General features: G+C 37.9%; 3 protein-coding genes across 5 annotated transcripts; 2 read left to right on the top strand and 1 right to left on the bottom strand.

Moving 5' to 3' along the window:
• Nucleotides 1–25,223: 25,223 nt before the first annotated feature.
• ltk (leukocyte receptor tyrosine kinase) lies at nucleotides 25,224–94,517 on the top strand. 2 transcript variants are annotated; one of them, XM_026934534.3, is made up of 29 exons: nucleotides 25,224–25,501; nucleotides 45,002–45,094; nucleotides 47,241–47,393; nucleotides 48,065–48,290; nucleotides 50,963–51,102; nucleotides 51,381–51,524; nucleotides 57,712–57,861; nucleotides 63,397–63,497; nucleotides 63,895–64,055; nucleotides 64,224–64,318; nucleotides 65,596–65,688; nucleotides 65,859–66,033; nucleotides 68,653–68,803; nucleotides 69,063–69,194; nucleotides 69,473–69,629; nucleotides 70,181–70,363; nucleotides 71,486–71,584; nucleotides 75,402–75,554; nucleotides 78,375–78,485; nucleotides 83,991–84,177; nucleotides 85,208–85,298; nucleotides 85,387–85,451; nucleotides 88,307–88,436; nucleotides 88,680–88,777; nucleotides 89,026–89,118; nucleotides 89,681–89,782; nucleotides 89,953–90,087; nucleotides 90,378–90,468; nucleotides 90,572–94,517. In XM_026934534.3, exons 1-29 carry the CDS (start codon nucleotides 25,447–25,449, stop codon nucleotides 91,529–91,531), a joined length of 4,524 nt encoding a protein of 1,507 aa, XP_026790335.3. In that variant the 5' UTR covers nucleotides 25,224–25,446; the 3' UTR covers nucleotides 91,532–94,517. The 2 variants fall into 2 exon arrangements, with proteins under 2 accessions (XP_026790335.3, XP_026790334.3); XM_026934533.3 differs by having other exon boundaries at nucleotides 78,372–78,485.
• Nucleotides 94,518–94,646: 129 nt separating this feature from the next.
• Nucleotides 94,647–107,636, bottom strand: itpka (inositol-trisphosphate 3-kinase A). 2 transcript variants are annotated; one of them, XM_026934148.3, is made up of 7 exons: nucleotides 106,959–107,636; nucleotides 100,821–100,920; nucleotides 100,523–100,736; nucleotides 98,360–98,564; nucleotides 97,613–97,714; nucleotides 96,817–96,888; nucleotides 94,647–96,660 (listed from the first exon to the last, which is right to left on the bottom strand). In XM_026934148.3, exons 1-7 carry the CDS (start codon nucleotides 107,331–107,333, stop codon nucleotides 96,451–96,453), a joined length of 1,278 nt encoding a protein of 425 aa, XP_026789949.2. In that variant the 5' UTR covers nucleotides 107,334–107,636; the 3' UTR covers nucleotides 94,647–96,450. The 2 variants fall into 2 exon arrangements, with proteins under 2 accessions (XP_026789949.2, XP_026789951.2); XM_026934150.3 differs by having other exon boundaries at nucleotides 100,821–100,917.
• A 5,217-nt stretch (nucleotides 107,637–112,853) lies between these two features.
• On the top strand, nucleotides 112,854–121,458 carry ivd (isovaleryl-CoA dehydrogenase). The gene is made up of 12 exons (XM_026934441.3): nucleotides 112,854–113,105; nucleotides 115,195–115,284; nucleotides 115,405–115,456; nucleotides 115,733–115,902; nucleotides 116,731–116,824; nucleotides 117,111–117,241; nucleotides 117,379–117,475; nucleotides 117,577–117,670; nucleotides 117,755–117,836; nucleotides 118,363–118,467; nucleotides 118,566–118,638; nucleotides 119,213–121,458. Exons 1-12 carry the CDS (start codon nucleotides 112,977–112,979, stop codon nucleotides 119,344–119,346), a joined length of 1,251 nt encoding a protein of 416 aa, XP_026790242.1. The 5' UTR covers nucleotides 112,854–112,976; the 3' UTR covers nucleotides 119,347–121,458.
• Nucleotides 121,459–132,606: the final 11,148 nt, after the last annotated feature.

The raw sequence follows: 132,606 nt of genomic DNA, 5'->3' as shown, positions 1-132,606 counted from the left end.
AAACCCATTACACGCCTAATGGAAGTCAGATGCTACACACTATAAACCAGTGTGAAATTGATTTTATAGACTTCTTTCAAATATTTCCAAGCAAGAAGACTGGGACAGAGTGTTTGGACATTGGCATGTGTTTGATTTAGTCCAAATTGCCAATGTTCTGTTAAACAGCAGCACAGGTTGCACTCAAATGCTCCCATATGTGTCTGATTTCTGTTTAAACCTATTTAGCAACTGATGTTGCTGTGAGTTGTCTCAGGCCATGTAACACTGACCATCGGAGGTTATCCCCTCTGATGTTTATTGGAATATGCAACAGTACGGTGGTAAGTACTGTAACTTGTATAGCGTTGTCTTAGTCGGAAATTATTTATTTGAAACAAACTGGTGATCAGGATTTCCTGGCTCAGTCATACTGGTGGATGGATGGATGGATTAATTGTTTCTTCCTTTTGGACATCCCTCAACATTACAAACAGTAAGGCCAAAGCACAAAACATTTCCCATTCTGTGCTGAACTGTAAAGAGCCATAAATTTACCATGACCATTGTCATTAACCATTTCCTTTCCTCACCACCAGTTGCTTGAGAAACACCAAGGGCCATCAGTTCAGTTGGACACTTAAAGACAGAATTGATGCTCTAGTTCTCCAGCGTTAATTTTTTCACTCAGTTATTTCCCTCACCCTCAGATCCAGGCCATTAAACTCATAGCTTCAGTTAGATACACATTCCACCAGGCCATTTATGACTCTAATACAAACACTCTAAGCAGAAGTGCTGGTAAGCGAGAATAATCAGCAGTGATATCCAGAAAACCGAAGGAGAAATTTTTCTACTTGGTAAAATTTACAGGCTACGTTTATAACAAGAATGAAACATTGTTTTTTCTCAGTGAAATATATTGAACCCTCATGCAATAGAGAGAAGACAGGCTTTATGGTTGCCTCAGGGAAATTCTTCTTGGACTACACATAGCTGCGTTAGAAAACGACATACAATTATAATACAACATATTACATGTATCTATAGATCCACATGTGCTAGTGTCAACAATAAAAGCTTTAAAAACAGATTACACAGCCTACCAGCCTGACCTACTTAGTTACCATTTTGCACGCACAGACCAGAGTTTATTGCACGGTTCCCTGAACTTAAATTTTTTATTGAAGCTGGTACAAATAAGTTCTTAGCACCTTAGTAAATCCTTACTTTTCTGGGTGATACAAGAATTTTACTGCCCACAGCGAGCTGAATCACCTTATACCTCTCAACAGCCAATGACACAAGAGCTAAAGTGACCAGTTGTACCCACATCATGTTGAGCAAGAAGGACCTTCATCCAACTTTTTTGTTTACTTTTCTTCAAAGTGCGCTCTCAGTCAGGCTCTAAGCTGCAGTTAAAAAAAAAAAACATGAATTCCAGCTGTAGTGCCAGGAACCGCACCAAGTTTAACAACACGCACACACACACCATTTTGTTACTCTAAGAAAGTAGAAGCATTATTAAAAAGTCTGAACGTACGCCAATCGTACGCCTATTGCAATATCAGTAACCACATTTTTTTCTTCAATGCTGGGCCATAACACATGATTGAACTAGCTGCACAAAATTTGTCACTAAACGTTTTTCATTAACACAGTTATTTGCAGCAGGAAGTGTCATCTGCTTTCATCTTGAACAGAATTTGGCTAGTTTTCATCAGCCTTATGTTGCTCTGTATTTCTCCGTCACTCATTGGTTGATCTAATAACACAGCACATCCTGTCCATATTCTTTGAGGGGAGGTTGTGGGCAGGGCCTCTGTTTTTGTGTCTTGTTTTGTTTTATAATACATATTATATAATATATAAAATAAATCAAAAACAAAGAAAACAACCCCACTCCCCACTTCTCCCCCATCCTTGAAAAAAACCATCTAAGGTCCCTATAAAAGATCCAAAATATCACTGAATCTCAGTTGTTCCATTTTCTCCACATGGGTCATCTCTGATAGCCATCTTTTTAAACAAGGAATAAGAGCTGATTTCCTTTTGAGGAGAATAATCATCCTAGCTGCAAGCCATACTAGTCATGTTGATGAGCCTGAGAAAAACTGGGCACAGAAAGGCAGGGCCTCTTTAATAACAAACACTCGTGTATAATCGAAATCAGACCTTTAATCAGAGTTTAAAGGGTATCTGAACAAGGTTTAGTGTTTTTGGTGGTATGTTTTGCCAGTATGAGGAGCTTGTGAATTTCCTTTGTGTGATGCAGATAAGTATGAACAGCTAAAGGGACTGTGATAGGCATCTTTTAGAAGCTTTTCATGGCTCTGTTATGGCATGTCTTCCAATTATCTGTAGCTGACTCACACTCCCTAGCTCTGACCTTCCTTTATCCTTATTTCTTTCTCCCTTATCACTTGGATGACTATCTATTTAACCCAGCTCAGTTCACAGTTTAGGGCAGCACAGTGGCACAGCCTCACATCTACTGTATGTGTGGAGTTTTAGATGTTCTTCCTGCATCTACATGGGTTTCCTCTGGGTTCTACAGTTTCCTCCCACCTTGTAAAACCAGCTGTTAGGCAGATTGGCTATGCTAAATTTCCCATAGGTGTGAAGGTGTTTACATGGTGCCCTGCAATGGACTGGCATCCCATCCAGGGGGAATTTTCCCACCTCACACTCAATGTTCCCAGGATAGGCGCTGGATCCCTCATGACCCTGACCAGGATAACGTGATTAAGAATAATAAATGATTATTGTTCATACTTTAAACTGCTTTTGTTTCAGGAAAGGATATGTTCACTTTTCCTTCAGGTGGATTAGTATAATACCAACATTGATGGTTTGGAAGACATGCATGCTTTCTGTCCATGTATAGATTGTAGGACAGTTCAGTGTGCAAGCAGTTGGAGGTGCTGTTGAGGTGCCCTGTGAGTTTGACAAACAGCAGCTGAGGCAAATAGTGAGTCCTAGTAGAATGAGAGCACTGTCTTAATGGAACTAAATTGATGTCACCAGGTTGTAATGTCATTATCTATAGCAGTAATTCAGTGGAACTTATTACATTATGAAGGACGTGGTACTCTGGACAATCTTGAGCCACAGATAATACTCACATTATGCACAGGGCATTGTGACATGAAAGTAAAAACAAGCATGGAAGTAAAGCATACATGCTGGCAGCAAAATGTTCTTAAAAGCCTTCACCTGTGTAACCCCCTGAGAACATGCAGGTGGATCAGACCGCTCAGGAAGTACTGAGCGAGTCAATGATGAAATTGTAGATTTTTTTTTTTTTTTTAACCAAATCCATTAAATGAATGTAAACACTGTCAGAATCTGCAGGCTACTTGTCACACTTTCTAAGTGTCTGTGAAGTGCAAACTTATCCAAATGTCTCCTCCCTGTGGGTAGAAAGTAGAAAAACATGTCTTATTCACTGTGTTTGCCCCAGGATATTAGCCCGAGCCAAAAATACAGATTCAATAAGGAAGTAGAACTCGAGGGTCAAGTTGTCCGGTCATGCATTTAGTGAATCAGAGAGTATAGCTGTTATTTCTTAGTGACTGACTATTAGACATCTCATCAGAAGTTGTGTATTGATTTCTTTATCCTAAGTAGATGTGTTGTCATTGAATCAATCTTGTTGCAAAAAAGGTGGAACAGACCTTTATAGCTTTTGTCTTATTCATGGACTACATTCCATAAAGTGCCCATGTGACACAAAAGCCTGTTGGCCTAATGAAATAAGTCAAAAGACTTATAATCTCATAAAGAAATACAAACATGAATGAGCATGCTGAGCTCCAAAATGATTAGCGCCCTTCAGGAAAATGAGCAAAAAAAAATTAACAAAACACATTGGAAGGTTGTATCGTTTTATTTGAACACTTTTAATATATTAACATATTTTTATCAAAAAGATTTTCTGAAGTAGTGCATTTGTTTCAGCAAAACACTAGTTTCAAAAGTATCAGCACCCCACAATTAATATTCAGTGAAGCCTGGAGAGAATAACAGCACAGAGCTTCTTTGAGATCTTTGGAATCTTCTTACTCAGGATAAAGGTATTTGAACTGCTTGTAAATTTATATTCATTACTTGAATTTTGCAGGTTAACGACCATCTATCACACTTTAGACACTCCACACACAGATCACATACCTGTGTCAGTCAGGTGGCGTCTTCGTATCAAGGTATACCCCATGGAAACAGCAAATGGAGTGGACATTGTGAGCAGTTTGTCAATTTGCATTTATCTTAAATATACCTTAAGGGGTGCCAGTGAAAAACAAAAGTCCTTCAGTTTTTTGAGTAAAAATTTTTTAATCATATAACTTTATACGGTAACTTTTGCTCATTTTCATAAAGGATACCAATAATTCGGAGGTTGCTTGTAACTGTTTTTTTAATTTTTTATTTATTTATTTTTTTAATTAAGAGGCAGGAATACACCCTGGATTGGATGCCAGTCCACTGCAAGACCCCATACACCCTTTCACACTCATTCTCGCCTATAGGTGCAATTTAGTGTAGCCAATCCTCCTACTGGCATGTTTTTGGGAGGTAGGAGGAAACTGGAGAACTTGGAGGAAATTCACGTGGACACAGGGAGATCCTGCGAAGCTCCGCACAGAGAGTGACCCAAGCTCAGGATCAAACCAAATGCACCACTGTGCTGCTGGTTCTGGTATTGTTTTAGAGTTTTAGAAGGCACCCTTCAGCATCTATTTTATCCATTTCACTGGTTATCTATAAACAAGGTTACATATACATGATTATACAGTTTACAGCTCAAACAGAGATGCCTTGTTCTTTACAGGATTGCAAAATGTAACACAAGCCATTCATTCACACGAATACACACACATACACACTCAAGCGCTCACATTTATACTTCCGCTTTGGTTTAAATCTGAAAAATGAAGGAACTGACCACAAGGACATGGTTTTGTTATTTTGCGATATAGATATCAAACAGTTCCAATTTAAAGGGTTTGCCTTGCAGTGGATTTAATATGGACACAGCGATACCATGGTGTGTAGTTCAACTCACTGACTTCAGAGAACATATGCTTCTAGACATTGACTAGTCTTATGATAACAGCTGACATTTTTATTTGTGCTTCAGATGTGCGGTAGCAATTTGTTTACTTCGTCAGAAGAGAATTATGTCAAGGAGCAAACTGGTCTGAGGCTTCATCCTGAGATCTCAATAACTGCACAGTATTGAGGAACTCAATATATTTCAGAGTGTGTATACTCATTCAGAGCAGTCTCTTTAGTTTTTCAATTTGGAACTGTGGACTGTATGAAGGCAAAAGAAAATTGTAGACATTGACACGTTTTCCAGGTGATAGAACTGGCCTGATCTCATTCTGAGGAGTGAAAACCATTCCAAACACAAGTCATAATTACATGCACATGGCAGAATTAACAAACATAGCCATTCAAGTGAAAGAAATATAGCCATTTTTGTGGAACTGGAGATGGAATCAGTTATTATAATAAGGATAATTAAAGCTGCAAGCAGCATTTTTGGGGGCCAAGCACCCAGAGTCGATGAGCTGCACATTCACAGATGCACAAATGTTGCCTAAGCAATCACAGGAAAGCATAACTTTAAGGGATTCAAGAGTGATTTGTAGTTTCACTAATGATGTGTATGTTTTGACCATGGACAGTGGTAGAATTCTCTGACTGTAGGAGGAAAGGTCTAGAAGATCAAATGGGCAGGAGGGTGGCATTGCTGCTGCAGACTGTGAAGCTGTCTGTTGTTACTTTGACCTTTGGTCGTGATTGTGATTTGGTCGTTATGTTTTTGCTCATCAGTCTAGGGCAAAAATGGCAGTTAGATAGAAACAATTTTGACAGGTTTTGACCAATAAGTGGCGCTGTCACAAAATTAGTTTTATTGCCTCAGTGCATGGTCCTGAAGCTGCCTACCCCGCATCGTGTCAGTGTGCAAGGTCGTTGATGAGATACAGCCTCACTTCCTGTTTGGCGGCTTCGCTGTCAGATTTGTTGGCACATTAAGGGCAAACCGTTTGGACTATCAACATTCTTTTGATAATTTTTGTCCTGGTTAGTCTGAATATGACATAGGCCACATTTGGTGTTGATTGGACATAATTTGTGGGAGGAATAGAGAAAAAAACAGTTTCTGACAAAATCCAAGATGGACGACAGGGAAGAACAATTGAATTTCAGATCTTGGTGTGCGTTCACTTCAGCATTCTATGGGCTGCCATAGACACCCTAGCCAGCAGAAGAAGAAGAAGAAGAAGAAGAAGAAAAGGTAGAATAACAATAGGGTGCCTACGCACCTTCAGTGCATGGCCCCCTAATTAAATGAGCCATTCCAAAGGGCAACTGTTATGTTACTGCATGTATGTGACATTTAAGGAGAAGGAGAAAGACACAAAGCTGAGACCTACTAAGAGAGCTATTCAGCTCACACTGCTTCATCTTAAACAGGACAGGCAGTAACATTAATTTAATAATTTACACTGACTCTTCATCAAAATAATCCATACTGTCTTAAATGCACACCTTTGAATCCTATTTGGCTTTTTCTTAATGCTTTTGAAATTGAGAGATAATAAAGAGCAATGGTTAGAATTTGAAGTAAAAATTTATGAAACCTGGACCCTCTGAAGATTCAGCCAGAATATCTCACATTACTGCACATTACTAACTAATTACTACATGATGCTATCAGTATGGTCACCTTCTATACTTGCACTGAGCTGGTCTCTCCTTTCTCTACCTCATACCTTGCACATGTATACATATATAGACATATTGCTATTTGTACTTCTGGTTAGATGCTAAATGTATTTCACTGGCTCTGTACTTGTTCTCTGCACAATGACAATAAAGTTTAATCTAATCTAATCTAATCTAATCTCATACAACTCGTTCTTTGTTAAATAACAACAGTTTTTTAAAATTCATCTATTATTAGCCTTAAATAATGTGGTACATCCACCATACAAGTCCCTGTGACAGAACTGTTGTTATAGAAACAATAACACATTAGTACAAGTGAATTAATATAAACCTGTGATTTGAATTAGTTGGCACAACAGTCAGAGCTGCTATTATGGAAATTTAATCATCACCTTCTGAACAATCAGATTCGAGAATTCAGCAGTACTGTGATATTTAAGTCTAGTCTAGTGTAACACGTACAAGCATTATGTGCCATGCTTTAAAAGTCAAAGACTTCATTCTGAGTTATTGAGCAATCTGAGGATTAGCAGTATTAAACCCCATTTTTCTATAATAAAAAGACACACACACACACACACACACCCTGCTGAAAACATGTCATGATCCACATTTCAGGCTCCTGTCCTCTGTTTGCTAACACAGTGCAGCCATTTTTGCAAGAGTCTACTCTCCAAGTGACATTTATAAGCTCATCTACAAATACTAAGGAAATCGCTTTGGGGCAAGAGACTGCTAATTGGATAATTGTTTAACATCATTTTCTCCTCAGTACCCTCATCTGCCTGTTAGGACTTGCCTTCAGGCATGAGGTTAATGCAGGGTAACGAGTAGAAAAAATGACACAGTGGTCAGAACTGTCTGTTAGCCGAAAGCTCCCTTAGGCAATCATCATTGACCCTGTTAATGTTGATCTGCAAGGCTGCTGGCAAGATCATGCTTTTCGAGTTAGTGAACCAAGGGTTCCAATTAGTGGTGTTGTCTCGCAGGTCTCAGCCTGACCTTCTAAGTGTCTGGGCTAATCAGAGACTTTGCAGAAATCACTTCGAATCCACATGAGGTGGTCTCTGGCTAGACTGGCAGTTCTTGAAGATCAGCTCTAGTTTTAGTTTAAACAGGATCTTTGGTATCAATAAAACAGATTTTTTTTAATGAACATAATCCATCTTTTCAAATATTAGGCTCATTATTTAAATGTGTACAATAATAATCTGGCTATTAACTGCAGCCACAGAGCTTTTTATTCTTGGATATTCCACGGATAAATGCATTATAATATTTATAGGCCTAATTGTTTTGAATTAGTGAGTTTTGGAACACAACCATAAATATAATAGCTTTGATAATCGTGGGTTTTTATTTCCACCACTGTAAAAAAAACAAAAAAACAAAAAAAAAAAAACCACTGATCGTGGCCTTCTCCCAAATTTTGTACAAACTACACATTTATTCATGAGATCTGTAATTTTGTAAATATATATTAATTGGCACTATTAAAGTAATACTTAAAGAGTTAATAAAAAAGTTAATATTTGAAGCACAAATTAAAGTGCAAATTCAGATGTAGATATAAGACATGTACATAAGGATGTACATGTACATAAGGATACTTAAGGATGCAAATGCAGTTACTCAAAAGCTTTATGAACCATAACAAACAAGATATATTCCAAAAAACAGGCAAGGGTCAGGCGATGAGCAAACGACATGAACTGGGCAGAATATGAGGGACAACAGAAAACAGGGAAATCTGAATTAAAAAAAAGAGATAAACAGGAATTAAAAGGCTTGATATCAACAGGTACGAAACACCAAGCGTATACGTATACTCCTTTTATACTGTGAGAGTGTGCTGTGAAGGTGATTGAGTCCAGGTGTGTGTGAGAATCCTTTTATACTATGAGAGTGTGCTGTGAAGGTGATTGAGTCCAGGTGTGTGTGAGAATCCTTTTATACTGTGAGAGTGTGCTGTGAAGGTGATTGAGTCCAGGTGTGTATGATCAGTAATCTGGTGAGTTTGAACGTGAGAGGGTTTGGGTACTCTAGTCCTCAGCGACCATGTTTGTATGCCGCACTGAATTCTGGGATGTGTAGTTAGACACCGATTCCGGCATCGACATGACAGCCACCCCGCAAAAAATGACATCTTAGCAAGTGGAAATATCTTGAATATAGTCAAATTTATCAATTATCTCCTTTTATAAGATTACAATAAACAAAATGTCTAGAAATGGGTTTAATAATCTAATATTTGTTTATTGTAATCATATAATAGGAAATTCTAGAAATAGCTGATTATATCCAAGATATTTTCACTTGCTAAGATTTTTGTTAATCAGTTAATCTTCTTCCACTACAGCAGGATCTTCCTTCATCAAGCTTTGCAAATGCCCCAACAGTACACTATAGGAACTGTTGTCAAGCAATTGGCCCTGAAACATTGGCATGAAAGCTCTCTTTCTCTCACTCACTCACACTGACACACTTTTTTGAGTTCCTGGTGGTGGTATCTACTTTTTAAGCATTTTGCTTTTTGAGGGACTGATATTCCTGGTTCCTGCCAGACCAAGAGCCTATTTTTGAGACAATAACACAACATCAGAGTAGGCAGGAAAAGCCACTACAGTTTGACAATATTTGTTGGTGAATATACCTATAAGATTTATATGGAATTAGCATTGTAACCAGCAGATGAACTGATTAGATTTTGGAACAGATCCAACAGGGCCAAGGTCACAACAAGGTCAAATATCTGAAACAGTTTTTCTTCAATAACTTCTTTCCTACTTTCATAGAGTTCTTACTTACACATTCAAGTTCAGGATCTCAAGGCCTATTTTCTGCCAATCTAAGACTTTTGCCATCCATGTATCCGTCCAAGATTATCATTGGTGTGATATATCAAAAACAAGTGGATGAATGTTTGTAGGATTTATGTAGAATTATCATTGTAACCATCAGCATTGCAGATGAACTGATTAGATTTTGGAATTGAGTGGAATTGAGGGTCAAGGTCACAGCAGGTCAAATGTCTGAAATAGTTTTTCTTTAATAGATTTCTTTTTGAAGTATTTTTTAAGGCTGTTTCAGGCATAAAAATTAGTATTATCCCCAGTGACACTGTTGGCATCAAGTTCTACTTGTTTTTTTTTTAATTGTCACTACTCCTTTAACAATTCCCGGGGAATCGGATGCAAGTGCAGATAATCTTTATAAATGTTTATTAAGTGAAACACTAATAAAACAAACCCAGGCAGGGAAAGGAAAAATTAGGAGAAACAATAATAAGGACTAGACCAAGGCGGAATTGTCCATGGGGATGTGACTCTCGTGTTCATGATTTTTTAATCTACCTCCTGTAGCATTATTAAATATTAACAAAGTGTATAAAATTATTAAGATTACTTTACCAGTGTTGTATGTTACATTTGTTTAAACATTTTATATGGAATTACTCTAAAGTATAAAAATAAAAATAGTTGAAGCATAAAAATAACACAAAACACAATATGTAGGATAGACTTACCAAATGTTCAATGATTTTTAAACCATTTGGATGGCTTACATGATATTGGACTGATATTGGCTTGACAGCGCTCGATTAATGGCCCTTAATTATACAATGTTTTAACAGGTCAAAGCACTGGGCATGTTCTAATCACACTAATCAGTTTCTATTGACGTAAAACCGCTTTTCTCCTATATCTCTGCTAGGTTAAAAGGAACCAAGTGGTGGAAAAACTGAACCATGCCTAGCAGCAAATCAGTAGCATCTCTTTCAAATGTCAGTATCCACAATACAATGGCACAGTTTGATCTTAACCATCTCATACAGTAATCTCATGTGCTATATTCCAGTTTGTGTGTTGTAGGGCTAGCTGATCATTGCATGTCATGATGTATTTTGTAATAAATTACTCTGTGCCACATACTACATTCCTTCATTATGTGTTTTAGTCTAAGTTATTAGACCGCAACATAGCTCTAGCAGTCCATTTCTAATAAATCAAATACTTCCAATCAAAAATAATGTTGTGGCTTGTTTTATATTTATATTGAGCCAAATGTATCATTAATATATTGATTTTCTAAGGATATTTTAAAAGATAAAAAATAATACAGAAGCGCACAACAATAATAACTTGCTGACTACATCTACTGGCTGCATGACAGGAATATAATGATAATGATATCATAGTTTATATATAGAAGAATAGTGTCTTTCCATGGATCTATGCCCAGTTTGGGTAATAGGTCTAGTTGATCCCTTGCCTGTGCCTCTATTTCCCTATTGATTGATGGCTTTTTGCTGCCTGCTTGCTTATTTGTGCCAGTGCTGCATCCATCTGTGATAGAAGCTTCTGGCACCAGACAAACTCATTGCAGTGACATCAGATTCTGGCCTCCAGCTCCTATTCAAAATAAACTGCATAAATGTATTAGGCCCTGGAGTGCTCCTGGAGTATATGCCCTGCATATTTTGATACTTATCCTTCTCTAATACACCTAATCCACATGATCAGCTAAGCAACATACTCCTTATGAGTCAATATGTGCATGTAAGAGCATGGGAAGCATTAAAATGTCCAGGACAGTATACACTGTATTACAACATTATGTTTGCAGAAAAATAAATCAAAGATAGCATGTTGGTAAGAGAGAACTATTAATATTAATATCATATTAAGACAATTATACTTCTACCTGTAATTCATTGAGTTTTTGGCAGCCTTCATTTTAAAAGTAGCATTTAATTTCATAATCAGAATTTATTCAGCACACAATTTAATTGCATATTCACTAATATAAATGCTTATAAAAGTTTTCAAGTTTAAAATATAAAGTATTCTTGAAATGGATTACATTACGTTTTTTCATGTTATGGACTTAAAGTAATGCTCTTCACTTTCCAAGAGGGTTGGTTTGATAACAGTAATGTAGATCTACACTGAGAAAAATAATGGTCCCAGAGTAAATTCTGCCTGAAACAGTGTTTAGTGTAATAAGACAGTTTATATGATAGAACCTTTGCATTAGCTTTACTGTTCTAAGCCCTTTAACCTGAATGGTTGGGAATTCATTGTTATTGGCATACAGCTGCTCTGCAAAATGTTCATTAACAGAAGAGAATCTCTTCATACAAGTGTGTTAGTCCTTGGCAGAATGTTAATAACTTATTGTTATGCATTTCTTAAAAGGAATATTTCATATGAAATTTGTTATAAGAAAATGGATCATGAGTCACCTGCAATCTAGACTTGAATAAAAATGGCCCCAAAATCAGTGGGCACTCATAAGCTGCACCATAGGGCATTTAATTTGTGTGTCATTTAGTTACATTAATTAATTACACATAATGATGCTCCAGGATCAGAACTGCCCTCCATACCGGTGAAAAAATAGCATACATATGCACTTTAAATTTCCACTTTTTAATTTGCACTTTATTATTACTAAATTATCCTCTTTTCATATCAGAATCAATTGTTTGAAATCGAGCGCACAGGCCACTTGACATTTCCCTCTATCAGACATTCATGTTCTGACTTGTATCTCAGCATGTTTGGTGGACATTTAATCATGAAAGCCAGATGAGTCTGAATCACCTGAGACTGAATCCCAGCCATGCTGCTATAAACCCCTGCAGATGTGTTTCCACAACAAGACCTTGTCATCTCCTTGTAGAACCCTATCATCACACCAGCTGATAACACATGAACTTTTCTGTATAGTTCTGGATAACCAACTTCTCATTTTCCTAACCTGATTTGGTCATGTAGCTTTCTCCTTTAAAACACCAGGAGGATTTGGTCATTTCCCTCCACACAGATCACTCAGGAGCTTGTTTATTTACTTCCACAGAAACCATTCAGGTACTTGTTCCATCCTTTTTCATTTGAAAAGTGTGCTGCAGTAGTTCACACTGAACTACTGCAACTTGGCCTGGCAACTCTTCTCCTGCATGCTATCAGAGCCCTTTAACTGATCCAGAATGCAGCTGCATTACTTATTATCAATCTCCCAAATTTGTCCACATCATCCAATTCCTGGCTCTCCTCCACTGGCTTCCTGTAGCTGCTCACATTAAATTGAAAACACTGATGCTTGGCTGCAAAACTAAAAACGGACCAGACCCCACCTGTCTAAAGGCAATGATTAAACCCTGTTCTGTACCTTCTGTAACTAAAGCAAAAATATAATTTCTAATACTAACTGATTGGTAATAGGGGTTTGGTTTAGTGGCTAATGGTATTCTTTGCTCAGGTGGTTATAGGGAAGGAGCTGGGTGTAGGGGTAAGACACACTGCTCCTCTGACCTGACCTACACTGAAAAAATGGTAATATGTGGTTGGTCAGATTTATGTAAAAATATTACGTTTCACATCAAAACGTGATTTAATTGCTTACACTAAATTTTATTAAAACAAGTTTCTAATTATGGGAGCATGGGGAACAACCTAAGGGCAAAATGTTATTACACATTGTCAAGCAGTGTGTGCTTCTAGTCACATTACCACATTTGCAAACAATGGTCTGCCGCTAGGTTTCAGAATATTTCGCCTGTGTTCTCAAGAAATCTGTGTCAAAAAGTGTTTTCAGGGCATGTAAGTAATTTTTTCGCATCACAGGTTTTTGTTGGTTACTGAGCTATGTGTGTAAATTACAGAATCCAACCTTATATGACATTAATCACCATCTTCTTGCCTACAATGTAGCACTGTTTTGAAACATGTGACAACCTCACATGTTAGCTGGGCTTCAGTACAACTTCCACACTGTGGGGTTAGTTGTTACACAGTGTTACAACTTATCTGCCTTTCATAAACCATGACAACAAGTTAATTCTCTCTTATATAAAATAAAATCAACAAATTGCTTGAAAGATTTTATTCACAGAATGAGACAACAAGTAAGAAAAATTCTTGTAAGTGGTGAAGATTTTGTTTCCTCTATCCCCGGGCAGCAAAGGGTGATGTGTGTCTTCTGTGAGGATAAACTGTGCACTGAAGGGTATAAACACTATATTTGTCATATTTGTGACGAAGCATAGAACTGTGTTGATCTGTTCCTTGTATTGTTAAAAACTCCTGTTTGTTTGTTTGTTTACCCTCATGGGGTAAGTTGTAGCACTGCATATCCCGTTACTTTCAGTAGAATTGTACATGAAAAGTAGGTGCTAGAAACAAAGTTCAAGTGTTCATTTGTACCAGAGAACTTAAATATTTATTAATTTATTAAGCGAAAATCAAAATGTGTTAGCTTGTGCCCTGCTCTCTCCTACTTGTTTCAAATTATGTACAGTGAATGTGATCAGTTCACTTAGTATTAACGTGATCCAGTTATGTTATGAAATCTCAAGGGAATGATGGCGCTGACTCAAAGAAAAACTGTAGTATTAAAATTAACTTAATTAAAACAATTGTGGTATAAAAATCAGTTCGAGTGAGCATGCAGGCTTTGAGTTTATTCAGGGCCTTGATATTACATGATCAAATCATGTTGGATTTATGAAAACAAATTGTGTTAATGTAACTCAATTCAATCACGTGGAACTGATGTACGCATGTGAATTAAGTAAATTCAATGAGATTTTTTTTCCAGTGTACTGTATCATAATATCATATCATTAATGTCAAAGACATTTTACTAAAGGAAAAGGGGACTGTTTTGAATTCAGTAATGCAACATGTAGTACAGTAACTCATGGTCAGTTAGATTTCATAACATCCCTGGATTTCATTCATTCATTCATTCATTCATCTTCACTAACCACTTTATCCTGATCAAGGTTGCAGTTGATCCATAGAACACTGGGCATGAGGTGGGAATAGACTCTGGATGGGATGCCAGTTAATCATAGGGCACCATGAACACACACACTGACACACTCATTCATATCTAGGGGCAACAGCGCAGTCAATCCACCTACAGGTATGTTTTTGGCAGATGGGAGGGAACCAGAAAACCTGGAGGAAACCCATGCAGACAGTGGGAGAGCATGTACAATTTCACACAGAGATGCTACTTGTTGCACCACCGTGCTGCCCTCTGGATCACATGTTCAGTCCCTTGTCACTAGCTACATCTAGTGCATTGCTTTATACCTTTTGCTGGCATGGTTTGGGCCCATTTTTCCTTGTAGAGAGAAGAATCATAGCAAAGCAATGTTATTTTGACCAGTCACCTGTATCCTATAATGAAATATTTCTATACTGAAGGGAGTGCTGTCTTCCAAGATGACACGCCCACATCCACAGGACATGAGGACTCAGTGAATGGTTTGATGAGTATAAAAATAATGTAAATCATATGCTATGCCCTTCACAGTAACCAGCTCTCAACCCAATTGAACACATATGAGAGATTTTGGATCGACATGCTAAACAGAGCTCTGCACCACTATTATCAAAAGACAAAATGAGGGAATATGTTTTAGGAGAATGGTCTTCAATCTTCCAGTACAGTTCCAAAGATTTGTAGGATATATGGAAAATAATACTGAAGCCTGTTGTGGAGGCGTCGTGATGGCCCAACACCTTATCCTGTTTTTCCCTTTGTTACCCGTCTATATATACACTGTTTTTCTTTGTTGCTTAGAAGTTGTAAATCGTCTGTACTAACCTTCCAGAACAATAAACCAGTTTTACAGAACTGAAAACACTTTGATGTTGATTCAGTTTGCAGTTCAAGTTTACTCAAAACTGTGTGGAGTGCAAAACACTACACACGGTGTTTAGTGTAAAAGCACAATAGTCACTGTGCAAACACTCATGCTGTCAGTGGTATACATGAATTTCCTGATATCATGTGCCCATGTACTACAACATTCTTCAGTTGAACAAACAAAATCTCTCAAAAACTGTTTTACTTAATTCTCCAACTGAGAAGGTCACAGAAGTGTGCAGTACAAATACAAAAAGGGAAAAGAAGAGTACTTAGGGCAAGAACCAGGAGAACTTACAAAAGAATAAGATACATAATGAAGAACAGATCATTTTCATATGTTTTACATATGGAACAATATAAGCAAAGAATTAATTCAATTAAATAAGTCCACATTACCCTCAGATCTTCCTTCCTTTCACTGAAAGCATGTTGTGCATTTTTGGTGTTTTGTGACAGACATATTGGGGAATATTTTGGCAAACTTTTAAGCCATGTGTCTGAAGTTTTTTCCCTGACTGTCATTTTTTCCTCATAATGGCATCAACAATATCAATAATTACATAATATTGTTTAGCAAATTATGTGTAAACAATTAAGAAAAGTTGCACCAGCTGAAGAGGCTGTAATTACAGGCCTGCTGTTTAATGCTAATTATAGACCAACAATTCTGCTCTTTTGCAATATGAAATGTAATCAGATTGGAAGAACAGCATGGACACACATAACTGAGCAGTGCCAAGCTTTTTACAAGATAAATACACTGTGGGGGAAAAAAGGGTTTGAGTTTACATGTTAGGTAATGTGTCTTTTAGATGTACAGTTGCTTTTTTATGATTGTACACACACCTTCGTTTCACCCTGACATAGGTTTCTCAATAACTAAAGTTCATGTGTCTTTTCCTTTAACTATTGGCACAAAACTCCTAACACTTTTTGGAAAACACTTCACACACAGACTCTCATTCATACCTAGGGGCAAATTAGTGAACCCAAACTGTCTGCTTTGGAGAGGGATAGGAAAGCCGAGAACCAGACACGTGGAGAATATGTGAAACTCCACACAGACAGTAACCAAGAGCTCGGGAAAGAAACTGCAGACCCTGGAGCTGTGAAGCTTCAACGCTACTCACAGCACCACTGTACTGATAATCTCTCCTTCCCCTTTAAGGAGCAATAAAATGTGTACATTCCCAAATCTGTGAAAAAACAAAGAACTTACCAGGACAAATACTACAGATCTTTACTCTACACTTATTTTTAAATCCAGATTGAAGCTCTACCTGTTCAAACTGGCTTTTAATAGTTTCTGTCACTAACCATACCATTTGTGACTATAGATGATTGAATTTTTAGTTAATACTTTTTGATTCTTTTACTATTTGAGTTGTTTTATTAATGCTGTCATTTATTAATTGTTGTACTTTTACCATCTTTTACCACTTATCTTCACTGTGATTCCTTGTTTTGCCTTTACATTTAATTTTTTTTTAAAAATCTTTTAGTTTATGTCATCCTTATACATATTGTTTATGATTGTGGATTGTTTTATTCTTTGACTAATTTTTTGATCTTTTATGTAATTTTTTGTGATTATTAAAGTCACACAAAGTAAGTTCATTCTGGGAAATAAAAAAGCCACACAATAGTTTAATGTATGAAATTATTACATCTGCCACTCTAATGATCTTCCATCTTCCAGTGTGCAGCTATAGAGGCTGAGAAAGAGGAGGCAGAAAAGGAGGAAGAGGAGGAGGATGTCTTTCTCTCAAGGAGACAAAGTGTCTCAAATGAAATGACTTTACTTGACCATGTCATTAACCATGACTAAAGTATGAGACAGGCAGAAGATTTTTTTCCAAACACTGGTGAAGAACTTTGCATGTGATCTAGACAAAATCCCTTGTTGTTGAATAGAAATGAGTCTTTTGTTCTTTCTTTATATGTAGACTGTAAGTATTTTTGGTTCACTTGAATGAATGTATGTATGTATGAATGAATGAATGAATGAATGAATGAAATTTAATTTCTTTAACATGAAAATAAACTCAAACATCTGATTGCATATCAGGCAAAAATGAGGCGTTCTTTGTCTCTCATAATCCAATTATGGTTGATTGCCATCTGAATTTCATTTGAGACTAAGACTTGCCAACTCCAGCTGTCCACTTGCAAGGTGTCTAGGTCCTTGCAATGTTGCCTGCTAGGTGTCTAGCTCTGTAGTTAGCCAACCCATAAACCATAAATAGAACTCAAAGCTTAATATAGTTATATCATCTTCTTTAACCTGCTAACTTGAAGCAGTATTAAAGAACACATTATGGCATCTTTTTTAAATGGAGTTGAAAAAGAGGTTTTCTCTGTGTATCTTTAGGTGAAGTGTGTTATTGTTCGTTAGGATGTTGAGTCTTACAAAGTGATTTATATACTAGCAAAAAGAGCAGAATAACCGTTTTGTGCAGTGTTTTGAAATGTGTACATGAATGAGTTAAAGCAAGTGGAAAATGTGTTCAGTTCTACAGAACTGGTTTACTCTTCTATGTTTGTACATTTGATCACACAGTATAGTCGACTGGGAAAACCTGTAGCCTAAACAATGAGTCTGTTTTGTCAGTAACTTGCAGACAGGTCATGCAGTTCTAATTAAGGCATTAAATCTTCAAAACATGTGGACCTCACTGCCTAAGGACTCACTTTCATAGTAGACTGAATTTTTGGGAATGCCCCCTCCCCATTTAAGTATCAAGGGGAGTTGAGGGAGTGCAATTTATGCTTAATGACGCATAAAACAAAGGTTTAAGTCTGTAGGCAAGTTAAAGTAATGGTATTGCAATAATTCAATTTGCTTATTGAATTGGCAGCCATCCTGAAAGATGGACAGGATGCAGTCAGATGGAGGTCAAATCACTGTAATGCTGAAGACTCATGTTTGAATACCCATACTATGTCAAACTATGTCTGACATGATCTTCTGTCAGATGTCAGTAGTGGCAAATTGTCATACAGCCCACTGTAGTTCACCATGGAACGTTATTGTTGCCCTTAACCAATAACTGGTTATATATCATAAAAAAAAAATACTATGCAATAAAGATCAAATTTGTTTAGAATTCTCATTCATTTATTCATTCATATTTAATAACTGGTCAGGGTCATGGGTGTAAGGCAGGTATACATCCCAGATAGGATACATGACCATCACAGGGCACCACACACACACACACACACACACACACATATTAAAAACTATGGATATTTTACAATAGCCAATCCACCTAATGGTATGTATTTGGGAGGGGGAAGGATATCAGAGAACCTGGAGGAAACCCACACACACAGGGGAGAACATGCAAAACACCACGTAAACAGCAACCCAAGCTCAGTAGCGAACTGGGGACCTCGAGCTGTTGACACTGCCCAACCAGGCAACAGCTTAATATTTTGTACAACGGATGTTACCTGCAGGTAATGGATGCTGTCAGATTTAATGGTCTCTCTTCAACAGTCTTAAAACACACTGCTTTTCCTTGTTTCCTAGTTTTCTAGTTTTCCTGCCTTTTTAGCAACTGATTTATTTCTGGATTGTTGTTTACCTCATTTACCTCATTATGTCTGATTAAATAAAAATTACATTTTAATGAATGCATGTTATCTTTTAGTCAATGTCTCATTTATGTAATTATTATGTATTATTAGATTATAGCTTATATTACTATATTTCATTTGAAAATCACTGAAGGTTCTAATTGCGATGGACTAGAGGACCATCAAGTTGTATTCCTGCCTGGTGCCCAGCGTTCCCAGGATAGGCTTCGTATCCACAGTGACGCTGACCAGGATAAATCAGTTACTAAAGGGGAATAAATGAATGAAAATTTTAAACAAATTGGATCTTTATTTTATAGTTTTCTATGTTATGGGTATATCAGCGTATTTCTTTTCCTAGTATAACAAAAAGAAAGATGCAAGAATGCAGGAAGTAGGGAGGCAAAGGGTATTACAGCACCCCAACTTTCAGAATCCCTTTAACTGCAACTGCAGACAACAGCAACAACAACAACAACAACAACTACAATAATAATAATAATAATAATAATAATAATAATAATAGGCTTACAAACTTTAAAATGAAGTATTTTGAGTAGAATCACTATGGTGTTCCTGTTATATGACAGCAATTTGCCAACTATTTTTAATTTATTAATGAACAAAACATCATGCTTTTTATTCATAGATACATTTAATTTTATGTCTCAAGACTTGAGTCTTCAGGACAGAGGAGTTTCTCTAGTTTTTCAGTAAGATGAAAAGCAGCACTATTTTGTTTCATTCATTTCAAGAGTGGATGGTGAAGGAGCCTCTCTTTTGTCTACCTTCTAGCTGCTATAAGGAAAGTTATTACAGGAACTAACTCCTGTCTTGGGAAACTTATTATTGATTATTGTTGCAATTATACAATACAATTATTACTGATTATTTCAACCATGCAGTGGTATAATTATTGTAATCAACACACAATCTCTGTTTAAAGAGAATATCTCTCACTGTCTGTTACTTCACTTTATCCAGGCAGATAAAAGCAGTGTCAATAACTGCCAATTGTTTTACCTAACCATTTTTTAAACTTTATTATTACTTGGTCTGCAACAATGTTTAGGTAGGTGGTACATGTCAAAGTAACATCCACATGAATGCCAGGACCCAAGGTTTCCCAGCAGAACATTGCCCAGAGCATCACACTGCCTCTGCTGGCTTGCCTTCTTTCCATAGTGCATCCTGGTGCCATCTCTTCCCCAGGTAAGTGATGCACACACACCCGGCCGTCTGTATGAGGTGCTTCATCTGACCAGGCCACTTTCTTCCATTACTCTATGCTCCAGTTCTGATGCTCATGTGCCCATTATAGGCACTTTCAGGGGTCAGAATGGGCATTCTGACCTGTCTGCGGCTACTGTACTGTGTGTTCTAACACCTTTCTATCATAGCCAGCATTAATTTTCTCAGCAATTTGTGCTACAGTAGCTCTTCTGTGGGATCGGACCAGATGGGCAAGCCTTCGCTCCCCACGTACATCGATGTCTTTCTTTACTTACTTTTGAACAGGATGATCACTGTTAATTATTATTTTGTTAAAAGATCTCATTTTTTCATTTAGTATTGCCCTTCAGAAGCTGCCTAAGATTTTTACATGTTTCCAAGAAGACAAAATAATAACAATTTACACAGATCATCCTGTTCAAAATTTGACACCCCCTGGCACTTTATGTATCATGTTGCCATGCTCAGCATCAGTGAATGTTTGCACCTTTTGTAATAGTTGTGTCTGAGTCCCTCAGTTGTCCTCAGTGTGAAAAGGTGGATCTCAACATCATATAGCCACTGTTGGAAAGGGGTCAAATATGCAGAAGATGCTGGAAAACCAAAGAATGTGCAGGATGTGGAGGATTTTTCTGAAGAACAGTGGGCAGTTTAACAGCTCAGGACAAACAAGGTCACTTATCATCCAGGTAACTACACACTGTATTAAGAATCAAGAGTATGTACATTTTTGAACTGGTTCATTTGTTCAGTTATTATTGTGTCTTGTGGACTATATATAAACATCTGCTGTGTGAAATAGCTTATTCAGGGCAAGTGGTAATTTATGACCCACTACACTATTTGTAACTTTTAAGAAAGTCAGTACTTCTACATTTTGGTATCTTTCAGAAGAAGAGTGCAGTGCCATTATACTTCAGGTGATCCTGAAGTTTGCCACATGACCCACAAATTGAGTTTTTTCATTAAGCAAACAAAATCATTCCAGAGGCAAATTCTTGCCTTGTAGTACTTCGCTTCCCAATACACACTCATTATGAAGTTTTCAAGAAATACATGAAAATGAATTCTGCATGCACTGACATTCGGTGTGGCATAACTAGTCAATCAATGTAGCAATTCATTCACATTGAAAAAAAAAAACCAACTATTAATTAATAGTGTTTTGTTTTATCAGGGAGTGCTCTTAAACACAATGTGCAAAGAATTTTAATAATTTGTCAAACTGACAACACAAGAATTTGCAAATTGGTAAAATAAATATGGACAATGAATGCAAGATTGAAATGAACTGTTATGACAATATGACAATTGGTTATGGTTAAAAATTTGTTCTAAATATAAAACTTGCATTGAAATATATCACTTGTTATTTCCTACCCCAGTACCAGCTGTACGTTTCAATTGACAACATGTTAAATATCTCCTTGCACATTCTTTTTGTCAGATATTGATAAAAATGTTAAGGTGACAAAGGTTGCAATTTCTGTACAATATGGCTGGCACTTCATCTTAAGAACTGAAATGTGATCGATAGCAGAGGCTGATGGACTGACTGAGATTGATTTGAGGTGGTTCAATAGTTACACTGGGGACCTGCCCATCATCACTAGCTGGAAACGATTCATTGTCATGCTCACTAGAAGTGAATATAATCTGTCCAGATTTCTATTGGTATTTGATTGTTTTTTTATATACAGAACATGGTAGTTCCATACTTCTGTGAAGTTCTGTTGTCTTCTGAATATCAGCAAGAAAAGTACGTGAAGGGAAAATTGTACCTGTCATCACAAAGGGCTTAATCTTCAAAAGTGTAGAACATGTGTCAACATGGACAGACTACCCTATAATGTAACTACAAAATTCATAAATAAGGCCACATCCAAGTTCTCACCAGCATGCTTGAATCTCACTCTAGCAGATACAGGCATGTTGCTTTGAGAAAATGAGATAGCACTGTGGTAGCAGGGTAACCGTTGCTGCAGTTCAGGCTGAATGTGTGCTTCAGTGCCACCATGAACCAAAAGGCCCCATCTCAAAAGAGAATACAAAGGAAATAGAACTAACAATGGCCAATAAACACTTATACTATGGATAAAACCAAATTAAGCCCACCAAAAGAAATTTACAATACCATTCAAACGTCATGTTTTTCAACTTTTTCAACCTTAAAGCAAACCTAAAAGATCCCAAGTGGTTAATACGATACACATTAACCATTGTACATACCATCACAACATTAATTTCATTTTTAACAAATACTTTTCATGATTCTTAAAAAAATAATTGTTAATAAATAGTTTGATTTATGCTATAAATATGCAAGTTAAACATAATCATGGGCCAAACATGAAGATTTATATTATATTCCATTTACCTCATGTCTGCCTCATGTCTTTTAGCCACAGACAAGGCAAGCTGCAAGGGTCACGGGGTCATGCAAGGGTTACTTTGCCTACATGCACTGAATGAACTTGTGACTAACCATGTGAGACACATGTCAGTATGCCATAAACTGTTGGGTAAGGCATATAATAGACTCATCTAGACACTGCACCACTCCACCTCCTCACAGTAGCTGTAGGGTTTGTCCAAATTATTCTCACACACTCTATACTGTAGAACCAGTAGTCCTTGTGCACACGACAAAGTTCTCATAATTTGAAATAATAAGTCAATGTTTTACACTACTGCAGGACCATTACATATATACATCTGACTGTACAATGATCATGCAAACTTTACTGATAATTTAATTATTAATCAATGTCTTCTTTGGCATATCTGTAACCTACAGACAACCTACATATAATTAGATACTGTACATACTCAGAGCTAAACATTTTTACAATTTAAAAACTACCTAATTTGCAAAAAATCCTTATTCCCAAAAAGACAGCTGAGTCTGCGCCAGGTTCAGGCCAAATGTAGCTCTGCATCAATCTTGCAAGGTGGAATGGGACCAGCATTTTCACAACACGACTCAAATCATTGATACAACAATTCATCAATGATACAACAATTCAACAATTCAACAATTCAAATCATACAACATTGAGTGCAACAGATAGGCATACCTTGTTGCCAGAATTTGGATACAGGACTTGAAGTCATCTTCAGTCATCAAGTTCTTCATTGGTATTTTCAGCCCACCTTTTCCTCCCTGAGTGAGTCTTTTATCTCGTAATATGATTAGTTGGTCTACCTCACCTACCTGAAACAAGGTAATAATCTACTAGGTCTACAATATCATATCAGGGTTTATATAACTACTATTATAGAAAACATAGGGTAATAATGTAAGTATGTATGCAGGCTATAATCTAATTCGTTTTACTTTTACATTTATAATTCATTTTAAGTGATGTATGTAAAAAAATCTTGAATACATTATCATTGCCCACTAATCATTTTAGATAAAACAATTAAAGCACAATAGTGTGCTGCCTTGCTCACTATTGGCTATACATAGACAAATATAACAGTTTAAGGATATAAATTAAAACAAAATCATCATTAATGAAACTTTCTCTGGGGTAGGAGAATGTTTCATTGTCCCTCACCCCCAACATTTGTATAAGTTCAGATATTACACAAAAATTGTGAAAACAAAAATGCTAAGTAATACAAAGTGTTTTAACTGGGCTTAAAAACATTTTTTTCCTATTGCTTCAAAGCTTTATAATCATGCTGCTTTCCTAAGCATTTTAATGATCTTTTTTAGATTAACATATTTTTCATAGCTAATTATTCAAGTTGCTTAAACGGAAGACCTAAAGATATCTTGATAATAACAGAGTAGCCAGCTACCTGGAGTGACAGTCACAAGCTAATCTATATTTATTCATTCATTCATATCCAATAATCTCTTTATCCTGGTGAGGGATCCGATCCTGGGAACAGTGGGTGCAAGCAAGAATACACCCTGTGGCTGCTTGCTGCTCTGTGCCATCTTCAGTGTGATGTTTACTTGCACTGAATTCTTGAACCTTGAGTCCAACATTTTAATCTGCACTAATCCTATGTTGGATTAGTATGACATGAAATATCACTGGAAAATGGTGAATGAGAAAGAAATGCTTGCTCTTTTGTTTGTAGGAGCTAATAGGAAACCTGTTGAAACTGTTGTCTGTTATATGAGATTGTTGAAATCATTTCACCTATTAAACATCTTTGACTACTTTTACATGCACATCAAATTCTGTTTAAGGTCTACACTCGGGTTGCAGCCATAATCCGAATATGATGTTTATATGCGTACAGGCATCGAAATATTCCTGTAGACATGGTTGTTGTAAGTTTGCTTGAGTTGCCATTTCTAAATACCTAGCCTACAGCTAAGCATCTGTTAGCACCCAGAATTCCTTGCGGACTGACTGTGCGCATATATCTCCTTTCAGGGGATTTTCTGAATAAGGTGTTTACATGCAACAAATTTCTGATTAAAACAGGCATATTCCAGGGGTGGGAATCAGAACTTGGGGAATCAGAATATTGTCTTAATCTGAATCGGGCAATCGGATTGCGGCGTTTACACACATGACTCAATACTAATTCGAATATTGCCAAATTCTGATTAATATCGGAATATTGAATGTGCATGTAAACGTAGCCAATGTAATTGCGCTGGCAATGTCCCGCTGTGACGTCAGTGAGACAAACAACAGCTAACTTCTCAAGGAAATAACAAAAATACAGTTCCAACCAACAAATTAGCACATGAATCACTAAACCCATCACAAATATCTCAGTATAAACATATTTAATGTGATTCAGAATATACTCTTCCTTTAAAACTTGTCCACAATGTCATGTCTGTGCCTTAGGCAGCATGTTTAGTTTAAGGCATCTTATAACAATGTTGAGACAGTAAGAAAGTGGAGACTTCGCCCCTAAAGCTCAGTGAACATCAGATGGTTAAACCTTTTTTTCTCTCTAAAGGTTTCTAGCCCTGCCTGTGCACGATACAGCGCACTATGGAGATGTCCTGCCGGCGGGCGGCGTTAGGACCAAGTGTGACGGGGAACCTCTGAGTGAGAGATATAGAGATAAACAGGGTCGAGTAGCAGTCAGTCAGTCGCGCGCGCGCTGCTGCAGCATCAGTATTATAATGAATGAGAGCAAGGAGCTGTAAGACAAGAGCAGCTCTGAAAGTGGATGCACATTCATTTCTTTTTAAATCATCAGCAACAAAAAGAGGCTAAAGATTAGCATTTTATTTCCAGGATTCTTTACGAAGCAGCCATGGAATATCCAGCTGGACAAACTTCACTGACATTAATGTTGCTCATTTTAACAGGTGAGTGTTTATGAGTGCATGTGTGAAAAAAAAAAAAAACTTTCAACTTTCATGGACTTTGGTGGACTGTGGTTTAAAACCTTGATCAGTAATTTTCTGTATTCTCTTTGATGAGTTTAATGAGATTTAGACACACATTTGAGAGTCTGTTGGTCATTTCTGCAACACATGTGAACCTGCCTGTTGAACATTACAGCCTGCCTTTGCCTCAATCAGCTCTGCTGAATCCACATGTTAATATATTGTGACTTCTAAGGACTGCTTGTGTATAAACCTCATCTGCTTACAGGCCCATCATTATTCAAATAAAGTCAAGAAAATCAAGAATAATGATTATAAAAGTATGAGCACTATGGAGGAGGATATCATCTTTCACACTGGTGCTGAATTGAAATCATGTACCCCATTTATTCTTTATAATTTACTATTACAAAGGATATGACAATATTCATTATTTAAATAAACACACACTCACACACACACACACACACACACTGTTTGAGGGACCATAAGTAATTGGACACTTGGCTGCCCAGCTGGTCCATGGCCAGGTCTGTGTTATTCCCTCATTATTTCACTTACACGAAAGCATTCAAAAGGTCTAGTGTTGATTATTTCACTTACACGAAAGCAGACAAAAGGTCTAGTGTTGATTATTTCACTTACAAGAAAGCAGATTAAAGGTCTAGTGTTGATTATTTCACTTAGAAGAAAGCAGATAAAAGGTCTAGTGTTGATATCATGTGTGGCATTTGCATTTGAAATCTGTTGCTGTTAACGCTCAATATAATGTTCAAAGAGCTGCCGGCGAAGCAAGCCATCATTTGGCCGAAAAATCAAAACAAACCCAGCAGAGAGATAACAAAAGCCCATACGGTTCTGAAACAACATCTTATGGACAGATGAGACAAAGATCAACATGTACCAGAATGATAGAAAGTGAAAAAGATAGAGAAGGGAAGGAACGGTTCATGATACTGAACATACCAACTCAATGTATCGCATGGACATGTATAGCTGTATGGTTTCAGGGGATTTGCAACTAAGTGTTAAAAATGACAATTTAATTTATGATTTGGAGTTTGTCCAATTACTTTTGGTCCCTTATTAAAAGGGGTGGGGGCACATATAAAAATGCTGTAAGTCCTACACTGTTCATCTTATCTGAATTTAAATACCCTTAAATTAAAGCTGAAAATCTGCACATTGCGCTCAAATTTAATTAAGTTTGTTTCATTTCAATATACTCCAATATACTGTGGTAGGCAGCTGAAATAACAATAACTTTGTCAATGTCCAAATAATTATGGATCTGACTGTACGTGATATAAGCAGCACAATAATGGACCAAAACAGTAAGAAACAAGTGCCCACTTCAGCATTGTTTGTAGACTTGAATTAAGTGCTTAATTATTGTTTTTGAATCATTTATCAGCTATATACAGTGGTTCCAAGAAAACACTTTCCACTGTCAAAATTTTCAGAGCCTGGAGGTTAGTGAGAGGAGATTTTTGCTGAATGCCCAGTCCAGATGAGCTGTGTCAGGCAGTGGAGACAGAGATAGTTGCAGGTTAAGATTCTTTATTTTAGAACAGGCAAACAAGTCCAAAAAAAACAGGCAGAAGTCAGGCAATATGCAAACAGAGGTACTTGGGCAAAAGACATCAACCCGGAACCAGAAATGAAGTCGTAACCATAAACACAAGAACTAGAGAACATACGGCTTGGTATCGCCAGGTACATGAGGACTTATATATAAAGATATGTATATATAAAGACTAATCAAAGGGCAAACTGAAAACAGGTGAAAGTAATCATGAGACATTAGGGAGAATATCAATGACAAGACACGGGCAGAAACAAGACATGAACCAAAACAAGATGCATAAGTAGGCGCTGTAGAGCTGAGAGCTTTGATACGTGCTGAGAGCCACTAAAGAAAGTAAAGACAACAGGTTAGGGAGATCTTAAAGATTACACAGACTAAATGATTATATTTTTAAAAACTAAAATATTTCTCCAATCATGTCAGAAAGACACAGGCCACACAGTTCCTATCTACAATCATTCAGTGCATGTCTTAGATAAGATATTTCTTAGATAAGAAAATGCCTGAAAACCATTCGAGTCCTGTTTTTGTGGTACAGTTGATGTCTTTGTTTTTGTTTGATTTGTGCTTTTAGTGAGATTGAATAAGCAGATGTCAGGAGCCAGGGGACACGTGAAACTTGAGTTAATGTAACTCGGGAGGAATATCATTGAGTGCTTTGAGACATTCTTGAGATGATGAGATTCTTGAGATGATGAGATGGTTGATGTGGGGATGTTGTAGAGAGATTAGACCGGAGTATTAAGAAGATCTGCTAGTCTGTTTGCAAACAGCACAAAGAACATGAATGGCATTTTATTTCACTAATCCTGTTGCATGTCTGTCCATGCATCTGTCAGATTTGTTACACATGAAATAGCTTTCAAGGTAGTGTTCCAAGGCTGATTTAGATGTGCTATTATCTTGCTTTGCACCACATTCCCTTTGAGCCACTAGCACAGCTTGACTTGACCCACCATCTGTCAAGTTACAAGAAGACATGCATCAAGACTCTTCTCTATACTGGCACCCATGTGGTGGAATGAACTTCCCTGGCAGTCTGCAATGCTGAGTCATTGGCTGTCTTTATTTAAAGACTGAAGACCTACCTCTTCATTATGCACTTACACTAAATCAGAAAAAAAAAAAAATTCCAGCCTGTACTCTGTCTTCACCTACTAACTACTATCTACCAAGATTTTAGATTTATAGTATTCTTAGACCCTGACCTGTTGGTACTACCATGTGGACACTTTTTAATAGAAACTATAACACACTTCTGTAAGTCACTCTAGATGATGGAATCTTTCAAATGCTGTATAATTTGAAATCGCTTTGGTTAGACATGGATCTTATGTTTTTAGGACACGTTGAACAGTGTACCTGAACCTCCCCATTCCCCCACAACTGCACACTTATGGTAAAGCTTTTATTATTGTTGTATGCTTTTGGGGTTGCAATCGAACATGAAAACATAAAAAAAAAACAGTTGTGGAATCCTATAGCAGCACAGCATAGTACCACCTACAAACTTAAAGAAAAAAAACACTGCTATACTCAACAATCATCATCAAAACAGCTCCAATTTTGGCTTCTAAAAAGATAACAATCAAAAACACACTGCTGCAGTCAGTGGGGTTAAAGAGTAAGTTGTGCTTGGATTTCATGGAAAATTACAGTGATGTCAGTGATTTGCAATGCTGCACAAGGCTTTTTTAAAACAAATAAATTACTTTTTCTTTCACATCCTGACAAAGCAGAAATTATGGAACATCATGGACGGTCTAAAGATATCAAATCCAGTCTCCACATGATCCACTGGATTGAGTTGTTAGAAACCAAATCTCCAGTAAGTCACAATAAACCCCACTAGAAAAGTACTTGAATGTAGTGATAATATCAAATCAGAGATCATGGCTGTGGCTCATAAATCAGAATGTATTGTTTCCACCATGTGTTTAATATTTGTTTCATTTCCAAGTTGCTCCATGAGGCATTAATGCAAGAAAACCTATGATATTTTTTGCTTTGAATGCAGACCTGCATCTTTTATACAGTATGTTCAAAACCCAGCCCTGACAAGTAATCTTTTACTTTGACATTTTTCCCAAAATGTAGGATATAACAAAAATACAGTATGTTATTCGTAGTAATTATTAATAGCATCATACCTAACTACCAATTTTATGTACTTTTCTGCCCCAGATGATGTTTTGGGAGAAGTGCAATATGTCCTCGGTAGTGTGCGTCATTCCAAAAACTAATAAAATGACTCCCTAAATCTAGGAGGCAGTGAGAATTTGGACTTGGGTCAGCTGTGCTTTAATCTCTTGATCTTTTGCAGCTGAGTCCTGTACCAGCTACATCAAAGATGTAGTTTTTTTGTATGGCTGCAGGAAAGTATAGAATTGGGTCCAGCTAGCTGGTGAAAAATGCACGCATTAACTTTGCAGCACTTGCCTCAGTAAGAAGCAAGTTCTTGATATGGGTATTAAAATTTAAATCGCAACATGTGCAATAGACATGATTCTGTTGAATTGGTTGTTAGAGAGAAACACACACACACACACAAACCAACCACACATTTAAACTCATTTCCCCAGTCACCTCTGATGTGTTCTGTTCTTGTTTTGACAATTTTGTGCAAATCTCGCTCTCTCATTCAGTGGGCAAGACCTCTCATATCTCCCTTTGTGTTCAGTGCTACAGTAATCAAAATATTCCTTGTGTTAGCATTAGTGGCCCCTGTGCAACAAAAGGGCATTAATAAATAATGTGTAACAGGTGGATGGATGGCACTGATGACACTGAGACCAGGTTCCTGATGGAAAAAAAATACATTCGTACCCAGAAGAAACCCATGTGGACACAGGAAGCACATGCAAAACTCACAAACAGACAATAACCTGGGCTCAGGATCAAACCGGGGACCCTGGTGCTGTGAGCCAGCAACACTACCCACCACACCACCATGCTGCCTATATAATACACTCACCGTCCACTTTAATATGAATACCTGTACACCTGCACATTCATGCAGTTATCTAATCAGTCAATCATGTGGCAGCAGCACAATGCAAAAAAATCATGCAGATACAGGTCAAGAGCTTCAGGTAATGTTCACATCAAACATGAGAATGAAGAAAACGTGCGCTCTCTATGACTTTGATCGTGGCATGGATGTTGGTTACTCTTATGCTCATAATGAAACCATGAATCTTTTTTTTTGTTAAAAAAATAAAACAGGTATGCATTAGTGGCCCCTGTACAACAAAAGGGCATTAATAAATAATGTGTAACAGGTGGATGGATGTCTTTGATGCTGAGACCAGGTTCCTGATGGAAGAATGCATTTGTACTACACTGGTTCATATAGCATTTTAAAAGCAATGGGTTTTTATGTAGTGTTTCTATTGTTGTCTTCCCCCCACATCATAATGTATATAATGCTGTTGGTGTTTCCTGCTTATACCCAAAGGGCATGAGCTGTATACACAGCTTCTGAACATATGAAGTAAGTATGACATACGCTTACATAGATTGTAAAATTAATCACTGATGTATTTAACTTCTTTTTGGACTCTCTGTGTATCTGCATAATGATGAAACAGACTGAAAGTGCATGCATTGAGGGATCAGATGAGCTTTTAGGACCGTTTGTAAGGACTTAGATCTAACAAGTAATTGCAGATTGGTGCTTTCAGTGTCAGAGTTATTTTTTCAGTGATTTTGGACTTTGGCATGCTTGTTGAAGGTCAGGTCAGGGTCACCTATTTTGCCCACAACAGAAGGATGAGTAGCAGGGCATACAGTTAAACCCCAGTTAAAGTTAATCAGTGTTGCTCAGCATAGTTGACATAATGCTTGCAAATAACTCAATCACATCATTATCAATGTCAACAAAACAACATTTGGCAGTAAAGATGTTATTACATATATATGATGACAATGCTATGTTATATAATATAATATTCCTCTGTAGCACATTCTGAGACAAGATCTCCTAAGGCTAAACTTACACACACTGCAATTTAGGTGCATTGATTTTCAGTTTTATTCACTGGGTACTGCAGCTACTCCTGGAATATATTTAGCCCCACATATTTGTTTTATTAAAGCTGTTCTTTTATTGAAAATTCAATATTGTCAATTGGTTTCATTGCATCTGCAAGCCTGGGGCCAGAAATTATGGTTCTGCATGGCAACCAGTGAAAACAGAGAAGAGGCCTGACTTGCTACCCCATAAGTTATACAGTCCTATCCAAAAGTATTGGAACATTAAGGCCAATTCATTTGATGTTGCTATACACTGAGGACATTTGTGTCTGAGATCAAAAGATGAATATGAGATGATAGATCAGAATTTCAGCTTTCATTTCCTGATATTTACATCTAGATGTGTTAAATAGTTTAGAACATGGTATGTTTGGTGGCAGACCACCCAATTTTTTAGGTGAGCAAAATTATTGGAACAGATAGTCTTAAAGTAAATTAAAGTAAATAGCCCTTAATATTTAGTTGCATATCCCTTGCTTACGACAACTGCATCAAGCCGGTGACCCACTGACATCACCAAACTGTTGCATTTTTCTTTTGTGATGCATTTTCAGGCTTGTACTGCAGCTTATTTCAGTTGTTGTTTGTTTTGGGGGGTTTCTCCCTTCAGTCTCCTCTTCAGGAGGTGAAATGCATGCTCAATTGGGTTAAGGTTTGGTGTTTGACTTGGCCAGTCTAAAACCTTCCACTTTTCCCCCCTATGTTTTGGGTCATTGTCCTGCATTGTCCATTTGTTGAAGTTCCTCCCAATTAGATTGGATGCATTTCTCTGTAAACTGGCACACAGAATGTTTCTGTAGATTTCTGAATTCATTCTGCTGCTACCATCATGAATTACCTCATCAATAAACATTAGTGAGACTGTTCCAGAAGCAGCCATGCAAGCCTAAGCCATGACACTACCTCCACCATGCTTGACTGATGAGCTCATATGTTTTGGATCATGAGCAGATCCTTTCTTTCTCCACACTTTGGCCTTTGCATCACTTTGGTAGAGGTTAATCTTGGTTCCAAAACTTTTGTGGCTCATCTCTGTATTTCTTTGTGAATTCTAGTCTGCCCAATTCTTACTGCTGATGAGTGATTTGCATCTTGTAGTATGGCTTCTATATTTCTGCTCTTTGAAGAAGACTTGCTCTCAGGTCTTCTTCAAACGGTGTATTTTGATACCTTCACCCCTTCCCTGTAGATGGTGGGTGGGTCATGATGTCACTGACTGTTGTTTTTGGGTTTTTCTTCACAGCTCTCACAATGTTTCTGTCATCAACTGCTGTTGTTTTCCTTGGCCGACCTGTTTGTTGTCTTGTCGTTAGTACACCAGTGGTTTCTTTCTTTTTCAGAACATTCCAAATTGCTGTACTGGCAATGCCCAATGCTTGTGCAATGCTTTCTTTTCTCTCATAGACAGCTCTCTGGTCTTCATATTGGTTTATCCTTTTTAACAACAAATGCAGTCTTCACAGGTGAAACCCAGGGCTCAAAACAAGAGTAGACATTCAGAGCTATTAATTGTTGGGAGGAAACAGGAGAACCCAGAAGAAACCCATGCGGACACTGGGAGAACATGCAAAACTCACATGTTGAGGCAGCAACACTACCTGCCACATCACCATGCTGCCCATAAAATATACAATCACCATCCACTATTAGGAACACCAGTACACCTGCAATTCATGCAGTTATCTAATCAGCCAATCATGTAGCAGCAGCACAATGCAAAAAAATTATGCAGCTACAGGTCAAGAGCTTTGGGTAATGTTCATATCAGACATCAGAATGAAGAAAAAGTGTGCTCTCTGTGACTTTTATAATATCATGGATGTTGGTTTAAGTATTTCAGAAACTGCTGATCTCTCAACAGTCTCTAGAGTGTACACAGAATGGTGTGAAAAACAAAAAACATTGAGTGAGTCTTCAGCTGTCCAGTTTGGGTGAGTCCGTGCCCATGATAGGCTCAGATTCTTGTTCTTGGCTGACAGGAGTGGAACCTGATGAGGTCTTCTGCTATTGTAGCTCATCCACCTCAAGATTTGATGTGTTGTGCATTCTGAGGTGCTTTTCTGCTCACCACAGTTATAAAGAATGCTTATTTGAGTTACTATAGCTTTCCCGTCAGCTCAAAGCAGTCTGGTCATTCTAGTCTGATCTCTCTCATCAACAAAGTATTTCAGCCTGCAGGATGTTTTTTGTTTTTCATACCATTCTGTGTAAACTCTAGAGACTGTTGTGTGTGAAAATCTCAGGAGATCAGCAGTATCTGAAATACTTAGACCAGTCCATCTGGTAACAAAAATCATATCATGGTTAAAGTTACTGAGCTCACTTTTTTCCCCCTTTCTGATGTTTGATGTGAACATTAACTGATGCTGTTGACCTGTATCTGCATGATTTTATGCACTGTGCTGCTGCCACTTAATTGGCTGATCGGATAACTGCATGAAAGTGCAGGTATACATGTGTTCCTAATAAAGTGGATGGTGAGTGCATGTAATATTAATTTCAGTTATTCATCATTTGACAGCTTTCAGCTTTGATGGATTCCCTTTCATGTGTGGTGGACGACTGAATTTTTAAATTACGCTTTAACTATTATGACATTTATTTCCAAACGACTTCATGATGTGACCATGATCCTTCTCTTCTCCTACCATAACAGTTTAAGCCTTTTTTGGTCAAAACACAAATTCTAATGCTCCCACAACAGAAAAAGTGTTTGCCATATCGTAGGGAGAATCCTGACAATGCAACAGACAGCTTGTTGGGCTTTTTCAATAACTTCCATGATTTCCCAATGGACTGGTGCTGCAAGCCATGACTTGGAAAGGATTGTTTTGGAGGAAGTCAGTGTTTGTAGACTCTCATGAATATGTGACAGGGCATCAGCTTCAGTGTTATTCAATCTAGGTCTACATGGAAAGGTGAAGCGAAAATGGATGAAGAAGTGTGGTGACCTGGCCTGCCATGGGATTAGTCTTTTTGTTGATTTTACATATTCCAGGTTGGGGGTGATCTGTGAGAATGAGCAATGACCAGTGTCATCATTCCTCCAGGGAAGCTTTGATCACAAGCAACTCCTAGTTTCCCACATTGTAATTTCTCTTAGCCAAGGATAGGTTTCTAGAAACAAAAGCACATTGGTGCAGTTTGGTAGGGTTACAATGGCACTAAGATTAGACAGCTCCTACCACATTCTCAGATGTGTCAACCTCCACCATAAACAGTAAAGGGTCAGGGTGGTGGAATATGGGAGCCAGGTTTTGAGGAGTTGAAAAGCACAGCTGACCTCTTCAGACTACTTAACGTCTTTGTTTTTTCCTTTAAGAAGTGGTGTTAGGGGTGCTGCTATGGAGCTGACAACTCAGATGAAATGCCAATAGAAGTGTGCAAACCCCAGAAATCTCTGCAGCTCTTTGGTGGTTTAGGAGTGGGGCCAGGAAGTGGTTGCTTCTACTTTCGACTGGTCCATTTCTACTCCTTGTTCCTGCAGAAGGTAGCCAAAATCTTGTTGATGCAGACGAAGATGAAGCAGTTTAGGAATACTCTCAGGATCTTATTCACGAAGGCATGGAAGACAGGGAGCATTAACAAGACCATATGGCATCTCCAAATATTCATAGTGCCCCAAGTTGGTGATGAAGTCAGTCATTGCTCTCTTGGCTATGAATCAGATTGTATGCACTTCTGAGGTCCAGTCTAGTGAAAACTTTGGCTCCTCTCACCTATTCCATGTTGGCAGGGACTAAAGGGACCAGTACTTGATTGTGACTGAGTACAGTCCTCTGTAATCAATGCAAGGCCAAAGGCCAGCATCTTTTTTCTCCATGAAGAACCCAGCTGCAGCAGGAGATGTGGCTGGACAGATGTACCCTTGTTTAAGTGCCTCTTTGATGTAGTCTTCCTTTGGTTACTGGAAAAGACAGAGGGTAGGCACGAACTCTAATACAAGTGGACTCCGAGGTGATATTAATGAATGATAGAATGTCTGTATGCAAGGTGCTGGTGTATCCCTTCCCTTTCCCACTGCGATGCCTTCCAGGGCCTTGACCTTCAAGGAGCATGTGAAATGAACAAGGGGAATTTTCCAAAAAATTTGCTATTGTTTCATTCATGAAAAGCTGCCCTGCTGTCCACGAGCACCATGACAACATGATAGGTAGGGAAATTTTCTTGTTCTCAAACATAGGATTAACCTTTTCTCTCACCTTAAAATGTAGTTTGTTCTCTGGCATCATAGTATCATGTAGTGGAAATGCCTTTTTTCTTGGACGAATAACTTTTCTAGGAAAGGCTGAGTGCTCTTGCAAACATAATAGCACATTGCATCAGGAACCATGGCATTTACATGGAGAATATCATATTTCTCAAGTGGACAAGTGCAGAAGTAGCTTACTTTGGGTTAGCAAAAAGAGTAACATAACTCATGCATGACACAGATGATGAGGTGAAGGTTTTCGGGGTTCCAGACACCTTCCAGAGTGTGGTGAGGATCTACGTGCAAGATGTTTCATGTACACAAGCCAAACATCTAACAGTAGGCAGTTTAGGGTCATACACAATTTAAGCTCCATAATAAACAATCCAAACGGCACATCCAAAACTGTAGTCACAGAGCACAGTCTGTAGTAGGTACACAGAATATCAGTCGCAAACTAGAACAAATGGAGATCCATGTCAGGAAAGCCAGGAAAGCAAGGCAGGGTCATACAAAGAAATCCGAATAATAATGGCTCAGACCTTACTCAAAAGACTAGTAAATGGCAAGGGTTCGCACCTAGTCTCAAGTTCAGGAGTCTTTTATAGGGTGCAAACAGACAATGAGTGTAACCACAGAGGAAGAGTTCAAAATTCAGGGGAGGGTGCCCTCTGGTGGCGTGGTGGAGAACTGTCCATAATGAATGTGACCACTTTAAAAATCTTGAATTATTATCCATCCTGATGCGTGAAGTTCGTGATGTAAATTAAATTATTTGTAATATGAGTACTTATTTTTTACCTGTTTCTGCATTTTTTAAAACTTAATTTGACCTGTTTATGCTTCTACTCTATGCTTCTACTATGCTTTTTAAAAATTGTGCTTAGGTCTGAAAACAAATACTGTTTGGCTAAAACGTCAATTTTATAAGTGCATTTTCTAATACTTTTTAAATTTTTTCTGAATTTTAGAAATGTCTATTTGTGGACACATGCATGCCAAGATCTTACAATAAAGTCACATAGGCTACCCTGAAAGATGCTTGGTGATGACTGCCACACTCACACTGCTGGGAACGTGACCTGTAGCAGCAGCACAGACTTTATGGAGCAACATGTCTGTAAATAATGCCCATGAGGATGAAAGGGAGATGAAAAGTCAGTCTGAGGATCAGATGGTGGCAGTCCACAATGGACAAATCCTCCTTTAAGACTATAAAGAAAATCTTTGCCCACTAGCACAGTAAATTCTATCATGACAGGTGTTGTGCAAAAGAGCAATTCATGTTTTGAGTTTCATAGCACTACCTAACCCTATATGGACTGCCACCATCTTTAGAGTGGCATGGCATTGATAGTTTAGAGCTTGTCAGGGGTTCCTGCAGGATAGCAGAGGACAAATTAGACGCTTATTCAGAGACTGCTAAAGCCAGAGTTGAACATGACACTTCAACTGATAGGTCATTATCAGCCTGGAAGAATCTCTTGGACGTGACTGTAGGCGTAGCAACCTCACACCTCTTTCATAATGAACAGAAAGGATAACGCTACCTGTTATGCCATAGTGACCCCCTTGCCATGTGAACATAATATATTTATAAAATCATTTATGCATTCCTAGTTAAAAGTGGTAGTCATACAACTAGGTCATTAGTGGTAAACATAGCTATTGAGTGCACCAATGCAGAGGCCCCACTCACACTTTTCCCAAACAGCGAGCTGAGCAGTCGCAGGCATCTGAACTTTGACTGTATTACACCCATGTTTACTGCAATGAATTAATCCAATAACAGTCAAAATTATTTCCTATTATAGCAAATATTTCCCTTGGCAAATATTTGAAGTCAGTGTTTGGAATGAGAAGAAAAAAAAACGTATCCTGAAGGATAATTTCCTGAACTGGAATTTCTCTGTATTTTGTGCTAAAAAAAATGTGACATTTTTTCCGCTAGAGTGTATTATTAGGAATTATTATTTTACTATTATTTGAAACTGTAAATGAAAACTGAAGGTCTGAGGCATTTTATACATTTAAAATGCAGCTAAAAAAGTAAGAAAAAAATGAAATAAAAGGGAGTCAAAAATAACATAGTAAAATAGGCTAATAATAACGAATAAATAATAGCAGTGACAGAAAAAAGAAAATAATAACATTATAAAATATACAAAATATATGTAAAAAAGTGGCTAAAATAGAATAAATTACAGTACTTTAAAAAAATTACAAAAGTAACATAGACATAACATGCTGGTTGATAAATAAAAATAGAAAACCTTGATTTATACTCGTGCAGCTTTACACTGCAAATTTGTTGCAGGAGTCTCCTCCCTGGAGAAAGGAAATGAGTTATAAAGTATGTGTTGTGCAACTATTTTCCTTTCAAATAATATTGAATATGCACATTTCGAACAATATGAATAATTCAAACTCCTCAGATTACTCGTTATGCTTAAAGCTAAGCCTGGGTTTCTCCTCTGACAACTTCATAATGAAGACACATGAAGAGCCTTAACAAAATCCCAGGCAAACTTCATAGCTTACTCTTTGATCTGCTTTTGTAATAACGCACACCCCTGAACTGCCTTTGCAAGGTTTAAAAAGTAAAACTCTTAATATGAAAACCATTAGTATGACATTAACTTAACATTTCTGTGATAAAGACAGCTGTTTTTGCAACTGAAATTAAGAAAAATTGAATGTCTGAAACTCAATTTTTCATAAACAAGTGATTTAATCTTCATACTTATAAGCATAATGATTTTTGAATAATTTTAGCTTATTATGATGCAGCTGCTTATTCCTTCATCATCAAGCCTCAATGGTCATTGCTAAGATGGCGTCTTAGTTAATTCTTTGCAAAACGATTGAGTGAAAAAAGTTTCACCTTTGTCCACTTGACTGGTTCTCAATTTTTTATCTCTTGCGTTATTCATTAAGGATAATGCCATTATATTTCATTATATATTGTGAGCAGGAAGGTGAGTTATTTATTAGGTACTGTTTAGTTTTCATCTTGGAAAAAAGATTGTGGATCATTTTTCATTTTAGTTTTTGCCAACACTACAAAATTGGGAGGATTTCTTATGAGCAAAAGCAATTGTTTGGGACATTATACCAGTGATAAGCATTTGGAATGGGGGTTCAGTTCATCTTAAACTTGTCAAACATAATAGACAACTGTTAAACGTTCCCTTTTTTTTTGCCAGTTATAATTTATCATTGTGTATTGAAGGCAGATCACATGCTGTGCTGTCACAGGATGCTCATTGGGGGTTGAAATGTCAGTCTATTTTGGCTTCTGCTATATTAATCCACACATTAATAGCATGCTAGTAACCTTTGTTTACAAATCTGTCATATGTCTATTTCCATCAGTATCATCCACTTTTCATTAAGTCTATTCTTAACACCAAAGATTGACTTCCTTTCATTAGTGGACGGATTTAAAGCTTTCATTTGATAGCCTGAAGCTCCAGATAGACAGTAAACCATGAAATACTGCTATTATATTCTTTTTACGGTTGAGATGTTATGCTTTCACTAATATGTTTTGACCCATACTGTGAAATTGAGATAACTCTTTTCTCATGATATTGTTTATGGAACGATTAAAACACTTTACAGGAAAACAGTCTATGACAGTGTGGTGTGTAGTGTGTTACGACCCCGCAGTGCATTATTTTCTTATATGTCCTGAAGTGCTTTATACTACAGTGGTTTGCCTTTTATACTGTAGTGAATTTGCCAATTTTTAATTTACTAATGAAAGACACATTGCACTTTTTAACCATTTGTAGTTACACTGTATGTCACTTTCATTACCAGCCTCTTTTTTGCCTCTCCCTTGAAGTTAATAAGTCAAAAAAACATAACTTGTCATGTTACAGATAAAATGGAAAGGCTCCCCCCCTGGTGGAAAACTTACTGACACTGGAGACTCATTCCATAAATGTTAAATAAATGTTATTAATAAGCACATTTAATATAAACCTATAAGTCATTTGAATTACAGCTGGCACTGTTGTTAGAACTGTTGTTATAGAAAATTAACTAACACCTTCTGACTAATCAGATTTGAAAATTCAACAATGATATGCAATCATATCTAAAGAATGGAAAAGAAAACAATGGTACTAAGTGTGTGTAATTAAATGACATTGTGCTGATGCCTGTCTGCCCTGAATAGTCTAACTGTGAAACAATTGGCCCAGCAAGTAAAATAGGAAAAAACACTTAGACATTCATTCGAGAAGAATTGTCCTCAGATAGCACAACATTTTCTGTGCCTGAACAAACACTTAGGCCTGACTCAATTCACTGGAAAGTTAATTATGTACTGTATTCAGGTTACCCACTGGTCTCTACAGGGCTGCTCTGGGGGCAAACTAGACACACAGCACTGTGCAGTAAGCTGATTTATTTGGTTGAAAACATAGCATTTTCTCAGAGATTAAAGTCACTGTATGTCCATCCTAAGGTAAATTAATGTTATATGCAAAAAACTGAAGTTCTCCTTCACTGGCCATTTTTTTTTATCGACATTGGAGAGATTTCGTGAGTACTGAAATGGGAGAGGACATCCACATATTTGGAATGATTCCGAAATAGAACCAACATGAATCCAATTAAGATGTTTACCTCAGTAGTCTTGTGTATTTTCACAAATTTTCCAGGCTTTCAAATTACTGACTGGAGCCCACTGAAATCACATGGTGTTGAGTACACTATGCCAGTTAAAATCCAAATGCCATTTTAAATTCTTGTTCTTTGACATTTTCTTATATTCAGTGTTCATCATGACTTTACAACATTTCTTCCTCTGCCAGTAGTGGACAACCCTCTTACACCTACAAGCAGTTTGCCAAATTATATTTACAGACAAAATAAAATGACTTTAGAGCCCTGTTGTAGAGGTGTGTGGGACTGTTTTTTTTTTTTTTTTTAATCTCACTCTCGTCCATTCCTGAAGGAATTCTGACCAATCCTGTTCTTTCCTGAAGGAATTCTAACTAACCCCTTCTGCTCCTGCAGAAATTTTTTACCAGTGTTATCCGTGTCCTCAGTTATTATTTTTGTTTGTACCTACACGCAATATTTTTTAACAAACTTAGGTGGTTCTACGTGGCAAAATGTACACAAATTAGCAATTTAAACCACTGTGGCTGTGGCTTCATTGAAGATGAAGGAATAAATGTGGTAAATGTCTCACACAGCTCCAGAAAAGCAGCCAGTACACTCCCATGTTTATGAACATCGCCTTTCTTTGTCTCAATTCCTATCTGACCTCCTGCGCCCACCTGCATGACACTAAAAATCAGCCGCTCCCACAGCTTTTTTTGTGGGAGCCGGTATTCTGCCAGAGGCTTTACCTGGGTCCAGCTAATATCATCAATACGAAATGATTTAGTCTCATCTGCTTTTACTTAAACAGACATTTTTATGTTATGTCAACAAACAAGCTGCATTTTTTAGCCTCCATTTAAGGAAATTCAGCCGGCCAGTGAATGTGCTAGCCCTTTTAGTGGATCACATATTATGTGCTGAGTGAGGGCCGGAGTGGGACGGAGTGTTTTTTTTTGTGTGTTTGTGGGACGGGAATGTCATCTGAGTGGCCCACACACTCACTTGGGATGTCCACAATGACAAATCCGCAGTTTAAGCTCTTTTGACTATTTATTTTCAAAAATATTGTACAGGAGGCACCAACTACAACACCAATTAAATAAATATATGTTAAAAAAAAAAAAATTAACAGGCCGAAAATAAATATAAAAGCCCATAGCTAATTTCAAATGAACACATTATCAAAATTATATTTTGACTAAGACAATTCTGACTTAAATATTTACACTTCAACAGGCAACTCTTACTTTATTTCCACCCTATTTCCTTTCCACTGAACTGTTGTTTTGACATTTACTACTCGATTGAACATACTGTACAATGCAAATATGAATAAAGCTTCTCAGAGACTACAAAATCAAATATCTGTCACAATTAGATGGCCACATAACAATTTTGAAACTAACAAATCAGTCATTTATAAATATTCCAGAAACACTTTGAAAATTCCTTGATACTAAAATGAATAAACCCTCAACTGAAAGTAGCTTGAAGATGAAGGAAAGATGGACTACCTAGAAAGTGGAGCTTGTCAGGCCTCTCATGATTTAAAGCAGGAGAGTATCTACTGTGACTTTTTCTCTGTAGGTAATTTGCATTTATATTATTTGCACTGGGATGATAGCATGAGAGTGATCGCTAGATTAGCGTGTATTAAGTGATGCTACACTGTGTGCGCCACAGACACCTGTCTCAGCAGCCACATTGCTATTATCTAGGCTTGTTGCTGTCGCAAACAAGTCTATAAGTTCGACGCATTTACTTGCGTCTTCCTCTAAAGCCTGACTCTTGTTTAGTCTGACCTTTTCTTTTTTGTTGTCCATATTGATTGAAGGTTAAGAGGGTTCTCTGGCCTAACTGTAAACTTGTACATTTGTCATGTGACCTCCCTGGAATCAGTCAGTCACAGAGGACCGCACTCATTGGGAGGCAGAGACGTGATCGATAGGCTACCAGTGTGTGTGTGTGTGTGTGTGTGAGTGTGAGTATGTGTTGCAGAGTGCAGCTGCCTGCAGCCTACGCAGCAACAAGTAGTTCTAAGTTATAACGCTAACATTAAATTTACTGCCCACCGGGAATTCTTCCGGTTCTACCAATCAGCCACTCCGGCATGAGTTGAGTGATATTCATTAAAGAGACTTTTAAGGGCAGAAAACTATGTACTGTTTCTGTAGTCTTTCTGTAGACAAATAAGTCTAGTTTCTAATATCTACCAGAGAACAAAAAAACAGCACTAAATGAAAGCAAGTAAGTTTGGTTTCATAAAATGTTGCGAAAGTTTTCAGCACCAAGAAATAGCCAGTCGTGTTGTGTTGCATAAGATCAAACAGTTGATCTTGGGAAATGTTATACTTACAAATATTAAATACCCCAAAAGATATTAAAATGTTACATTTTATTGTATAAAGTCATAATGATTCAGAATCTTAAAATTTCTTGAAGAATAATTAAAAGCAAACAAACTGACAAAAGAATGTTCTAATACAAGTAAAATATGCAAATACACAAAAACAACAGACTGCAAAAACAAATGGCTAAAATATTTTTATAAGTGTATTGCAGCTTGTAAAACTTAATGATGCTTGGACAGCAGAGATGCTTCAAGGCCAAGGGGTTAGGGTGCATAATGATACAATTAAACACAAATGAGTATATTTCTGTGGAAGCACAAGAGTAATTTGATGGTGTAACATGTCATATAATGTCTGTTTATGGACAAAACATTCTATAAATAGAGTTTTAAAATTTGCAGACATGTGGAATTAGCTAATATATACGATATGCGTGCTTACACTCTAGGGAAAATCACAAAAATGCTTGAGAAGCTTCAGTAGCATTACCACCTCACGGCTCCAGGTTCCCTGGTTCAATCCTGAGCTCAGGTTACTGTCTGTACAGAGGTTGAAGTCAAGTCAAGTGACTTTTATTGTCATTTCAACCATATACAGCTAGTTAGTACACAGTGTAACGAAACAACGCTACTCCAGGACCAAGGTGCTACATAAAACATACACAGAACTACAGGAGACTACATATATTTACATAAAGTGCACAGCGCAAACATGTGCAGACAGCACAAGACAGTATAAAACTACCGTCTCATCCACTCTACAACACACTACAGAGTCAGCGGAGCTCATTCTCCAAAAGACTCATTCAAATTCGTTGTCACAGAGACAGTTACAGGAGTTCATTCTTACCATTCACAATAACATTGTACAACAGCTCACCTGTGTGTGACAGATAATAACACTTTCACATTACACTACTACAAGAAAGCTATCATTTAGAAAGCTGTCATTATATTCTACATTCTCAAGGTTCTTCATATTCATCATTATTCACTACCAGTTTTCACAAGAGTACTTATGCAAATACTGATGTAAATCCGGTTAAATCTACAACTGTGTTCCATATCTGCACTACTACATTTAATTTAACTTATTGTATTTTATATTTTATATTTTGTGTGTGTACGTGTTGTATCTTGCTACTGACCATGCTGCTGTAACACAAGAATTTCCCTCATGGGATCAATAAAGTATATCTATCTATCTATCTATCTATCTATCTATCTATCTATCTATCTATCTAACTATCTATCTATCTACCAAAAACAAGACACTGGGCACAGTAAGTTACAGTGCAGCACCGACAAGTACACAGTTCTGGTGTAAAGTGAATCAAATGACACTAGTGCAAAAGAGTAAGAATATAAGTTGCTGTAAATAAGTTGCTCCACATGTCCATGTGAGTTTTGTCCAGGTTCTCTGGTTTCCGCTCACCTCCCAAAAACATGTTGGTAGGTGGATTAAATGGCTCCTAGTCGTGAAGGTGTGTGTGTGGACTCGGGTCTTTATCACTTCGCCTCTCTTTCTCACTTTAAATATTATATTAATAGGGAGTGCAATATCATTAAGGAGTGTTCAAAATAAAGACACACTGAATAGCTTTTGCATGTGTAAGGACAAAACACTAACATACAAACTTTGTTGTAAGTCCCAATTTCTATTACTGAAGAAAAAGGCATAGTTTAGTTTTTGATTTTTAATGTAGAAGTTTCTTATCTTGTAAGGACATTGGCTGTTGACATGGCAACAGTCATATGTGGTTGTGCTTGTGTGAGCTCTTACACACAACATATGGTGAATAAGACATTAGCTGACCCTGTGTGAAAGATATTACTTGCAAAGGGCCACTGTGGCTGCATATTTCTTCTTTTGCAACCAAAGCAGGAAGACATCTGATTCTTTTTGTGTAATGCATTACATCTTGGTCTTTGAATGGTTATTAGGTTTGATTTCTATTTGGCTGGAATAGAAACCTGTAGCCACTCAGGCCCTTCGCCAGCTGAAGACTCTTGCCTTATGTAGTGTGCTTAGTGGTGCTGTAATGCCTTAATAGGTCTGTTATACAGCACTTGCAGCTGATCTTATCAGGAGAAACCTGCTTTAAATATGCTGCTTCTTACAAGTGACCTTCAAAACATATTGGATACACTAATTTGGTTATGGATGCATCACCGTAACTAGAGATGTGGAATGAAGTGTCTTCAGGCCACGGGGGTGCTGAACGTGACCGATCATAGGTGTGGAGCATTCTGCCGTTCTTTTGAGACTTACCCACCCTTGCAGGCTTAATGATGAATTTGACTTCCAAGCAGAGTGTTGTCCTTGGTAAGCAGGAGCAAAAAAATTTTTGCACACGTCAGACATCTGTGCTTTTACTTCACAGCTCAGACTCAGTAATGTGCAGGTCCTCGCATTCTCTTTAGATACTGTGTAAATATCAGACACTGTTTTGCTTTAGCTGCTGTGAATGACAGTGGATCAGTGGGCCTTTTTCAAGTAAGAGAAAAAATCTAGGCTTGCTTTTTCTTGTTAAAAATTTATTACTGGTTGTTAAAAAAAAAGATAAATTGTTCAGTTGATCACTGTTCATGTTTCAACTATTATACGGCTGTGATGGAAATAAATTAGAACTCTCCACATCTCTCTCTCTCTCTCTCTCTCTCTCTCGCTCTCTGTATCTCTTCCCACAGTGATCAGGATCAGTCATGCTCTCTTGGATAGAACTGTAGAGCCAAGTTTTCCATTGCAGTTAAATTCTCATCACTCAAGCCCAGCAAGCCAAGGTAAAACATGGACCCCTTTTCCACTTCTGCAACAGAAACCTGGTCTTCATTAAGAAATAATGATAATGAATCACATGGTCAGGAATAAGCAAAGGGGAAAAAGTCAGAATAGTAGAAATACTATTCACAGTTCCTCATCCAGTGTATATACACTCCTGTATTAAGGCTTTACTACTGGAGTCACTAGAGTCACTATTACTACAGTCACTAGAGACAGCTATGTTCCTATAAATCAAAATTACATTTTTGGTTTTCTTTTTAGGAATTGTGTCTATTCTTATAACAATGACTTGGTTTTGTGTTGCAGCTCATCAGTGAAAAACACTGAGTGGCTCTTCTGCAGTTATTTGATCTGTTGGAGTAATACTGCATTACAGAATACTAGAAATGCTAGAATAATACAAAGATTCACAAAAAGCTTCGCTTTTTTAATTTAATACCTTGTTATTTTTCTTATCCAAGCACATGCCATTTCAATAATTCCATTAATCCAGGAGTTAACACTGATTTATTGTTCTGGCTCGGCTACATTTAGAGGTATCACAGGAGACTATTTACTCTCATGGCCTTTCTTCATCAATAATCTCACATGACTCCAAAGGCAGCTAAAAATGCTACATAAGTCTCTCACCTTCTTTATTGGAATAAACACACATTTTCCTGATAAGCTCTTCTCATTTTGAGGATGAACATTTTTGGAAATCTCTGCATGAAGGAACGAGTGGCTGCCGAATAGCATTTTTTATTCAGCCATTTCCAAATAATGTTTCATTCCTTTCAGAATGTTAGTTGAAGACAGATAGAAATAAACTGTATGGCCAAAAGTATGTGGACACCTGAATATCACACCCATATGTGGTTTTTCCCCAAACTGTTGCCACAAAGTTAGATGCACACAGTTGTTTAGAATGTCTTTTATGCTGTAGCATTAAGATTTCCCTTCACTGGAACTTAGAGGCCCAAACCTGTTCCAGCATGACAATGCCCCTGTGCACAAAGCTGCATGAAGTTATGATTTGCCATGGATGGAGTGGAAGAACTAGAGTGGCCTGCACAGAGCCCAGACCTCAACCCCACTGAACACTTTTGAGATGAAGTGAAATGAAATGAATGCTGACTGCATGCCAGGCTTCCTCACCCAACATCAGTACCTGACCTCACTAATGCTTTTGTAGCTGATTGAGCAAATCCCCACAGTCACGCTCCAAACTCTAGTGGAAATTTGCTTATATTTACAATATCTTAACTAAGATAACATTTTTGTACTTTTGGGGTTGTAAAGTTTAACAATTAACTATTAGATGCCATGTCCATACCAAGAAGCTGTTATTTAATGAAATATTTCTTTAATTAAATAATTCAATAAGGTGATGGTCATATGATGTTTTGTAATTGTTTTCTGGCAGAAGAATATTTTTATATTTTTACCACACCCACATGCAGCTACGTATTGATTTTATTTCTTTTTCTTTGGCTTCTTATAAACCATACAATGAGTATTTATCTTTTGGGACACACAGTGTAGATCTTTCTCCCAAAATTTGATGTTGCACCAGGCAGAAATAATGAAAGTATTATTAGATACATTAATACACATCAAGTACAGTTTTTGTTTGCTGGCATTTCAGCAAAATCACATTAATGTCAAAATAGTTAAAAGTTGTCTTTTATGAACCCACAGTTTTCTCGAAGAAATTGCCTGTGCCATTGATTTTTCTGTGAATGACATGTTTTTAAAGCCATGAATTAGGTCTTTGTATGTGTCTTCAAACAGTAAAATTTTTTTTGATTGCTGTGTTATTTCACTGAGAGCACCATTCATGTTTTGCAAAACTAAAGCATTTGAGGGAATACTAATATGTTTCTTTAAAACTTGAACATAGAGTAAGCATACATATGTTTTTTTCTACAATATAAAATCTTGGACAAGTGATGGTGTTACTGTAGATAAGCATGGCTGGTCAGTGTGAAGATATTTCACTGGATGTATGGATATTTCACTGGATGTATCACATCTAATGTAGACTTTCTTGTGAGCAATAGTTCAGCTTTTTCAACTGCTCTGAATTGTTCAGGTAAAAACCTGTGTGTGAAGGAGTGTGTGGTGTGTGTGTTCTCTGTAATGTAGCTCTTTTTTCACTCACAGCCATTACCTCCTGCGATTTTGAATCTCCTTGTTCCTGGAGCGTGTCCAATCACAGCACTCGTGGAGACTGGTATGTCACATCACCTCAGCAGCACTGGGCCGGCCAACGGGGTGTCCAACCAATCACGGATCACTCCACTGGAGATTCTAAGGGTATTTGTATGAATGTTTTTACACAGTTTCATGCTGCTGTTTAACTTTCTTCTTTAAATTACATGACTATATAGCATTAATTCAAATCTATTACCATTACACTCAGTAAAGATCTTTGGCTGAAACAGACTTGAGAGGATACTGTATCATATCATAGTTTACCATAGCTGTTTTTATTCTAGGTTTCATTAATTGAGTTTATATAGTAAAAACAATTCAGCTTATTAACAATACTTATGCTTTCCAAAAGGTTTTCTGGTTGCATGTTCTACAAAAATATCTGTTTTGCAAAAACATTTATAGGCTTTCACAATAAGTGCCAATTTCTGTCAGTTTTGCTGCAAGTTACTGTTTTGATTGGAAAGAATGCTCATTTTTTCAGTAACTCGTGTAAATATTATATTACTGAAGTTTAAAAAATAATGATATTTGCCAATTTATAGTGAGTTCCTGTATTTGTCTTTAATGGATTAATATATATTCCAGTATTCCTAATGTAACTGTTATATATCTGTTTTATTCCAGCAAGACCTGAATTTGTATTTATGGCTGTTTTTAATTCTCTGTAATGCAATAATTAGAAATTAATCTTATGCTTTTCCTGACAGAATAAGCTGATTTTTGCACTGAGAAGTGTTTAAGAAACCACTCTTCTGCTTTCTTTTCCAAAGGCCACTTCCTGGTTCTGAGGCCTGGCTCTGTCCTGTGGGCTTCTGGGAGTTGCACATTCCATATTGCTAGTCCTGTAGTGCGAAACAGTGGCCCACAGTGTCGGCTTCGTTTGGCTTGCTTCCAGCCAGAACCGAGAATGGGAAACTTGTCTGTCTCCATGAAACTCACGGATTCTGCTGTCATCAACTCACTGACTTCTGTCCGCAGGGAAAAAGCTGGCATTAGGTTAGAGTCAGTTCTTTTGGTTTTATACAGTGGTTTAGAGAATAACCTGAAGCTATATTGCCTTTGGGCTGTGCAAAAAAACACCGTCATTCAGTTTAAGTTCAGTTTCAATCATTGTCATAAAGCAGCTTTACAGAAATCAGTGATTTTGATCTAGATCTCTGTTTACTAAGCCAGAGCCAACGGTGAAGAAAAAACACAGAAAAACTCTGAGACGTCATGAGGAAGAAACCTAGAGAAGAGCCAGACTCAAAAAGGAAAACAGATAGTGAGATTATAAATCATTACAGCACAGTCATCATGACCCTGTGCAACTTGATTGGTCAGTAGCCCAAAAGCAATGCAGCAGAAAGGTTTCAGTTTGCTAGAATCAGTTTGTTTCTCTAATAACTGAGATGCAGGCCAGCCTACAAGTTCTTTCCTTTCCATTAAACTTGCCTACTCTGCCTCTCTGTTACACTCTCTTTCATGTAGCGTTTGGTGCTGTTGTGCTTTGAAGTTTATTTCAGTAAATTAATTACAAATTGTATATATTTTCTTCAGAATTTTCTAGCCTATATCAGGCTATATGCACAGAACTCACAAGTATATAAAAACTATTATATTCATAAAGTCTGGAGCTACAGGATGCATTCTTCCCCCATTTGAAAAGCATATTGTCCCACTTTTTAAAAATATATTTGACGAAAGCAGTATTGTTTTCTTTATTTTAAAAAAATGGATCCTTAACATCAATGTTGTAAAAAAAAAAAGTTTGGGTGCTTCTAGTTTAAGCATTGCCCCACCCCCAGTGTGACATAATACTTATGAAGTCATTTGAATTTCATCACGTAACAACTCAGCTAGAATTTTGTAGCAACCTTGTTGGCTAGCTTTAGAAAGAGAAATAAACACAGCAGAGCATACCTTTTCCACATTATACAATGTCCCAGATAACCATAATTCACTTCATATTAGTTAGCTAGCTAACTGGTTCATTTGGATTTTATGTATAGGCTACTGTCTTATAAACTGTCTTGTATTTTATGCACCAGTTTTTCCATATCAACAGTCAGTTTAATCAGATTAATGACAAAGTGAAGGTAAGCTTTGCCATAACCTGCTGTCATCATATGGTTTGATTTTCCAGGAAAAGTCTGGGAGCCTGTTGAAGCTCCGTATTATAGCCTATTGTATTGGTTGATTTCTGACCTGCATGTAATTGCATGGTTCTGTAGACCTGAATGTAATTGTGTGGTTGCTATTTGATCAGATTAGCTCTTCCAAGTGAATTGACTGATCTGGGAGGTGTAAGTTGACCACAGATACTGTACACATATGTGTATCTGAGATAGTATATTCTATTATGTAGAATTTTAAAAGCAGCATCAAAATTTGGACCAACTTCAAATATAACACAAACGAGCACATTGAAGTTCAGTGTATGCTTATTGGTTATTACGTGGGAACATGTTGGTGAACAGGTTTTTTGCCTTTTAAAAGTCTTCAATTAGCAGCTTTGGCCTTATTTCACGGAAGACTTTGTATCATACTTCATTAATGTTAGCCTATATTTCCAGTGATTAACTATAGCATTTGCACATTTAGATTATCTGACATTAAGTCTCGCTTCGCTCTGGCCACCCAACACTAGCTCTGCTCTTGATCTGTCACTGGCTTTCCATCACTGTTGCTGATTTGATTGTTAGACCTTTACAAAGGGATTGATGTACAAAAGAACAAGTTGCACAAATGAACAGAACACTGACATGCTTTGCTTAATAGCAGTCTTGTTATGGAAATGTGCTCAGTATTGATTTCCTTAGGTTGGCCAAAGCCAGTCCAAGATGAATTAATGCATTTGGTTTCTAAAAGTAGATACCAATATGTCTTTGTAATTGGCTTTGACAGATGGCTTGAAATGGGCTGTGATGCAATGCAATTTGGAAAAAGGCAGTACGATCATAATGGAGCCAATACTCTTATACACACTGTCTGTTTAGGATTAGAGACATCACTCTGGATTTGTTTGGCCCAGTGCCTAAGACCATACAGTGCAAATCAGATTTAGTGGAGGCACAAACTGAAGTCCAAACATTATGGTAAAGGTTAAACTGAGTTACAATCCAGAAGTGACTCTAAAGGTAAAGTAAAGGGTAAATTTATATAAATTGTCAAATCTTCTCATGAGTACAGTGTTTTTCAACACATTGAAGTCAACACTTCTTGGTCTGGCATATTCAGTATTGGAAAATCCATGTGTGCCAAACTTGTATGCAACTAAAACATTTTATAATGCTTTATCTACATTTACTTACATACAAATTCAAAAGGATATGTGAGAGCTGTTGTAGTTGTAGGTAAGTAAGCTGTAAGGCGCAAGTGGTTTGAGACACTAAAAGGCATAAAAAGATCTGGACAGTTTGCCAGTACAGTTTCTAATGATCAACAGGTTCACAAATTACCCAGGAATCCATTATTTATGTGGTGATGTTACTGATTAAGTTAAAATAGTATATTACATTTTTTACTCAGTAAATTACAAGACAACAGTACAATACCATTTATTAAGTCATTTGGTATAAAATGAAAGTGTATATTTTTCAACATTTTAGTGGGTGAATAAAATTTTTTTTAAAAATATATAAGCACATTTGCATTCATGTATGCACACTGAATTTTTTATGGCCCAGGGCATCTTGGGAGGTTTTGGAGGCGTCAATAGGGAAAATGGATGAGCCCTTCCAGGTGACAGTGCAGTACACTTCTTGTAGTGGTCACGATCTTGGACTATTGGCCATTGATTCATTGGAGCTGAAGGACTGTACCGTGGGTGAGTGTATTATGATCTGTTAAATAAAATGTGAAATGAGTTATTACACTGCAGAAGCAGTTTTTGCGTTCCTTTGCTTTGGCAGCTGGTTTCTAGTTGAGATAAATATACACTTAAGGAGCATGTTTCTGATCCTCTAAAGCTAAGAAGATATTGGTCACTTAACCTCTGCCTCTGATGATATGATAACACAAATTCCATTATTATTCATGCATTTTAATTCATGTATCGCTTTCCTTTGCTGAATCCCTTCTCTTTCTCCCTCTACATCTCCTCAGAAAGCAGAGAATTGAAGGAGATAGCTCCAGATTGTGGGGAGAATTCAGCTGTTCGCTGTAATTTGGGCGGCTGTATAGATAAAAGCAAAGTGTGCGATTTCCACAGTGATTGCCCTCTAGGCGAGGATGAAGGATTCATTTGTGGTGAGTTGGACAGTACTTTTGAAAGCTTTCATAGGTCAGTGAAGGCCTACATTATTGTGGAACATCTGTTCTGTACCCTGTAGTGTAGCAAATCAGTGTAAAAGGTTGCCAGTATTAAAGCCCTATAAAGTATACCATAGCCTTTGCAGTAGTGTCATCATTCTGAAAATGTCAAACTGGCTGCTCTTGATCTGTATCCATACATTATATGGATAGCAAATTAGACAGGAGCAAATTAGACACTGGATTATATGTGTGGCAGCCTGGGAAAAACCTTCTTATGCTTTATTATTATTATTATTATTATTATTATGTTTACAGTAGTAGAGTTATCTCTTTGATTATCAGCATCATCAATCTCTGTCAGTCTTTCTGTCACCTGAGATAAAAATCACTCTCCGCATTTAAACACAAGCTTCCTCATCATCTCTTAACTTGATCTCTGCTGATCTCTGCTCTCTGTTCATCTTACCTCAGTAGGGAAATAATCACTGATTGATACAGTCAGTTCTGTAGGCCAAATTTCTTGTTATTAATAGCTTTTTATTAAGTAATTGAAACATTTTTAAACTTTGTCCACTGTTATCTGCACAGAGCAGAGTGCTCTTCTCTGTTTTGATGATGATGTGTCAGATATAACAACCAACAAAATTCAAGTGAAAAACAAATAGACACATTTTAGGAGGAAAAATGAAAAAGAAAAAACTTACAAGAACCTGGTTGTGCACACCCCATAACTAATACTTTGTTAAATCACATTTTGCTTGTAATACAGCAACTTTTGGGTAAGAGCCTACCAACTTTTCACATCTTGATTTGATTTTTGGAGGGATGTCCTGTTCTTGGTAATGTCACTGTGGAGCCCCATTTTCTCCACTTGTTAGCACTCTCCAAAACAGCAGTTCTACCCGAAGCTAGACCTGTGATCCCAGCAGAGCTCAGGAGGAGATACCCAGGGTGCAGAGCCGGAGCAAAGCTGAGAGCGAGGAGGAGGAGATTTAAACCCTTGGTTCCGTCGGCCATCATGGGGAATGTGAGGTCTTTGGGAAATAAGATGGACAAGCTGTGTGCACTGATTCAGACCCAGAGGGAGTACCGAGAGAGTATTATTTTCTGCTTCATGGACTTCCCGGACCACAGTGCCTCCACACCCGAGTTCAGGATTATTAGGGCAGACAGGGATATTACGCTGAGCGGTAAGGAAAAGGCAGAGGGATTGCAGTTTGTAGGTGGACATATTACCTTGAAGGAATCTCTCTATCCTCCAGACATTGAACTTTTAGCTGTGGGAAGGTGTCCATATTATTCTCTTCTGCCATACTGATCGGTATTTACATTCCACTGTCAGCTGATGAGGAAGTGGCATGTGACACAATACACGCCACTGTTGCTAAGTTACAGTCTCAACACCCTGAAGCTTTTCACCAGTTTGTTTACTGCACTACATTGGCAAACAGAGCACTGGACACAGGGAAGCAGCCAGGAAGAGAGCCAACGAGCTGAATGTGTTTTTTAACAGGTTCAGAACAGGACCCCCAACTGGGCCTTCCCACACTGGACCAGTCTTCACACCTCAGTCGCCAAATCAACCCCTGCTTTACCCCCACCCCCCTTTGCTGAGCACTCCTGATCACAACCCCCCAACTCCAACCTTCACTGCATGACTGTGGCCAGGTTAGGAGACAGCAAGAGAAACTTCACCAAGACAAGGCTGCAGGGTCTGATCGTATCAGCCCCAGGATCCTAAAGTGCTATGCTACCCAGCTGTCTGGTATCCTAAAATACATCTTGAATCTGAGCCTGATGCAGGAAAGAATACCAGTGCTATGGAAAACATCTTGTTTAGTGCCAGTACCTAAGAAACCACTCCATCTGCCCTCAGCAACTTTAGACCAATTGCCCTAATGTCACATGTCATGAAGGTACGGGGAGACTGGTTGTCTCACAGGTGACACATGCTCTAGACCCTCTTCACTTTGCTTATCAGCCTCATGTGGGTGTGGATGATGCTGTAATCTACCTGCTGCAGTGCATTCACACTCATCTGGATGGTAGGGGTGGCACTGTGAGAATCATGTTTTTTGATTTTTCAAGTGCTTTTATACCATCCAACCACTTCTACCGAGTGAGAAGCTGCTCAGGATGGGTGTCAGCATGTCAACTGTGTCCTGGATTGCTGACAACCTGTCAGCTAGGCCCCAGTTTGTGTGAAGCTCCCTCTCTGATGTGGTGGTTAGTAACACAGGAGTGCCACAGGGGACTGTCCTGGCTCCATTTCTGTTCACTCTGTACACCTCACCTGTACTCCCAGTATAACTCTGAATCATGCCATCTGCAGAAGTTCTTTGATGACTCTGTGGTGGTGGGGTGTATTAAAGATGGCGAGGAGTCGGAATACAGGGAATTGGTGGATAATTTTGTGGAGTGGTGAAGTAGAAATCATCTACTCTTAATATAAGCAAGACCAATGGTGGTGGATTTTAGAAGGACAAGAACTGTGACCAAGCCCATTAACATCATGGGTAAGGAGGTTGGAATTGTCAAGCACTACAAGTACTTGGGTGTCCACTTGAACAACAGACTGTACTGGAGAACCAGCACTGATGCTGTGTACAAGAAGTAGATGAGCAGACTCTATTTTCTGAGGAAGCTCAGATCTTTCAACGTATGCACCAAGATGCTGGAGATCTTCTACTGGTCACTCATTCTCAAGGCTGAAACTATCATTGGACAAAACCTGGAGATGTTTGAGTAAATGAGGAGTAGGAGGTCACTAAACAAACTGCTCTTCATCATGGACAATCCATCTCACATCTTCACCTCCTACATGCTGCTGTAACATAAGTTCCCTCACGGGATCAATAAAGTATATCTATCTCTCTATCTATCTATCTATCTATCTATGTATCTATGTATCTATCTATCTATCTATCTATCTTGTTGATAATGGCCTTCATGTGTTCCATGGTACATCTAATGTTTTGGGAAGTTTTTGTTCCCCTTTCCTGATTGATACCTATGGACAAGAAGAACACATACATGCTTTGTAAGGTCTCTGTGGACCATGACTTCAGCAGCCACGAAACTAAGAAAATGTCAAGAAAATCCTGATCTTTATTTGGGTAATTCTGAGCACAGTCACATGCTCCATTATGAAAGGGTGTGCACACTTATGCAACCAGGTTATTGTAAACCCCCCCCCCCCCCAAATGTTTCTATTTGTTTTTCTATTTGATTTTAATTTTGTTGGTTGTTATATCACATTAAAGGTGGAAAAACATCTGATATGATTTATCTTGGTTTCATTTTTTTTACATCACAAAAAAATCAGAAATTAGCTGAACAGAACACACTGTTGTATAAGTAGAACTGAAACTGTGAACTGTAAAATCTAAGTTCAACCAGCTGGTAGTCAGCTATGAGTTAATCCTTATAAGATATATAAGATCACTTTGGTCAGTTTGCATTTCAATGAGAAAACACACTCAAAGGGTATGGAGTGTTGTGATGGGACACTTTGAGTGGGCTTGTTGAGTTACTAGCAAGCTGTGTGCCACATACATTAGCTATATTAAAGCTTAGGCTATAACAGATTGGTGAATTATGCACCCTGTAAATGTTTTGCTTGCATTGCCAAAGTACCCTGTTACAAACATTTATGCATAAGAAACAAAAATGTGTCTGGATAAAAAAATGTAGGTAGTTCTTTGACCCCATGCATCTAAACATCTACATGTATGCAGTAAAAATGACAATGGATATTAACAGTTGAACTTAGTTAGTGTGGCTCATATGAATTAGCAAGTTAAAAACATGTGTAGTTATCTAAAAATATTTGCTTAGATTTTAGCTTTTCATTGCAAGTGTGAATTTTGAATCTGTTCTCTCTTGCTTATGATTTCGTACCACTGCTCCTTGCCATTAGCCAAAAACATAGCAAGCACTCAGTCAAGACAGTTCATAATGTAGATGCAATCTAAATATAGCACTCACATGGAAGGAAATAAATATGTCTAGCAAGTAATAAAATTTCTGAGGCACAATGGAGTAGTAGGACTCTGGGGAGTAAGATCTGGTAAAATTCCAACATTGTTGTGTTACTTTTGTCACTAGACTATAAGTGTGTTTCTTTAATTTATTTATTTAAATAATTTATTTTTTCATTTATTTATTTTGTCATTGGCAAATTCCATCCATTATATAGTTCTTCCCTATCTTACAACAGCTTCCAAACTGGAAGGGTACAGGTTAAGCCATGCCTACTCTGTGAATCCACAGAATCTTTTCAGTGACTGTTCATGCAACATCATGGGGCAGCTGAATGCATTTGCAGGAGATCACGAACATCCCTCTTCTATATGCATGAGTTGCAGGTTTGCTAGTGTTGCCAAGTTGACATGGGAGAGCGAGAGAGATGCCTATTCTTCTCAGAGAGCAAGGTTAATTACACAGGAGAGAGAGAGAGAGAGAGAGAGAGAGAGAGATGCCTGTTGTTCTCAGAGAGCAAGGCCAGATACAATCTCTTGACCTCCTGGCCATGGATGACTTTAGTTTTGAATTGTTAATGTGACACACTCTCACAGTAAGATCTGTCAGGAAACGCCATAGCCTTTGTAACATTAAGCTTTTATTCCAAATTTGGTCATAGTCACTTTCAAAAGCAGTTGTCATGATGTCAACATTTTTTTCTCTGGCAGACAAATCTGTTTAATTCTTACAGGATATATAGGGTATTATATTTGTGACACCTATGATGTACAACTATGAAGTATCCCTGATTTCCCCACTTTCTACACCCCTGATGTAGATACCATGGCAGTTGGTTTATTTTAGGTTATTGCCTGAGGAAAAGTGGTGGCAAGTGAAAGAGGGACTTCAAACTCGTCTAAACTGCTTGGTACATACTAAGCCTACAGCTCCTTTCATGGATTTATTTTTAAATAGATCACCATGTCTATTGGTATATCCTTGCACTCAGATGGCGTTGATCTCTCAGCACTGATTGACTCTGGAGTGGCAGGAAGCTTAACAGACTGACATCTAGCCTACCATTTATATATCTTGCAAGTTTCCTACTAACTGCTGCAGAGCATTAGGGTTCTGGATTTTTGCCCTTTATGTTCCAGGAAATAATGGGCGAGCACATTGCACCTCTGCACGTTTTTAACTTTCAAATGCATATGTCTGCTTATTACTCAGTCCACAATTCTGATAGTTACTATGAGTTTCCCCTGACTAGGGTCTCTCATGGAGTGAAGGGGAATTGACTGCCTGGAACCCTTGGTGCCACTCAATCTGTCTACCTCTTCCTTGTTATGTTATCCAAGTTGAAACTCCTGCTTAAACCCATGTTTAAACTACCTGCCTATCAGCCATGGGCCTCCCTAATTAATCTGTTGTCTGGGTAGTCACACCTGTGAACTAAGGTTTACCTAATATCACTGCCTTAAACTCAAGTGGCTGGGGTCGTAAAGTGGGAGGAATAGATTTTCACAATGTTTATCTGCATTCATGTGAAAGGACAAATAGAGAACAGCATTCAAAAATACTTTGGGTCATGGTGAATATTTAGTAATGTTATATGGTCTTGTCAATGCGCCTTTGGTATTTTGTCAAGGAAGTCCCCAGAAATATGCAAAATTGTTGGGTTAATGTTTATAGTGATGAAAATCTGATTTACTCTCCCTCTGAGGCAGAACATATTATGTCCAAAATATGCTCACATTGAAATGCGAGTTTCAAAAATCCACATATGCTTCCTACGATGCATTCTCTGCCAATACGGTGTGCAGTCAGATGAGTGGAATGTTCAAGCAATAACTAATTACCCCAATTTGTCCTGTTCAGGCTTGGACAGGTTTTTTTTTTTTTTTTTTTTTTTTACCCCATATCCATGTAGGGATTTAGCTTAATTGTTTAGGTGTGTTTTAGTTGGTCTCCATAGTGGTCTGTCATGTGCATCTGTTGCTTATTTTCTTTCCGACTGTTTAACTTCTTTAACTTGCATGTGTTTATCTGATTGCAGTATTCCAAGAAGCATTCACCTTTGCTAGGCAGAATTAGTAATAAGCATTAATTTACTATGTCTATGATATGCATGAATGATTGCATGAATGATTATTGTTAATGTCTAGAACTTTATGTCATATTCTGAAAAATATACTTTTACTTTTACTTGTATTCACAGATACATTGCCATCGGGGTCATACTGTTCATTTGAGTTAGGCTCCTGTGGGTGGACAGTCTCTGATACACAGACTTCTTGGAACCTGTCCAGTGGAGAACAACTATCCAGAAGTACTGACCTATTAGGAACAACACTCCAAAATACTCAAGGTGAATATGTAACCTCAATGCAGACATCAGTTGGGGGTTACAATATTTTTTTGTATATATAAAGTCATTTCATTGTATTATAAGGAACAAAATTATATCCTACATAAATGATCATAAATTATACCCTTACCAACATTCAGGTATTTAAAGTACTGCTGATTTCTCAGAGTTTCATGTTTTCCATACCAGACAGTTTGAAAAATAACCACTTAGAGAAATTACAGGCTTGTCCCTAACATCAGCTAATGTATGTTTTATTCTTGTCGTTATCATGCACAAGTGTTGATGTCTGTCAGGATTTTGTAGAGGCAGCAGACGTAAGTGCAGATTTTAAAAAAGTGCAAAAGAGAAACCAGAACTTAAGTAGGGGTGCTGATTAGGGGTAACACCAAACATGTGGGACATGTGACATGGTCACGTAACATGCTGGGGCTGATGAGTAATGTAGTTCAGCAGCGATTTCAGCATAACCATGACAGAACCATGACAAAGAAGGGGGAGCGAGGCACACCGCGAAGCAAGGGGGAGGAACAACATCCTCAGTGGAGCAGGGAGGCAAAGTGATGCCCTCAGCGGAGCAAGGAGGTGGAACGAAGTCCGAAATGGAGGCAGGTGGTCTAGTGGCATCTGAGGTAGAGCAGAGAGACAGAGTGATGCCATGGCCAGGCTGTGATCTGTAGTGGTGTCTACTGCAGGGCAGAGGGGCAGGGGAACGTCCCCAATGGAGCAAGAAGGAGGACCGACATACTCAGAGGGGCAAGGAGGTAGAGTGATGTCTGAAGTGGGGTAGGGAGGGTGAGAGATGGTTTCAGCCAGACCGGGAACCCCCTCCCCAAAAAATTTCCCAAGGAGGCGCATGATGTCGGGTCTAGCTATGGGCTGGTTTAGAAGGGCCCCAATCCGGTTGAGCTGCATCTGATTCTCCCGGATTTGCTTACCCTGGGCCCACATGCACCAAAACAAATCTGCCACATCCATTTTTGGTCAAACGTTCTGTCAGTAATGGATGCAAATGCAGATTTTATTGTAAAAAGTGCAAAACACATGATAGAAACAGTGAAACAAGAACTATAAACATAGACAATGGATATAGGGCAAAAACAGGCAGACTATGAGCAAGACTGTGGAACACGTAACGACACATACGCTTGACAACAACAAATGCTTGACAATGAAATACAGACAAACCAGAACTTAAGTAGGGGTGCTTATTAGGGGTAACACAAAACAAGTGAGAGTGATCAGTAGGACATGTGACATGGTCATGTGACATGCCGGGGCTGATGGGATATGTAGTTCAGCGCTGATTTCGGATTAACCATGACAATGTCCCATTTCACTAGCCTATAAATGTAGTTAATGTCAAAATGTTAATCTCTTATATTTCAAAATGGATAAGTGGTTAAGAACACCAATAATTGCAATCAGCTTAACCTGGCTCAAAAGGCTACTAAGGACAAAACTGCACTTGACTTTGTCATGAGTAAAAAAAATCACTTCTGTCATAGTATTATATACATAATATCACAATCTCTCAACTCTTGGAAGACAGGTGTGAGTAAAGAATTGCTCTTTTGGGATGCTGTTTTTCCTGCTTGCATAGAAGGTTACAGAAGGCCACAAAAGATATCCGCATGAGGTACAAGCTGTCTGCATTTCTCAGATTACATATAAAGTGGAAAGATGTATTTTCAGTAATGAATGCCACCGATGGGACTTTCCCCACAAATGCATTGTCCTTTCCAAAATAACTAAGGGCAGATTTTACTTGCATGCTGTGCCGATACCAAACAGAACTCTCACTTATTGAAATATTCTTTGGACATAGTCGTAGTGTTTTAAGAGAAGGCTGGGAGAGTTAAATAAGACCTATTTCATCTTTATGTTGTCAGGCTAAATGAGCACAGCTGTTTAGTTTATGGGTGACTGGTATCCAGCTGTGTGCTATCCAGCTTAGTGCTATACATCCTTGGAATGGAAACAGGTCAACACTTGTCTTTCTGGAAAATGTGGAAGATGAACATAAAATTGTACATTCTTTCCAATTATCTAATTATAATCTTAGAGTTATATGGTTCTCTGTGGTTTTGAGAAATCTGGAAATGGTTTTGACATTTCAGCTGTTATAACTCTAAGGTAGTTTAGTCCTCATGACCTATATTTTAAGAATGCTTTAAAAAGTAGTAGGTGAGTCATTCTGTAAAAGTCATGCAATACTTCCCCCTTATACATTTTTAATGTATAAATGGGCAGTTAAAACATGAAGATGAGAACTTGCAGACACAATTAACACATTTTAAACAATTAATTGATAAAGCTGATAAATAATCTGGGTTTATATGTTTTTTACTACTACTAAAATATTACCAACCCTGATTTGGACCACTTGTGTCAAATAACCCAGAAAAAGTTGTTTGGTATAGCTTATTTTTAAAAAACAAAAAGACATGATGGTGTTAAGTTATTTCAAAATGGAGACCATGATATTTGTTTTAAATTTATATTCATTCATTTTTCAAAACAATATACTTCTCTTTTGCAAAGCAGTGAGCACTCAATTAGTAAAATGCATTAAATAATCAGTTTTTTTTTTTTTTTTACCTTTTTTTAAAAGATAAATTCATTTTGTATTACCAAAGACAAATAATTCAGCATGTAAAAATTTGCTACCTAGCTAAATCTATGCATGGGATACAGCAGAAACAGTTGCCACTCCCTGACCATCTTACTAGCATGGTTTGGTAACAAATATAAACTCAAGACTATCCATATCCTGGCAAAGGATGTGTGTCACCTTCTTATCAAATAACTTTACCCATGAAAGTAAGTTAGACAGGAGTAGAGAAATACTACTTAAATTTCAAATGAAATTTGAAATAGTGGCAACATGTGAATACTTGTCCATACTGTCCATGCTCCCAAACAAACATAGTCATGTGTGCCATTACTTTAATACGGTCAGGTCCTTAAGTATATATTTTTATAATTTTGCCTCTGTACACCACCACAATGGATTTGAAATGAAGCAATCAAGATGTGATCGAAAGTGTAACCTTTCAGCTTTAATTCAAGAGGTTTAACAAAAATATTGCATTAACCGTTTACAATTACATAGTACCTTCATTTTCACAGGCTCAAGTGTAATTGGACAATCTAACATAATTATAAGTATTATGATTATTTTTAGTGCTTGGATTTAAATCCTTTGCAGTCAGTGACTGCCTAAAGTCTGGAACCCATGGACATCGTTAAATGCTGACTTTCCTCCCTTGAGATGCTTTGCCAGGCCTTCACAGCAGCTACCTTTAGTTGCCGCTTGTTTGTGGGTCAGTTTTGTCTTTAGTAAGTGACAAGCATGCTCAATTGGGTTGAGGTCAGGTGACTTGGCCATTTAAGAACATTCCATTTCCAAGCTCTTGATGTTAATATTGTGAAAGGGTTTTTCTTCACCAAGGAAAGAATTCTGTGATCATCCACTTTAGTTGTCTTCCATGGTCTTCCAGGCCTTTTGGTGTTGCTCTGCTCACCAGTACATTCCTTCTTTTTTAAGAATCTACCAAATTGTTGATTTGGCCACTCCTAAAGTTTCTGCTATCTTTCTGATAGGTCTGTTTTGATGATGGCCTCTTTCACTTGCATCGACACCTCTTTGGATCGCATAGTGAGAGGTCCTATGAACAGCTACCAAATGCAAATTCAACGCTTGGAATCGACTCCAGACTTTTTAATCTCATTAATTTGTCATGAAATACAGAGGAAACAGGCCACATCTGGCCATTAAACTGCTTATCAGTCAATTGTCCAATTACTTATGAGCCTGTGAAAATGGAGGTACTATATGTAAAAAATGGCTGTAATTCTTATACAATATTCCTGTTAAACCCCTTGAATTATAGCTGAAAGGCTACACTTCAATCACATCTTGATTGCTTCATTTCAAATCCATTGTGGTGGTGTACAGAGGCAGAATTATGAAAATTGTGTCACTGTCCAAGTACTTATGGACCTGATTGTATTTAGTGAAGATACTGAGGAGTCTGAGTGCCAACCATACCAAATGATTTTAAAAACATGTACAAGCAGATCTGGTATTGAATCTCATATGTTTTTCTCCACTGTTCTTGAGAGCACTACATTAGACATTCAGCTCCATTCTGTTATATCCTCTATAGGGTGCAAAAAAGTAAATAGGATGCCATTGGAGATTTGCTTCAAATAGAAGATGGGGGATTTTATTTGGATTAGGGGAAGAAGTGTAAGCTCAAGCTACATAGCAATCAGAGAAAGTTACTGTGGATAAATAGATCAAATAAATAAAAATCAATTTACAAGATTAAATTGCTGATTAAATTGCTGGTCTCTTAAATCTTCTAGAAAAAGAACTTTTGGGGGGAAAAAAAGTGAAAAACATGCGGCAGACACTATACTACAGTAGCTTACTACTGAACTTTTTTTTTTTTTGCTGTTAAAGACGTGATACCAGCCAGAAACATTAGTCAGGATTTGTGGTGGTCTGTCCTATTTTGAGCTCCACTCTTAAGCTCTCATGGTATCTTGGGAAAAATGGCAACTAAATTCAGCACGAATACTTAAATACTGCATGGCTTGCTTAGCAGTTGAAAAAGCAACGTGTACCTTTATGGGTAATTATCTGAGCCAAGCTGTGGAAAAACGCTAAAAGTGTATGCTGATTATTACTATTTAATCCTACTTACACTGGCAACTGCTTCAAAAAAAAAAAAAAAAAAATTCAGCACATAATTTGATGTAGGTTGTGGTTAGCTAACATGTTAGGTAATGTAATACTAGCAATAGTAAAAAATATTGGCTACTTTAGGTAAGCTATCAGAAACCTAACACGAGAACAGTAAGAACAGTAAGTCTTCTAGACCAAGACTATAATTAAGCAATATAGCATGAGCAAGTGTGCGGTTATACTGAATATCGGCCTGCTGGGTGAAATTTGGCTTCTTTTCTTCTTTTTCATCTTCTTCTGATGAGCATTCATATTTTAAGTCAAACGTTGTATTCCTGAAAAAAGTATCATTTGCCATGTATGCTGAGAATGTCACTATCACTACTGTAGTAATGGTTTCAAACTAGGAAGGGGAATGACACACACAGAGACACGTCCCAGTGCGGTTATAGGAAATATAGGCACACTTGGAATGCCACTCAGCCAATCAAATTAGCGGACTGGAACTAACTGTTGTATAATACTGTTTTGCACTACAGTTTCATCCAGTAGATTTTGTACTTTTAAATGCTTTTTAACAACATGTAAATGCTGTTTTGTTTTTCATTTTTTTACATGCAATAATAAAAGCTACTATTCTTATATTGCATAAAACTAGAGGGTGGTCCTTAGGACTGTTCAAATTCAAGTTTATACTCAGTTCTCTGTTTTAGAGATACAGTATATATTAAAACCTTCCAGAGTTTACATGTAATACAAGTGTGCAATTCATACATATATATATACAACCTTTATATAACTTCCCATTTCTTGCTTGCACTCTTCTGTTCTCCCATTAGGACACTTCCTGTTCCTGAAGGTCAGAGGAAATGCTAATGGAAATGAAGCATCAATTTACAGCCCAGCTCTTCCTGTGACTCTGCCTAGGCAAGATTGTCAGGTGAAAATTCTGAATGGCTAGCTTTCTCACCAGTAGGAATGAATTTTAACTTATTCTAGGCTTCCAGTGAGATGCATTTAAAGTGCCTTTTAGACCAGTTTTGCAGTTTTCCTTTAAATTAAATTCATGATTTGTACACAAGGGTCAGCTTTTAGATACACATCTAATACCTGTGTGGCTCTTTCAGCTTTTTTATGGTTGAAAGCTGCGCTGGGTATTCACTCATATTTCAGGACACTAATGGCTATGTTTGACAAGTCTGAGGTCATTACTCTAAATTGTGTTTTTCTGATGGTGCATCCTGGGTATGCTCTGTTTTTCTTTTTTTTTGGGCGGGGGGCATTTTTCATTTCTCTTTCTCTATTGTTGATCCATTTTTAATGTGTTCTGTGTGTAGTTGCACTTCTCCCTGTATTTGTATGGGGATTTTAATGGCACGGTGCGTCTGTCGGTGGTAGAGAATGGTACTTCAGTGACCCCTTTAGTGTGGGAGAGGGCTGGACATTGGAAGGACAACTGGCAGGATGTCACTCTACAGATCGCTGACCTCCGAAACGGGTGAAGGAAATGTTGATTTTTGTTTGGCAAACACCGAAAGAGATTAAATTAATTTAATCCTTTGCACACATTTCGAACTGAATTCTGTGCCGAAACACCTCAGTATAGCTGAACATTAAACACTTGGCTTTGGTTTTAATCCTTTGGCTTTATTTGTTTTGACTGTAGGTTCCATCTGAAAGTGCAAGCCCTGTGGGCTGCTGACTCAGAAGCTGACATTGCGCTGGATGATATTTCTTTAAGTGCAACGTGTTTTGACACAGGTGACCTTTTGTCCACCCACACACATGCTACATCACTGTCACACCCCTGCCAAGAGCAAAGTGCTGTTTGTGCATTAGGTAGTTATGCTCAGACAAGGAAGAACAGAATGTAATCCTACGCATTGCTGTATTTGTCCATTATGTGCGTAATTTGGTTCTGACCAGTATTAATGAACACTCACAGTCCACTTTATTAGGAACACCTGTACACCTGCAAATTCTTGCAGTTATCTAATTAGTCAATCATGTGGCAGCAGCACAATGCAAAAAAAATCATGCAGATACAGGTCAAGAGCTTCAGTTAATGTTCACATCAAACATCAGGCTGGTTTGAATATTTTATAAACTGCTGATCTCCTGGGATTTTCACACAGAACGGTCTCCAGAGTTTACACAGAATGGTGTGAAAAACAAAAAAACATCCTGTGAGTGGAGGGTCTGCATGCTGAAACACAGGAGAATGACCAAACTGGTCTGAGCTGACAGGAAGTCTGTAGTAACTCAAATAAGCAACCTTTGATGTGTTGTGTGTTCTGAGATGCTTTTCTGCTCACCACGATTGTAAAGAGTGATTATTTGAGTGAGTATATCCTTCCTGGCAGCTCAAACCAATCTGGCCATTTTCCTCTGACCTCTCTTATCAACAAAGTGTTTCCACCTGTCGCTCACTCAGTGTTTTTTTGTTTTTCGCACCATTCTCTCTAAACTCTAGAGACATTAACTGAAGCGCTTGACCTGTATCTCCATGATTATTTGCATTGTGCTGCTGCCACATGATTGGCTGATTAGATAACTGCATGAATGCAGGTGTACAGGTGTTCCTAATAAAGTGGACTGTGAATGTATATAAAGCTGTGTAAAAGTAATTACTCAATAATAATCTCTGCTTGAGTTCATCTGCAAATTCTTGCTTCTTGTAAAATGAATAGAGCTTATGTGAAATTCCTAAATTATCTGAATTTCTTGAATTATGTTTAAATAATGCCACCTAAATCACAGCCCTCTTCTGCATTCTTTTTGTCATCCGTTCTTCTGTCTATCTTCAGAACTTTCTATTCCTTAATAACCTCTTCTCCATTATCTCCTATCTTTTATATAATTTAATAGTTTATCTTCTAGTCCATGCACTTCAGAAAGCCCTTTTTACACTTTTGTGATGGTGCATTATTTGGGATAACGGAAAATTTGGGATCTTGAAAGTTTGAAGAGTTTGAACCAAATGCTACAACCTATCTTTTGTTGTGTTGTGTCTTTCACTGTCTCTCTGATCTAATCAGATCTAAAAGCTCCGCTTCTTGGCCGTCAAAATGATTTGGACGCTATCAGCCAGTTAGACTTCCCGAGTCCTCTTCCTGAGCCTTCTGCCTCAGGTACAGTGTTTTACTCTGATTGTATGACAGATTCATAGTATACTAATTGTCTTTGGTTGTTTCAGATTCTTAAACCAAGTCCACTTATTGAGCCATAAGCTTGCTACAGTATAGATAAATGAAGCACAAGTGAACCATAAAGAAGGAGACAGTTAATGTTGCTTTTTCAGAGGTGTCTCAGATGACATGGTGGTTCACCTCATGTGGGGCCAGTGGACCTCGGGGCCCTACTCAAGCGCAGTGTGACAGTGCCTATCGCAACACCAACGTTAGTGTGCTGGTGGGAAAAGAAGGCCCTCTCAGAGGTGTTCAGATGTGGAAAGTGCCTGCTACCAACAGATACAAGTAAGTGTTCATCAAAGTCCCTTAAAGGCTGCTGGGAAAAAACTTCAGAAGAAGTAATTGCAAAGAGTGTCTTCATTTTTGAACATATTTTCACGTGAATCAAATATCCCATTCAGTTTAACTTTGCCCATTTGAACAAATGAATATATTTAATTGGCTCTTCATCTCTTCATTTGAATGTCAAGTTAAAGACATACCACAAATCAGCAATCACCTTGATTACTATCAGATACAAAACAATGACTCCTGCACTGAAGTGGAGGTGTTTTGTAACCCCACTCCTGCCTGGATCCAGAGGAATTCTGACCAATCCCACCCACTTCCACAGAAAAATTGAGAAATTTTTGTGGCCATTATTGTTGTTGGTGCTGTTTCAGATGTTGGAACAAATTAGTTGTGTTGCTATGTGACATGGAAACTTGGAATTTGCATATTTTACTAATTACCTCTTTCTGATCAATGTCAGTTAACTGAAATCCAAACAACAGATGTTGCATTTTATTTTTGGACCAATTCAGTGTTTGCTTATCCCTTTGCAATCATGTCATAATAGCCAGCTAGTTAACACTTCAAACTGGTTCACACTTGATAGTCATGTGATCATGCACCACACACATTGCCTAAACAGATACTGAATGGTCATCTTTTTATTATGAGCCTTACATGTGCATGGAGCATGAGTAAAATACACACAAAGTAGGGAATAGGTTGTCACTTTCACACATGTATGTATATATTAAGTCAATTAAATTGCAGCATTTTGCGGTTATGTAACCGTATCAGAATCAAGCTTGCAATTCGATTAATTTTGAAGCCTTAAAATGAGTAAACCACAGTGACCCTGACCAGGATAAAGCAGTTACTGAAAATAAATGAAGGGCAAACATCAGACCTCTCCCAGTACTCTCCAGCGTTAATCAATGTGGCCTCTTATTGTCCTATGAGCTACATACCTGACCACCCACTCCTGCCAATGTGAGAGCAAAAACCGCTCGTTCCAATGACTTTTCTTTGAGTCCCACAAGATCCTGGTCCTAATGCACACTTCTAGACTGTCTTTTTTTTAGCACTTTATGTTACTCCCTCATCTACATGCCATATACTCAGTGAGTGCTTACTGTGATATCAAGAGAAATTGTCACAGTAAATAGGTTTTCTTAGGAAATGTCAAAGTACCATACAGAGCCAAGCCCCTTTTCCCTATTCACACTTTTTTCTGTTTCTTACTTTTAAACACACACACACACACGCCAAGTACTAGACAAGACTCACAGACTGTAGGGCATAGATGAATCTGTTTTTGCTCTTTATTTAAGCTGGTTTCTACACTCAGAAGCCTTTGAACTGATTTGCTGTAATTGCCTGGCTAGGCATGGGAGCTCATTAAAGGAGCACTGGCTACTAAGACATGCCAGAGAGGCAGGAGAAGAGCAAGAAACTAGCTGGATAGAAAGACAGATGGCTGGTTCCTTGCTCTTAATCATTAGCCATTGAGGTTTAAAGACTGTGAATTGAACCCCCATTAAAGCTAGAGTGTTGTCATTTGAAAAATTGGCAAGTGACTCGTACAGCTGATTTCCCCTTAACCATTCATTAGTCAAGGCATTTAAAGATGGGTTACATGGTTACTCTTAAGTGCTGTTAGCCACAGCTGAAGTTAATCACAAATGTTTGGATTCTCTCAAGATAGTAAAGGCTTTACTGCTTGTTGTTCTTTTTTCTGCCTGTAGATATTGCTGAATTATAGATGTAGCACACATGAGCGTAGGATTTAAGGAGAGAATAGCAGAGATTCTTAAATCTGTATTTTTAAATCTGTATTCCCAAACTAGATGCATTTTACAACTTTGTCTTTATATTTGTAAAGAGTTGCTAGATTCCAACATTCTAAACATTCTGGGTTTATGCAATGCTGGGTTAATTTTACCATGTATACTGGGTAGTTTATTTCTGCTGATCTTGAATAATAATAATAATAATAATAACAACAATAATAATAATAATAATAATAATAATTAAATTCAATTTTATTTGTATAGTGCATTTAACAATGGACATTGTCACAAAGCAGCTTTACAGAAATAAATACATTCGAATAAAATTAAATCAAAATAAATTGTAAATGTGTGAATTCATCCCTAATATAACTGTGTACTACATGGACAAATAATGCAATTGTGCAATCAGTAAATTCATTACAGATTTCACATGAAGTCTGGGATGTTGAACTGATCCACTGTCCACTGATAGAGACCTGAGATCAAAACTGCTCACAGCAATCACAGTCCCAAGCCATCACAGTACAACTTCCCCCAAATGAGATATTAATAATAATAATAATAATAATACTTACTATGGAAACTCAAATGATCACTCTTTACAATTCCACACACCCACACAAGGCTGAGCTCAGGATCGAACCCTGGAACTGTGAGATGCCAACGCAATCTGCTGTTCCCACCATGGTTTAACTTAAATCTGAAGTAAGGACAATATAGAATAGACACTATTCATTCTGGGCTCATCACACAATTTATTTGAGTATTTATTTGAATGCTAAAAATGTGAATATGAAAATTTAGCTCTAGTTTGTAAACACTGTTGCTACTTCCTTCTCAGGATCTCAGCATATGGAGCTGCAGGCGGCAAAGGAGCAAAAAACCATAACAAACGCTCGCATGGTGTCATCATTTCAGCCATCTTCACGCTGGAGAAAGGAGACATCCTATACCTCCTGATTGGTCACCAGGGGGAAGACGCTTGCCCAGGGGTGAGCATAGCTGCAAAACTATAGCAGGCGTAGCAGCAAATATATAATCCAGACACTGTACTACTCTGTTTCAAGGTCTCAGTTGGTTGAAATGGCAACTCGGTTGTTTAAAGTGGAGAATATTTATCATATAAAACTAAATGTAGTGTCTCACGCTCCTTACATTATATGCCATATTGGTACAAATTTGGATTGTCCTTGACAATGTCATCTCTCAACTCTCATCTCTCTTCCTTGCCTTTTGTACTTCTTTCTACAGAGGAACCCTCTGACTCACAAGATCTGTCTAGGTGAGTCATCTGTGATTGAAGACAGGTTTGAAGGTGACGGATCTGCTACAGAATGGGCCGGGGGTGGAGGCGGTGGTGGGGGCGCCACATTCATTTTCCACGTAAGCTTTACTACTTTGTTCCTTCCACTCTACTCTCTCCCATCATGAGCACATCCCTTTATAGGGGTGACAGTGCCTAAAGGAAACCATGTGGACAGCAGTCTTTAACGTAATAGCCATGTCTACAGCATTCTTGGGACATGTTGAAAGCATTTGAAGTCATCAGAACTGGGCCACAGATGGAAGTGGGGGAAGGTCTGGGATGATAACAGTGGCTTACGTTGTTCTTTGATGAAAAGCAACTCTTTTTTTGGGGGTGGGGGGATGTTCTGGTGCAGATGGAGAATGGGGAGCTGGTGCCTCTGCTGATAGCAGCAGGTGGAGGAGGAAAGGCGTATCTGGAGGACCCTGAGAGCACTTTGGACCAGATCCCTCTGGAACAGTATGAGAACGACACGGAGGCCTCTGGGGTCAACGGCAGAACTGGCGCAGCAGGTCTTCATCTAATTCTTTACCTGCTAGACAGGCTGAACGTTTCTAATTAGCACTTAGCAGCAGAAAATCAATAGTTACTTCACTTCAAACTCGCTGAAATGACCAGTGAATTTCAGGAGTTTTTGAGGCTTACTAAAAATAATCACACCGTAAATTTGGAACACTTTTCTGCAATCTCGTTATGTGTGCCGTTTTGCAGATACGTGTATGATTTCAGAAGAAGAGCTGTTTTGTCTGTGCTGTTGAAAAATATGTAATATTTTAAAGCAATCTTTGTTTCCATTTCCTGTGGGTTCCTAGAAGATGCTTTTAATTACACGAAATACCCAAATTACAGTTTGAGATCTGCGACATGATGAGCAATCCATCAGTCTGACATTTTTAGGAATGTTTTTTGGCACATTCCCTTATATTATATTTTGAGAGAGGGAATTTGAGAGACTTTGTTGGACAGTTACTACAACATCAATAACTGACTTGTCAAGTGGTTTACAAAGGGAGTCATTCAGTGAAATGGTTTTGCCTGTGTGTATGCGTGTGTGTTTCTAAAGGAGGGGGAGGTGGTTGGAAAGATACCACAACTCACCTGTGGGCAGGAAAATCTCTGTTTGAAGGGGCAGAAGGTGGCTCACCTTGCCCCCAGGCCCTGTCTAAACTTAGCTGGGCGACGTTCGGAGGGTTTGGAGGAGGAGGAGGATCCTGTACTGCTGGAGGAGGTGGTGGAGGATACAGAGGTTAGTCTATTGATTTAGACACACCCTCACTATCAAACACATTTATTTGCACACTGACATACTTTGTGATAATGTATGTATAACTGCCTGTGTAAAGTCCTTTACATGGTAAATATATGCACAAAAATACTGTGGTTACTGTGTTTTCTCTAAAAGACATCTTTTTCCTTTTACAAGGTGTAGCAACATAACATTTTTGCATTCGTTTTCTAATATGGCCATTTGTTAGGACCACCTACAAAATGCTCTGCATGAAGCACAAATTGTGGTTTAAAAGCCGCTGTGAAGTGGCGGAAAAGGTCAGCCACATAGCTGGAAAAAGCTTAGGACTAATGAGGAAATGCAAGTTTAGTAATGAAGACAATGTTTAAATGAAGTTCTTATTAAATAAAGACTCTCATGTCAGAAAAAGTGGGCAGTGTGAAAGGCGGTAATATGGCTGACATCCCATTTGATTACTAAGTGGCTTTAATGAAAAGACCTGAAAAAGACCTGAAAATCCCATAGCCACATTGGTAGAAATTAGCATTATCCATGTATCAGAGACAAACAAATGATACTTGATACAAATGATGTTTAATGATTAAAGCTACAGGGTGTGAGCATTAAACATTACTACATAATCAGAGTGATTAATATAAGGATTGTATCAAAGGTTTCAGCTCATGAAACAACACTGTGCTTAACTAACAGGACAAAAGCCCAAATCAAATGAAACCAATGGTGGTCTCTGACGTGCAATTTTAGGGAAAATATAATGAAGCAAATTAAAAATGCTTGTTGCATGAATGTTGCGTGAAATATAATATTGATATGGAATTTAGGTATGTGATTCTCACACCTCGGATGAACTTATTTTCTCAAAAGTACATTACATTAGTTACAAATATGATTTGTATCTTTGTTTGTTTTAAGCCAGGTAAGAATACCGTGACGTCTTTGTTTTATGTCATCAGCCATTATATGACTCGTTAGTATATGCCAACACTTCCCATACATCTGAATGCTACGTATCTCAAAGCAAAAAGAAAGAATGCATATCAAAAAAAGGCTTTGAAATGCATGTTTATGGTAAGGTGGCCTTGTTTTCAAAGTGCTTTCATGCTTCACTCTTCTGTTAAGGTGGTGATGTGTCCCATGCTGATGACCTCACAGCAGATGGACAGGATGGCATTTCTTTTGTCCATCCCTCAGGAGAGTTATTTCTGCAGCCTCTGGCAGGTGCTGGATATACGCACACACCCACACACAGACACACACACAGAATAAGGCATGGGGACAAGAAAAACATAATATTGTGGTGTGTAACAAAAAGCCTCGTGTAATTTGGTGACACGAGAATCAAAGTTTCTGCCACAATGTCTGTACACTTTGTTTCTTTAGTTTATATGCCTGGAAGGTCAGAGTTATTCAGTGATTTACTGCAGTGTGGCTGGTTGTCATAAATACATTTTATAGCACTGAAGGTTGTATATTTTGATAAAGATTAGAAGGAATCCTGTCTTACATTGTTACCATACGTTGGCTTTCACACTCCACATTTTTTACCTTAACTTACAGGAATGGACACCAGGAAAAGCTAAATTCAGAAACAAGGACTTTTGGTTGTATCGAATGTGATAGATGGAGATCATGTTAGGTTTCTTCATTAGGAGAACATTATTCAACACCACATCTCGCCTGCTGGCCTACATCTGCCGTCAGAGCAGCTCTTTAATTTCACAGACACTCTCACTCACTGTCACCGCATTTCACACCCACACTCACACTTTCTCTCTCTCTCTTTCTCTCTCTCTCTGTGTCTTTTTTCTCCCTATCTTTCTCCTTCATATCACCTTCTCTCATATAGCACTAACCCCAGCTGTTTCTCCTCTATCACTCCCTCACATTCTCATTAAGCTCATTTTGACAGATATTTGTTCACTTTCACTGCTGTTGTAAATCACAATTTTGTGGCCGTTTCAGAAGAAGAAGTGAAGTGACGTGCAGCCAAGTATGGTGACCCATACTCAGAATTTGTGCTCTGCATTTAACCCATCCAAGTGCACACACACAGTAGTGAACACACACCCGGAGCAGTGGGCAGCCTTTTTAGCTGCGGCGCCCGGGGAGCAGTTGGGGGTTCAGTGCCTTGCTCATGGGTCTCACCTCAGTCGTGGTATTGAGGTATTGAGGGTGGAAGAGAGCGCTGGTCATTCACTCCCACCACCAACAATCCCTACGATCCCTGCCGGACCTGAGACTCGAACCCGTGACCTTTGGGTTACATGTCCGACTCTCTAACCCCAGTTCAGATTCAGGGCGAATCTGAATATAATATGCAGCTTACTGCTCCTTTATTAAGAATGCTGTGTATGCAGACTGTGATAATTTCTAGTCTATTATATCATTGTCATTCAGAATTTTTAAACACTTCCTTGGTATGTACAAGTATTACATTTTCATATCAAGATATGATATAATTGTCTTAAACTTTTTATTATGATTAGACAATTATGGTATGAAAATAACAATAAGAGTATTATCAGAATAGTATATGAAATCCAAACCCCATTTCCGCTTTGTGCCACCACTTTGTGCCAAACTTCATGAGAGCATTGTCAATCAGTTAAAAAAAAAATACTCAATACAAGATTGCAAAGACTTTAGGTCTTTTGGCATCTACGGTACATAATATTGTGAAAAGAATCAGGGAATCCAGAGAAATCCCTGTCCGTTTAGGGCAAGACCAGAAACCACTGTTGAATGTGTGTGACCTTCCAGCCTTCAGGCAGCACTGCATGAGAAACCATCATGCTCCTGTGATAAATATAGCCACATGGGCTTGGGATTACTTCAGAAATCCGTTGTCACTTAACACAGTCTGCCGCAGCATTAAGAAATGCAACCTGAAACTCTATTACGCAAGGAGAAAGCCATACATCAGTTCTATTCAGAAATGCCACTGAGTTTTCTGGGCCCGAGCTCATCTCAGATGGAATGAAAGACTGTGGAAACGTGTGCTGTTGTCAGGTGAGTCCAGCTTTCAGCTTGTTTTTGGGAAAAACAGACGTTGAGTTCTCTGTGCCAAAAACAAAATGCATCATCCAGACTGTTATCAGCAAACGGTGCAAAAGCCAACATCTGTCACATTGCATAAGTGTGAACCATTGACGCAGAGTCATATATTGGGATATATTGGGATTTTAGAGAGACATATGCTCAAGGCGACATCTTTTCCGGGAAGTCCATGGTTATTTCAGCAAGACAATGCCAGGCCTCATTCTGCATGTGCTACAACAGCGTGGCTTCGTAGACACAGAGTGCATGTGCTTGACTGGTCCAGATCTGTCTCCAATTGAAAATGAATGGTGCATCATGAAGAGGAGAATCAGACAACAGACGACCACGGACTGCTGATCAGCTGAAGTCTTGTATCAAGCAAGAATGGGCAAAAATTAGACTTGCAAAACTGCAACAATTAGTATCCTCAGTTCCCAAACGATTAAAAAGTGTAATTAAAAGGAAAGGCGTGGTAGCACAGTGGTAAACATGCCTCTGTCCCAACTTTTTTTTTGAGTGTGTTGCAGGTATCAAATTCTACTTTGTTTTAATTCTAATTTGTTTATATTTACAAAATACATTTAAGAAATCTTTTCTTTGTACTTTTGTGATTTAAATAAATGTTCAAGAGAATTAACAAATCGCAGATTCTTGTTTTTTTTTTTTTTTTTGCATTTTAGAAAATATCCCAACTTTTCCGGAAATGGGGTTTGTATATACATATGTATACTATACAGTGGTGGGTTGTCTATAGGGGCAGAGCCTGATCATATACAGTCCCCTCCAAAAGTATATGAACGGCAAGGCCAATTCTTTGTTTTTGCTATATACTGAAGCCCTTTGGGTTTGAGATCAAAAGATGTATATGAGAAGATAGATCAGATTTTCAGCTTTCATTTCCTGACATTTACATGTAGATGTGTTAAACAACTTAGAACATGGCACCTTTTGTTCGAACCCAGCCATTATTCAAGTGATCAAAAATATTGGAGAGGTGGTTCTTGTTGCCATGTTAGATTAGTTGCCATGTTAGACTGTTTAAACAATTAATAGCTCTGAATGTCCAGGGATGGGACCAGAGGGGCTAGCTTTCACTCCCCACATGCAGCCTTGGGTGCCCTTGACCCTTTCACTGGTTCACCAGTTGTACTTCCTTGCACCACTTTCCATAGGTACTAACCACTGCATACCGCCTACACCCCACAAGACCTGCCGTTTTTGAGATGCTCTGACCCAGTCGTCTAGCATCACAATTTGGCGCGTGTCAAAGTCGCTCAGATCCTTACGCTTGCCCATAGTTCCTGCTTTCAACACATCAACTTCAAGAACTGACTGTTCACTTGCTGCCTAATATATCCCACCCACTGACAGGTGCCACTGTAACGAGATAATCAGTGTTATTCACTTCACCTCTCAGTGGTTTTAATGTTATGGCTGTATATCAGCCTTTCAACAAATGTTAATCCTCTTTTTTTTTTGACTGAGTGACCAAAGATTATAAAAAAAAGGCTATTTGACAGATATAAGCCAATGTTCCATAGAACCCCATAGAACCCCATTTCGCTCCTTCGAGTTGATTTTGCTCCTAGTAGTCAAAAATGGGAACAAGTGCTATAGAGGCACATTGTGGCACAAATCACGCTGCCCCATGCTTGAGGAAGGAGCAGATGACCAGACAGTTAATGACAAGGTTGCCAGGTGTGTGTTTTTTCGCTCAGAACTGGGCTAGTTTAATCCACAGCCACCAAGTTTCAGGTCATTTGTGTAGCTTTTAAGATTAAGATTTTTAAGTTGCATTGGAAATTTTGCTGAAGTCTGGTCACTGGTAATGATAGGACCTCTCCTGTGTGCGTCTCGTGACATGACACATGTCATATTGAATGCCATATAATATCTATGCAATATAATATCAAAAAAGTGAATAATAAAAGTTTTAATATCAAATATATTTTTCACCAGTTTGAGGTGTTGCTCTGTGTCTCTGTTTTGTCTTCAGCCATGGAGAGTCATGGGGAAGCTGAAATTGAAGTGCACCTGAACTGCAGCCACTGCCAGACTCAGAGCTGTAAACGTGATAAAGATAGCAGGTTCATCATCTGCCTGTGTCATAACGACGAGATTCTTGCTCCAGACAATGTCAGCTGTATAGGTAAATAAGCCTGACAGACCATTTTCCCCCAAAAGCAGCTCAGTGTTTCTATTCCTTATTAGGGATACGTAATATGTGAGGAATAAAATATGACAGGATGTGCTGTTATAGCCCTCCTATTATCCTCAAAATTACTAACATCTTTTATCCTTGGGGTCAATTTGACCCAAGAAATTTAAACCTCCAGAATATGATTTCTACCCAAATTTGTGTGTCAAGTACTTTATGTTTATTTGTTGACTACCTAAATAGCCCTTTAAATAAAATATACACCCTCACCTGACCAAACCCGCCCCCAAACACACACACACACACACACACACACACTTTACACATCCAGAATACCGATTGCACGACTATGGAAAAATACGCAAATCACCATAAAATCTCACTAATTGACCTACAATTGGAAAGAAAGATCTTTTTGGTTTTTTAAAGGGTTTATATTATTTCTAAGTACAGATTTTTGTTATTTATAACATTTATAACATATATCAAGAATAGTGACATATATTATGTTCGGGGTCAATTTGACCCCAGGAAAAACAAACACAATTTCAAACATTTTTATTTGTAAAACAGAAGAGGCCAAAGGGCAGTCATGCATCGGCAGCTCTAGGTGGCTGTGACCTTGTCCAGATTATCAACCCCTCCCTTAGTCTTATTGTAGTCCAAGACCATGTGTGGTTTCCTGTCTTCTCTGGTGCTCAGGACAGCATCTTTGTTCATGGTGCTCATCAGCTGGACATTTTTCCCTTTCTTGGGGCAGTAGGAGATGACAGTGGCTCTGTCAGTGAAGGCAAACATTGAAGATGTTACCTTCTTGTTCTTCATTGCAAGAAGCTCAGAGGGAAGCTCCAGCTTGTTTTTTTTCTCATTGTCCCCTACATGGTAGCCTTCCTTTTCAGCAGTTCCTCACCCAGGGTGTACGATGCGAAAAAAATATCACATGTAATGTTATAACCATTCAGTCCTTCAGCTGGGACCATTTTGATGACATTAGCAGCACTAAGTCTACCCTGCCGTTCAAGTGGGGAGAGGGACCGTAATAACTGCTGGTGGTTGAGAGACAACAGGAGGGTCAACGCTAAGAGTACCATTCTCATCAGATGCCTCATAATCAGGGTCCTTCTCAACATTATCCTCCGTCTCAGACACTTTCTCCCTAATGTCACTTACAATGTCAAAGAACTGTGACAAAACGTCATTGACAGAAAACCTTTTTTTTTTGTTTCATAAAAAGAGAGTCCACAGAGCACCAAGAGAAATTTTAGAGAATGCTTCTGTGTAAGCTTTTATATGTTTGCTCCTCCCCTATGTTGGGTGAACTATCAGTGTCCTCATGGGAACTGTGTTTACCCCTTCCCATTGTCACGTGAACTATGAGTGGTTCTCGCAATACTACAGGTATGGTTGTGTTAGATTAGGGCCCTAAAGCAGAGGGAAGTTTTTTTGAAGATTATAAAATTGTATGTTATAGTGACCCTCAATATCATCCAAAACAAATGTGTGTAAAATTTTGATATTTCTTATAGGTTTTATACAGCTAAAACAGCCTGGGGTCAAATTGACCCCAAAGAACACTGATGCTACAAAATGTGTACAGGAAATTGAAAACATATCATGTTAATTTTATGTTTTCCCCATTAAATTAGGAAAAGTCATTAAATAAGAAGCAAAAAAAATTATGTCAACCATGTATTTAGAGACGTTAAACATTGAATGGGGTCAAATTGACCCCAAAGATAATAGGAGGGTTAAGAAAATAATCCACCGTTACCACCATAAAGTGGATTATTTTCCTATAACAGTGTGTCCTGAAGTGTTTTATTCCTCTTATACCATTGTGATTTACTAAAGATTTATCAGTGCTTTTTAGTCTTTTCTAGTTACATTTAATGTTATGGGATGTCCATGGGAAGACTCTCCCATGATGGAAGTTATGGCTTTACCTCCAACTGTTACAAAGTGCTGACACCTGAGACTTCTTCCATAAATGTTAAATAAATGTCTAGTTACAGAAAGCTTCAGCATATCAATGCTTATATGTTTTTCTTTGTTAAATAGTACTTTTCTTAAACTATCTATTATTAGCCTTAGATTATGTAAATGAGCTGTTGTTATAGAAATGATAACACATTAGAACAAGCACATTAATATAAATCATTTGAATTACAGCCAGTAATACTGTCAGAGCCATGAGGTTAGAGAAAATTAATCCACACCTTCAGATTTGACAGTCTGATTTGAGAAACAGCGTTGTGGTATAAATTTATATAATTCACAATAGGGCTACACAATACTGCAGAAAAATCCTATAAGTGTGTAAAATCAATTTGAATTTTAAATATATATATATTTAAAAACTGAAAATGACATAACCAACATACGTTTCATGTTCTTTTGAGGAAAAGAAAGCATTCTCTGCTAACTGCATTGCCCTAAAACTTTGACTTTTCATAACTTATTGTAGTATTAAAATCATTCAGTTGCCGCAAGCCCTTGCGATATTTACATTTGCGATATTTCGATAATTTCGATATATTATGCAGCCCTAATTCACAATATAATTGTCACTATATATTGTGACGGAGATTTACAGATTCATGTAATTTTATGTATACTTATATTAATGCAGCTGTAATTTATTTATTGTCTTAAATTGACATGTATGGTATTAATGCATTTATTTGTAGGGACAATACCTATTAAAAATATTTGCTAAATGTTAAAACCTTTGTTCTGAATTATGGATGGTTTATTGTCAACGTTCTCATTTTCTTTGATCTATTTCTTTCTCCATACTTGATCCCCCAGCAGAAACACAGGGTTCCATGGTCGCTGGACACCCGTCCTTGTCTCTGATAGTGGCGGTGGTGGCGTCCGCTGTGGTGACGGGTCTTGTGTTGACCTGTGCTTGCCTCATTCTCAGTAAGAGACTCTTCCAGTCGTGCCTCAACTCCGTCCCCTCCACCTTCCACCGCCTCTGACTTTTTCTACCCCTCCACCCATCTGCTTTCTTTGACTGTACTGGTATAGAACTGCACCAATTATGTAATGATTCCTCAAGAGGAACAAATCATCTTTAGGGGAATCAGGTGTTACAATGTTTGAACATTTTTATTTTGGTGTCAGGTTTAGGATTGCTAGATTTGGAGTGCCAGGTGCTAGAAATAGACATTAAAAAAAAAAAAAAAAAAGGGCATGCTGTATTCAGCACCTGACAATAGTTGTGCGAGAATCCTGACACCCAATAAAACTTTACATTTATAACTTTAAAAACAACATAAGTACATAGTAGCACAATAGCTGTGATATAATGACAGTGTGCAAACAGTCTTGAGAAAGCAGGCCAGATTCCATAGTGACATTTAAACTGAGACTCAGTGAGAACTCCAGTTGCATTGAGAAGAAGCTGTCATTAAGTGAGCATCAATGTTTCATGCAAACTGGACAAAATGTATTAACGTTTTTTATACTAATAGATTCACAATAAACTCAAAATAGATACATTGCTTAACAGATTAGTTAACATGAGCAAACCATGAACTTCAGCACCAATACATCATACATAATATTAACATTAACAATACTAACATTCATATTAACTGTTTAACCAAATAAGCCAAATAATCAACACCTGTATTAACCAATGTTCAGAAACCCAATTAGTAAATACCAGTAAAGTCCAAAATGACCAATATAAATAATACCTTGAATGAATGTTTGCAGTTGTTAACAGGCAAAATTCAGAACAGAGCTGGATAATATTATATTGGTATAATATTTATATTGGTATACTATTTATATAATTATAATTATATAATAACTTACCTGGAGACCAGTACGTTATCAACATTTAGTCACATGCTGTTATACGTATTTTTAGCCATAGATTGAATTAACAGAAGTGAATCTGTTAACAGTTAAACAAATGTTACATTATTTATGATTTATTGATGCTGAAGTTCATGGTTTGTCAATGTTAACTAAAACAGCATATAATGTTAGTTAAAGGAATTGTTAAGGGAATTGTAATGTAAAGCATTGCCAGGATAACTCATAAAATGAACCTTTTAGATCCATGATTTTTTTCCCTGGATCATAAAATAATTTAGACCATAAATTTACTCATAAAATGTGGCTGTCGTTTTATTTTTGAAACTTTACAGAGAAAAATAATTACAATCTTCAGCAATTACAAATGACTTTTTAAAGAGCCAACTGCATACCCTTTATTTTAATCATTATTAACAATGTTTTGTAATAATTTTTTTCCTAATTAGGTCGTTGTCAGATTCGGGGAGGCAGATACAAGTGCAAGGTTTTATTAAAGAAAACAAAAACAAAACAAACAACGTGGAAACGTGGATCACTCACAAACGAAAACAAGAGCAAGTGCAAGAACAACATGGTAAACTACATATATGAGACAACTGAGGTGAAATGTAACAAAAGCCTAACGATGACTACGTTTACATGCACATCAATATACCAATATTAATCTGAATTTGGCAATATTCTAATTAGTATTGAGTCATGTGTGTAAACGCCGCAATCCGATTGCCTGATTCAGATTAAGACAATATTCTGATTCCCCAAATTCCGATTCCCACCCCTGGAATATGCCTGTTTTAATCAGAAGTTTGTTGCATGTAAAAACCTTATTCAGAAAATCCACTGAAAGGAGATATATGCGCATAGTCAGTCCGCAAGGAATTCTGGGTACTAACAGATGCTTAGCTGTAGGCTAGGTATTTAGAAATGGCAAATCAGGCATACTTACAACAACCATGTCTACAGGAATATTCCAATGCCTGTACGCATATAAACATCAATGAAATATCAATGAAACACAGAGAAGTAGGAACTTACAGTTACTAATTAGTGAAACACAAGACAGGCGAGAATAATCAGTGAGGCGCATGACCAGGTCATGTGACTTGCAGGGCTGCTAGGATAGGGAGTCCTTATCGGCCAATTTGTGGCTGAAAACAGCATTGGTGTGACAGCAGTATTGAACCTTGCTGCTCAAATCAGTGAGCAGAGAATCAATAATGTGACTGCTGTTAACCAATCCATTATTTTGTACTATACTAGTGTATGACTGAGGGCAAATTAGTTCATATCTAACTTTTCTCAGTGCTATTTTATCAATGTAACTATTATTGCTGCTATTTAATACCTAAAATCCTAGGGCTTTAAAACATAATTTCTAGCCCAGGATGGTCAGGGAATATTTCATGTATCTCTGCGCTGTTCACATAAATGTGGTTTGAGCATTAATGTGAGCATTATGTAAATAAACAGGTATGAAGTGTGAATTGACCCTTCTTATAGTGTAAATGTAATTATGAAGAGCTCTTCCAAAATCTCAGTTCATGGACCCATAACTCTTGTTTTCTTGCTGACTGAAAGATATCAGATTTTTATAAATTTAGAAAAAAATAACGGCAACAATATTCGCAATAATATATCAAACAAATCAGACCTGCTATACCCTGACCTCATTATGATGAGTACTATGCTTTTTCCCTATTCCTAGACACAGGATTTGGCATATTTGTGGGCTGCTGGGAAGATTCAAGCTGGTCACAGAAGCCAACTTAGCTTCATATGCTTTAGAAAAAATATACACTACTTGATGCAACTTACAGTTGTAGCTCCTGCTTGTCTGGAATGGAAACCTTAAGCCATACTGACCCTTCGTAGAAAAAAATGGACAGCCCTATTTTAAAAAAAAAAAAAAAAAAACAGAAACAGTCAGAGTGCTACTGACTACATACTAATTAAAATTTTTGGACATAGAAGAATTTTATCTTTAATATTTCCCATGTTTTAGAATAGAAGTGAGGAAAGTAAAATGATGAAATGATTCATACTGAATTATGCAGTGCCTAAAATAAATGGAAATGATTTTATATGCTATAATTTATTGAGTACTCTTGATGACATCTTTGCGCACTCTTGGCATTCTCTCAAGTGGCTTCATAAGCTGCAGTGCTTTTCCAACAGTCCTGAATAAGTTCTCAGATATGCTGAATAACTTGTTCAAGTTATTCATTTGTTTTGGAAATAAATAGAGTAGAGTTATACAAAGGCATTAGTGATACCCTGATAAGTGTGACAGAATTGTTGATGTTGGAGGCAGGCAGTAGAGAGAGTCTTTATTGTGTTTTTTTTTTTCCTCCATACATTTCAGTGAAGGTGTTCTCATAACAAAGAAAATGAAAGGAAAACCTGTGTCCAGTCAGACACTGTCAATCATTTTGCTCAGCGATGCACCATGTCTCTCTTTCCGGCGTTCAGCTGTTCACTGCAAGACACACAGGATATATAATAGCAACCAGTTAATCACACAAAAGTGTGGACACTCACTTCTTACCCACTGTCTCTGCACGACTCCTTCTTCATCCCACAGCCCACAGTTGACCACTCCCCCCGCTGCCACAGCATCACTTTCACTAATTATATTTGCCTTAAAAACAAATTTCAAAAAGATCATGACAAACATACCACCAGAAGCTTTTTACTCCTACTGTATATGTGATATAACCTCATTTTAGGCCAAGGATATCATTGTAAGACTTTGATGGTGCTGAATATGAACTACTTCCCTTCAGCTGTGCTAATGCCGAACTCAGCTTCCAAGCGTTAACTGCCAGGATCCACCTAATAACAAAACATTAGCATTAGATGCTACTGTTACCTGCAATTATTTGCAAGTACTTGCACTTTACTGCATTATCTGTCGTTATTATTATTATTATTATTACTGTTATTTATATCAGACTGTTATTTGCACATTATTTCTATTTGCACATCTGCATTTTTATCCACTGTATGTATCCACTGCATCATATTGCATGCATCATGCTGCTTACCACTACCTGTACACTGTTTATCTCAACTAACTGCACCATAATTCATATTTATTCCATTTAACTTAATTGCCATTTGCATTACTGGTATGCATCATACTGTTTACCACTGTAAACTGTTAACTTATTACACCATAACCTTGTTTTAACTTATTTGCTATTTGCACTACTGGTTGGATGCTAACTGCATTTCGTTGTCTCTGAACTCGTACTCTGACAATGACAATAAAGTTGAACCTAACCTAACCTAACTTATTCATACAAAATATTTTGGACTGTTGCATATATTTGATTTGTGCAATAACTGCAGAATGTGGTGCCACATGTTCTTTTAAGTCAGTATAAGATAAATAACGACTCTCTATAATAAATCTTGGCAAAATAACATTAAAACCTTTTAAATTCCATGATTCATTAAGCACATTTTATCACATGCAAGGTATCATATGGGTTCAATATTTTCCTCCAAACTCCTGTGAATTGATGTGCGCTTGAGATGCGTACAAGGTTCTCCAGTGGTGGTAGAGCTCCATTTTTAGTTACGTGTTAGAACTTAATGTGTCTATGTAAAAATACAATCCAAAAGTCCACTCTCCTTGATTTACTACTGCTGGACTGGGAACCTTAATACACATATCAGTTGGTGATAACTCCTGAGCTCTACTGGTGGTTAACTTTTGTCTTTTCCCATGAGCTCTCCCTAATGCAGGTTGGTAGTCTGTGCTTGGGCAACTCCCCTTCCTCTTTTACTCCTTCCCCTCTCTTGTCCCACTCCCCTCCCTTGGTCAACTTCCTGCCAGCTTCGCTTCACGCTCGACAGCAAAGGGAACCCCTCACCTCCACGCAGTGCCCCCCACAGGCAGACTACCAACCTGCAGCGGGGACGTGGACGCCCATTCCTGAGGGTGAGTGCTTCCTGCTCAGCTGGCAGTGCAGAGGGCAAGCGCCTCACCAACCCAGACACAGTTTACCCCATTAGAACAGCTTTGGGCCATTTGAGTATTATTTTAGGAAGAAGTTAGAATCTCTGCTTCTTTGAGAGCTTCCCAGGAGACAGTCTGTTGGTTTTAGTTTCAGCTCTGGACATGACAGGTGAAAAAAATGTCCCTGGAAGTTGTATCTTAAAGACTGCTAAGCACAACTTAGGCCATTAGCCTTTCAAAGAAATGTTAAAATATATCTTGAAAGCAAATGCATTAGTCTGTATTATATAATAAGAAATTAAAATGAAAGTGGGGTTTTGTCTGCACTGTGCACTCCTGATTCAGTATTTTGTGTGTGGCCTTAGATCTTCTGAATGTTCTGCTTTTTGTTGCGGTAATAGTGATAATGTCATATTCCATATATTTGAATATATTGCACTTTTCTATGACATATCATGTTGTAAGATAACTAAAATAGTTCTTTAGTCTTCATAACCTCCATTACAGAAAGGTTAAGGATAAATTTCTTGCATTTAATGGTGAACAAGATTGAGCTGTAAATGGTGTGCAGTGTGGGTCTTCTGTTATGTGCACCTCCTGTTTTGTTAACCTTGTGCTCTGTGCTCCTGCAGTGTATTACCGCAAGAAGAACCACCTCCATGCGGTCCGGGTATGTTTGCAGAGCCCCGAACACAAGCTGAGCAAGATTCGCTCCTCCATCATCATGACCGACTACAACCCCAACTATTGCTTCGCTGGTAAAGCTGCAGCACTGTGTGAGCTGAAGGAGGTTCCACGCAAAAACATCACCCTCCTCAGGTGCTCCTGCCTTATGGACTAATTGGTTAAAATCATATCCAGGATAATCTGTTAAAACTTATCTTTAGCATGTAAGCATAATATTACAATTACACTTAACAGTTCTGGCTTTCTAAATGGGTTCTACTTGTAATCTTTCATAAAAGAGAAAAACTCTCTGATGAAGGGTTTTACATAGAACCTTTAAAGGAAAAGTCCACCCTGGAACACATTAAATATGTTTACATTGAAATATTTGTGGTGTTTAGTGATTATGGTACTAATTTGTTGGTTGGTGCTGTATTATCTTTATTTTTGTTAGAAGTTAGGAGATAATAATTCAGTATACTCATAAGGGACTCATAAGGGAACTCAAACATAAGGAATCATGGTCATGTTTCACTGTTAGCTCCAAAAAATCAATAGAGCAAGACCTTCTTTTTTCACTCACCATTTTCCAGTGATGATCCGTGTAATATTAGTGAGAAATCCACTGTAGAAGTAGTGAAGGCAGCAAATAGTAATACCAAGTCCCAGAATGCAATGCAGCTATACAATACACGGCAGACTCGACTTGGCTAGTTGGAGGTCTGTGAGATGATATCCATGATGGTGCTGATAGCAGTATAAGCATGGAAGTTGAAGTTTGGAACTTTATCTGTTTGAGCAGAGTATACAGATGAGTAGGACAGAGAGCTGGACAGACTAAAGAAATAAAGTGCTGCTGCATCTGTCTTTTTAGATAGAACTAAATCTCACTGGTGAAACTGTTGGCAGGTATTTGAATGGCATTGTGGTTAAGGTAGGAAACTATTAAAGTGAAAGTATAGACCAACATGTCAATGAAAGAAGTTTAAACTAAAAAAAATCATCTCAGCATTTCATTACAAACATTACAACAGTGAAGTATAAAGTTTATGTTGTTCAGGGTGGATTTTCCTTTAAGCTAGCTGGAATCAGGTTAGTGTCACACTGTATGTTTCCTCCATCATTTTAGTAGTGCCTGTCCAATGACTGAGTTTCAATAAAGTGCAAGGCATTTTGGTTGCAGGGCTTTAGGGCACGGTGCTTTTGGGGAAGTGTATGAAGGTCAGGTTCTGGGTATGAATGGAGACAACACTGCCATGCAGGTTGCTATTAAGGTCAGTATCACTGTTTTTGTGTAAAGGGGGGGTCTGCGTTTGATCGCTCTTAATTAAGTCTGTCTTTCGTTCCGTGCCTGTGTGATAGACTCTTCCGGAAATCTGTTCTGAGCAAGATGAGATGGATTTCCTCATGGAGGCACTAATTATGAGGTATGTTTTACAGACACGCGGTTACACAAACAAATAAAGCTTCTATGGATACACATGTGTTAAAGAGACAAAAGAGAGAGATAGTCCAGACCATTTTAGTAAAATAACCTGAATGGGAGATGTTTTGTTTTCTTTAAATTTTTCTTTTGCTTGCCCAGTTCACAGCTGTTAGTAGTTAAGGTCCAGTTTGTACGCCCTCTGCATTCAGACAGCAGCTGTTCTTTTATTTCCACACTTCAGACATGTAGCAGGAACAATACCCTAAAGGCTACTGACATTGTCTCTGCTTTGAATAAAGACTCCTAATTTAGAGCTCCTAATGTATGCTTTAAGGCTTTTTGCTGTAAAATGTCTGAGAACAAACCATTTGCTCCAGATACTTATTTTTATAATTCTGAAAAAAAAGAAAACAATCAAACTATTAATTATGCACATTTAAAAAATATAATTGACAGTAGGTATGGCGCAGTGAACTAGTGGCCTTAGATACACTATATAGCCAAAAGTATGTGGTCACCTGACCATCACACCCATATGTGGGCCTTTCCCAAACTGTTACCACAAAGTTGGAAGCACACTATTGTATAGAATTGTCTTTATATGCTGTAGCATTACGACTATCCTTTAAGGACTCTTTTAAAGGGTCAATTCCAGACATGTTCCAGCATGACAATGCCCCTGTGTACAAATCAAGCTCCATGAAGACATGGTGTGTTAAGGTTGGAGTGGAAGAACTCAAGTGGCCTGCACAGAGCCCTGACCTCAACCCCACTGAACACCTTTGGGATGAACAGGAACGCCGACTGCTTGCCAGGTCTTTTCACTCAATATCAGCGCCTGACCTCAATATTGCACTTGTGGTTGAGTGAGCAGAAATCCCCTCAGCTACGCTCCAAAATCTAGTGGAAAGCCTTTCCAGAAGATTGGAGGCTGTTATAGCAGCAACTGGGGGACCAACTTTGGAACGGGATGTTCAACAGTGCATATGGGTGTAATGGTCAGGTGCCCACATACCTTTGGCCATATAGTGTAATTCCACACTGTTGGTTCATGCTTTATTTAGATCGAAATGATAATTTGACAAAATTTTCCTTGCTACTTGGATTATAATAGGCTTGATGGGGGGAAAAAATTCAAAGGTTTTGACAGCGGTTCATGTAGTGAAGTGCTTTAGTTTAACTAGTATTTAAATCCATCCACACATACTTTTTAAACTCTCTAGCAATCACATTATGATGATGTTTTAATTCTGTTTGAGTTACTATGGTTGAAACCTGTTACAAGAAAAAGGACAATAAAGTGCACAATCCTGCAGGCTGATAAACTGGCTATTGTAATGACAGCTACAGGAAGTATAAAGCCTCACTGTATATTCACCTGTGCCACAAAATAAGTAGTATTCTGTAAATAAATCCATGATAGAGTAATGTGATCATATTATCATATGTGTGATATGTGAGAAGTGCTGAAAAAGTGGTTAATTAGCTTAAACTCACACTGAAAATGTGAGAGACCTCTAACCTTTAACTGAAGTCCATTTATTTTAAGAAAATATTGAAATATTTTCTTAAAAAACAAAACCAATATGTCATAATTACTGGCACTCCTGCCTTTAGTACTTTGTGCAATCTCCCTTTGCCAAAATGACAGCACTAAGTCTTATCCTATAATGATGGATGAGATCCTCAATACAGAACGTCTTTCAATCCTTCAGGGTCCTCAGTCAACCTCTTCAGCTCTCACCAGTGGGGTTTAGGTCAGGAGACTGGGATGGACATGTCAAAAGCTTGATCTTTTGTGTGTGTGTGTGTGTGTGTGTGTGTGTGTATTTGGACTTATGTTTTGGATTATTGTCCAGCTGGAAGATCCACAATGCAGTTGTAAATTTTTGGAAGAGGCTTTCAGATTTTCATTTAAAATCTCCTGTTTTTCATGCAGTCCATGATTCCATGTATCCTAACAATGTTCTCAGGGACTTTGGAGGAAAAACTGCTCCCACATCACCACAGATCGTCCTTCATAAGTAACAGTGGGGATTAGTTATTTTTGTCTTTTATACCAAACCATTCTTGAGTGTTTGTCATCAAAAACTATATTCTTGGCTCCTCTGATTACAGAACTTGTTTCCCTTCAGATCCAGTAGCATCTAATATGAAGATGAAAGACAATGTTTTCTTTTGGCACACTTTCCTGTTTGGACAGATGTGAGCATTTTGGGGTCAAATCCATAATTAGGCACCACCTCCATGTAAAAACTATTTATTATTGGAAACTTAGTGACCCTCGTATGCTCACATCTGTCTACAAATCTCCAACTGTGATCCTTTTGTTGTATCTCTAACCTCCTCGTCACTGTGCATGGGAGCACAATACACCTGCATCTTTTTCCAGACAGGTTTATTACAGACATTGCCTGATTTATGAATATCAACACAATTTTGTCTCATTTGTTTTGTATTTTCTAGTCTCTATTCTGGCCTCTGTCACCTCATATTTTTACCTGAGTGAAACAGGAAGGCATGGATGACTGCTTAAGAGTTTAAATATAAATGGGAATTTACTTTAGTTACATTTTGTTTGTATTTGTTTCTAAGGGTGCCAGTAATTATGGTAAATGTGATTTTGTTAAAAATATATATTTTTGATGAGTTCTTGTTTTCTTAGAATAAAATGACCTAAATTAAAGATTAAATTTCTCTCATATTTTCAATGTGAGATTAAGTTAATTCATAATCTTTTTTACCCATCTTCACTATGGGTGCCAGTAATTTTGGATCTGTGTATGATTTTTAACTGAGTACATATAGTGCTGTGTATTTAAAAAAAAAGGTGTGCGTGCATGTGTGTGTTTGCAGTAAGTTCAACCATCAGAACATAGTGCGTTGTATTGGAGTTAGTCTTCAGATCCTGCCCAGATTTATTCTTCTGGAGCTCATGACTGGAGGAGACTTGAAGAGCTTTCTGAGACAGAACCGCCCCAGAGCTGTGAGTGCCTCGAGTATGTGTGTTGTACAGTGTGTATACATGTGTTTAGGTGTGCATCTTGTCTGCCGGGTCGGGTACTGTGACTGATTCACTCTTATGTGCAAGAGCAAATTTATATGCATAGGAGGTGTCAGGTTTATAACAGCCTGTGTGTACTGTGGGGTAGAGTGTGTGTCTTGAGTCAGTGTGATTTGTAAACTAACAGTGTGATGAGACAGTAATCTGACAATTCGGCTCCCACAGAATCAGCCCTCCTCTCTGACTATGCTGGAGCTGCTGCACATGGCCAGAGACATTGCATTCGGCTGCCGATACTTGGAGGAGAACCACTTCATTCATAGGTAGTTAAACACTGCAGAAATATCGCAGTAACATTTGTGAACTATAATGAATGGCCCAGGTGCAATTCTCACTATATGCAATATAAAATGAGAAAAAAATAATTCCACTGAACTACATACTACTGGTAAATTAAGTGAGTGTGTAGCCTCTTTCAGAAGTGTGAATTAGTTCAAAATATTTGCTTAGTCTTTAGAGATTATCAAATCAGAAAATAAAATGCTTTAATATATCGTTTTGGTTTTTTCAGAGACATCGCTGCTCGGAACTGCCTTTTGACTTGTCCTGGTCCAGAGAGAGTAGCCAAAATTGGAGATTTTGGAATGGCTCGTGACATATACAGGTGCCATTACTGTCTGCTTTCATCATTTGATAAACGATTATTTACTAGCATCTCACTTGAGGTCCATAGAAAAATATATAAATGTAAGCACCAACAGTCAATACCCTGATTAACTGCTGATTAAACTGATTAAACTGTTCTATATATAGCAAAATATAAGAAAATGCATAAGCTACGTACAAACGGATTTATTCGTAAATCGTTCATAGAAGCATTTACACAAGAAATTTGGTATTCATCAAAATCCCGTAATTTTGAAACAATTTTTTCGTATCCTACTCGTGCTCCTGAGTGTGTGTTGGTTCTCTTTGCCACGGCATCTTTTAATGCTATGCAACATTTTATTAGATCCAGCACTAATAACGATAAGTGACTGATCTGGTGTGTCTCAAGCTGCAGTGTGCCGTATGCTCCCTAGTGTGCTGTCTGAATTCTTATGACACCCTCCTACTTTTCCATCATGGCCCAGAGGAGGGCTAACTGGTGTGTGAGACATTTCTGGCTGAAAACCGCTGAGACACAATTATTTGAGTGTTTCAAACTGTAGCTTTCTGCCCTGCAGGGCCAGTTATTACAGGAAGGGTGGTCGTGCCATGCTACCAGTGAAATGGATGCCGCCTGAAGCCTTCCTAGAGGGCATTTTCACTTGCAAGACTGATACATGGTAATGTTTTTTCCCTTGTGTTACATTTCTTTAAGCTATCAGTTGACCTTTCTGAAATGGTTTAATCCTATTTTAAAATACTCTCACTGAACCCTTTTTTTTTTTGGTTAAACTCATTGTAGCCATGAGGGAAGTATCTGTTTAAGTGCATCATTTGTCTCCCTCTGTAGGTCATTTGGTGTACTGCTGTGGGAGATTTTCTCCCTGGGCTACATGCCTTACCCCTGTAAGACCAATCAGGAGGTGCTGGAATATGTGACGAGTGGAGGACGCATGGATCCACCTAAGAACTGCCCGGGACCAGTGTAAGTAGCAGTTTAAGCTTCAAACCCCTACTCAGGAATCACTGCGACTACCTAGTCTTTACTACATAATGGTGGAGGAGTGTTAATAATAACAATAAATTTATGTATCTATGTAGATTTAGGGCTTATCCAGTGCCAGGGTCCCAGATTTAACTCAATGTGATAACAAGTGTACAGCTTGATCTCACATGAGTTAGTGCTGGATGTTTTTTTCAGTACTCTGCCAAAAATGCTTTGGTTTACATACAGACATAGATTTGTTCATTGCCAAATATTTTTTATTGTTGTAGTTACCGGATTATGACACAGTGTTGGCAACACTGCCCAGAACATCGACCAAACTTCTCAGCTATTTTAGAGAGGATCAACTATTGTACTCAGGTATAGTTAAAATATCACTGTCAGTAAAGAATTACATCTGGTTTTATTATTAATTACATCTGTGTCTTTCCTCCTTTTCTCCTCATCTCCTAATGTGGTTCAGGACCCTGATGTTATAAATACGCCCCTTCCAGTGGAGTATGGGCCAACTGTGGATGAAGAGAGCAGCACTGTGATTCGTCCAGTAGCATCTGGCAGCATGACTCCTCTTCTAGTCACCCGATCACTGGATGCGCCTGTGCAGCCGGCAATCTTTACTCCCCTCCCTCAGGTCCAGAAACCCCGACTGCTGTTACAGCGGCCAACCCAAATGCCTCAGGAGGTGGCCACACGTGAAACTTTGGACTCTTTTTGGGCTGAGCCACCTTCTGCTCCTGGAGCCTGCTCGAGCTCCTGGCTGCAGGTCCCAGAGCACCAACCATGCTCCAGATCTAGCTCCACCTCAGGAAGCCAAAAGCTAAAGAACAACACCAAGAATCTCTGGAACCCCACTTATGGTTCATGGATTCTGGAGAGCTTTGGGAGGACAGCCCTTTCCCACACCCAATCCGTGCCTTTGTCCTGTACCACCACTGCGCCGTCTCATTTTACCTCAACCTCAGAGCATAACGACTCTGGAACTGAAGCTAATGTGTCACCATGCTCTAATTCATCACCAGCTCCCTCTCAGATGAGCTCCAGTCCTCCAGGACCTTTGAGTCTCACTTCACGAAAAGGGCTGGCGGGGGCTGTAGGGGGCTCACTTGCTGCTGTCATGGACTTGGCTAAGCTCCAGAGCTTCCCTTGTGGCAATGTAAATTATGCGTACGATGAACAGAGCTATGAAGCTGAGAGTCTACCCTTGGTAGTTGCCAGGTCACCAAAACCCAGCAGTAGTTCTGCAGCTAGCTCCTCTCTAACAGCACTGGGCCTGGCTTTCTCCGGTACCCACAAACCATTGGTCAAGCGTCATGCCAGCTATGGACATGAAGATGTCAGGAGGCATACCAAGCCAGAGAAACCCACAAGGGACCGAGACTCAGGCTTCTCATTGTCGGAAGATCTTAGTGTTACTCCTGTGTAGCACTTTCAGATGATGAACTAATGCCAGATATAATACTGAAAAACAATGTAGCTCACTTCATTCAGGTTGCCTCGTCTAGAACTATATAAATTGCGAGGCCAGCGACACTCTTGTGGGTCCAAAGTAACAGAAAACAAGATGAAGACCATTCCATTTTTCATTTTGTGTGAACAAATATTATGGCATCAGTATTGAATGAATGGGTAATTCAACACAAGCATCTTGTGCATATATTACAGAAAAGTTAAAAACATAACTGGAGGGCATTACTTCCACTCTGATTAGTGACATCTTTAATCAACACCCCTACACACAAACTACACAGAATGCGTGCTCAGCAATTCTTACGTGCATTTTTTTCCACAAATCTGTCTCTGTGTGGCGTGAGTGGCATCGTATTACAGACCAGTGGGTCTATTGCGAAGGTCAAAATATCTAGGCTATTATGAGTTTTTCCTTTAATCATGAGCTAAGTGAGAATTTGGGCATTTTTTCAGTTTATGTGAAACTGTACACGAACAGTAACCCGAACTTAGCTATTTCCTGTTCCCTAACAATTTAAGGAACATTGTATTCAGCTTCTGTTTAGTTTTAATTGTTTTCCATAGTAGATTCTGCTTTGTTTTCCTGGGTGAGTTTTATGGCCCCTGATAAGTTAATGCACTGTCTTCCTCACTGTGGACAATTCTTAAGGACAGTGTCCATTCACTAGGCTGTCCTTGGGTCTCCTGTCTACTCATGGGGTTTTTGAATCATTCACATGTTCCTCTTTATGGCACCCTGGTGGTATATACAGCATGCAGAAGAATTCAGGGCTACACTGCTTAGACAAGCAGTCTGAATGTTAAGACTGGTGTTAATACTGGTGCCATGGTTTTGATGAGTATGTTTTGATGCAACCTATAATACTTGGAGAAATCAGAATAATAAATTTACTTATTTTCTTCTGTCTCCAAACCACTAACCACTTTCTGTCACCTATACTCATATCAGGATTTGTGGATATTAATACATGTGAAAGAGACCGTGCTACCTAGCTGGCTGGAGCAGTAGCTAGTATTTTAGAAAAATGGACTTTTATGTCTTGTCATTGGCGTCTCTGTTATACGGCATGTAACGTCCAGTTATACAGAGCAGGAGTGCACTAAATTAGTTTATTCCAGATGGGAGGCCATTCTAACAAGGTTGTTAAGAAATTTTGAGCGGAGTTAGAGGTTGACAGCCCCACAAGCTTGCCTCTGCTGTGACCATTTGTGTGATTCTTATGTTTGTTTTTTTGTGATTTTGTAATTTTCTATAACTGAGATTACTCTGTTTGCTAGAAGGAAGAACTGTGCGCTGCTGGAGAAGAGAAATGAGGTTGCTATTGTAGAGATAAATGATATGAAATATGAGTGAACGTTTTCAAGCAGGTAGCTTTCTGTGGGTACTTTTAAAGCTGATAGCAAGTCCTTTACTCCTTTGTGTCTTTAACCATTTACACTGGATCTAACACTGTGAAAGATATTTTGATGAATATATTTTGAAGAACCAGCATTAGATATGGATTCATGTCTAGACAAGGATCTCTTAGAGGGCTCTGGAATAAGTGCTTTTTATTATAACAGCAAGAGACGCAGAATGGTCAAAGGCAGATATTGAGTTTCTCAAGGAGGAGCAGTTTTCTAAATACGCCAATCAACTTTTTTGTTAGAGAAACAGTACAATTTTTAAATTGGTAGGTCTTTGATAAGACTGAAAATAACTACAAAAAATGGCAAGAAAACTCAAAAATAGATCATTCCAAATCCTACCAAGAAGGTGTAAAACCCCTGAACCACTGGAATCGTCCTGAGCTGTTTAATCAACTTTCAAATGAAAAATACCTCTAATGGGAATTGTTAAACTTGTCAATAGTGCCAAATCCTCAAGAATTTTGACTGGATGCCATGTTTCATTCTGTTTTTTTTGTCTGGATTTGTCGAAAGCTGACAGTTTGTTAAACAAAGTGTTAGTGTTTCATTGTACGGTTGTGAGAGTGAACAAGTGGGGGAACATAACATGTAAGGACTTGCTCCAGGATAATGTGAGACATTGATGCCAGCGATAAATTTCTACACATAATGCATTCTTATGGTTTTATATATTATTAAAAATTAACAATATGATATTGCTATGTAAAGTTTTTATGTTTATGGTAGTTTTATGTTATGTATATTTTGTTGGTTAGGTATTATAGCTAAGACAGCTAAGTGTGGGGGTAACTACTTATTAGGCGTGCTGTTGTTTTGTTGCATTTTACATTCTGAACTGCCATTTAAAGTTGATTTTCTTCTTGGCACAACCTCAGATTATACGTTGAACCTTACCTTGACCTTTTATATTTGCAAAGTGGAGTTTTTCATACCTCGTCATTCTCGTTATCTCTGTCATTGAAGAAACAAATTCTTTTGAATCGATGCATAGAATAAGCTTCTTTTAACCAGAAAAAAGAAGTGATATATATATTAATTTATATCTAAATGAATATTTTACTCTGGACTAACAATTACAAATATGTAGCTATATATTATTTAACCTCATGTGTACTCTGTTGTTTGTTTGTTTGTTTAACTTTTTTGATTATTGAGACTTTATCACTGCCAATGGGCTGCATAAATACCTACTGTTTATGCAGGGAGCTGCATCATCTTCAATAACCACAAGGGGGAGCAATGGATTTTGTTGAAGTGTCTGTTGCTTTGGAATCTGGGAAAATGCTATTTCTACTGGACATAATAGTGTTGATTTATCTGAGTAACTCCAAACCTCAAATAAAAAAACATATTTGACTATAGTTCTGACTATGAATTTGATACATGCAGGAACATTATAACGGTGCCTCAAGCGGGTATATGAAACAATCCAAAATTATACACTGATTTCTCTCCAAGTCATTCCTATATGACAATTTCCTTCTGAGAATTACAGTGATATTGCTTTTTTACATGTCACACTTCATCCACTTTCATTATTTGTTTGTTCAGTCACTCATCATCCTACCATCCTAGTGTAGAAATGAACTAAAATCAAAACACCATACCAGAATGTTATTCCTACGGTAGACTCATCTTGGAAAAAGAAAACAAAATGATCATTATTTTAAAGATATTTATTATGAGAACATCTCATATGTGTTCATCCTGTGACAACAAATACTGTCACTTGTCCCTAAAAACAATAGTGTTTGAAGGTAAAATTTGTCCGATCTGACATGGAAAATACTTTCAGAGAAATAGAGATAAGCAAACTGCAACCCATGTTCTTACACTTAATGCTTAACACCATAAAAACACAATAAAGCCTTTAAAAAATCAACAAGAAAAATCTCAGTACCACTTTTTGCCACAAGACAAGCTCTAAAAACAATCAGAAACAATCAGAGTTTGTATATACACTGATTCATTGCATACTAGTGATATTCAAGTAGGAAAGTCTCTAAAAATGATCAGGGGTTAAAACCCACAGACCCTCGTAAACCCATACACGTTTTTAAAGTTTCAACGGAGGGAATGGATACTAGTGGACAGTCCCACATTAAGAAATAACACAGGAGGTGACAGAGAACACAGAGCTTAGGTGGAAAAAAAAACACACACAGAGACACGGAAATGTGTCTTACAGTTTCTGCAGATCGGTGATTCTGTTTTATCACAAATTCGCTACAAAACGTCTATGTTTAGGTATTGGGCGGACGCTTTTAAGCAAGCGGCTTACAAGTAAAACACTACCACGAGTTGAAGGTTAAATGTCTTGCTCAAGGGGCCAACAGCGGCTCTCTGGCAGTCCTGGGATTTCAACTCGACATTCTGGTTACACACATAGAGCTGTAATTTCTAACGCTGCCTAATTTTAAAGAACAAGAAGATGAAAACGGCTTAGAAAGTAGTTCTGCTTTTGTGGTTCAAATACAATCAGAGTGGCCACACATAATACAAGTTACTGAAAATTATGTCTGCAATGTTAATACTGCAGTTATTTCATTACTAGCTCATGTATTTAGTTATTATATGCAGCCTTTTAGCATTACATATAAATGCACTGTGGAACAGATGACTAAGGTTCCTGCTGTAATCTCCTATTTCCAAGACTGTTGGTTCACTTTGTTGGTTCACATGAGTCATAACCTGCATTAAACCAACGCACAATTGCCATTACACCAGTAATCGCATGAATTGGCAAGTCTTCATTTGCACTAAAAGCAAAGGCATCGCACAAACAAGTGAGTCATTCCACAACACCTTGAAGTGAGAAACAAAGCATGATCACAGCACTGGTCTTAAGATAAGACTAAAGAGAAAGCAAGTGAATGTGGCAGCTAAATCTCGTGAGCTACCCCCAGATGTGGGTGGATGTCTTATAATAATTTTTTGCTTATGTTGTGCGCACATACAGTAACAGGCTCTGCCTTAAATGTGTTTCTTATCCTCTGGGAGGAAGAGTACATATCTGTCTGGTACACATTGGCATTGAGCAATCATCATAAAACACATCATAAAAGCTTGACCTCGATGCATTTAGTAAAGTAATTTGCCTCCTCTTTTTTATGATCATTTGTTGGTAATGAACTTTCAGTAATAGTACATGGTAAATTGTGTATTGAGAGTGCAGTGGTGTAATACGCTTGTATGGTCATTTAAACTGAGGCTACTGACAAACACAGTAATTGATGTCAGTGTGTTCTGTAAATTCTCCAACTTTATTAGCTAGGGACATGAGGCAGTGAATTAAATTATGCTCTCTTGGATTCTTGGAGTAGTTACTCATATGAGAGAAAAGCTGGGCGAAACAGCTCAGAAGCTAGAGCATCAAGAGAGCACGAGTGATTCGTTTGCTGCAAATGAAAGGATTAACACATATTTCCCCATGGCACAGTGTAAAAGGGTCCATCTTTAAGTTCATTATGAGCACTGTGCTGGCAGTGAGCTGAGGGTGTGCAGCAGGTTGTCAAGGCCCCATAAGTATCCATCCTCTCGGTTGCCCTCATGCCAGGGTTTATCGTGATCCAATGTCTGTCCGTCAGGGAGAGCTGTGGTCTTACCGAAATCGATGAGCCAAACTTCAGCTCGCTCTGTGTGGTCGTGGATAAACAGCATTGAACTCCCAATGACCTTTGAAATGAAATGTTCCATAACATGTCATTGATGATGTGTGTATTCCTTGACAGTGCAATCTACTCAATTACAACAGCGATGTATCATATGACCACGAGGTCAAGTCACAAACACAAGGTCAAGCAGCAAAAGTACAAAAGTGCTGGAATTTACCTCATGTTTCATGAAGAAGTCGGAAGTCTGCAGGGTCTGTCTGATCTCCTCCAGCCTCCTAATGTAGGAGCTCTGTAAGAGACAGATGGCAGGGCGAAACACAGCATTAAACACTACACTATACGGTAAATACAAAATAAGTCATTGGCCAGACAGTAATTGTAGAAATAACTGTTTATTAGAAAACACAAATGCAACCCATTTTTTAATGTTGTATTTTTTTTGGGAGATGGTAAATGTCTGTTGTTTTTATTTTGGCCAGCCCTGCATTTCACCGTTTCATTGCATTGTTTATGGGCCTACCTAGTTTCCTCATCTAGTTCCCACTAATCTCCATTTAAAACATACAAATAATTCATTCCAGTTCAACGCTTTTAACTTTACATTACTGTAATTTATGTTTTAACTCCTTAAAGTCAAGTCATTTTATTCATTTCATAATTAAAAAAAAACATTTTATTCAGTAACTTGTATACATTATTCAGTAATTACAGTAAAAAAAATGTATGTGTTAGGGATCTAAGTCTGGTCCTGCCAGTGAGTCCTGAGTGAGAAGTGATATAATGGGAGATTAAAATATCTTTCTCATGAATCATTATCATTCTGAAGTCTACTCAAGTCAAACAAATCCAAGATAAAATGTTACATCTGGGGTAATCATAATTCTCTGTGTTAATACTAGCCATATATTTTAAGTACACATTTTCCCCTTAAATAGTAGTGAGAATATTGGATAGAATTGCAGTATGACTGCGAAAGCTAACCAAACTGGCTTATCTGGTTCTTTTTTACGCACAATTATTTTTCCATTGCCGTTGACAAAGTCCTTGAAGACCTGTGTGACTTCTTCCCTTGAGTGAGTCTTCTTAAAGTCTGTGCGGCATGTTCCATCTGCTTTCTGTTAATTTAATTTAAAAAAAATTAATTATACTCATCATCATCATCATCATCAGGAAAAAAAGGTTTGGCCAAAATAGGGAGTTTCTGCTTCAAGAAACCATAAATATATTTTGCACCTAAATGATGGGGTAAAGTACTTTTTAATCTTGCCTAGGGTATCTTTCTGCAAATATGATTTTGGGTAAGGAGACAATTCAACAAACGTGGTGCTAAAAACTGTCACTCTGGCTGAAGACGTCTACAGCAAAACATCCCTGATGCTCCTGTGCCTCAGTCGGAATCTATAAATGCAATTGTCCCTTTTTACTTTTGGGGATATTTGAAAATGCTACTCTACCTGTGGTTAAGCTACATGCAAAGGAATAATTTTTTCAGTTTCAGTAGAAAAAGTAAAAATTTCACCATGTGAAAGGTTTTCCCAGGCCAGCATACACATGTTATATAAATACAGAATTATGGCCTTATTCATATGTGCTGGATGAGGTACAGACAATTAATGCAAGTCAATATTTGTGGCATAACCTTTATGTTGACATTTACATGCACATGAGATAACAATGAATAATTCATATGCTGTATCCTGTTTCCACTGATACTAAGTGCCCTCCCTCATCAAATGTTTGTTTTTTGCCTGTGCAGGTACCTTGATGCCTTCGATGCGGAAGCCCAGAGTGCTGGTGGAGCTGATAGTCTCCCTCCACTGCATGTAACGTAGTTTGGTCACGGCCTGCTGCTTGTGCTCCTCGGAAGTGGGAGCCTCGCTGTCCACCTCCAGCATTTTGTTATACAAATCCCTGCGCAGCTTGGGCTTCTCCCTGGCTCGCACCAGCTCTTCCTCCAGATAGGTTCTGATGGAAAAGGAGAGAACACGCAGAGAAGCATGAGTCACTCTCTGAAAGAGGGGCTGTGAAGAGCTTGATGACGCCTGCTGAGAAATCTGATGAACTTTTTACAGCAGACAAAAACCCTTTCATGCCTGGTGTTAAAGGTTTGCTGGATTGAAATCAACTCTCCGAAGCCAGGAATTTTAGTATCCATTTTATCAGGGCATTTTCAATGATAACAAGTGATTGAACGACTCTACTATAATTCTACTATGTCATGTAGTGCATTTGACTGTCAGGTCATTTAATGTACAGAACTACTGAGTACAATAAGGTGGAAATCACAGGAAACCACTGGCCTCAGTAAAAAAAAAGAAATTACCTTAAATAAGGTAATACCTAAATGTAATACTATATTTTAATAGGTATCTTCTAATGTTTCAGTATCAGACTAAAGAGTGCACAGTGGCGTTGCTTAAACTCTGCTGTTTTCATGTTCTTGTGTTTTTTTAGTGCGATTTTCAGTTTCATTCTCGTTGTGACTTCCTGTGTGAAAAAAGGAAGTCAGCAGGGGACTCCTCTGAATACATGTCTGAGTGCGTATTTGTACGTGTCTGTCGTGTAAAGTGTAGAGAAGGAAGCCCTAAGGGACACCCCACGTGTGCTTGTGTATGTGTGCAGAGACAAAGAATGTGCTCTGTGCCGGAAATTCAAGCCTTAGTCGTTAATTGTGAGTGGCTTCATTTTTCATGAGCTTTAGCTCTACTCTCTCCGCTTCGACAGGAAACAGACCAAGAGCTGAAACAGGTGTTTAAACAGGCTGAAGCTAACCACACACGCACACAAACACACACACAGTGACTCATTTCACACAGTTTTACATGCATCAGCCTCATCAGTTACACATACATCAAAAAATCATCATGATTAATCTTTTACTTAATCATCAATTGCATGGAAATAAAATAATTTATGGCAAATATTCTCTCTATGTGTGATCCTTACTTAAATGTGTGTAAATTAGGAGTGTTAGGAGACACTATCTGTATCTGTTTAGTGTTGAAAAAATATACATATATGTATCTGTATATGGATTTAATCCAAAGTAGGTGCAGCCTAAACCAGAATTTTTATTTTTTACTAAATATAAACCCTACCACTATACCCACTGAAACCCTAGAAAAAACACTGGAGTGCCAGCACTGTCAGCATGATCTGGCTCTGATAGTTCCTCAACTTCAGCTACATCACTTGAGTTCATAACTGGTCTCAATTAGAGATGTGCACACGACTGTTCCCACTATTTTTTTAAATTAATTTTATTATTATTTTTGCTTGTAACTGCTCGTGATAGAACAAATTTAACTGGTTCTGTTTCCCAAAACATAAACAAACTAACAGCCTAATTTAAACCTCTGTGAGTCTGACCTGAGAGTAACTTCATTCTGAATAATGCATTCATATTCAGTTACATCCCTAATGAGAACACAGCTCTCAGGCTTAACAAAAAAAATATATATATGAACCAACAACTTTAAACTAGCATGCCAACTTATCTACTTCAGATTTAAGCACATAGTTTAAATTTAGATTCATTTGTAGGCAGATTCGAACCTCTATGTCTGAAATACATAAACAGTATGTACAACTTGTTGTATACTAAAGGAATGGCCAATTAGCACTAGCATTTGGCAGTCAAAATGCAGTCACGATGCACTGATACTTAAACATTTGCATCACTCCTTCATCTACCTTGTTTTAACCACAGCAGCTCTTTTTTTACATGACACTTAATGACCACATGGATTTCTCATCTGTTGTTTATTGCATAACAGACCATCTGCTAGCTTTAAAGCAGCAATCAGCACAGCTATTAGTCTATATCCAACACATCCTTTGACATTACAGCTCACTAAAAGGTTTGTAGCCTATAAATCTACATTTCAGGGCTGAAACACAAGGCTTCCTGTTTAACTACTAACCTCACGCCCATCTTACAGTCCATGACATTTGGTCCATCGAAGTTGATCAGCAGGTCAGTCATCTGCAGAAAGAGCTCTCCATCTCTCTCAACCGTTCCTCGGTAGGTTGGTACAAATCGTTCAAGCACATCTCCACTTAAGTGCTCGAAGCATAGCTTCTCATTCTCAGCGTACTTCTTCAGGATGGTGCCCTCTTCTCCTGCTTTGAAGCTGCCTGTATTAATAAAAAACATTAGATCACTAGAATTCACTGTTTATACTTTAGGATCAAATTTATTTTGCGATGAAGCAGTCCTACCTTTATGACCGGCTAATTGAACCCAAGACAACCGCTTTCTCTGCGAGGCTACCAAGTGCCAATGGACAACAGTCTTCAACGTCCACCAGGGCTTAGCCTGCTGAGACACATTAAACACTACTGTTAACTTCTTGGTTAATTGTACTAGGTCGAGGTGCAAGTGTTTGAATACTAAAAAGACGTTTCAGTTATTCACATCAGACAGAAATTCAGAGAGGAAGTATGTCGTAACATCAAAAAAGCTAATTCACATATAGCAATGTTTTGATGCAGGGAGCAAAACTGTTGGGTCATGTAAGTTGTGCAACACAAAAGTTGTTTACACCAGTACAGCCCTCTGAAAGCTGAATAACTTCTCAATCACATTATATATCAGCAGAACAGCATGGGCTGAAGAACACATCAATAATTATCTTCCAGCTGGAAAACACTATTCAGCTTGATGTGAAAGGTTCCTTGAGGAGAAAGCATCAATAGAAGGGCACCACAGCTATATAAATAACAAGGCTGTATTGACATTCAATCAAGTAAGGAATAAAACATATACAAAATAATCAGTGGCTCCTGAGTGGTGTGAGAGAAAATCGTTCATTCTGTTGTCATAAGGTCGAATCCTGACAATGTCATTCAGGAGCCAAGGGATTGGCCATGGTCTCTGGGCTGGAATACTCTCTCCCCTGTCAATCACAGTGACACTAGCCAATCACAGGTGTTTGTAAGCTCAAGTATGTGGAAGAGGGCAGACATCGCTTATCTCTAAGTGTGTTACACTGCCCTGTGACACAGCATGAGCAGACGGTTGAAAAGAAGCTGGCTAGTGGGCTGGCTAAAATTAAAAAAAATATATAGGTGAGTTATTTTCCCAGTAACAGCACCAAATGGGATTATTCCTCTTACACCACAGCAAACCACCAACTTTTTGTAATTGCCAATCGTTTTCTAATTGCCAACAGTTACACTTTTTATTTATTAGAAAGCGACAGGTCATTTTTGTCTATTTATAGTTATATATAATGTTGTGGAACAACCATGAAACAAGTTAGTTTCTGGTTATCACTTACATTATAGCAGATATAAACAGTCATTCCTTCATCAGTCTTTCTCTTTTTTACTTTTATACTCTTTTACTTTTTTACTTTTACTCTCTTTTACTTTTGACTTTCCAGTGAAGGAAAACTTCCTGAATGAAATAAGATCTGATACTGGAAAGCCTCACCATATCAACAATTACACATATCTTTTGCTGTCCAAGCGGTACTGCAATAGAAACTTAATCAACACATTCTGACCAGTCAGATTCAAGAATTCAGCAGTACTGTGGTATAAATGTATGTAATACTAGTAGAAATGTACAAGTTATAGCACTGAGTAAAGTTTAAAAATAAAAAAAAAAGCAGTCAGTATACGTGTGTCACTTTATCTCAGTCAATATGCACCATACCCATGGAAAGTCACACTTGGATCTAATATTGCATTTTCAAACACCTTGGATCAAGCACTAATTTGGTTTAGGATTAACCTGCAAATTTTGCTGCCCAATCTACAAGCATTTAAGCTGCATAAATCCACATAAATCCAAATAAATATTAGTAGAATTTCATTCTTGGTCATCCTATAGCAATATTTCACATGAAAGCCTCCAAGATTATCATTTATAAATTGCACTAACAGTGTTTTATGAAGATGACACGAGTTCTCTAGCCACAGAATTACTTAGTACCTCAGCAGTTGTTTGTGTTCCTGCTCATTACAAATGCCAACAGAGAAATTATTTTTTCAGTAAACACGGCCAGCATGACAGTTGGCATGGAAATAATTTCATTTGCAATTTCACAGCCTAGTCACCATTCATTTCAGAGGGCCCTGGATAATTGGAAAAATTAACATTATTTTAAAATAAAATCGTCTTATTAAGTAGGTGGTCCCAAATTCTGTTCAATTAATAATTGCCTTATTAAGCATTGGTGACCCACAAACGCCACCAAATGAAACCAGACTTGGCCTGTAACACAGCCATCATTTAGTTGTTCACAGAAGCCATTTATAAAGCTGTAAATACCTTCAAATTAAAGCAAACCTTCTGCACTCGAACTTCATAGTAATTGTTCCATTTTAAAGCCAGTGTGCAGGAGCACTGAGCCAAAATCATCCAAATATTTACTAACTGCTCTGTGATATTTATTTGAACTACTTGTGCTTCTTATCACATGACTGGATACTACTTTAAACTTAATACGAAATTCTAAAGAATAGATTACCATTTCATAGTTACTATGTTATTAACACTGCACAGGGCATCCACAAGCTAAAAGCAATATTTTTTTATGCTACCTGTCTGAAATGAGATATCATTTAAGATAAAGTATCCAGTGACGACATTTCAAATATTTTTAGTCTGGGAAAAAAAAACTACAGAACTCCATCATCTAACAACTGCTATCTTCCATAATAGTCCCACCTCTAAATTATGTTTAAAAATACACAGGTTTTAATCAGTGAGCTGTCTTTTGGTTGAATGTCTATTTCCTTCATCAACATACCTCTGTGTGTTATCTAAACAGCAATCACTAAGTTTCAAAATTTTCAATTCTTTCAATTTCCTTTTAAAAATGTATCCTACTTTTTTTAATTAAACAAAATGTGACCTGAATGAGAGTGAACATGTATCATAAGTGATACGGCTGAAAGGAAAAGAAGCAGTAGTGGAATTATTTCACACTCACAAATAATGAGGTCAAACATGACATTTTAAATGGTTCCTGGAACTAATAGCAACTGTATTTTAGTTTAATTATTGCTTACGATTTCAACTGCATGTATTAGCCTTCATTTTCAGATGACTTTCAGAACCTTTGAGTAATTGAACATATAGGGTTTTTTTTTTTCCAGTAAGTCACAGTAGCAGTCTTGAATTGTTTTTCACATATAATTCTTGATATCCATGTTTGCAAATCCTCAAAGTAGAAATTTCCTCTTTTTACATACCCTTTTTGACTCAAAGTATCAGTATCAGTATCGGGATGGCAGTCTTGTTATTACTTCATACTGGATCTAAAAAAAAATATTCTGGTTCTGGTTTCTCGGTCACATGACAAGCAGCATTTTTTGTCTTATTATCTTCAAGAGAAAGAAAAAAGAGAGGCTGGTGAGGGGACGACTGTTTGTGGTATAATGTAAATGATGTCATCCTTCAATAAATGAAATATTGTTCATGATGACATATTGCTATGATATAAGAGGAATAAAAAACTTTCTCACATGCTGTTATCGGAAAATAGTCAGCGCTGGTGTGGTAGCCCATCACACCACCCTGCTGGTAATTATTTTCCTATAACAGCATGTTCTATCACGTTTTATTCTTTAAATATTAAAAATTATTGCGTGTGACATTTCAGATTCAGAAACTATTAACCTTCCTGAATTCAAATGCCATTTTCCTCCACTAACATGTGCATACTCCTACACACACTCCCCCACCTACACACACAAAACACGTATTCTGACACACAACAGTGTTTATAGTCAAAGGTCACAGCTGAAATGCTGAGCACACAATTTGCTCTTATTATGAAAGACATGCAAATAATTGCTTCTAAATAATTGCCCATGTCCTAGTTAACAACTTGTGCATCTTGACAAAGAAAACAGACATGGGAGTGCAGCAGTAACCTCAGGACTCTTGGTACTGTATATGGAACAGAAAAGCTAAAAATAATCAGGTAAGCCATTTTTCAAATGATATCTACTTTCATTGACAGGAGTTGTATGTGGATTTGTACAGCATTGGTAGAGAACTCCCATATGTACTGATAAGCAATAAGAACAATCAAGCTTTTACACAACCTAAAAGCTGAACCTTGTACAACAGAAAATGCACAGATCTCTAACACACCCATAAGTCAAATATTGAATTGTACAGTCATATTGGATATTATACGCAAACATGACCAAGTCAGCTCTTAAACTCTTATAAATCTTGGGTGGGAGAGCAAAGTGTCTGCCACGCTTGTATTAAAACAACAAAACGTTTGTCTGCAGCAAATATTGCATCATGTACTCACCAGGAAATACCTTACCTCAACATTCTCTGGAGATTCAGTACAGCAAACAAAGTTTCAAAGTAAATATATATTCACGTACATGTGTGCAGAGTGTGTGTATGCACAGAGGAGGCCTAAGCCGATCATACCACTTTGTAAACCCATTAGGCTTGACCAAAATGTCACCTCACACGCAGGCAGTGAGTAAATCACACTCTGGTTTGACGTGTTAACCCACTGCAGTGGACAGTCTACAGTTAATATACTGAAAATAACAGAGTCTGCCGCTTTGTTTTCATTAACTGGATGGACGTGCAGGCTCTGAGATGGAAAAAAAAAAACTCCTGTGAGAGTAATCATTCACTCTGTGTTACCGTATAACCATGCAGTATAACAAGAACAAGCTAAAAAAGGAACTCTTTGTTTAGCCAAGTGTGGTATATAAAGCACACTTATTCTAATCACTGTGGTGATCAGCTGAGTGGCATTTCAACAGGCCTGAAGTTGTTCCTTTTTAAAGAGGTAGTGAAAATGTTTGCTGCACGATGTGGCTTCAGCTTTAAATGTCACAGTGTTAAAGGTTTGTTTTCTTCAAACATGCCAAGACAGGATTAGAGGTTCCTTACACAGCCTTTGTGTACTGCTAGATTCCTCAGGATATTTGAGAACAAACTACTCTAATGCCTTTTGTAAAGAAACAAAAGGCTTTCTCTTTCCTACAATTAAAGGGTCAACAAATAAGCTCATCAGGCAGAAGGTGATGAACTTCGAAGTCCTCACAAGGCTCAGGTTGGATACTGTGCAGACAAGCCTTCCAGACTTTGAGACGCTGCATGTGTTTAAAGTTCTGGGACTGTTAACGCCTTCTATGGATGTGATCGACCAACGGGATTCCGAGAAGAGGACATTTATCCAAAATGACGGTCAACACTTGGCAGATAGTGGAATACATGCTTCAGATAAAAAACTACTTTGTTATTTCCAGAGGATATATTAAAGGTTACTTTAATATACTAAATAGGGCACCACAGACCACCTATGTTTTGGTCTAGAACACTTGTACTATGTTTAGTTTTGGCTTTTATGATGCAGCTCCTAACCTCTGTCAAATAAATTTCTATGCAATAAATTAATAGAAAATAATGTTATAAACAAGTGATGTTTATCAGAAAGGCCAGAGCTTATCTTATCTTAGACTACAGTCGTGGTGAAAAGGTTTAAATTTGTTTCTACTGGCTTCAAACTTATATGCCCTTTTCTGTTTTCATACTTTTGTGGGTTAAAACGATGTTCTTGCAGATTCCAAACATGTCCTACAGCATTCTTAAAGTAGTATTACCTTCATGAGTTTTGCTTCTTGTTCCAAAAAACTTGATCATACACTTATATAAATAAGGGTATCAAACTTTTAGTTTTCCTTGTGGCTGGGGTGGGACCTTCAAGAATGTGCCAACTTCTTCTCAGAGAAGGTGCATGCGGTGTACCTTTAATTTTTAGTGTAAAGCTGTAAAAGTTACATTAGTGGTCCTTCATGTCCAATTTTGTACCTTTTAAAACATTACTCTATTAAAGGATATTATTTTTTAAAATGTTTTTCAATGCTGTAATTTAAGGTCCAATTATGTGACTTAAATTATTTTTTAATGGTGAAGGATGTGCAAGTTTCCAGGTAAAACATGCATACTGAAGATTAAACAAAAAAAAAAAAGAAAAATGGACCCACCACAGCAACAAAGAAAATTACAGTTTGGTACCTTAATTTCTGAAAGTGTAGCCTGATCAAGTAAACTTTTTCTTTAAATCATAGCTGCCTTTGAATTGCATATTAAAGTAAACCAAATTGTAGTCTTTTCACTGACACAACAGTCTGTTTTTCCTCACAAACTAATGCGTAATGTCTCTGTGTGTAAAATAAGTGAAGGCAACTTGACTACAGAGACACTGCCCAGGTTTCACTGCATGCTGTAACACTGAATCAGCCTGCAAATCCAATCGCCTTGACGTGCAACTGCTAGAGATTGAAAAGACCTGGATGAGTGAAAAACTTCAGTTTCGCGTGAATGTGTTCTCATAAAAAAAAACACTCGTCACGACCCACCTCTCCCCCGTCCCCCAAGTGCTCCAAAGTAACGATGCCTTTGCTCTTCGTCTCGTTGTCGCTCAGTATGTCGTCTTCGGACTCCTCTAGCACCACGGACGAGCCGGTGGACGACACGGACGAGGTGGAGAGTTTGCGGCGGAGCGGCGCGCCTCCGTTCAGCACCTCCGCCTCCTCGTAGCCGAGCTCCCGCGTGCCGCTGCCTTCCTCCGCCGTCACGGTCAGCTGCGGCACCGGGCGCGCGCTCGCCATCGGCAGCCGCTCATCACAGACCTGCGAGGACGAGCAGTGGCCCTGGCGCTCTTTCCCGCTGCTCAGGGGAGAGGAGCTACAGGTCGACGCCTCCTTCAGAGACCTCCGCCTCTCTTTTGGCATCGATAATGGACTTTTTTTTAAAGAGGAAAATCTACGTCCCTTGATCCAAGGTGCTGCACTTTTACACCGCGAGGGATCGATCGGTATTCCGTTTACCCAGTCCACACATTAATCACCGGCTTTTAAAATCATCGGTCACAGTGATACTCCAGAGACTTGAGCTGCAGTCCGGTTGGTCATGTTTGCCATGATGCGCGCTGCAGTAGCGGTGGGGAAGCCCTGTGACACTCTTAACCTCAGCGCGGTTCACTTGGCCAAACGGGATCTTCCGCGTTTCAGTCTCTCTGTTCTTCTGCTTCCTGACTCTGCGTTTGTTTCACTCATTTCCTCGTTAGCACCTGCGCGCTTAGCCTATAGCATCTCACCTACCGAGGTTTCCCTCTACTAGTGAGCCACCACCGGCAATCACAACACTTACTACTAATAACAACAACAAAAACACTACTCTTACTAACAACAATAACAACAAAAACACTACTCTTACTAACAACAATAACAACAAAAACACTACTCTTACTAACAACAATAACAACAACAAAAACACTACTCTTACTAACAACAATAACAACAAAAACACTACTCTTACTAACAACAATAACAACAACAAAAACACTACTCTTACTAACAACAATAACAACAAAAACACTACTCTTACTACTAGTAACAACAACAACAAACACTACTATTAACAACAACAAAAACACTACTCTTACTAACAACAATAACAACAAAAACACTACTCTTACTAACAACAATAACAACAACAAAAACACTACTCTTACTAACAACAATAACAACAAAAACACTTCTCTTACTACTAGTAACAACAACAACAAACACTACTATTAACAACAACAAAAACACTACTCCTACTAACAACAATAACAACAAAAACACTACTCTTACTACTAGTAACAACAACAAACACTACTATTAACAACAACAAAAACACTACTCCTACTAACAACAGTAACAACAAAAACACTACTCTTACTACTAGTAACAACAACAACAAACACTACTAATAACAACAACAAAAACACTACTCTTACTAACAACAATAACAACAAAAACACTACTCCTACTAACAACAATAACAACAAAAACACTACTCTTACTACTAGTAACAACAACAAACACTACTATTAACAACAACAAAAACACTACTCTTACTAACAACAATAACAACAAAAACACTACTCTTACTACTAGTAACAACAACAAACACTACTATTAACAACAACAAAAACACTACTCCTACTAACAACAGTAACAACAAAAACACTACTCTTACTACTAGTAACAACAACAACAAACACTACTAATAACAACAACAAAAACACTACTCCTACTAACAACAATAACAACAAAAACACTACTCCTACTAACAACAATAACAACAAAAACACTACTCTTACTACTAGTAACAACAACAAACACTACTATTAACAACAACAAAAACACTACTCTTACTAACAACAATAACAACAAAAACACTACTCTTACTACTAGTAACAACAACAACAAACACTACTAATAACAACAACAAAAACACTACTCCTACTAACAACAATAACAACAAAAACACTACTCTTACTACTAGTAACAACAACAAACACTACTATTAACAACAACAAAAACACTACTCCTACTAACAACAATAACAACAAAAACACTACTCTTACTACTAGTAACAACAACAACAAACACTACTATTAACAACAACAAAAACACTACTACTACTACCACTAATAACAACAACAAAAACACTACTCTTACTACTAGTAACAACAACAACAAACACTACTATTAACAACAACAAAAACACTACTATTTCCACTAGTAACAACAACAACAAACACTACTATTAACAACAACAAAAACACTACTACTACTACCACTAATAACAACAAAAAACACATCGACAACAACATGAACACTACTACTAGTAACAAAAAAAACAAACACTACTAATAACAACAACAAAAACACTACTCCTACTAACAATAATAACAACAACAAAAACACTACTATTTCTACTAGCAACAACAACAACAAATACTACTATTAACAACAAAAACACTACTACTAACAACAATAACAACAAAAAAAACACTACTATTTCTACTAGCAACAACAACAACAAATACTACTATTAACAACAACAAAAACACTACTACTAACAACAACAAAAACACTACTACTACTACCACCACTAATAACAACAAAAAACACATCGACAACAACATGAACACTACTATTAGTACTAGTAACAAAAAAACAAACACTACTAATAACAACAACAAAAACACTACTCCTACTAACAATAATAACAACAACAAAAACACTACTCCTACTAACAATAATAACAACAAAAACACTACTATTACTACTAGTAACAATAACAACAAACACTACTACTAACAACAACAAAAACACTACTCCTACTAACAACAATAACAACAAAAACACTACTATTACTACTAGTAACAACAACAACAAACACTACTACTAACAACAACAAAAACACTACTACTACTACCACCACTAATAACAACAAAAAACACATCGACAACAACATGAACACTACTATTAGTACTAGTAACAAAAAAAAACAAACACTACTAATAACAACAACAAAAACACTACTCCTACTAACAACAATAACAACAAAAACACTACCACTAACAACAACAACTACAAAAACACTACTGTTACTACAATAACAACAAAAACACTACTACTAACAAAAACAAAAGCACTACTACTAATAATAACAACAGAAACACATCAACAACAACATAAACACTACTACTAATACTAACAACAGCAACAACAACAAAAACACTACTACTATTACTAACAACAACAACAAAAACACTACTATTACTGATACTATCAACAACAAAAACACTACTATTACTACTAGTAACCACAACTACAGCAAACACTACTACTGCTAACAACAACAATAAAAACACATCAACAATAACATAAACACTACTACTACTAGCAACAACAGCAAAAACACTACTACTACTACTAACAACAATAACAACAAAAACACTACTACTAACAATAACAACAAAAACACTACTATTACTATTAGTAACAACAACAACAAACACTACTACTACTAAAAACAACAACAACACAACTACTACAACTAACAACAACACTACTATTACTACTAGTAACAACAACAAACACTACTACTACTAACAACCACAAAAACACTACTACTACTAACAACAACAACAAAAACACTACTAATACTATTAGTAACAACAACAACAAGCACTACTACTACTACTACTAGTAACAACAGCAACAACAGCAAAAACACTACTACCACTAACAACAATAACAGCACTATTTACTACTACTACTAACAACAACAACAAAAACCGTACTACTACTACTACTACTACTAATAACAACAACAACAAAAACACTCCAACAGCAACAACAAACACCACTACTACTACTAGTAACAACAATAGAAACACAACAACAGCATAACTGCTACTACTACAAACAACAATAAAAACACTACTACTACTGTTGCTACCAACAACAGCAAAAACACTACTGTTACTACTACTACTACCTTCACCACCACCACCAATAATAATAATAATAATATAATAATAATAATAATAATAATAATAATTTGTGAATATATTTTATCTCCATTTTAATTTATATAAAATTTGCACAAAAATGAAGATGGTCCCTTTATCCAGCTCTGCTATGTGTCTCTGTTATTGGGCACATTAGCCCAAGGGGATCATTTCCCTGCATTAAGACCGGATAAACTGCATAGGAATAATACACCATTCAGTAATTTAAAGTTAGAGATGGGGTGGCAACTGGGGTACAGACAGCTTGTATTTCAAGGGGAGCACCAGCCAATCTGGCCCATCTATGTATGTGACCATGCCCTCGATTCATATAGGCAAGGTTATATTGCATTCAATCATTCAGTTATCTTCAGGGTCGCAGTGGATCCAGAGCCTATCCTGGGACACTGGGCCTGAGGTGGGAATACAGCCTGGATGGGACACCAGGACCCCATGCACACACATTCACACCCAGGAGCAATTTTAGAAACGCCAGTCTGCCTATCAGCATGTTTTGGGTAGTGGGAGGAAACCAGAGAACCTGGAAGGAACCCACTTGGAGACAGGGAGAAGATGGACAGAAACACTACATGGACAGGAACACGATCGGGATCAAACCAGGGACCCTGGAGCTGTGATATGGCAATGCTACCTTCTGCACCACCATGCTGCCCTGACAAAATAATAATAATAATAATAATAATAATAATAATTATTATTATTATTATTATTACCAAAATATATAAAGGTGTCAACCGATGTGCGTATTATTTGCGTCTGTGACATGTCCAGACTTTTAGTCATGTTGTGGCAAAGGGAAGAGAGTTAATATGCTGTATGCTTTAGCAGAATATGCAGTGCTTGACTTCATAGTTGCTCTATAGTTCCTCAAGTGGATTTAATGGATTAAGTCTGTATGAATTGCAGATGGCAAAGCTGGGTCGGCAAGGCATATTTCAAGGGTTCAATTTCAAATCAATTTCACCTTGACCCACTCTCTACAAAACTTCTGAAAACAAGCCTGGGGGCATGGCGGCTTAGTGGCTAGCACTGCTTTCTTGCACCTTCAGAGTTGGGGGGTCGATTCCCACCTCCACCCTGTGTGTAGAGCTTGCATGTTCTCATGATTTGGGAGTTTCCTCTGGGTATGCTGGTTTCCTCCCCCAGTCCAAAGACATGCATTTCCAAACTGTGTGTGTGTGATTGTGCACACTGTCTAAACAAAAACACTACTTCTACTAATAACAAAAACACAACAACAACATAAACACTACTACTAGTAACAACAATAAAAACACTACTACTGTTGCTTATTTATAATAATAATAAACAGCAAAAACACTACTGTTACTACCACTATTACCTCCACCAACACCACCAACAATAATAATGGGTGAAAATATTTTATCACCATTTTAATTTATATAAAATTTGCACAAAAATGAAGATGGTCCCTTTTATCCAGCTCTGCTAGGTGTCTCTGTTATTGGGCACATTAGGCCCAGGGGATCATTCCCCTGCATTAAGACTGGATAAACTGCATAGGAATAATAGACCGTTCAGTAATTTAAAGTTAGAGATGGGGTGGCAACTGGAGTACAGACAGCTTGTATTTCAAGGGTAACACCAGCAGGTTTCCTCCCCCAGTCCAAAGACATGCATTTCCAAATTGTGTGTGTGTGATTGTGCACACTGTCTAGGCTGTCCCCTGGCTTATATCCTCCAGTATAGGAGGTATAGTGCCCGTGGAATAGGCTCCAGGTTAACTGTGTAGGGTAAGGAGTACAGAGAATGGATGGATGGATGGATGGATGGATGGAGAACAACCCTGTCGTGAAGTCACCTCTCCTGTCCAGTAGATGGCAGTGATGTGTCAAGTGTTGACATTATGACTGACAGAAGAAGTGACTCCTTTCGTGTGCATTCATAAAGTGTGCAGTTGTATAAGTAGTCGGTGTGTTTGCACGGACACGTGTTTTTTTTTTTAAATATTTTATAATATTGCATTTTTGGCATTAAAATGTTTGCAGCCAGAGGAGTGTTGCGCTTTGCACAGAGGCTGGCCGGTGTTAGTGTGTCGCGGCGGGGATGTGCCGGTGCTGTTCCCGTGGACGACATTGTAAACGGACTCACAGACGAGCAGATTCAGGTGAACTAAACAGAATATAAAGTCGGAGGTTTATTTACGGCGAAGCTATTTTTATAGCTGGGTATAATGGAAGCTAGCTAGCTAGCTAGCTGTGCAACAACATCTCAAAGTCTGCAGTGAAAACGCTGCTTCGCCTGGAGCTCGAGATTGCACTGTCTCTCAGCAAGAGATTAATACTAACAAACATTACACATAACTTTAGGCTTTACAGGCTTCACCACTCAGTGTCAAGTCACTGCTCCCTATCCGGATAGATAATAATGTTATTTATTATTCTTTTTTATCTTTTTGGATACTGTGTACTTATTATAACGAAATTATGCTAGTAACCGCCATAACATCTTTCCAATAAACATTGGCAGTTAGCTTTAGCTTCTACATGTGACGTCACTCCTGACCTTGTACAATACTCGCTAAAATAGTGTGTCGGATATAGACATGAGAGCAACACCTAAAATACGAATAAATTGCTACATAGCAGTTAACATATACTTCTGTCTATGTCAGTTAACATAACCGGAGCTTTAGACACAATACAGGTCCATATCTAAAAATCCAAACTACCATACTAAGTAGTATGGGACAGTAGTACGCCGCTTACTGTGTCAAGTCTGAGTTTCTACAGATTCGCCATTTCCCCTAGGGGGCGTGGTCAGAACGCCGTTTCTGATTGGCTGAAATAAGTTTTCGCCTTCAGAGGCATAGGAGCAAATTGGCTGCATAATGAAAGTGCACCTAATATTTTATATACTTAAGACTGGAGATTTGCTTCTATCTTTGAATCAGGTACTTGTGCAGTTGTTGTTGAAACTCTGCTAGGTTTTTGTACCCAGCTTCTTGTAAGATTTGAGTGTAAAGGCCATGATGTATGTCAGCTTTATATAAAATATATGGCCAAAAGTTTATGAACACCCAAACATCATGCCCATATGTACATCCTATTCTAGATGTAGTCCACATTTGATGTTATGATAACCTCCACTCTTCTGGGAAGGCTTTCCACTAGATTTTGGAGCGCCTCATTCAGCCACAAAAGCATCAGTGAGGTTGGGCAGGTGAGGAGGCGTCTCAATATATCCTTCCAACAATATGAGGAAGGCCCACATACTGTATGAATGTGATGGTCTGGTGTCCACAAACTTTTAGCTGTATATACTGTATGCGAGGCGGCCCGTAAAAACCTGTCGGATGTTGGTTTTTATTAGGTCAGCTTCTACTTTCTGACTGCAAAGATCAGGTAACGAGCCAGTTTAACAAACACTGCAGTAAATTCAGTCAGGTCTCCCTTAAAGATGTAGGTAGTGAAGTACGATTTTCTCTCAGTTTTGAGTTTTGATGGTTTTGAGAGAATCAAACACAGCAAAAAAGACATACATGCCTAACAAGTTTGGTTTGTAATCAGATACTGGTTGCCAGCATGCCCACAATGCTCCTGCGCCATTGCATTGTAGTCAAAGCAGAGAAAAATGTTTACACACTCTGTACATGTGATGGTGGACATAGCTTCATGTTTAAGTTGTTTAAATGACCTAATAAAATACATTAAACCATGAAATTGAGAGAAATCAACAGAGTAAAGAGATGACAGTGAGGCTCGTGTTTAATTGCCACAAGTGACTTTTACCTCAGGTGATGAGACTGATGTGTGTGATGCTGATAATTGAAGTGAGAACACATTCCCCACTGTAAACATACAATTCTTTAAAACATGGCAGTAATGTTGTTTTTTCCATGAGTGGATTAAGTTATAAATGTAGAACTATGTGCGGTGTCTTTCCATGTTATTGCAATGGACCCTTTATATGTGATTTTCTCACTTTTGACTTTTGGGGGGTAACTAGATTTTAAAATGCAAAAACTTTGCTTGTGATTGAGATACTTGCAAAGTGGAAATATATTTCAGTTTAGGAAAGCCTGTAGTTTTCAGAACTATAGTACAAAATGACCAAAATTTGACCATATGAAAGGTTCTTGCTGCTGGCCATCACCATGTATAGGCTATTTAAGGCCAGAATTTGTGTTTTTGATTATTCCTTTTGAGCAGTGTGATTGCTGCACAAACATTTACCGATCTCGTGTTTTTCATCAGCTCAGACAGACGGTTCAGCGGTTCTGTCAGGAAAAGCTTGCTCCCTATGCTGACGAAATAGACAAAGCAAATGATTTTCCACGTATGAGAGTAAGTCCTGACCCTGACACAAATCCCATTTAAATGTCATGACACCACACTTCTAAGCCTTTATAATTAAACAGTGGCTTTTATATGTAGAAATTTCCCATGTGTTTATTTTTGCTTCAGGACTTTTGGAAAGAGGCAGGTGAACTTGGATTGCTTGGGATCACAGCTCCAGGCAAGAACATTTATACATTTATTTATATATATATATATATATATATATATATATATATATATATATATATATATATATATATATATATATATATATATATATATATATATATGTGTGTGTGTGTATATGTATGTATATGTATGTATATGTATGTATAAGTTTTATATACACATATACTATATACACCTTTTTGGTCCGCAACCTGCCTGTGTCTCTAAATTCTCTAAATTTAGTCATCTAAGAAATGCCATCTTCAGCCATGTTTTCTGATCACAGTGGAGTATGGTGGCACAGGACTGGGCTATCTTGATCATGTAATTGTGATGGAGGAGATATCACGGGTGTCAGGAGCTGTAGCGCTCAGCTATGGTGCGCATTCCAACCTCTGTGTCAATCAGCTTGTGCGCCATGGCAACCAGAAACAGAAAGAGAAGTACCTCCCGAAGGTAGGAGGCTAAATCTTGCAACAGTCCCACAAATAGAGATCTTCTTCACTATCTCTCTCTCTCTCTCTCTCTCCTCTTTTCTGTTCTCCCTCTCACATTTACCCCTTAATCACTTGCTTCCAGGCATCTGCTTTACATAAATTATACTGTGTCAAGTGTATTATTTAGTCTAGATCAGTTTAATTACACTCGGCTCCAGAATTGTTGTAATGATTAACGATGAGTAAAAAAAAACGTAGCTTAATTAGCTTGATCTCACACTGAAAAGATTAGAGAAATTTTAGCTTTATTCAAATTAAATTTATTGTAAGAAATTTTTAAACATTATGCTTATCAAAAAATTCTTCAACACAATTATGTGTGACAATTATTGGCACCGTTAGACATTCTCAAGAACAAAATGTAACTCAAGCCTGTTCCCATTCCAACACAATTCACTTTCCATTTCCATATAAATTCCATTTATATTTTATTTTAAGTTCGCTTGAGTGTTTCGAGGTTCTTAAGTATTCATCCATGACTTTCTGTGTCACTGGGATATAAATATGAGGTTACACAGAGGCCAAATTCCCTGAGTGAGTCAATGTTTTTACCCATTTTTGCCAAGGATGGCAATATTCTGGAGCTGACATAATTCAGAAACATTGAGAAGATCACAGCAAATTGGTTGCTTTTCTTGAATTACTTGCTAACTTATCCATGATTGACAACCATATCCCTTGTTAGTGTGATCACTCCTGCTGCTACTTTAATAAAAAATATTTCTCTTTAATAAAATGGTACCTTGTTATCGAGAGTCAGATAAGGATATGTTGATGTATTTTCCAGTTGATTTCGGGAGAACATGTAGGTGCCCTGGCCATGAGTGAGCCCAACTCTGGCTCTGATGTAGTATCCATGAAACTGAAAGCAAAGAAAGAGGGTGAGCTGTGGCCTTTTGCTTCCATTACTCTAAATGTTTTGTAATACACAGTAATCTGATTTAGATCCTGATTTTTGTATTATAATTGTTTTGTGGGACACTTTATGATCATATGGCTGGAAATTAAAGATCAGCTGTGCAAATCTAGTTTGCCCTTAGATATGGTATGTTTCAGAAATGTCTCATCAGTGTAGCTCTGAAATAAACCTCTTTTGCATTCGTATGCATATTGCTCTCTCTCTCATGTTTCCCTTCCCTTTTGCTTTGATCTGTTGTGCCCTTCAAGGTGACCACTATGTGTTGAACGGTAATAAGTTCTGGATTACGAATGGACCTGATGCAGACGTTCTGGTTGTTTATGCGAAGACAGACATAGATGCAGCTGCACGTGGAATCTCCGCGTTTATTGTAGAAAAGGTTAGAGATGCACATATCATTTTGAACTCATTTGAACTGGACCCTGAAGAAAACCCCAACGCCTATACGCAGTAATCCTTTTACTGCATGTTTGAAGTCACTAAACGTTGATTTAATTCAGTTTTTATTCTTTGAAGGGAATGCCTGGTTTCAGTACTGCACAGAAGCTGGATAAGCTGGGAATGAGAGGCTCCAACACGTGTGAGCTCATCTTTGAAGACTGCAAGGTTCCAGGTCTGTGTTTGTGTAGACCAGTGTAGAAATGAAAGGAAAAAATGTCAAATAGTTTCTGTTGGGTTTACTGCATTTTTTTAAAAGATCATTGCTAATTTTAGAGAAGAACATGTTGGGACCATTGAACAAAGGAGTGTACGTACTGATGAGTGGACTCGACCTGGAGAGGCTTGTGCTCTCAGCTGGGCCTATTGGGTATTTTAAGCACCACTGACTTGCATTAAAATAACTTCCTGTTTTGTTGAATAGGTTGTTGAGATTTTGTTTTTCATCTTACAGCATCATGCAAGCCGTGCTTGACCACGCTATTCCTTACCTGCATGTCCGAGAAGCATTTGGGCAGAAGATCGGCCACTTCCAGGTTGGCTCTTGTAGCAATTTCTGATTATTTTTTTCTCATTTTTAAAGTAAAAAAAACAAAACAAAACAGATCTGCCATTAAAATATGTTCTATAATGTTCATTGTTGACCCAAGTGCAGTACTCTTGTACTAAGTTCTACTATATCCCTCAACCTCAAAAAACACTGAAATGAAAAGGAAAAAAGTTTTATTATTAACATTTTGCTTTAATTATGTAGCCCACAGTGATTGAACACTATTGTAAGAAAGATGCAGTTTCAGTGCAAACAACTCAATTTTGTAAAAGAAAGCTGTACGCAGAAAAAAGTGCTTAGAGTCTGTTTTTTTTGTGCTGTGGGATCACTGAACTGCACAATCTTTTCCTGGCTTTAACACTTGATTCAACTTATGAAGGGCTTTGAAAAGTAGCTGATGAGTTAAATCTGGTGTATTGGAGCAGGCAAAACGTGTTTTGATCATGCTGGTTTTAGATTATGGACTTTGAGAGTAATGCTTGTCTTCTTTTTTTATTAAATAAATTGGCTAGCTGATGCAAGGAAAGATGGCTGACATGTACACCCGACTTAGTTCGTGTCGGCAGTACGTGTATAATGTGGCTCGAGCGTGCGACAAAGGCCACTTCAGTGCCATGGTGAGTTTGTTAAAATAATATTCCCCTCTTTGAATTGAAGCTTGCAGCCTTTCAACAGCACTGTAGTAAAAGTATTGATTTTTGTTGTGTTGTTGTAGGACTGTGCTGGGGTAATCCTTTATTGTGCTGAGAACGCGACTCAGGTTGCCTTGGACGGGATTCAGTGCCTGGGTGAGTGCTTTGCAGTTTGCACAGCAAAAAAAAAAAAATGGAAGTAGGGGTGTGTATCTTTCAATATGTGATTGTTGATAAGTTTTAACGCATTTGGGAGAATGGATGTGGAGGAATGGTGAAAAGGGGGCTGTGTTTGCTTCAAGTTTTAATTTTAAAACACTTTTAAGCTTTCAAACTATACTATTCAATTTCATTTTAACATTTATCATTGTTGCTTATTAATTGCAACAATGATAAATTAGTTGCAATATTAATAATATATTAAATATTACAGTTACAGTATTTATGAGAAATTGATTATTATAGAGATTCATAATATTATTGTATTCTATCAATATTTGGTTTGTAGCGTTTAACTTCTCTTCATTATACAGTATATTCCTTGAATCTACCATTAGCTAATGTTTATTAGATTAATAAAATCTTTAATTCGTAAAAATAAAAAATAAAAAATTGAAATCATGTTGGAAGAGGTTATAAACGCTTTGAAAATGACTGGCTTGTATTTGATTGGTATTTAGTTTATGCTTAGTGTTTCTGTGTGACTCTAACAGTATGTTTGTACCCACAGGTGGAAACGGTTACATTAATGATTACCCAATGGGCCGCTTCCTGCGAGACGCTAAACTCTATGAGATCGGCGCAGGCACCAGCGAAGTCCGAAGGATGGTTATTGGTAGGACCTTCAACGCCATGTTCAAATAAGATTGCAGCTGAACCGGAAGTTATCACCGGGGATCTGCTGGATGCCTTTCCCAGATTTCTATTATATTACAATATGCACAGATTAAGCAAGGAGATATACTTGTCAGATGAATGCTTTAGATGGTGCTGTACAACAGAACAAATTGTACGATCATGAAGACTTATATGCATCTACATTTAATTCCAGTAGGGGAAACTTGATGGGCAATTTAGTAATCTCTGTCTTCACATAGGTATGTGTTACAAGCCTAGCAAAGCTAAATGCATTGCTGGACCATTCTAAATGAATATTACTGAAAAACTGTATTCTGTAAAACAGACCGATCACACTCACAAGACAATGTTTGTTCATGTAATTTAGACAAAAACACTAACGAAAATCTGTTTTTTTTTGTCTCTATACATTGTGTGATTCTATAGTATATAGGGAACTGTGTATAAAAGGAATGGATTTACAGTGGTGTCTTTTCAATATAATCGTCAGTTGCGAAGTATTTTGTATGTCATAGTGTCTTTAATAACAGCCTTAATGAAATCCTGTTAGATGCTTTGTTTTAAGCCATAAAGGCTGCTATTTTGTGGTAGATAGGGGTTCATTGAAATGTGTTCTCAGAGCATAAAGTATAAAGCATTGAACACAATTCAAAAACTATGACTCACTTTGTTGTATAATTAGTTTGAATGGTCTTTTCAGTTTTTACAAATGTTAGATCCCATTTTTCTTTCTACTTTAAGGTCCTTTTTCTTATGATGCAACAGTATCTGTCCGGCCATTTAAAAGAAATGGTCACTTTTCACATTTCCATAAATTTATTATTATGGATGATGGCAATATTATTTATTCATATGTATATACACATTTGTATATGCTCTCAGAACAGCCCCAGTTCTTTGTGGTATGGAAATGTGTTGCCTCTAAGATACTGGAAGTGTTTCTCTAAGATTCTGGTCCATGTTGTCAGGATTGCATCACCTAATTGTTGCAGATTGGTGAATCACCCTTTCTACCACATCCCAGAGGTGCTATTGGATTCAAATCGGGTAACTAGGGAGGCCATTGAAGTACACTGAACTCGTTGTCATGTTCATGGAACCAATTTGAGACAAATTGTGCTTTGTGACAGTCATCATGCTGGAAGTAGTATTTATAAAATGGGTAAATTGTGGCCGTAAAGGGATGCATGTGGTCAGCAACAATACTCAGATACTCAGGCTGTGGCATTCAAACAATGCTTAATTGGTATTAAGAGGCTGAATATGTGCGAAGAAAACATTCCCCACACCATTACACCACCACCACCACCAGCAGCCTGAGCTGTTGATGCAATGCATGTTGAGTTCATGCTATGGATGCCAAAATCTGACCCTAATTTCTGCATATTGCAGGAGAAATCAAGATTCATCAGACCTGGCAACATTTTTTCAATATTGAGCTTTCCTGTTTCGGGTTACCTTGTGCCCACTGTTTCCTATTCTTTCCTGACAGGAGTGGAACCTGATGTGGTCTTTCGGTGTTATAACCCATACACCATGAGGTTCCATGCATTGTTCATTTAGAGATTATTTTCTGCTCACCACAGTTGTAAAGGATGGTTATTTGAGTTGCAGTAGCCACCTGTCAGCTCATACTAGTCTGGCCATTCTCCTATGACCATTCTCAACAAGGACTGCAACTCACTGGATGTTTTTTTTTTCTTTCGCACAACTTAGACTGTTGTGTGAAAGTCGCAGGAGATCAGCACTTTTGGAAATAATCAAACCAGCCTGCCTGGCACCAATAACCATGTCACTGAGATCACATTATTTTGCCACTCTGATGTTTGATGTGAACATTAACTGAAGCTCTTGACCTGTATCTGCATTGTGCTGCTACCACGCGACTGGCAGATGGCAGTGGGTTTGGAAAGTATTCAGACCCCTTTAGTTTTTGCACATTTTATTGTGTTATAAATTAAAAATTTTATTTTAAATAAAAATTAGATTAAGTGTATTTTTTGTTTATCGGTCTACAAAGCTTCTACAATGTACTGAATAAAGGGTCTGAATGCTTATCTATACTAGGTTTCAGTTGTTGATTTTTAATCAATAATACTAAAAATTGTTTTGTCATTATGGGTTTTTGTGCGTAGATTGATAGTTTATGATTTTTAATAAATGTACAGATGTTTCTAAAACCATGTTTTGCTTTGCCATTATGGATTAATGGCCAAAACATCAATGTAATCCTTTTTTAAATTAAATCTATAACACAACATAGTGAAAAGAATGAAGGGGTCTGAATATTGTCTGAACCCACTGTAGATAGATGTTGATAGATAGCTACACTTTACATATTCACCCATACATACTGTATACTGTATGGAGTAAATATTTAACAAAGATTGGCTGTAACAGGAGAAAGAGCTTTGCTTCAGTGGGTACCTATAATTAGTGAATATTAAAATCCATCTTTAGTTTACTGAAATTTAGCTGTAGAGACTGTTGTCATGTTTTGTAGGACTAACTATTTTCTTTATCCATAGTGCTCCCTTTTAGTGCATGTTTTGTTTGAAGATTAAGGATACTCCAACAAAAATCAACACTGACCTTCACTGCCTCAGTTTTGCAGTTCTGCTTCACCCTTCCTAACTGCCAAGGGCAGTGAAAATTACCTGGACACCTCCTTGTGCACACACATGCTGAGACCTTTACACAAAATCACATGAATGGGCAATAAATACTGCTGACATCCAGCCGTCCTTCCCTGTCTTCTTTTTTGCTTCTGGTTATTGGTGAATCTCAGCTTGTGTTATCGAGCTAACTCACATGATGCTTTCAGAAATAGACCCCAACCTGCTTTTAACGGTTGGAAAAAGTAGATTGAGATACTCTGTACTTCAGTACAACTGGTATGTTTAATTGATGGACATGAAAATTACATTCTCAGGTTACTGAAATTTTATGTTTAGATTGTGTTTGTATAGCCCATGACATTCCATATTTTCCTCCTTGTCCTCCTCCTGTTGACTTTACATTTAAGGGTCAGTAACAATTTTATTCATTCATTCATTCATTATTCATTATTTTTCTTCCACCTTTCCTGGTGTGGTTGCAGTAGTAATGGGATGAGAAGGTCAGCCCAGGTTTCTGTCTTCCCAGCCACAGATTCTAGCTTGTTCACAAACCAGAACTTCACAAAACTGAGACATGTAGTCTGTCCTGTAGGTTCTGGGTCACTCTGAGGTCTCTGTCCAGTGGGACAACCGACCAGAGGGCATCCTTGTAAGATGCCCAAACCACTTCAACTGGCTCCACTCAGGTCGGAGGAGCAGTGGCTCTCCCTGACAATTTCAAAAGGAATGAATAACTTCATTTTCATAAAACATTTTAAAATTGGTTATAAAATGCATATGTTCTCAATGATGTAATGTTTGTGTTTATGATGGCCTGTGTTGAACAATACAGGACCAGATTTCACAATTTAGTTCTGGAAAACCCACTGAGGACTTGGTCTCTCCTTAGATCAGTGCATGCTGTGATGACCTGTTCAAGTACCTACAAATACCATCAAGTGTGGAATTATGTGAACTTTCTTAATTTAATTAATTTCACCAAAATGAATAACACATGCAATTAAGGATATTTTAGTATAACATAAATGTTGCATAGTTCTATTTTATTTTAGCATAGTGTGTGTGTGTTCACTACTGTGTGTGTGCACTTGGATGGGTTAAATGCAGAGCACAAATTCCAAGTATGGGTCACCATACATGGCCACACTTCACTTCACTTCACTTCACTTCACTTCACTTCACTTCACTTCACTTCACTTTAACACAATATTTTTCCAACATAAAAGCTTTCTGTAGCTTTCTTTCATCTGACAATGGTTTCATAATTGTCTGCACAACCACCACAACACCCCCTGCCATTAATATCTGATAAGCTGATAAGCCTCTTCCTGTAATGTCTAACACTAGACTGTTCTTTCTGTTTAATTTCTATGTTGATTTGGATGTATGTTTGAGATCATTATCTGTTATAAAGATCCATCTATAGTGAAGTTCTTACCTTCTGGTAGAGTCATGAATGGCATAAAACATTCATGATGCCATCCTCACAACAGCCCCTGGGATACAAGCTGCAAAACATCCCACAACAAATCATGTTTTACAGAGTTATGAGCTTTTATTTAAATCTTTTATTTTGTGCATTGCTTTTTAGGAAGGTGCTCTTTCATGCAACCCTTCCAAACAGCTAGTTGTTAAGGAGGTGGAGGCTATATAACCCCTAGAGTCGACAAAACTGCAATTCTAAAATGGTGATCTTTGTGTTCATCATACTCTCCCTCAGCATTCTCCTCACTGTGTATGTGAGGGCAGTATGCTCCTGGGTCCTCTTCCTGCCACATTTCTAATTGTTCCAGACTTCTGAAACATTCTGTTATTTCCCTGAAAGTGCTCAATTGTAATTTAGCTTTATTTCACAGCCATTTGTATTTCTGTGTTGAAATATGCTTGTTTTTCCCCCAGCATGATGGATGACGTGGGGATTTTATGTCTGATTAATACCGCAGGGAAGTACATAGTCACAAGCTACAGCAGAGAACGAGGGGACTGGAAGCAATTAAAAATAAATAACTTCTTTAGGGATGACAAATTGCTTGTATTAATTATTAATGCTTTCTACATGTGTCAATAATTTTACCTCATCTTTTTATTCATAAATCGTCCGTACTACGATTTACAGAAGAAATTTGGTATTCATGAAAATCCCATAATTTTGGAAAAACTTTCATATCCTACTCATGCTCTTGAGTGTGTGAAAATTTATGCATAAGAAGACTAACTAATGTAAACCTCAACTGATCAGCTTCTAATCACAGTTTGTACTTTTATATAGACAAATTTAATGACACTTTTGTGATGTTTCAGTCATTTCATATTAATGGCATTAAGTAAAGATATTAAATATGGGTAAACAATATTAAAGAAAGAAAGCCAACATAAATCCATAAATTATGACAAATAAGACCAGTCATTTAATAAGGAATGTCACTGTATAAAATGGGCTCCAATGGCTCAGGCAGTGTGGAAGTTGGTTCCTTTTGTCACGGCATCTTCTTTTAATGCTGTGCAACACTTTATTAAGCCAGCAGTAAGTGACAGATAAGTAACCGATCTGGTATGGCTCAAGCTGCTGTATACTGCCAAATGGGCTGTGTGCCAACGTTGACGTCCTAGGACACATAACCTCCTGCTTTTCCAGCACAGTATCGGGAACGGCGTATGGGTGTGCAAGAAATTTCTGACCAAGAGCTGCAGAGACACTTTGCTTTGAATAAAAAATAGCAGTTTCTTGTTGTTCATGTCCATGATCACCTGGGTAAAGTACATTTTTTTTCTCCATTTCTGTGTCAAACCATTTTGTCATCTTAATTATCATGCTTAATTCAAATCTAATTCACCTGTTCTGTAATCTGGCTTCAGATTTTGGGGTTGTTATGCTGTTAAATAATATATATTTTTATTGTCAGATGTGAGTCAAAATAACTTCCAGTTCTACCTCTAAAAAAAGTCTTTTCTTTTTTTGCCATTTACTCAGAATTTTACTGACGTGAGCTTTGCCTTTTATGGAGTTTGTGGACAATCCCAAATGCAAATCAGCTGTGCTGTGCACACACTTGGTATTTTACGGATGATTGGCATTCATCAACAAACACAAGGTTCGCAATCAGGGCTTTCAAAAACTTTGTAAATCCGGCAGAAATTTTTTGTTCAGTTTGTAATATGCAAATATTTACACACAACTTGACTAAAAGATAGATAAATAAGCCCCATTGTGTGCAATGTTTATTTTTGTACAATAACCCCTGCCCGGAGGGGGGGTATGGTGGCTTAGTGGTTAGCACTGTTGCCTTGTACCTCTGGGATTGGAGGTTCAAATCCCCCCTCTACCCTGTGTGTGCGGAGCCTCTGTGTTCACCTCATGCTTTGGGGTTTTCCTCCCCAAGTCCAAAGACATGCATTGTAGGCTGATTGGGTGTGTGAGTGTGTGTGTGCGATTGTGTCCCGAGATGGGTTGGTACCCCATCCAGGACGCCACCTGCCTCATGCATCAAATCCTCTGGGATAGGCTCCAGGTTACCCCCAGTGTAAGATAAGCAGTACAGAAAATGGATGGATGGATGAACTCCTGTCCATTCTCATGATGGGTGCCAGTAATTCTGGATTTGACTGTACGTATATTTTGCTGCATCAATTTCAATAGACTTTTACAGATTATGATCTGCCTCTGCCTGGACCTTATGGGGAATATTTATATGGATAAGTTTTGGCCCTTATGTCATGCACATATGGATGACAAAACAAATGCCAGTGAAACCCTGATATCTTTGCCAAAACTACATCAAGCCTACAATATTTTTAAAGTACTTTTTTAAAAGTACTTGTTTTTCAGTAGCAACATAAACAGATAAAATGGATCAAGTGCAAATGTTATGTATTTCTGGCAGGGAGTGGAAGATTATGTATTATTTAGGAAAAGAAAAAGACAGTATGAATGGATTATTTTTGTTCAAAAACTTTGTAGGTTTAGTCAAGATTGTGAAATAATAATGGTGTAATTCCTGTTTCACATTCCTTAACTAAGAAGAGGAATGAAAGGTGAAGATGTTATAGGGAAGATTCCAGGGTATTGCTTATCAGTAGGGTGTTGCTTTTTTAAGAAATAAAAGTGAATGTAATTTTCTACTGCATTGTATTTCACTTTCGTCAGTGTATTGCATCAGTGCCACATTGAAATGCAGTGACAGAACTAAACTTTACTTGGGAATGTGTTAGAATTTGGAGAATTGCCTGAAAGAGTCATTTTCCAGGAACGAGATAGACTTTGGATCCACCATGACCAGCATAAAGCGGTATAAACAATAGTTCACATTATGCTAATTGTACAATAAGAACAACAGGGTTTTCCACTATGTTAGACATTATGTCAAATATGAGAGTAAATGATGGCCAAATTTTGGCCCATGTTTGAAAATTCAGCCAAATTGGTAAATTTCTTATGACTTACTTCTGTATAGTCACAGCAATGCCACAAGTCAGCCTCTACCATCAGTGAGCCATATTAGAAAAGATGATATAGCCCACACCTGGGCCCAGTGGCAGCTTGTCTATAGGGGCATTTATATCAGCTGTTCAACAAATGTTAATCTTAAAAAGTTCTCATTCATGACCCCATATATTTTAAATTCCACTGACATAGAAGATGTTATGAAGAAGATTCCAGAGTATAGCTTATCAGCAGGGTATTGCTTTTTGAAGAATTAAAAGTGAATGTAATTCCCCATTGCATTGCATTTCACTTTCAGAGAAGGGCCTGAAAAGGTCATTTTCCAGGAGATGTTGTGGTCCATACAAAAAAAATGCACTTTCTAGGCATTGTTTCTTCATTCAACAATCAATCTGCTTTGACTGTTGACCCCTTAATCATCAAGCTTTTCAAAATTACAACTTAAACATGAAGTGTTACTTCTCAGAAATGGGTAGAAATGCTAAACTACAAAGGACACCACAGAATCAGTTCTTCCACACTGTCATTGCTAATAATTTATATTAAAAAAATCTTTTTCCAAAGTGTAAGTATTGATAAACACTGTGGACTCATGAAGGAATCTTTACCCTATTTCAACATTCCATCTATTGTTTTATTTATTGTATTTATTTGTTTTATTGACGGGCAGTGTGGTGGCTTTGCCTCATAGCTACAAGGTCACGGGTCCAGAAGATTCCTCCAGGTTCTCCAGTTTCCTTCCACCTCCAATAAACATGCCAGTAGGTGGATTGGCTAAGGTGTGAATGAGTGTGTGAGTATGTGTGTGCATAGTGCATCCTATCCGGGGTGTATTGATTACTGAAAGTGAGTGAGTGTCTTATTGACTTGGACATAATTAATGCACATTTCAATGATACAGTCAACTGTGTGGACTGATGTGATGATTGGAAAACGATATACAGTGATGTTAGGTCAGTTACTATCTTTTTTTTGATAGTACATTTTGAAATATCAGATTTGGTAGGGTTAAGTTTAATAATTGTCTTTAACTTCAGCAAGCAAATACTTGGCTTCTAGTGGCAATGAACAGACATTGAAATCCTCTGTACTTACAAGCAGCTGTAATTACAATAATGTTAACGTCAAGTGCAGCTTTCTCCGATGTGTCAGTTGACAGATGTGGTGCTGTTGCTTAGTGCAGCAGGTAGCAGATGGGGTGGAGGAAATGTGTCCGGCCACCGTGTGGATTTTTATGTTGAGTTTTATACCCAACATCAAAGGCAATTACAGTGGAAAAAAGTGTGAACCTGTTGAAATTTTGTAAAAGGTATTGCCTTTCTGGCCCCCCAGTTTGAGGTGCCACTGTATTTGTATTTGCTCATTCGGCTGGCGCTTTTCTCCAAAGTGACTTAGCATTGAGATGTGATACAACTGGGATTAAACTCACATCCCAAAATCCTTAAACACTGAGTCACCACTTTCCAACTGTATGATTTCCTGACTATCCCCACATTGTTCTCCAGGCTACATTCGGTTTTCCAACAGTAATCCAAACATTTTCTTTGGTGTGCTATACCCATGACACATTTATTATCTACAAAGCATTTCATGGGCAAGCACCTTCTTATATTACTGAATTATTGATTCCATGCAGACCAACAAGGACTCTATGATCATTGAATCAAAACATGTTGATCACTCTAAGGTCGAAATTAAAAACTAAGGGAGATACAGCGTTTGCTGTTTTAGCATCTAGACTTTAGATTGATCTTCCTTTGTGCGTAAGATCGGCATACTCCGAGCCATAAAAACCTCTTAAAAACTCATTTTTACAAGCTGGCTTTCACCTGGCTTACATTGGCTGATGTGCTGTTATTATTTATTTATTTATTTATTTTAAATAGTTACACAATGTTTTACCTTATGGCTGTGCGTTATATCGTAATGTGTTGTTATTCTTTGTCTTGTTTATGCTCATACTGCTTTATTGTTTTTTATAAAGTATACTGTGAAACACTATGTGACAACTGTCTAGAATAGCACTATATAAATAAATATTTTACTTGCTTACTTAATTCAATTCAATTCAATTTTATTTGTATAAAGCTTTTAACAATGGCCATTGTCCCAAAGCAGCTTTACAGAAATATATAAATTCAGGATATAAATTTTGAATTTATTAATTTTATACATTTATAAATTTATCCCTAATAAGTGTAACCGGCCCCACACTGACACTGTTACGATCTGCGCTGTGTTACAAATGAAGAGGCGGATCACGGGAACTGCTGCTGATGGAGGGTTTATTAACATGGAGCATGCGGATGCTGGATGAAAAATGGAAAGAGAGTACAACAATGGGAAATGATTTCGTTCTGTGATTTTTCCACTTCTCCTCAGTGTGCTCAACTGTGCTCGGTCTGAGTAAACATCACAATGGTAACATATTAAAAATAAAATAAATGAAAACATGCTACCAACAACAGTGCAAAATAAATCGTTACACACATTTATCCAAATGTATACTATAATCTTCTGCAGTTAATTTTGGATCAATCATGAATTAGAATAGAAAACAAATTGATACAACATGAATAGAAAATCGAATGAACAATAAACCATACCTGGATGGAATAGAAAGAGAGTACAACAATGGAAAATGATTTTGTTCTGTGATTTTTCCACCCGGACAGATTAAACACCAGGTAATTGATTAGCTAAAATCACTGTATTCTGCTAACGCACATACATACACTCAAACCGCTGTACTTGGTAATAAAATGATTAAATCTCATCCATCCACGCATAAAACGATTCTTATTACATTTATAACACTCTCAACAATAATATTTTTGTGTGTCTTAATAAAACTTGAAACTTGAATGAAAATTGAAAGGAAGGATCCTTAGTGAAATACATTAATTTAGATCGTGAGTACACACTCTTATTAACATCCGTCACATTCACCCCTCCTGAATTTCACTAATATCCTGACCAAAATGACACAAAAATTGATCCAACAGAACCAGATTTTCAACGAATCTCATTCGCAGTTCAACATGGTAAGTTACCTACTTGATAGGTTAAGAAAAGTAAAAGGTTTATCAAGTCTTAGACATTCTCAGAACAGTATGCTGCCTTGTACAACATACAATAATCTGGTCTATATTACACTTAATGAAATTCATACATTGCACATACCCTTTCACAGTATTGTGATAGAAAAATAAAATATATATTTAAAATAAAGAAAGAATTGATCCCGATCTCTTTGCTAAGGATGGCCCCACTTTCTGAATGTAAAATGGCCTCTGTGTCATGGACTCAATCAAACGGCTAACTTTTTTGACCACCCTTCCCGCACGGGTCCTAACACCCTGTGTGTCAGTGGGAATGTGTGCTTGTGTATCAGGAATACTGTTAGCATGAAAGTCATTCACAGGTTGTGTTTGTGAGTTAGAATTATTAGCAAGAGATTCAGTCTCTATGCCAGATACTTCATCAGAATAACCCCCCAGTGACCTCGTTTTCACTGGGATCTTGTTCACAGACACTTCTTCGACTTTGGATTGAATGATCAGATTCCAAGTCATCATCACCCACAGGCCCTTGACCTTCAATTCCATCCTGTCCATCAAGCACCCATGCCCTCGTTCCATCATCAGAACCCTCCTCTTTCGATGAATCAGACAACTCAGACACACAAAACTCAGTCTCCATGTTCTCAGCATTAGACTGGATGTCCTTGTCATCTTGAGGTGGTTCAATAGGTACAAAGCTGATGTCCAGAATCAAATTTCGATGCACTACTTTTGATTTGCCTTCCTTGTCAATCAGTTTGTATATGTTTGTTTGAAGGTTTCGATCCTTTACAGTATAGACAGTTGGGTCCCACTTATCGGCAAGCTTTTTCTTTCCTCTTTCACTCTTGTTTGCAAGGAGCACTCTGTCTCCAATTTTCAAACATGTGCCCTTGACCTTCCGATTATAACCCTTAGCCTGCTTTTTCTGTTCTTTCTCAGTGTGTTTCTGAGCAATGCGTGCTGCTTCATAAAGGTAAGACATAAGTGTTTTCGCACAACTGCCATGGTCAACAATCACAGGGTCATGCAACACCTGCCCAACGATGACATCGACAGGTAGCTTTGGAATGCGACCAAACATTAACTGGAATGGGACGTAACCAGTGGTCTCATGTACTGTGGCATTATATGCAAATGTCAGAGTCTGTATCTGCTCGGGCCAATTGTGTTTCTCCTTAATAGGCAGAGAACGAAGCATGCTGCCCAAGGTCCGATTGAACCGCTCGGTTCCACCATTCCCCATGGGTGGTACACTGTGGTGTGCGATTTCTCAATACCTGCCAACTTGAGCAATTCTGCAATGAGTGTACTTTCAAAGTTGGTCCCTTGATCCGTATGAATGCGTGTTGGGAAACCATAGATGCAGAAGACATGATCCCACAGCTTCTTCGCAATTTGTTTTGCTTTCTGGTTTACACACGGGAAGGCATGGGCCAACTTTGTAAAGTGATCCGTCACGACTAATACATCTACAGAACGTTCAGAAGGGCATCATCACACTCTGGAGTCCAATCAGTTGGCTTCAGCTTTTGGTATGTGCCTGCCTTAGCCTCTCTTTTTACCTTTGCCCTCCTTTTCTGCCCAGCTGTTAGGGAGAATAATGGCTTGGCTATGGAAGAGCAATTAGGAATAAAGTGCTGGTAGTAGAGGATCATTCCCAAAACAGATTTAATCCTCCGTACAGGTGGAGTGCACCCATCTTGAGATTGTGGCTCCTCAATCGTTGGAACACTATCTCCAACTGCTCCAGAGCTGCAGTCTCGTCAGGTGCAAACACCAGTAGGTCGTCCAAGTAACACAGCAGACTGCTAAAATTCAGGTCCCCGAAGATACTTAACATCATACGCATAAAAGATGCTGGGCTATTACACAACCCTTGAGGCATCCTACTGTACTCATGGAGACCTACTGGAGTCGCAAACACGGTGTACTTTTTATCTTCTTCAGCCATGGGGATGTTATAAAAGCCTGATGTTAAATCCACAGTACTGAAGAGAGTATTTCCACCCAAGGCAATGAGACAGTCTGATTGGTGTGGGAGTGGGTGCGCATCCTTAATGGTCCTGGCGTTCAGCCATCTGAAGTCCGTACAGATCCTTAAGCTGCCATCTTTCTTCCATACTAAAACCAAAGGTGAAGCATACTCGCTCACTGATTTATGAATTACTCCTTGCTCTTCCATTTCTGAGAGAACTTGGCGTAATTTTTGATAGTGAGCGGGTGGTACCCGACGGTACGGAAGTCGGAAAGGACACTCGTCAGTTAAGTGGATGCAGTGAATGAAACCTCTGACCTCCCCGCAATCCAGAGCATGTTTGGAGAATACATCATTGTAGCTCTCAAGCAACTGGACGAGCCTTTCCTTTGCTGTATCACTGGCAGAACACGAGTCGATGTCAATGTCACTGAGGCTTACAGCCCTAAGTCTCTGTTTAAGATCACCTGTGACACCAAGTCGGGAAATTTTCTCGGATGTGGCCACCTGAACATGACTGAAACCCTGCAACAGCTCAAAATCTTCCACAGCAAGGCACAGGAACACATTAGCTAACTTACGGTTCCTTTTGAGGGTGACCGGCTTGTCTGAAAGGTTGGTAACTTTTAAAGGAACCCAACGATCTCCCCACAGAAGCGTAACGACACGGCCTATGATGATGTCCCATGGCATTGTTCTGGAAGAAGTGGCCCCCACGATTACAGTGCTCCCTGGTGACATGGCAGTATTACTCGGCAGCCTTCCCCAGACAAGGTGTTCTTGTTTGGCCATTAGAGTAACTGACTGCTGGAGCTTAACAGTCCCAACCTTGTATGGTGGATCTCCACCTCTGCAGTGGCAAGTATTCGCGATGACTTCCAAGAATTGTTCACATGATGAAGGTGGCTCTGAAACACTGTTAGACTGAATCCTCTAGTAATCATCACTGATCTTCATTCGGTGCATGAGGAACTTAATCACATTGGTACCGATGATTAAATCATCCCTTTGTCCTGGTACAACTAGAACAGGCACCAAGCATCTCTCACCATACACTTTCAGCTCAACTTCATACATGCATTTTGGCTTGGTTGTTTTACTTCCACATCCTATTAACATTATTTCCTCTGTCAATGGCGTGGGCTTTGGCAACACATCTTCACTGAG

This window comes from Pangasianodon hypophthalmus, chromosome 10 (genome assembly GCF_027358585.1).
Source record: "Pangasianodon hypophthalmus isolate fPanHyp1 chromosome 10, fPanHyp1.pri, whole genome shotgun sequence".
NCBI lineage: Eukaryota > Metazoa > Chordata > Actinopteri > Siluriformes > Pangasiidae > Pangasianodon > Pangasianodon hypophthalmus.
The sequence above is the reverse complement of the archived record's forward strand: the minus strand, read 5'-3'. Positions and strand labels throughout refer to the sequence as shown.

Bases quoted from the DNA above. Each gene is read 5' to 3' on its own strand.
- ivd (XM_026934441.3), top strand. From the start codon at position 112,977: ATGTTTGCAGCCAGAGGAGTGTTGCGCTTTGCACAGAGGCTGGCCGGT. The intron at 117,476-117,576 runs GTCTGTGTTTGT...TGCTAATTTTAG, and splicing joins TGAAGACTGCAAGGTTCCAG to AGAAGAACATGTTGGGACCA. The intron at 118,639-119,212 runs GTGAGTGCTTTG...TTGTACCCACAG, and splicing joins GGACGGGATTCAGTGCCTGG to GTGGAAACGGTTACATTAAT.
- itpka (XM_026934148.3), bottom strand. From the start codon at position 107,333: ATGCCAAAAGAGAGGCGGAGGTCTCTGAAGGAGGCGTCGACCTGTAGC. The intron at 96,889-97,612 runs GTGCGTAAAAAA...TGTCTCTTACAG, and splicing joins ACGGCAATGGAAAAATAATT to AGCTCCTACATTAGGAGGCT. The intron at 96,661-96,816 runs GTAAATTCCAGC...TTCATTTCAAAG, and splicing joins ACTTCTTCATGAAACATGAG to GTCATTGGGAGTTCAATGCT.
- ltk (XM_026934533.3), top strand. From the start codon at position 25,447: ATGGAATATCCAGCTGGACAAACTTCACTGACATTAATGTTGCTCATT. The intron at 45,095-47,240 runs GTAAAACATGGA...TTTCACTCACAG, and splicing joins CTCAAGCCCAGCAAGCCAAG to CCATTACCTCCTGCGATTTT. The intron at 75,555-78,371 runs GTAAATAAGCCT...TTGATCCCCCAG, and splicing joins AGACAATGTCAGCTGTATAG to CAGAAACACAGGGTTCCATG.